At 40.9% G+C, this 123,202-nt stretch overlaps 5 protein-coding genes, 2 long non-coding RNA genes and 4 pseudogenes across 9 annotated transcripts; 2 read left to right on the top strand and 9 right to left on the bottom strand.

Moving 5' to 3' along the window:
- Window positions 1–566: 566 nt before the first annotated feature.
- LOC120436814 (tripartite motif-containing protein 16-like) lies at window positions 567–3,022 on the bottom strand. The gene is made up of 2 exons (XM_039607672.1): window positions 3,010–3,022; window positions 567–1,643 (listed from the first exon to the last, which is right to left on the bottom strand). Exons 1-2 carry the CDS (start codon window positions 3,020–3,022, stop codon window positions 1,036–1,038), a joined length of 621 nt encoding a protein of 206 aa, XP_039463606.1. The 3' UTR covers window positions 567–1,035.
- Window positions 3,023–19,911: 16,889 nt separating this feature from the next.
- On the bottom strand, window positions 19,912–22,080 carry LOC120436823 (annotated as a pseudogene).
- A 4,628-nt stretch (window positions 22,081–26,708) lies between these two features.
- On the bottom strand, window positions 26,709–27,549 carry LOC120436824 (annotated as a pseudogene).
- An 11,228-nt stretch (window positions 27,550–38,777) lies between these two features.
- Window positions 38,778–40,071, bottom strand: LOC120436821 (serine/threonine-protein kinase pim-2-like). The gene is made up of 4 exons (XM_039607675.1): window positions 39,853–40,071; window positions 39,584–39,764; window positions 39,327–39,497; window positions 38,778–39,237 (listed from the first exon to the last, which is right to left on the bottom strand). Exons 1-4 carry the CDS (start codon window positions 40,030–40,032, stop codon window positions 39,146–39,148), a joined length of 624 nt encoding a protein of 207 aa, XP_039463609.1. The 5' UTR covers window positions 40,033–40,071; the 3' UTR covers window positions 38,778–39,145.
- A 65-nt stretch (window positions 40,072–40,136) lies between these two features.
- Window positions 40,137–41,571, bottom strand: LOC120436822 (hepatoma-derived growth factor-related protein 2-like). The gene is made up of 5 exons (XM_039607676.1): window positions 41,430–41,571; window positions 40,810–41,046; window positions 40,559–40,684; window positions 40,342–40,435; window positions 40,137–40,203 (listed from the first exon to the last, which is right to left on the bottom strand). Exons 1-5 carry the CDS (start codon window positions 41,488–41,490, stop codon window positions 40,152–40,154), a joined length of 570 nt encoding a protein of 189 aa, XP_039463610.1. The 5' UTR covers window positions 41,491–41,571; the 3' UTR covers window positions 40,137–40,151.
- Window positions 41,572–54,893: 13,322 nt separating this feature from the next.
- On the bottom strand, window positions 54,894–57,436 carry LOC120436815 (annotated as a pseudogene).
- A 1,013-nt stretch (window positions 57,437–58,449) lies between these two features.
- LOC120436810 (SUN domain-containing protein 3-like) lies at window positions 58,450–64,000 on the bottom strand. Of its 3 annotated transcripts, XR_005610615.1 has the most exons (10): window positions 63,697–63,998; window positions 62,929–63,019; window positions 62,642–62,802; window positions 62,476–62,534; window positions 62,223–62,364; window positions 62,009–62,133; window positions 61,726–61,899; window positions 61,511–61,600; window positions 60,014–61,308; window positions 59,801–59,941 (listed from the first exon to the last, which is right to left on the bottom strand). XR_005610615.1 is itself a non-coding variant. In XM_039607668.1 (9 exons), exons 2-9 carry the CDS (start codon window positions 63,015–63,017, stop codon window positions 59,780–59,782), a joined length of 1,002 nt encoding a protein of 333 aa, XP_039463602.1. In that variant the 5' UTR covers window positions 63,018–63,019; window positions 63,697–64,000; the 3' UTR covers window positions 58,450–59,779. The 3 variants fall into 3 exon arrangements, 2 of the variants coding, with proteins under 2 accessions (XP_039463602.1, XP_039463603.1); XM_039607668.1 differs by lacking the exon at window positions 60,014–61,308 and having other exon boundaries at window positions 58,450–59,941; window positions 63,697–64,000; XM_039607669.1 differs by having other exon boundaries at window positions 59,803–61,308.
- Window positions 64,001–68,081: 4,081 nt separating this feature from the next.
- On the top strand, window positions 68,082–70,571 carry LOC120436811. Its single transcript, XR_005610616.1, has 3 exons — window positions 68,082–68,146; window positions 68,803–69,288; window positions 69,521–70,571. It is a non-coding gene; the product is annotated as an uncharacterized LOC120436811 (long non-coding RNA).
- Window positions 70,572–74,262: 3,691 nt separating this feature from the next.
- Window positions 74,263–76,753, bottom strand: LOC120436826 (annotated as a pseudogene).
- A 27,211-nt stretch (window positions 76,754–103,964) lies between these two features.
- LOC120436825 (tripartite motif-containing protein 16-like) lies at window positions 103,965–105,789 on the bottom strand. Its single transcript, XM_039607678.1, has one exon. It carries the CDS (start codon window positions 105,600–105,602, stop codon window positions 103,965–103,967), a length of 1,638 nt encoding a protein of 545 aa, XP_039463612.1. The 5' UTR covers window positions 105,603–105,789.
- A 13,974-nt stretch (window positions 105,790–119,763) lies between these two features.
- On the top strand, window positions 119,764–120,535 carry LOC120436816. Its single transcript, XR_005610617.1, has 3 exons — window positions 119,764–119,805; window positions 119,890–119,961; window positions 120,366–120,535. It is a non-coding gene; the product is annotated as an uncharacterized LOC120436816 (long non-coding RNA).
- Window positions 120,536–123,202: the final 2,667 nt, after the last annotated feature.

Below are 123,202 nucleotides of genomic sequence, written 5' to 3' on the forward strand. Positions count from 1 at the left end.
ACCAGGATCTATGACACAATGCACTTTATGATAAAGGCTTTATTCAGCCTAAAAACATGGCAGAATGTAAAACATGTGGACAAACTGAGCTGAGGTGCTTTAACCTCCTCTACATCCCTGTTAGCAGGATGAAGGCGCCCTCTTGTGTTGTGCATCAGTTTCACATTTCACTTGTTAACCTGCAGGAAGACAAAACTTCACTGAGCCTTCAGCAGCTTCAACATCATCAGTAAAGACAGATTTAAATATGATATAATATCACACTGTGTCAGTTTGTTCACAGGAGTCACAACCTGTAACACTGATGCTGCATTCAAGGACCATTACAAACATCTGAAAGGACTTAAGAACATCAAGAAAATGTGACTTGTTTCTCTGTAATGAAGCTGTTTTAGTGAAGAAAGTTGAAAGGTCACAGAGCGACTGCTGAATCTTCTGCTCTAAACATGAACTCTGAACTTTGTGATGCTTCAGGAGGAAAACTGCTTCAGTTATTCTCTCAGATTAGTTTCATATTTTCTGCATCAGATTTGAGTGAGATCCTGGAATGAAGACAGAAGAAAAGACTTTGTTCAAAGTTTGATTTATAGTCAAACCTTCCAGTTTATTCACACAATAAAACATCAACACAATATATGAATTCATTCATTAAAATCACAGTTTTTCCTCATTTGTTTGATGATTTTGACAAAACAAACACAAACACACACACATGGTCTGCCATACTCATAAAGAGAAATGTCGACATTTTTCAATACAAATATTCCAGAAACATTTAGAGGATAGAGAAGTTTACAGTTTCATGTGGAGAAATATTTTAGTAAATCAAAATGATGCTGAGCAGTGATAGCCTCCATAAACAGTCACAGGAAAGATCTCCTTTAAAAACTCAGAAACATCAAGAGAACAACTAGAAGATGTGGAGGTACCACCCATAATGTTTGACTGACAGCTGATCTCTGTGCAGAAATGATGGAGAGAAAATAAAATGAAACTAAAATACAGATTTGAACCCACAATATGAAAGACTTCAGTCTATTTCACTTTAATCAACTCAGCTGTGGTTCCACAAATATAAGGCAACAGTCCAGCATAGAGCGGCTGAGTGAATGTGGTCTGGACTCTGTGGAGGAGAGTCATGGTTTCAGAGACGCTGTAGAAGGACAAAATACCTGCTCTGTGATTCAGGTACACTCCTACTCTGGAGGAACGAGGACCTGAGACAGGAGTTTGGATGTTGTTGTACCGAAATGTATAACTGTTGTTGTTACAATCTAATGACCAAGATTTGTCATTATGTCCAAATTTAGATTCATCCCCAATCCCTGCTCTGCTGATATTCTTGTATGCGACTGCTACATAAACTCCTCCCCCTCTCCCCTCCACCTCCCAGTAACAACGTCCAGTCAGACTCTCTCTACTCAGGACCTGAAGCCACCATCCAGTGAATCTGTCTTTATGATCAGAATAAGACTGTTGTTGATTCATTACTGTTGCTTTTCTGTTCCCCTCTGATAATAACAGCTGTTTGTGTGCTGTGTTTGGATCCAGTGTGATTTCACATGAATATTTTAAGAATCCAGCTCTGGTCTTTGGCTCTGGTGGATCTGACAGTAAAACATCCACTTCAGTGACTGTCAGTGAGATGTTTGTCCATTCCTCTCTCAGAATGTCCTGTAGTTTATCTCTGACCTCTGACACAGCTGCTGTCACATCCTCAAAGTAGCTCAGAGGACGGATATTGATGCTGGATGAGTCTGTAGACTCACTGAGTGCTGACAGTGAGGGGTAGTTGTGTAGAAACTGGATGTGATCCTCTGTGTGTGAGAGCTGCTTCAGCTCAGCATCTTTCCTCTTCAGCTCAGTGATCTCCTGCTCCAGCTTCTCCTCAAGCTCTTTGACTCGACTCACTTCAGTTTCCTGCTGGGATCTGATCTGCTGCTTCACATCAGAGCTTCTTTTCTGGATGAGATGGATCAGCTCAGTGAAGATCTTCTCACTGTGCTCCACTGTTTGATCAGCAGACTGATTGATGGCCTCCACCTCCTGTTGAAGCAGCTTCACATCTTTCTCTCTGTCCTGGATTCTCTGCTGGATGTTTTGTCGACTCACCTCCAGCTCTCTCTGCCTCTCAGTCCTTTCTGCTGCAGCTGAGACTGTGTCGTGGCCTTTATGTTCATCCACAGGGCAGAGATAACAGATACTCTGCTGATCAGTACGGCAGAACATCTTCATCACCTCATCATGACGAGAGCAGATGTTCTCCTGGAGCTTCTTGGAGGGCTCCACCAGCTTGTGTTTCTTTAATGTAGGTGAATCATAATGAGGCTGAAGGTGTTTCTCACAGTAAGATGCCAGACAGAATAAACAGGACTTGAAGGCTTTCATTTTTCTTCCAGTGCAGACATCACAGGCCACATCTTCAGGTCCAGCATAGCAGTGATCAGCAGGAGTGAGTGTGTATCGAAGGCACACAGAGTCTTTACAGACTGCTAAGGATCAAACCTCTATTAATATGCAATTGATTATAAAACTCTAAGCATATATGAGTATATATTTCTAAGCATAAATGACAATCAACCATATAAATCTAACAATTATAGATGAAATTTATATTTGAGGAAAACTTGAAATATATTGAGATTACAATTGTTCTTTCAAGACAAACTACCACGGCTGTTGTACCCTCTAAAAAATGCTTTGTGTAGATGATTTAGGGAAATTGTTCATCTTGATCGGTTTTAGTTATAAGGAAATGATTTTTCTCTCAACACATAAACACAGCGTGGTGGATAAATATTGGGACCCTGAAAGGATGTCGTATAAAGCTGCATCTGGTCACAAGGAAAAAATTCACACAACCTTGGAAGAGTTGGCCAGATTGTACAAAATGAAATGTCTGACAATGCACAGATGCAAGCATCAAGATGGTTACACCCTTGTGGTTTAACAGGGATGTATTTTGTAAGACAGGATAGGACAGCTGATCGATTTGTTTCACTAACTCACCTAAACAAAGCATTTTAGGGTGTAACTCTTGATTCAGAATTCTCAATCCAAACTCCTCAGTCCCTTCTCTCTGTCTCTGGATGCTGCTCACAGCTACAAAGTTTGCATTCTTCTCCTGCTACCGTCTCTCTGGATTCAGTCAAGACTGCTTCTGCCTGCCTTTCCTCCTGCCTGCCATTCTCTCTGGAAACTCTTGAGCTCAGCACCACTCCTCCATCTCTCAACCAGACACCCACCCGACTATCTACCCCCTCCTCCTGAGCCTCTCTCCTCCACCTGTAAATAAGCTCAGACCCATCAGCAGTAGTTTTCCACCCATAATCATGCTCCCCGCTGTAACTCACCTACATTGTGTTTGATTTTTATTCAGGATTAATAAAATATTTAGTTTCTTACTGATTGAATAATTATTTTAAAACCTGCAGACATATCAGTATAAAGGAATGTGCGGGGGCAGCAGTAGACACAATAACTGGTGCCTGATATCCATCACAGCCACCTCTTAGCTCAGGGCCTGCTAAAACAAGCAGCTTCTCCCCACCAGTTTTAACAGGTTAGATAGATGCTCATATAAATCTCTGTGAACTGCCAGGTGGGTTACTCTCTTTTGGGAAGATGGACAGCAGCTAACTGTTTTACAGACTGTGGTTTTCTAAACAAAAGGGTTCCATGTACTTTTTAATCATTTAATGCTCGCTTTAATAAATAATAATTGAAGAAAGAAGTGTTTTACTGGTGATTCTTCAATGAGGATAAACTAACACGCTTTCAGAGTGGAGACCCTGACATGATGCACTGAGGATAATTTGGACCACACTCTAGAGAGTGAGTGTGTGCGGCTGGAGGCTGGGAGTGGGCAATCGTGGCGCAAGAGTTCGGTGTTTTAAACTGTGAGAGCATGATTGTGAGTGTCCTTAGTAAATCTTTGTGAACTGTGTGAAAGAGGGATCGCTGGACTCCTGATATTGAAGCAGCTCCCTAGACCAACTCACCATGAACTCCTCTCTTAGGCTGCCAAAGGGGAGCTTCAGCTTGTTGTTATGACCATGCTGAGTGATGCTGCTCAGGCTTCGTGGCAGCCACCTGAGCGGAAACCTGCTGATCCTCATCTCAAAGCCTTCCACTGTTGAGATGGGACCTTCATAGACTAAGAGGGGCCACAAAATCTGGGGCAGAATTTCATGCTGATAAATCCAGGCCTTAAACTTGCAGGGAAGGACAGATTTATCCACTGCAGCGAGCTAGGTTTCCAGGTCTTCGATGGTCACTGTGGGTGGGTGATTTTAACATCCATGTAGATCAGGGGTGTCGAAGTCCAGGCCTCGAGGGCCGGTGTCCTGCAGGTTTTAGATAACACCCTGGGTGAACACACCTGAATCAAATGAGTAGTTCATTACCAGGCCTCTGGAGAACTACAAGACATGTTGAGGAGGTAATTTAGCCATTTGAATCAGCTGTGTTGGATCAAGGTCACATCCAAAACCTGCAGGACACCGGCCCTCGAGGCCTGGAGTTCGACACCTGTGATGTAGATGCTAAAAATGACAGCCTCAACATGGCATTTAATCTGTTATTAGACTCAATTGGCTTCTCTCAAAATGTAAAAGAACCCACCCACCACTTTAATCACACTCTAGATCTTGTTTTAACATATGGCATAGAAACTGAACATTTAACAGTGTTTCCTGAAAACCTTCTCCTGTCTGATCATTTCCTGATAACATTTACATTTACAATAATTGATTACACAGCAGTGGAGAGTAGACTTTATCAAAGTAGATGTATTTCTGAAAGTGCTGTAACTAAGTTTAAGAATATAATCCACCCACTGTTATCATCTTCAATGCCCTGTACCAACACAGAGCAGAGCAGCTATCTGAACGCTACTCCAACAGAGGTCGATTATCTTGTTAATAATTTTACCTCCTCACTACGTACGACTCTGGATACTGTAGCTCCTGTGAAAACTAAGGCCTCAAATCAGAAGTACCTGACTCCGTGGTATAATTCTCAAACACGTAGCCTAAAGCAGATAACTCGTAAGCTGGAGAGGAAATGGCGTGTCACAAATTTAGAGGATCATCATTTAGCCTGGAGAAATAGTTTGCTGCTTTATAAGAAAGTCCTCCGCAAAGCCAGAACATCTTACTATTCGTCACTGATTGAAGAAAATAAGAACAACCCCAGGTTTCTCTTCAGCACTGTAGCCAGGCTGACAAAAGTCAGAGCTCTACTGAGCCAACCATCCCTTTAACGTTAACTAGTAGTAATGACTTCATGAACTTCTTCACAAATAAAATTTTTATCATTAGAGAAAAAATTACCAATAATCATCCCACAGATGTAATATTATCTACAGCTACTTTTAGTACCATCGATGTTAAGTTAGACTCTTTTTCTCTAATTGATCTTTCTGAGTTAACTTCAATAATCACTTCCTCCCAACCATCAACATGTCTTTTAGACCCCATTCCTACAAAACTGCTCAAAGAAGTCCTGCCATTAATTAATTATTCAATCTTAAATATGATCAACCTATCTCTAATAATCGGCTATGTACCACAGGCCTTCAAGCTGGCTGTAGTTAAACCTTTACTCAAAAAGCCATCTCTAGACCCAGCTGTCTTAGCTAATTATAGGCCAATCTCCAACCTTCCTTTCATATCAAAAATCCTTGAAAGAGTAGTTGTCAAACAGCTAACAGATCATCTGCAGAGGAATGGCTTATTTGAAGAGTTTCAGTCAGGTTTCAGAGCTCATCACAGCACAGAAACAGCTTTAGTGAAGGTTACAAATGATCTTCTTATGGCCTCTGACAGTGGACTCATCTCTGTGCTTGTCCTGCTAGACCTCAGTGCAGCGTTCGATACTGTTGACCATAATATCCTATTAGAGCGATTAGAACATGCTGTAGGTATTACAGGTACTGCGCTGCAGTGGTTTGTATCATATCTATCTAATAGACTCCAATTTGTACATGTAAATGGAGAGTCCTCTTCACCCACTAAGGTCAGTTATGGTGTGCCACAGGGTTCAGTGCTAGGACCAATTCTATTTACATTATACATGCTTCCCTTAGGCAGCATCATTAGAAGACATAGCATAAATTTTCACTGCTATGCAGATGACACGCAGCTCTATCTATGAAGCCAAATAACACACACCAATTAGTTAAACTGCAGGAATGTCTTAAAGACATAAAGACCTGGATGGCCGCTAACTTTCTGCTTCTTAATTCAGATAAAACTGAGGTTGTTGTACTCGGCCCTGAAAATCTTAGAAATATGGTATCTAAGCAGATTCTTACTCTGGATGGCATTACCTTGGCCTCCAGTAACGCTGTGAGGAACCTTGGAATCATTTTTGACCAGGACATGTCCTTCAGTGCACATATTAAACAAATATGCAGGACTGCTTTCTTCCATTTGCGCAACATCTCTAAAGTTAGAAATATCCTGTCTCAGAGTGATGCTGAAAAACTAGTTCATGCATTTATTACTTCCAGGCTGGACTACTGTAATTCATTATTATCAGGATGTCCTAAAACTCCCTGAAAAGCCTTCAGCTGATCCAAAATGCTGCAGCAAGAGTACTGATGGGGACTAGAAAGAGAGAGCATATTTCTCCTGTTTTGGCTTCCCTTCGTTGGCTTCCTGTTAAATCCAGAATTGAATTCAAAATCCTGCTCCTCACATACAAGGTCTTAAATAATCAGGCCCCATCTTATCTTAATGACCTTGTAGTACCATATCACCCTATTAGAGCACTTTGCTCTCGCACTGCAGGCCTACTTGCTGTCCCTAGAGTATTTAAAAGTAGAATGGGAGGCAGAGCCTTCAGTTTTCAGGCCCCTCTTCTGTGGAACCAGCTTCCAGTTTGGATTCGGGAGACAGACACTATCTCTACTTTCAAGATTAGGCTTCAAACTTTCTTTTTTTGCTAAAGCATATAGTTAGGGCTGGACCAGGTGACCCTGAATCCTCCCTTAGTTATGCTGCAATAGACGAGGCTGCCGGGGATTCCGATGATGCATTGAGTTTTCCTTCCAGTCACCTTTCTCACTCACTATGTGTTAATAGACCTCTGCACTGAATCATATCTGTTATTAATCTCTGTCTCTCTTCCACAGCATGTCTTTATCCTGTTTTCCTTCTCTCACCCCAACCGGTCACAGCAGATGGCCCCGCCCCTCCCTGAGCCTGGTTCTGCCGGAGGTTTCTTCCTGTTAAAGGGAGTTTTCCTTCCCACTGTTGCCAAAGTGCTTGCTTTCATAAGGGGTCATATGATTGTTGGGTTTTTCTCTGTATGTATTATTGTGCGATCTACTGTACAATATAAAGCGCCTTGAGGCGACTTCTGTTGTGATTTGGCGCTATATAAATAAAATTGAATTGAATTGAATTTTAAATGCACCTTAGAACACACATGCATCAACACTACATATGAGCGGGCGGAGGGAGGTTTGAAGTCTTCACACACCCCCATTCTCTGCAGCCTGTTGGAGCAGGGGGGCTGGGAGGAGGAGTTGGCCGTCCGATTGGGGTCTGGATTGTGGGGCCTCCCTGCTGCTGCCGAGTTGGGGCAGTCTGCTTCTCTCCACCCCAGGGAAGAGGGTAACACTACCTGCGTCTGGGTGCAGTTTCCCCCTCCAGGGGCAAGGGTACCTAGACCTGGGGCTTAGAGTACGCTTGGGGAGTGTGATTGTGTGTACAGTGTCTATTTATGTCTGTCTCCACGTTGGGTGAGTGCTGAGTAATTGCATATGAGAGCATGAGGGTGGGAATGGAGGTTTGTATCTGTGTGTGCCTGTATGTCTGTGTCTATATGTCAGGTCGGGTATCAGACGCCACCTCTCTGGGGACATCTCAGGCCCTCCAAGGTATGGAGGCCTCCCTCCCCCCACCACTCCCCCTGCCGGTGGCAGACGCCCTCAGACATCGGTGCATTGGTGGTTCTTGGTGTCCGGCGATGGGCATCCAGGTACACACCGGCTCACTCCTGGTGGCTGCTTGTCAGGGCCTGGAGCCTGGGGCTTGCTCGGGCCCCTTCGGAGGGTGGGGTGCCCTCGGCCTCTCGGCCTGGGGCTCGGTCACTCAGGCACAGCTGACTGCCGGCGGAGCTCACAGGCACATCACTGCAACCCCCCCTGGCTTCTGCTCCGCAGCTGCTGAGTGACCCCTCATCTGGGGCTCTCCTCAGCTCTTTCCGGGATAGTGGCACGGCTGCCCCTCTGGTCTTCCTTGGTCTCTTGTGCTCTGGGGGTCTCTAGATGTCTGGAGCCTGGATCTCCTCCATACCTGCTTCATGCCCTGGAGGACGGGGCTGTGGCCCCCCACACCCTCTAGCAGATCATTACATGAAGAAATACAAGCGCGCTCATGCTCACAGGTGTACACACGAGTGATCACACACACAAACTACACCCTTTTTGGCTCCTACCTCAAAACACACTGTGCGCTGTCGATCTTACGTGCTGCACAATAATGTTTAATATTTAGTATTTACTGTTATATTCACATAGATTATCGTGATGATGTTGTTTATTATATTGCTCTCTTTTTTTGCTTGTTTTCTCTTTTTCTTTTTTAACAGGTGATCCAGGTGATTGATATGTGTATTTTTTGTCTGTTTGTTTTGTTTGTTTTTGTTTTTTGCCCTTTATCACTGTTCCTCTTCCCCGCTGTTTTTCTTTCCCTCTTTCTTTCTCCCTTCCCCCCGCCCCCAGTCATGTCTGTCCCGTCTGTAGTAAGTGAAAATAAAATAAAATAAACAATAAAAACAAAGGTGAATCAAATAGACCAACACGGTAAGGCTGGGATGGTCCATTTGGTAAAGTAAATCCGTTGGGCATCTTTCTTTGCCTTTAGACAATAATTCTGACGGCAAAAGAGCCAAACGGCACACGCGAGAAAAAAATAAAATAAATTTTACTCAAGTAAAAGTAAAATTACCTGACTACAAATTTACTCAAGTAAAAGTAAAAAGTAGCTCATTTAAATTGTGCTCAGAGTAAAAGTTACACTCACTTTTTACTTTTTGGACAGCAGGAGGACAGCCTCTTCTGAGTAGTGCAAAAAAAGTCAATGGGATATCAATCTCAAAGTAGTTGTTTTTTAATTAAAAGAAAAACTTTACAAATTAAAGTGCAATGGCAGTTAAACTGTAAAGCTATAAATCAAAATGGATAATGGTCACAAGTGCTGTGACTTTCCCTCAATGACCCAAATAAAAAAACACAGTGTTTTCAAGACAAAACAATATCATTCTCTCACATGAGAATGTGTTCTAACCTGTGAAATAAGAGAACAAGTCAAATGAACTTAAAACTTTTCAAATGAACAGTACAGCAGCTGTTATAAATATGTTGGGTTTTTTTGCCCTGCCCTACTGTACCTCTAGATTAAAGTTCCTTTGTGTCCATCCTAGAGTGTTATTCTCTGAACTTCCCGTTAATTTTGAGGAGCAGTTGATTTTCAGTTAGTAGAGTTCATCCTTGCTCGCTTTGCAGTGAACAGTAGTTCAGCACAGCTAAAGAGACACTGACAGGCAGCTGAGGCAGGCAGGCCAGTGTTAAGTTTGAGAGAAAGTTTTTTGATGTGTGGAAATGAGTTCAGCAGACCCATCTTGTTAGAGACAGAGGCAAGGTCCAGCTCCCTTATACCTTGTGGCCTTTTGAAAAGAAAAAGTCTTCATCATCTGATGAATGTTGCTTGACTTGCTCCTCCCCAGCCTCTGCCATCTGGTCAAGGTGTTGTCTCACATAGTTCAGACCTGTTGAATGACAGTTACATAACACATTGAATATTTCTGACAATTAAGTTTGGATAAATGAGGCAACAAGAGTTTATTATAATGCATGAATTACAAAAACTACAGCTTGTGTAGAAAGATGGATATTACTGCACTTCAGTTAATGAATTATGAAGGACAGGATTGGAATTCATAAGAAACAAGTGATTACAACTGATTAATTATTTTTTTAATTAATTATTATGAACAATAATAATTAGAAGGTAGGAGAACAATCTTGCTCTATGTTTTTATTTATTTATTTACTCAATAACGGGTGTGATTGAAAACGTAGCGAAGTACAATACTTTTCAAAAACATACTAAAAAGTAAAAGTAAAATTGACTTACTTGTTGGCAAGCTGGCTTCCCGAAGGCTTTAACTGGCACGCGTCATGGGCCTCACTGAAGAGGAGTCTTCCCGTCCAGACAGTTGTTTGGATGTACTTGTTGTTGAGGTTTCTGTAGCATGACTTTTTTTTTTTTTTTTTTTTTTTTTAGAGGGTGGGGTTGCTAGCCCCATGCCCAACCCTCCTCCTTTCTCATCCTGGACTTGTGACCAGGCAATGGCGAGTTAAAAGTAAAATTAAAGACTTTAAAGCTACTTTAAACAGTACAAATACACACAAAAAACTACTCAATTACAGTAACGCAAGTTAATGTAATTCGTTAATGTAAGCGTTCAGCACGGGGTCTGGTAGCGGGGGCTGTGATGTCCTACAGGGCGACAGGTCTGTAGTCATTTAACTCAGTGACAGAGGGTTTGGGACCAGGATGATTGTGGAGTGCTTGAAGCAGGAGGGGACTTCACACAGCTCCAGGGCTCTGCTGAAGATCTGTGTGATGGTGGGAGCCAGCTGGTCAGCTCAGACATTGGCCATGTCCACACTAATATGTTTTTGTTTGAAACTGCATCTCTTTCTCCCTGTTTTGGCCTTCCATAGACACTGAGACGGGAAGACGGGAATGACGCAGGTCGAATCGTCTTAAGTTTCACGCACACACGGTACAGAACGTAAGCGTTTGCGGCCGTTTCAGTGTGGATGAGCAACTTTTCAGAAACGACTGAAAACGATAGTGTGGATGCGGACCGTTTTCAGTCGTTTTCACGGAGTTGTGCGTCCACATTGAAATGGCCGAAAGCGCTTACATTCCAGTACTGTGCATGCATGAAACGCAAGAATATTCGACCTGCCTCATTTCTGTCTGCCGCTTATTTATGGCGTTATTTCAGTGCCACTATTCTGAGCGCACGTAAAAAAAAATTGAGCGCACGTAAAAAAAGAATGCAGGTGCAAGTGTTGCATTTTGAGGAGAAATTTATTTTGAGCGTACAAAAGCTGAATTTGAGTGAACAAAATTCATTGCTGCGTGCAAAAAATGTATTTCAGTGTTTGCGCTTATCCATATACACACACAATAGCACCCCCTCTCGCTCAGTTTTTTCATTTGCGCTTGCTCGCAATGTGTTGCTTGCGCTCACAACATTCTCTGCTGCGTGCGCTCAACTCTCTGTACGCCGTTATAAGTGTGCCACAAAACCAACCAATCACAGACTTGGTTTCAAAAATTCTGATTGGCTCTTACGGTCTCCAATCAACTCGCTTCTTGCAGATAGAGGGATTTTTGATTTACTCTGCAGCCAAAGAAGAAATGGCAGAATCAAACAATGGCTCCAATAATACTACACCACAGTATCAGGTGAGTTTAATTTTTTTTGTGTGTGAATTTAGTAATTTGCTGTCCTTTCTGTTTAATATGCTGTGAAATTGTAGTTACAGATGCAGCTGTAGAGTTTAAGCTAGCCTAATGGGTAATTACCAGCGTAGTTGTCTTACTGAGGCAGTGTATCCTAATCATGTTTTTTAGGTAATGGTGCAGTTGAGTCAGCAGTAAGAAATCTGGTGTCTTTGCTGCTTAACAACATATCCACAAATCCTTCAGGGAGGCCAACAGAGAGTGGGCAGCGGAGCCTAGAACTCTGACTATCCAACAAGAGATGACAAGGTTTTTGCTTTTTTGTGTGTTTTTTTTCTAAACTTTTTGCAATCTTTTCTGTTAAAGTTATTTGGTTTATCGATTTATCAACATTGATTTTAAATTAAAATGTGCTATTAAGGACTGATGTCATATTTAATAACTTTATTAAACAATAACCCTTATGTTATGCAACACTGCATTTTTAAACTCATGTATTTTCATCCCACAGATCATTTCCAGGATATTTCAAATCAAACTTGAGCTGTGGTAAAAGAGATGTTTAACATCTACTAAGCAGCTTGTTAAGGCAGGCAGTAAGACCACAGGCCTCAGTTTTTATTTGCTGTCAAAAACACATCCTACACACCTTTGCCAGCTGAGGAGCTTGAACTCCTACAAGCTGGCATGGGGAGACAAACAGTGTCTCTTCCAGAAGATGGTGACCATGCAGAGGTAAGTTTGTATAGTCAGTATTAAAATAAGTCATTGGCAGACGCATTTAGCCTGAATCATATGCCACAGTCCATTTAGTGTTCCATTCTGCTTAACTGTGTTTTTAACTAAGATTTCTAGACTTCTGGAAGAAACCTTTCCAAAATGGAATATCTTTGTGGAGGATGGTTCTTGCATAAGGCAACAGGTTTGTTGTTAATTCAGTTTTTATATGTGTTTTTGGCATTCTTGAGTGCTTATACTGCATTATGATTATGTAGTTGATACTTTTGCTACTTGATTGTTTGTGCTATCTTTCTGTCAATAAAGGTGGCAGTGGTCGATTTAAAGCTCACTGTAATTCCACCTGAAACAGAAGGATATTCTGTCAAAACACTGAAAGCTGTGTCAGGAGGTGGCAAATCCACTTTTTACATTGTACCTCTTCAGGAAACATTAGACACATCTCCTCTACCTCCCGACTCACAGCACTTTTCAAAGATGCCAAAGAAGTTATGTTACCAGTGTAATGAAGTTATGCCTCTGCAGATGCTTGCAGTACACATCAATACGTGCAAAGGAAAATTCTCTCCTGATGAGACTGATGATGAGGTGAGACAATTTTGATAAAATCAAAATGAGCAATTTTAATTAAATAATATAGTATCACAATTACTGTTTTTTAATTCTGCAGGAATCTGAGTTATGCATTGTGAAAAGCAAATGCAAGGTAAACCTAGCACATTACTAAAACCATAGTAACTACAATGAATTTTGTATCGGTAATGATCTTTTTCCCACTGTGCATAACATGTACCCCTTTTTGAAATTGTAGGTTATTTGTCCAATATGCACTAAAGACTTTCCTGAAGATGAGATCACAGTCCACGCGAGTCTGTGTGGGGATAGGTAATCTTTTTCAGCCGTTTATGAAAAAATGTTAATCAGTAACAGTCCACGCAAATATATGTCGTTTTTTTTTTTTTTTTTTTTTTAAACTTTGTTTCGTCAACAGCTTTCAACGCATGGTGCCTGAAGAAATGACCAAACCACAGGGACACCAGCTCAAACTTAAGTATGCACAACAGACAGGTACTTTTTGCTCTATTATAGTTCATATATACACTATTATGCAGAACCATTTGTTAAAATTATGTGTAAGATCTTTTACACAATTGCTGGGGTTTAATTTCATATAAAACATTTTATGATCACACTACTTTATTATTGTTAAAGATTGTTGCACAGAACATGCTGCAATAATTTCTAATCACGTTTAATGTGGTAGCCTCTTTTAATCTAAAGATGATTATTTTCTTTGAGAACTTAGGATGTTTTCACCCTGTTTTTGTTAAGTGTGGAAGATGTATTGCGTTGCCTTGAACAACAAGTCGACACCACAACAGAATTTAAGTTGTGTGTGGACAGAGAAGACCTTCCAGACAGAGGCATTCTCCAGTGGCAGAGAAAAAATCTGCATCTCCCACCAGTGTTCTTAGGGTGGTTTTCATTGGAGAGGCAGGCGTGGATACAGGAGCACTTAGGAAAGAGTTTTTGAGTGGTGAGTTGCCTATTACCTGTTTTGTCCTAGTGTCAATAAATAATGGATAACTTAAAAATGCGGATATTTTTGTATGAAAGACATGATTTCAGGTATTGAAAGCAGATTCTTTGAAGGACCTGAGAACAAGGGCAAAAACCCCAAGTATTCTCTGACCGATCTTGATAATGAAAACTTCAGGTTGGTTACATACGAGCTTTGTGTATTACATTTAATACGCATCCGATATTTTTGTAAATGTTACCTGAAAATGAATTATAATCATTTGTCTACACAGAACTGTTGGTGAAATAATTGCAGTCAGCCTCGGCCAAGGAGGCCCATCTCCTGCCTTTTTCAAAGAATGGTGCTACAATTTCCTCTGCTCAGGAGAGGTTGATTTCAGCTGTCTGTCTAAGGAGGATGTTGCAGATGTGGAATCTTCCCTGCTCATCAGCAAAGTGAGCACCTGGTTTAGCTCTGGCACATGATATATTATGAATATGGTGTTTTTAAACACTTTTAACCTTCTGTATTTCCTCTTTCACATTATACATTTCCAGGTTGAAGATGCAGCAGACATACAGTCTCTGATGTTGTGGGCTGATGAAATTGTCAGCTGTGGATACACAAACCAGATAAAGATGGATAGTAAGGAAAGCATGATCCGGTAAGGGAGAAAAAGTCAGAGAGACCATTAACCCATCCCCAACTAGTTTTTCATTTTGTTTTTTTTTGTTTTGTTTTTTTTAAGTGCCATTGTCTTACACTCTACAACAAGACTGATTCCAATGCTACAGCAGCTCAGAAAGGGCATGGAACTGTATGGTCTTGTGAACCTGATGGCTGTAAATCCTGAAGCTTGCCACAGTTTGTTTGTTCCTGGGAAAATCCTTAAAGTAAGTATTAACATAGCAGCTTCAGTCTGATCCGAAGACAGTCCACTTATCTGTACTGTACTTATCCTGTATTTATTTATTAGTTTTGAATGAACAATATATCTATAATATAATCTACTTTATTTCCTTATTTACAGCCAGACGCTGATTTCATTATGATGAGCTGCCAACCACATTTCAGTGAAAAGGGACATCTAGGAGAGAACTGAGAGGAAGATCATAAATTTTTTGCAAGATTTCTTGCAGGAGATTGAAGCATCAGGTACTATATAGTATTAGCTGTATATACCTATAGTATTGTATATATACCGTATGCATCTGTTAAATATTTTGCTTTAACATGCAGGGCACTAGGAAGTATTCTTAGTTGTTAATTTAAAACATTGTAATCCAGATTGCTTTTTATTTAGAAAAGACTTCAGAAACATTTTCAAATGTCACAGATGGAAACACAGGTGGTGAAAAATCAGAGTCTCTTGCTGTCCAGCATGTGCTCCAGTGGATGACCGGCCAGTCCCATGTTCCCATCCTTCCTGATGAAAAGAGACATTTCAAAATAACATGCAAGTTTGACCACGAATGTAAGGAGCGGCTGGGAGATCACTCAATTTGTTACCCAGTTGTGAGTGCATGCACTTGTACTGTGACTTTTCCAGTGCAGCATCTGGACACTTACACAGCGTTTAAAACCATAATGAGTACAGCAGTTAGATATGGTGGTGGATTCCACAGAGTTTAACACATTGTTGTCTTGTAATTTGGAAACTAAATGAGTAAAAATGTTTCTAAACATTAGCTGTTAAGATGTTTGTAGCTGTTTCATGAAAATGACAAGACTTCAAAACTTTGTGTAGGGTCCTACGTTGATAGATAATAAGCAAGTGCTTTGTTTGCTTGTCTACTTGTAATCTGAATGTTTTAGCAAAGAAATCCAGTATTTGAGAACTTAAAAGAACGTTGACTTTCACGTCCATGTTAAGTGTCACTGTTGGTTTGACACCTGTAGCAAGAATTGTATGTACAGGTCACGACCGTAAGACTCAGAATGTTCCAAGGGATTAATTGTTCTCTGAAGTCCGTCCAAGGTTTCCTCATCCAGTGGGCATTCAATTTCAGGAACCACAACTGTGCCGTTAGATTCTTCTTGCAGTACAGCACTCTCCCAGTCAATGCCTGGATCCTGAAGCTCCTTCAAATCCACAAACATATATAATAGTCATTATTCCAGAATAGGTACTTTTGGGAGTAATGTTATTTTGTGTAAGCGTTTTTTTCCATTAAATACAACAATTTAAAAAGAATGCCTTTGTTTTCATGTTCTTCTTACTGTAATTTAGATTAGTGGTAATTGATAAGCAAGAATGTATAAAATCACTAGAAGCATCTCCCAGATGTGCTACAAGTGTTTAATTTGTTAATTTCAGAAGAGCAGAGTTAACTGCTAACTAAAATTTTGAAATTCAACATTTAAATAAATTTAAAATAAAAAAAATCTGATTATGATCTGGTACCTCAAGTCTCTCGCCCTCGTCCAGCTCTTGTAGATGTCCCATACACCAGAGCTGTTCAGGAGTGAGACCACCTTCTGTCCTGAGGGATGATTATTCCATCCTCCAACAAAGGTGACAAGATCTGCTCGAGTCGAGGGACAAAGATGTAGTGGACACCAAAGAGATGAATGACATCTGAAATGTCAAGCAGGCCATCCTCCTCGAGTGAGTGAAGAATATCATGGTACTTGCTAGTGACTGCAATCCAGACATCACGCCAAAGTCGTTCTACTCTGTAAATACATTTGAATTTGGATTTCTGGTATTTCATGCTTCAAATCAATATCAGAACTGCTACAACAATCTACCCATGCAGTCAATAATAATATAAAGAACATCAAAAGACTAACCTCTGATTGTGGACACTCTTTCCAGATATGAAACTCGCTCTCCCTGTTCCTCTTGTGGCAAACATGAAATGTTCAATATCCAGGTTTTCTACTCCTTGATCTGCCCTAACCCTATGATAAAAATAAATTTTTAAGGAATTTTTAAAGTTTTCTTTAATGAAACTTGTTGCTAGCATATAAATTTAATCAGGGCATAAAACCTTGATGGCAAGCCGTGAAGCTGGGCTGATCTCAGGAAAAATGAGAATGCAGTTTTTGCCCTGTTGTTAGTTGCTGCATCCAAGTACAGGACCTGCAGTAAAAACCAAATGGAAAATTAAAGATCTGGTTTCAGATCATGTATAGTTTTTCAGTTAATAATGCAGTTTCATAATAAGTGTTCAAGGAATATTGTATGGTTCTATGTTCATAACCATAATTCAAAGCTTGAGTAGTCTATACATCAATATTGGTAGTACTTATCAAAAAATAAAAATGGCCTTTTAGTTGAACCGTTTTTTTTGTAAAGAACTGATTATAAATTAAAAAAAAAAAAAAAAAAGCAAATCGTCCACTATGTTGGCTTGCTGAATAATTGATGTTCATAAAAAAATAACCTAATACAGCTCTCATTTCAAAACTACCAAATATTCTACATAACAGTTAAAATTTTACCTTCCTTGAGTAGCCATCCACTCCACCAAAGATCACAACATTGTACCTGTTTCAGAGGGAAAACAATCTCACTAAGGCTTGATTTGCAGAACATGTAAGACATTGAAAATAAATTTTTCAGTATGCACACTTGCCACTGATTTAAACTGTCAGGTGTGCTGAAAATAATACCAACATTTTTATATGTGAAAGTGGATAAGTTCAATGAGACTAAATATTTTAGTTCTCTTGTCATGATTTTTTTTTTTTAAGTTTTCAAGAGCACTTACCATATTGTGTGTTGATAGGCTTGTTATCATGGAAAATATCGATATACAAAGTGTAAATAATTGCTCAAGAAAATTTACAATTAACAATATTACTGGTTTTGTTACACATCCTGTAATCCTTTTACTTAATATTACTCTATCAAGTGCTTTTTAAAATATTATAAATACACTGAAAGACCTATCAGATAAGGTTGATTAAAGCAGATTTAAAGTATAACGTGCATCTTTCTGCCCAACTTGTGTTAGAGCTATATAAGTGGGTATTTTACCTTATTAGCTTGTGATTTGTGTCTATGTGGACCAGGAGAGAGGGCCTCGCACCGAGTAGCTTCTTCGCACAACACAGCCTAGTTCTGTGATCCGTGTGAAGATCCCTACAGCATCAACTCGATGCATGGAGGCCATCATTCTCCACCACTGAACACGGAGACCCATAGAAACCAAATGTCCTTGAACCATTCGATAGCCAGCATTTGGCATCTGATTTTGATAGCCGATATGATGTTGTCCAGCTCTTGGTCATTCATTGTGCTGTATGTTCCTCTCACAGACAAGTCAAATTCTTGCATCCTCCTGAAGATTGTTCTTCTTGAAACACCAAGACATTTAGCAATGCAGCTGACTGGCAGCTGAGTGTCCAACAAGTTCTTCAGTTTTTTTTCTCTCTAGTACGATTTTGGGGTGGCCAGGTCCCAGACCAACTTCTGTTTCCAGTTCAATAATGGCCACAGAGCTGATGTTAATTTCACACTGAACCAGATGATGAATGTTTTGTAGAGCCTCTGTAATCTCTGACAGACCGCCTATTTGCTGAGAGAAAGATTCAAACAGAACAAGCTCATGACGAGTCAAGAACTCCAAATAATCCAGATTTAGTGGTTGTTGGTTTAAAGCAGCTTCCAGTTTAGAGAGGAGTCTATGCATCATTTGCTGTCTCAGTATGTCCTGTTAAAAGCAGCAAAGAACATGGACAAGTAGTTAGAAAAATACAATGAAATGATGTATCTCAGACAAAAATAAACAACCCATAAAACGAACTACATGAGGTACATCATTTTTCAAGTTTGCATAGTTTGCAAATTAGCTAACGTCAGTTATCAAGCGAATAATAATGTACAAAATGATTTTATATTACTTACATGTGGCCGGGACATGCTGTTTTCGTGCTGCTGTTCAGTATTCGACGACATAAAAGAGACCTACTCAAATATGATTTGGAGAAATGAGTCAGTTGGCATGGTTGTATGATGCAACTACATTATACTACACCAACGATAGTCTTAAAAAATAATATATTTTAAAATAAAATAATTAAAGATATTATCCGCAAATTGGGGTTTAATTGAGTTTAGCTGGATTTAGCTACATTTCGGACAGTGTTTCCGGAATGCAGCAGCTAGCGATCTGATTGGAGACCGTAAGAGCCAATCAGAATTTTTGAAACCAAGTCTGTGATTGGTTGGTTTTGTGGCACACTTATAACGGTGTACAGAGAGTTGAGCGCACGCAGCAGAGAATGTTGTGAGCGCAAGCAACACATTGTGAGGAAGCGCAAATGAAAAAACTGAGCGAGAGGGGGTGCTATTGTGTGTGTATATGGATAAGCGCAAACACTGAAATACATTTTTTGCACGCAGCAATGAATTTTGTTCACTCAAATTCAGCTTTTGTACGCTCAAAATAAATTTCTCCTCAAAATGCAACACTTGCACCTGCATTTTTTTTTACGTTCGCTCAGAATAGTGGCACTGAAATAACGCCATACTTTCGGCCATTTCAATGTGGACGCACAACTCCGTGAAAACGACTGAAAACGCTAGTGTGGACGCGGAGCGTTTTCAGACCAAAACGTCGTTTTCTATCTGGGCTAGTGTGGACGTAGCATAAGTTGGCACAGAAACTGATGGAGGATGTTACAGCATCAGTGAGATCATCAGGTCTGTAGCTGTTGCCTCAAAAAACACTCCAGTCAGTGCTGTCAAAGCAGACCTGCAGTTCCAGCTTTGCCTCTTTTTACCTACCTACTGTGTAGCATTGCGAAAACATCAAGAATAGATATGAGCATATAAATAATAGTTAGTTAATCTATTGATGAAGACACAGAGGCAGAGTGAAAAAATGGAGATGAATACAAATGAATGACAGCAGCCTTCTGCTGCTCTGTAGTCACCATTATTGTTTTAATGCAGCCAAATTCATGATGTAGCTGTTCTACTGTAACTGACGTGTTTTTCTCTTGTTGTTATGAGCAAGTGTAATACTGTGGTTTAAATGTGGCTCAAAGGTCACAGTACGACTGCTGAATCTTCTGCTCTAAACATGAACTCTGAACTTTGTGACGCTTCAGGAGGAAAACTGCTTCAGTTATTCTCTCAGATTAGTTTCATATTTTCTGCATCAGATTTGAGTGAGATCCTGGAATGAAGACAGAAGAAAAGACTTTGTTCAAAGTTTGATTTATAGTTAAACCTTCCAGTTTATTCACACAATAAAACATCAACACAATATATGAATTCATTCATTAAAATCAGTTTTTCCTCATTTGTTTGATGATTTTGACAAAAACAAACACAAACACACACACATGGTCTGCCATACTCATAAAGAGAAATGTCGACATTTTTCAATACAAATATTCCAGAAACATTTAGAGGATAGAGAAGTTTACATTTTCATGTGGAGAAATATTTTAGTAAATCAAAATGATGATGAGCAGTGATAGCCTCCATAAACAGTCACAGGAAAGATCTCCTTTAAAAACTCAGAAACATCAAGAGAACAACTAGAAGATGTGGAGGTACCACCCATAATGTTTGACTGACAGCTGATCTCTGTGCAGAAATGATGGAGAGAAAATAAAATGAAACTAAAATACAGATTTAAACCCACAATATGAAAGACTTCAGTCTATTTCACCTTAATGAAATCAGCAGAGTCTCCCATCAAGTAACACCAAAGTCCAGCATAGAGCGGCTGAGTGAATGTGGTCTGGACTCTGTGGAGGAGAGTCATGGTTTCAGAGACGCTGTAGAAGGACAAAATACCTGCTCTGTGATCCAGGTACACTCCTACTCTGGAGGAACGAGGACCTGAGACACGAGTTTGGATGTTGTTGTGCCGAAATGTATAACTGTTGTTGTTACAATCTAATGACCAAGATTTGTCATTATGTCCAAATTTAGATTCACTCCCTGCTCTGTTGATATTCTTGTATGTAACTGCTACATAAACTTGTTTCCCTCTCCACTCCACCTCCCAGTAACAACGTCCAGTCAGACTCTCTCTACTCAGGACCTGAAACCAAAAAGTGAATCTGTCTGGATGATCAGAATAAGACTGTTGTTGATTCACTGCTGTTACTTTTCTCTTCCCCTCTGATAATAACAGCTGTTTGTTTGCGGTGTTTGGATCCAGTGTGATTTCACATGAATATTTTAAGAATTCAGCTCTGGTCTTTGGCTCTGGTGGATCTGACAGTAAAACATCCACTTCAGTGACTGTCAGTGAGATGTTTGTCCATTCCTCTCTCAGAATGTCCTGTAGTTTATCTCTGACCTCTGACACAGCTGCTGTCACATCCTCAAAGTAGCTCAGAGGACGGATATTGATGCTGGATGAGTCTGTAGACTCACTGAGTGCTGACAGTGAGGGGTAGTTGTGTAGAAACTGGATGTGATCCTCTGTGTGTGAGAGCTGCTTCAGCTCAGCATCTTTCCTCTTCAGCTCAGTGATCTCCTGCTCCAGCTTCTCCTCAAGCTCTTTGACTCGACTCACTTCAGTTTCCTGTTGGGATCTGATCTGCTGCTTCACATCAGAGCTTCTTTTCTGGATGAGATGGATCAGCTCAGTGAAGATCTTCTCACTGTGCTCCACTGTTTGATCAGCAGACTGATTGATGGCCTCCACCTCCTGTTGAAGCAGCTTCACATCTTTTCTCTGTCCTGGATTCTCTGCCGGATGTTTTGTCGACTCACCTCCAGCTCTCTCTGCCTCTCAGTCCTTTCTGCTGCAGCTGAGACTGTGTCGTGGCCTTTATGTTCATCCACAGAGCAGAGATAACAGATACTCTGCTGATCAGTACGGCAGAACATCTTCATCACCTCATCATGACGAGAGCAGATGTTCTCCTGGAGCTTCCTGGAGGGCTCCACCAGCTTGTGTTTCTTGAATGAAGCTGCAACAATATTATGAGTCTGAAGGTGTTTCTCACAGTAAGATGCCAGACAGACTAAACAGGACTTGAAGGCTTTCATTTTTCTCCCAGTGCAGACATCACAGGCCACATCTTCAGGTCCAGCATAGCAGTGATCAGCAGGAGCAGCTTGGAGTCCAGTCTTCTTCAGCTCCTCCACTAAATCTGCTAACATGGTGTTTTTCTCCAGGGCAGGCGTCGGTGTGAAAGTCTGTCTGCACTGAGGGCAGCTGTAGATTTTCTTTTTTTCCTCTCCATCCCAGAAGCTTTTAATACAGTTCATGCAGTAGCTGTGTCCACAGGGAATAGTCACCGGATCCTTCAGTAGATCCAAACAGACTGAACAGCAGAATTTTGTTTGATCCATTTGATTCATGTGCTGTGCCGTTTCACCGTCTCTCAGTGACTGTCACACAGTTTGACTTCCTCTGAACAGAAACAACCTCTGTGCTCTGAAGGGAAACAGATCTCTGCTCTTGTTCACCTCCTACAGGAAATGAGGCTCACCAGCAACTGCATTTACACCATGTTGTTTAGACCCATCCTGATACAGACACATCTGTGAAGGGAGGCACCAACGAGTCATAAAATGCTTATTTTATGATTACGGGTGTGTTATCTTTGGTTTACTGCTTCCAGTAACAATTGTTTCCTAGTTAAACTTTGATAGCTGCACTTGGAGTTTTGACATTCCAAGGTAGATCCTCTTTAGTTTAGTTTTATTTTTTGTTTTAACTAAGTCAAAATTTCAGTGACTTTTAATCAGTTAAAATCAGACTTTACATCACTAAATATTGCAAATTTAGTTTCTTTCAAACAATTTTAAATGAGAAAAACAGTTAACTGCTGTTAGTCTCTACTAAATAAAACCCATTTTCAGATTCAGTTTACTCCTTATGTCATGCAGTAAACTAGATTTTTTAATGTCAGTATCATAAGTCAATATGATTCCCATTTAACAGAAGCAAATAGAAACTTTGTAATTCTAGTTCTTCTCCAGACACTCAGATTAGACAGATGCACCAAAAACAAATGATAAAGTATATAATAAAAAACACATGTTCTACTAAAAACTGTAGCATGTGCATTTTTTCTGATCTGACACTGAGTCCATGACTGAATCAAAGTATTCATCCAATCAGAATATGGAGATATGACTAGTCAGTGATTCCTGAGATTAGGGCCAAAACAGGTTTTAATTTTCTGAAATATATTTTTTTAATTTTTAAAAACACATTTACATATAATTGTTACACAAAGTTTTGGCTGTCTCATCATGTTTTGGTACAATCTCCCAGGTGTAACATTTTTTAATAATTTATGTTTTTGCTGGAGAAGTGCAAGATTTTTGTCAACACCGTCAGACACAAAGAAATGCAAAAATATATATTTTAAATTAAGTTGTTTCAGCTATTTTGACTATTAGCAGCTTCTCTACTCTATTGTTTATGCACATATGTTTTCAAAGTAATTATACCACATTTAAAAGTAAGATTGTTTTGGCTTTTTATTATTAGAGTTACAGTCATACATATTTTCAGAAGCTTGTATTTAATCTGTATAAGAAACAATCATATTAAGCAGCATGCAAATTACACATTTATTGAGAAAATTACGTATTTTTATTGGAAGATCATGAGAGAGGAAATATGGTTCTCCAAAAGAGAAAAATAAACAAAAACTCCATATTATGGAGTTGACAAGGTGGTGACACACTAGTAGAAAAAAAAGATATTATTTCTTTCAAAATGACAATTAAACCTTAACAAAAAATTTACTCGTACTCATGCTGCCCCGACATCAGCTAGCGCATATTGGGAATGGCACAGGCACCAATCGGTTTTCTATCGCCCATTTGCTGGGAGTAAGGCCGCCCTCCGTTTGCGAGGTGCGCCTGCTGCTTGCGGCGCAGAGAGGAGAGGGCGGGGCGGCGGGGGATTCGCTGGCTGGCTGGAGCAGCATCTAATAACCAAATCGCAAAATAAAACAAAATAAAAACAAACCAACAAACACGAAAACACCAGACATCATGATAAAGACTTGTGATTTGCACCGATGTTTTTTCGAAATTCTATACGCGAAAGTGAGCGCGAGAGCCCTCGGTGCGCCTGCTCGCTGCTGAAGTCAAAGTAAACTTTATTGTCATCTCCGCTACATACAGTCCAGTATATCGAGAGACGAGACGACGAGGCTCCAGTTACAGCAGTGCAAGTAAACAAACAATAAATATAAGAAGAGTAAGAAAATAAATATACACTTTAGGACTCGGGGTAAAGGGATCAATGACAATTTAAAATTTATAATTTACAGTTTGATGATTTAAAGTCTCACACACAACCCGTCGAAAGGGGAGGGAGACCTGCTGCTTCCAAATAGAGCACATTTCATTCATAATGTTGTAAATCCAAGCCAATTATGTATTCATGATTTGAATCCTGGGTTGTGCGAATTCCCAGAAATAAACCCTAGACAAAGTGAATCTGTGAACTAAGGTGTAGGTCTATTAGGTTATGTTGTGGTGATCCTCGGGTTGGGGGATGGGTGTTCATACTGGAGTGCAAAATTAAAACCAAGATGGACAAGAAAAGTTCAAAACCATCAGGTGCTCAGTTTAGGAAAAAGAGAAAAGAAGAGGAGGAGAAACGAAAGATACAGGTAAGCAGATGTGTCATTGGATAATGGCAGGTCATCCTGAAACAATCAAAATCATATTCAGAATAATTTATTAATCCCTAAGGAAATAATGTGAGTTACAGCTGCTCCAAGAAGAAAATGTAAACATAGTAATAGTAACAGACTAAACTCCAAACAACACATTATGTTACAGATTTTAAACATTTAAGAAATAGCACTAACATATACAGATCACTCAATTATAAATATCAAGGATTAACAGAGGTGAATATAAATAAATATCAAGAAAATTGACAATAATATTCCAGAGTAGAAAAGAGCGTGTGTAAAAAGGGTGAAACTATTGCAGTGTTCACAGTGTGTTAGATGGAGGAGTTGTACAGTGAGATGGCCACAGGCAGGAATGATTTCCTGTGTCGGTCAGTGGTGCTTTTTGGTAATCTCAGTCTCTCACTGAATGTGCTTCTGTGACTAGCCAGCATGTCATGGAGTGGGTGGGAGGTATTATCCAACATTGTTATTATCTTGGACAACATCTACGTATCAGACACCACCCTAACGGAGTCCAGCTCCATCCCCACAACATTGCTGGGATCTCATTGTATGACGAATTATGATGGCTGTTTGGTAGCTGTTTGCATACAATGCATACTCTCTCTCTCTCTTCATATATGTGCGTGTGTGTTTCTCTGCTGAAATTCAGTATGGTTCCAACAACAGTTTTATGTTAATGTACAATCCTTAATATGTTCTATGTGTGTGTGTTTATTGGGGGGTGGGGTCGGGGGGGTGTTCGCCCATGGCGCCAAGCAGGCTAGGACTGCCACTGTATTTATTTAATACAGAAAGTAAGATCCTAAAAACACAGTTAAAGTAGCCAATAATGTGCATAACACATAATTCATTTTAAGTTTATGTTGAGTTTTAAAAATGTTCTCTGTAATAAAAGTTGTTAATCTCTGAAAAACCATATATTATATATGACACAGTAAACAAAACCAAAAAGTTAAAGGCAGACAATAAAACATCAACACAATATATGAATTCATTCATTAAAATCACAGTTTTTCCTCATTTGTTTGATGATTTTGACAAACACAAACACAAACACACACACATGGTCTGCCATACTCATAAAGAGAAATGTCGACATTTTTCAATACAAATATTCCAGAAACATTTAGAGGATAGAGAAGTTTACATTTTCATGTGGAGAAATATTTGAGTAAATCAAAATGATGATGAGCAGTGATAGCCTCCATAAACAGTCACAGGAAAGATCTCCTTTAAAAACTCAGAAACATCAAGAGAACAACTAGAAGATGTGGAGGTACCACCCATAATGTTTGACTGACAGCTGATCTCTGTGCAGAAATGATGGAGAGAAAATAAAATGAAACTAAAATACAGATTTGAACCCACAATATGAAAGACTTCAGTCTATTTCACTTTAATCAACTCAGCAGTGGATCCATATTTATAGTAAACCAACAGTCCAGCATAGAGCGGCTGAGTGAATGTGGTCTGGACTCTGTGGAGGAGAGTCATGGTTTCAGAGACGCTGTAGAAGGACAAAATACCTGCTCTGTGATCCAGGTACACTCCTACTCTGGAGGAACGAGGACCTGAGACACGAGTTTGGATGTTGTTGTACAGAAATATATAACTGTTGTTGTTACAAATTAACGCCCAAGATTTGTCATTATGTCCAAAAACACATTCACTCCCTGCTCTGCTGATATTCTTGTATGCGACTGCTACAAAAACTCCTGTTCCTCTCCACTGCACCTCCCAGTAACAACATCCAGTCAGACTCTCTCTACTCAGGACCTGAAACCTGTCAGTGAATCTGTCTGGATGATCAGAATAAGACTGTTGTTGATAAATGAATGTCACTTTTCTGTTCCCCTCTGATAATAACAGTTGTTTGTGTGCTGTGTTTGGATCCAGTGTGATTTCACATGAATATTTTAAGAATCCAGCTCTGGTCTTTGGCTCTGGTTGTGACAGTAAAACATCCACTTCAGTGACTGTCAGTGAGATGTTTGTCCATTCCTCTCTCAGAATGTCCTGTAGTTTATCTCTGACCTCTGACACAGCTGCTGTCACATCCTCAAAGTAGCTCAGAGGACGGATATTGATGCTGGATGAGTCTGTAGACTCACTGAGTGCTGACAGTGAGGGGTAGTTGTGTAGAAACTGGATGTGATCCTCTGTGTGAGAGCTGCTTCAGCTCAGCATCTTTCCTCTTCAGCTCAGTGATCTCCTGCTCCAGCTTCTCCTCAAGCTCTTTGACTCGACTCACTTCAGTTTCCTGCTGGGATCTGATCTGCTGCTTCACATCACAGCTTCTTTTCTGGATGAGATGGATCAGCTCAGTGAAGATCTTCTCACTGTGCTTCACTGTTTGATCAGCAGACTGATTGATGGCCTCCACCTCCTGTTGAAGCAGCTTCACATCTTCTCTCTGTCCTGGATTCTCTGCTGGATGTTTTGTCGACTCACCTCCAGCTCTCTCTGCCTCTCAGTCCTTTCTGCTGCAGCTGAGACTGTGTCGTGGCCTTTATGTTCATCCACAGGGCAGAGATAACAGATACTCTGCTGATCAGTACGGCAGAACATCTTCTTCACCTCATCATGACGAGAGCAGATGTTCTCCTGGAGTTTCTTGGAGGGCTCCACCAGCTTGTGTTTCTTGAATATAGGTGAATCATAATGAGGCTGAAGGTGTTTCTCACAGTAAGATGCCAGACAGACTAAACAGGACTTGAAGGCTTTCATTTTCTTCCAGTGCAGACATCACAGGCCACATCTTCAGGTCCAGCATAGCAGTGATCAGCAGGAGCAGCTTGGAGTCCAGTCTTCTTCAGGTCCTCCACTAAATCTGCTAACATGGTGTTTTTCTCCAGTGCAGGTGTCAGTGTGAAAGTCTGTCTGCACTGAGGGCAGCTGTAGATTTTCTTGTTTTCTTCTTCATCCCAGTGGGTTTTAATACAGTCCATGCAGTAGCTGTGTCCACAGGGAATAGTCACCGGATCCTTCAGTAGATCCAAACAGACTGAACAGCAGAATTTTGTTTGGTCCATTTGATTCATGTGCTGTGCCGTTTCACCGTCTCTCAGTGACTGTCAGACAGTTTGACTTCCTCTGAACAGAAACAACCTCTGTGCTCTGAAGGGAAACAGATCTCTGCTCTTGTTCACCTCCTACAGGAAATGAGGCTCACCAGCAACTGCATTTACACCATGTTGTTTAGACCCATCCTGACACAGACACATCTGTGAAGGGAGGCACTAAAGAAATATTCTTACAGAGCGACCAAGAGCCAATCACATGATGCAGGGTGTAGTATGTTTGGTTACAGCATGTAGTAACAAGTCTGACCCAGTTAAAGTTTAATAGTTTAACTTTACTTGGATGTTTGAAATTTGACAGTCAACACTCAGCGAGTTTATTCTATATTTCAAAAAGTTCAGCAAAGTTTAGGATGCTGTGATGAATAAAAATAAATGACACTTTATATTTTGACATTTTCTAATATTAGTTCATTCTCACACTTACAGAATGATGCATGGGAACAACTGCCTCCACTAAATCAATGTTCAAATGAGATTATGATCATTAAATAGTAACAAATATTTAAATTTAGCAATTACAAATGCAGATCGGTCCACAATGTTTAAAAAACACAAACAAACAAACAAACAAACATTATTTTGTAGTTTTTCCTGTGTACACAGTCACAGTGGAGTTTCAATGAAAACATCAAGATGTGCTTGAAATGCAAACTTTAAAGTTTAATTCAAGGTTTTAGTAAAATTTTGCCTGAACTGTTTAGTAATTTTCACAAAGTGTCCATGTCAGTAATTCATTCAAATGTACTTTGGTCTTAAACTGATCCAGTAAATGTAACTTTGTCTCACCTACTTAACCGAGTATTTTAGTTGTTTAACTGTCATTATAACTAAACTGAACATCCAAAGCTTTTCTCACTGCAGTTTTGTTGTGCAGTTATAGCAGCACTTTGAATCATCCACAGTTTTATAGAACTGTCTGTTGAATTGTTGTTTTGTTTGGTGCGATGGTTCTTTTATTTAAATAATTGATGATAATTTGATATATTTGATTATTTATTACTGGTGCAAACAATTCATTTCTTCATGGTGCAAATATATAGTAGACTCAGGAGTTTAACTCAGTTTTCTTGGCCTTTGTTTATCGTTTCATTTAAAATCTTAATGGGTAAAAATCATCATAATTACATATGAAATTATATGTACAAATTATATGTTCCATTACACTATTAACAGCACAGATTATACAGCAAACATCAGATTCATGGATGGAGCCAGAGGCTAAATGACTGTTCAGTCCTCTTTAGGAAACGATCTTCATATGACGACAAACACGACAACAATCAGCTGTCAAACTGTACAAGAAGTTCACAGTAATGTAAAAGAAGTTATATCACTTTATTTTTAAATGTACGCACTCAGGGTCAGGACTGAAGACACTGATCGAGAAAATACTCTAAATATAAATATTCACCTAAACATTCAAAATTATTCAACTGCATGAAAAGAAATATGAACTCTCTACAATACTGGCTTCTGATTGGTTGAAAAAGCAGGTGCTGAACTTCAGAAGAGCTAAACCTGCAAAACTGTGTAAAACCAGAGTGGATGCTGCCCTCTGACCTTTCAGAAGTACGATCTTTTATGAAGACACAGAGGCAGAGTTATTATTCATCACTTTAAAGATGATATTCGTTATATGTTCTTCACTCGTTGTCTAGTAAAGTCCAGAGAATGAGACACATCATTTCAAAACATACACCTGCATGTTAGAGATCACAGAGTTCTTCAGTCTTATGAGAACTCATGGAGACTAAATGTCAGACACATCAACAGTAAATGTCCTTCCTCCCCCCGTGAGTTTGTGTCCTCCACACTTGTTTACACAAACATCTGAGGTTTGAACAGTGTGCAAAACCACATGTTACAAAGCTGCTGAGCTACTGAATACTGGAATATTTCATTCAATATCACCATCTGACCAAAGGACAAACACAGAGAGGATTAGAGCGCCAAACTTTGTTTCAAACTGTTTCAGATTTTAGAGGCAAAAAGCAGAATTTCTACCTGGACAAACAAATCAAAGCAGGAGCAAAACAAGCTTTTTACATTTATTCAAAGGCATTATGTGAATGTACTCTGAGCCACAGCCTCCTAAAGTAAAGACATTTTATCATCTAAACCAGACAGAGTCATGTTTTCAGCAGTGTCTGTATCCTCCATATAGACCATGCCATGGTCCACCTCGGGTGACCAGGTGTCTGACTTTATGTGGGACTACACAGCGCTCAGTCCTTGTTTCCCTGTGCACACACACATTGAGCCAATGTCCAGTTTTTTATTGACTCTAGTTTCTGTCGATCGGTAGGCCCACAAAAAAAAACCCTGTACAGGAAGTAGATTTCATCTCTCTGATAAAAGGAGTTCTAATCCCTGATCCTGTGAGTCTGACCCAGTAGATAATATTTATATGATCATATTTATGCCTTTGTTGTTTCACAAAGGGTTAAAAACATTCACAGGTTGGACTGTGGTTCTCCTTTTAGCGTCTCTGCTGGAATTTTAACTGTGAACCTTTTAGATCCAAACTTCTGAACTGCTCATCTCACAGAGGACAAAAGGAAGAACCCTGAATCTCTTCTTCACCTCACTTTTATACCTGCTCACCCTTTCTCCCCCCTTCCCTCAGTGGACGTCACATCTTCACACTTGGGCCAATCAGGTTGTTGACATTTGATCATCTGATATCCACCCACACCTCATCTCTCTCTCTCTCTGATTTACAAGATTTAACACAAACTTTAAACTTTAAAATCACTTCATTACTTTTTCTTTGTTATTCATAACACAGAAAATTCACATTCAAAAACTTAACACAGAATAAAACAGAGTAGCCAGTAGTGGGACATGGTTCCAGCAACTCTGATGGTGACGGCCCGTTTGAAGCTGAAGCTCCGGCACATGTGTCAAAAAAATCAACACACTGCTTCAGAAACGCTGTGCTGAGGCTCGGTTTGACTGAACAGAGTCACGTGATCAATGACGACTGAAGCTTCATTCAGCACGTCACTGCTTCAGTACCTGATTCAATGATTTATAAGGAATTGAACCATTGGTGGGATTTGTGCTGTGTTTTGGTGATTTTGTGAGAGCGAATCAGTGTGTGACATAATTATAGACATGGAGCCAGGAAGAGAGGACGCTCTGCCTGTTCCTAAATAAAAACCTGTTCATCAGCAATTCTGCTCCCAGGTCTAAAATGTACATAAGAAATATGATATACACATAATTATAGAAGTTATAGTATATTATATATAAATGTACCAGTCTGCTGGTTAATTACATAATCAGGTGGAGGCAGTGACCTCACAACCTCCTATAAGCTTTAAGTTAAGTTTATTTATACCCACAGGTAAATTTGCTTTACAGAAAAACGATAGCATTTGGCCTCCCTTCACAAAACACACACCTAATGAAACCTGACAAAACACATATTTAGTAATTAAACAAAATGAATCAAATCAAAAACACTTCTTATTGAGTTCAGTGACAGCAGCAGGGACAAAGCTGTTTTTATAATGCTTTGTCCTGCATCTTGGAACTAGAAACCTCCGTCCTGAAGAAAGAAGCTAAATCCACCCGTAGAGGATGGGAACCATTTTTAAGGATTGATTAAGCCATCTGTGGTACCTGTTTAGAGTACAGGGAGTCTAAACAGGCCTGTGACTCATCTATCAGACGACTGGACCATCTCACTAACTGATTCAGTGAATGTTTCTCTGTGACAGAGGTCTGACTGAACCATGCCACCAAACAAAAAGATAAAACAGACTCAATAAAAGAACAATAAAACAAAGTTAAAATCTTTCTGTCAATGTGGAAATGAACAAGTTTCCTGAGGCAGTAAAGGCACTGGTGACCCTTTTTACAGACCGATTTGCAATAAAAGTTCAGTTTTTCATTGATTATGGTCCCAAGATATTTATATGATTGCACTTGCTCTATTTTCTGACCTTTAATTAAAGTGACTCTGTGCCCATTTTGTTGTTTCCTAAAATCAATAACCAATCTTTTGTTTTAGATATGTTCAATTGGAGATAAGACTCCTCCCACCACTGAACAAAGTCATCAATGATTGGACCGTAGTGAGTTTCACCCTCTTTCAGTAAGCTGACAATAACAAAGTCATCTGTAAATTTAATGATGGTCCTGTTTTCATATCTGCTCTGACACATGTTTGTAAAGAGAATGAATAATAAGGGCGATAAGAGACACCCTGGAGGAGAAGCTGTGGAGGAGAACACTGGGTCAGACAGAACCCCATTTATTCTCACTCTGTGTGACCTGTCAGTTAAAAGATCTAAAATCCAGCAAACCAGGTTTTTCCTGATTTCAAACTCTTCTAAAAGTCTTTTAATTAAAATATGGGGCTGTGTTGTATTAAAGCCAAATAAAAATCGATGAAAAGAAGTCTTGCAAAAGTCCCTTTACTCTCTACATGTTTAAGAATCAGATTAGAGTCAAAAGCGCGTCCTGCACTCCTCTGTTGGGCCTGTACGCAAATTGCATTGGATCCAGCTGATATTCAATCTCTTCCATAATCACATTTCTGATGATTTTTTCAAAGACTTTCATGACAACTCAGGTGAGGCAACAGGCCTGAAGTCATTCAGGACGTTTGGACGACTAGATTTAGGGACATGAACAACGACAGCTTCCTTCCAAAGCGAGGGCACATTTTGTATTTGAAAGGATTTATTAAAAATAACCTGAAATTTAGGACTGAGTTCTTTAGCACAAGGTTTAATCAGGCGGCCACTAATGTTATCAGGGCCCTGGCTCTAGTTCACATTAACTGTATGAAAGGCCTTTTGGACATCGCTGAGTTCAGTGATGAAGTGTTGAGTATCTTTCAGTTTCTGTTTCAGTTCAGAAGAACTAAAACGAGCATAAAGCAAATTCAAATCTCTGTCTGGCTTAAAACCGTCTACAATGATCTGACTGCTGCTCTGGGGATTTTGAAACCCTGATATGGTTTTCATACAAGTCCAGGCAGACCCCAAATTTTTTGCTGCAAATTTGCTTTCAAGAAGGTTTTTGTAGATCTGTTTTGCTTTCAAGAGCTCGATTTTCAAGTCTTTGGTGACTGCCTGAAAGTCAGTAACAGCCCCTCTTTAAAAGCCTGTCTCTTTTTCCTTAAATAGGATTTGATGCATTTGGTGACCCATGGCTTATTGTTAGGGTACACTTTAGCACGCTTAAGGGTATAATCATGTCTTTACAAAACTGCATATGAGCTAACATCCACCAAAGCATCAAGACTGAATAAAAACTTCCCAATCTGTAAATTTAAAACATTCCTGCAAGGTAAGCACAGATTCTTCTGACCACATGATTGATTGATGATAACATAATTTAAGGAGTTGGCCGTCCGACTGCGGTCTGGAGTGTGGGGCCTCCCCTGCTGCTGCGGAGTCGGGGCGGTCTGCCTCTCCCACCGCAGGGAAAAGGGTAACACCACCTGGGTCTGGGTGCAGTTCCCCCTCCAGGGGCAAGGGTACCTAGACCCGGTTCGTAGAGTACGCTTGGGGAGTGTGATCGTGTGTACAGCGTCTCTTTATGTTTGTCTCCACGTTGGTTGAGTGTGGAGTAAGTGCATATGAGAGCATGAGGGTGGGAATGGATGTTTGTATCTGTGTGTGCCTGTATGTCTGTGTCTATATGTCAGGTTGGGTATCAGACGCCACCTCTCTGGGGACATCTCAGGCCTCCAAGGTTTGGAGGCCTATCTCCCCACCACCACTTCCCCTGCCAGTGGCGGACTCCCTCAGACATCGGTGCGTTGGTGGTTCTTTGTGTCTGGGGATGGGCGCCCAGGTACACACCGCTCACTCCTTGGCGGCCGCTTATCGGGGCCTGGAGCCTGGGCCCGCCTCGGGCCACTTGAGGGGGGTGCCCCGGCCTCTCGGCCTGGGGCTCGGTCACCAGGCACAGCTGGCTGCTGGCGGAGCTCACGGCGTCACTGCAACCCCCTGGCTTCTGCTCCGCGGCTGCTGAGTGACCCCTCATCTGGGACTCTCCTCAGCTCTTTCTGGGACAGTGGCGCCGCTGCCCCTCTGTTGGTCTTCCTTGGTCTCTTGTGTTCTGAGGGCTTCTGGATGTCTGGAGTTTTGATCTCCTCCATACCTGCTTCATGCCCTGGTGGACGGGCTGTGACCCCCACACCCTCTAGCAGATCATTACATGAAGGAACCTTTAAAAAAAACAAGCGTCCATGCTCACAGGTGTACACACGGGTGATCACACCCACAAACTACACCCTCTTTTTGGCTCCTACCTCAAAGCACACTGGGTGCTGTCGATCTTACGTGCTGCACAATAATGTTTAATATTTAGTATTTACTGTCATATTCCCATATATCATTGTGATGTTGTTTATTCTATTACTCTTTATTTATGTTTAATATGTTGTTTTATATTTTGATCAGTTTCAGGTGTTTGTGCGACTGTGTTAACCATCAGTAAAACCACATATAAATCACACTTCTGTGTTTAACAATTACAACACTTGATGCTGTTTTTCTGATTCAGGATTATGTGTGTGATGAGTTGGCCACACAGTTCTTATCTTTCTGCTTCACACACACACAAAACTGCCGAGGTTGAAGCTGGCTTCAGTCTCTTTCTACCCCAGGTCTCACCACATTTCCAAAATGTAAACTCTGAGTCTCATAAGAAATGTGGTTCAAAAGATGTGCTGATCTATGAATGCATCCTTACTGAAAGCTAAAGATGTCCAGCAGACAAAAACAGCAGCTGAATGAACAGTTATCATGAGCGAGTGTACAAACACTATCACAGGAAATAACAGAAATAAACTGTAGTTTCCATTTATACCTGTAGTGTTTTTTCAGCATCTTCCAATATGTCAAAATATGATTTCATTGTATCTTAAACAAATACAAACTTCTTTTTTTTCCCAGAATTTAGACAAATGAACAAAAAATAAATGATTATTTATTTAGGTATTAAAATAGGAAAAATCAGTTTAAATTAGAGAACCATTAAAACAAGAAATTAGCACAGAAATGCCAAAAGACAAAAAACAGAACAATAAAGTGTCATTAAAATGATTCAAAAACAGTTGTAGGAGCAGTTTTATGAACCATGTTCTGTTAATACAGGAGTGCAGAATTATTAGGCAAATGAGTATTTTGTCCACATCATCCTCTTCATGCATGTTGTCTTACTCCAAGCTGTATAGGCTTGAAAGCCTACTACCAATTAAGCATATTAGGTGATGTGCATCTCTGTAATGAGAAGGGGTGTGGTCTAATGACATCAACACCCTATATCAGGTGTGCATAATTATTAGGCAACTTCCTTTCCTTTGGCAAATGGGTCAAAAGAAGGACTTGACAGGCTCAGAAAAGTCAAAATAGTGAGATATCTTGCAGAGGGATGCAGCAGTCTTAAAATTGCAAAGCTTCTGAAGCGTGATCATCGAACAATCAAGCGCTTCATTCAAAATAGTCAACAGGGTCGCAAGAAGCGTGTGGAAAACCAAGGCGCAAAATAACTGCCCATGAACTGAGAAAAGTCAAGCGTGCAGCTGCCAAGATGCCACTTGCCACCAGTTTGGCCATATTTCAGAGCTGCAACATCACTGGAGTGCCCAAAAGCACAAGGTGTGCAATACTCAGAGACATGGCCAAGGTAAGAAAGGCTGAAAGACGACCACCACTGAACAAGACACACAAGCTGAAACGTCAAGACTGGGCCAAGAAATATCTCAAGACTGATTTTTCTAAGGTTTTATGGACTGATGAAATGAGAGTGAGTCTTGATGGGCCAGATGGATGGGCCCGTGGCTGGATTGGTAAAGGGCAGAGAACTCCAGTCCGACTCAGACGCCAGCAAGGTGGAGGTGGAGTACTGGTTTGGGCTGGTATCATCAAAGATGAGCTTGTGGGGCCTTTTCGGGTTGAGGATGGAGTCAAGCTCAACTCCCAGTCCTACTGCCAGTTTCTGGAAGACACCTTCTTCAAGCAGTGGTACAGGAAGAAGTCTGCATCCTTCAAGAAAAACATGATTTTCATGCAGGACAATGCTCCATCACACGCGTCCAAGTACTCCACAGCGTGGCTGGCAAGAAAGGGTATAAAAGAAGAAAAACTAATGACATGGCCTCCTTGTTCACCTGATCTGAACCCCATTGAGAACCTGTGGTCCATCATCAAATGTGAGATTTACAAGGAGGGAAAACAGTACACCTCTCTGAACAGTGTCTGGGAGGCTGTGGTTGCTGCTGCACTTAATGTTGATGGTGAACAGATCAAAACACTGACAGAATCCATGGATGGCAGGCTTTTGAGTGTCCTTGCAAAGAAAGGTGGCTATATTGGTCACTGATTTGTTTTGTTTTGAATGTCAGAAATGTATATTTGTGAATGTGGAGATGTTATATTGGTTTCACTGGTAAAATAAATAATTGAAATGGGTATATATTTGTTTTTTGTTGTTGCCTAATAATTATGCACAGTAATAGTCACCTGCACACACAGATATCCCCTAAAATAGCTAAAACTAAAAACAAACTAAAACTACTTCCAAAAACATTCAGCTTTGATATTAATGAGTTTTTTGGGTTCATTGAGAACATGGTTGTTGTTCAATAATAAAATTATTCCTCAAAATACAACTTTCCTAATAATTCTGCACTCCCCTGTATACAAAGCGTGACAGGGAAAAGGCCCGGGAAATCCAGGTAGGGGAAAGACACTTGCTCCTCTTCTGACTCTCTCTCCAAACACTCACACAAAAAGGGAATCCGCTCGGGGAATGCAGAGTCGGGTCCAGGGGATCTATGTACAGAAGGAAACACACGTTAGAGGTTTTGCACAGGGAAGCAAAAGAGAACTTGCTCAGAGCACTGACGCGAGTCACACACAACGATCCAGCGATGAGAAGCCACTCCCTGGCTTAAATGCTGGCTGCACTGATGAGGCCCAGGTGTTTCCTCTTCAGAGGGGCGTGGGCCGAGGGCGTGAACCCACCATGAGTAGAGAGAGAGAGAGAGAGAGAGAGAGACACAACACTACTAGTCAGCGGCCTGCTGATCCCCTGGCCGTGACAGTGGGGTTCAAATCCCTTATTCAGATTAAGATTTTATGTGACATTACATTGGCAAAAATTAAATTTACTTGAATAATGTGAGTATTGGAGTAAGTACTTGAGTAATTTTTGAATAACTTTAATTTTGCAATGTGCATATTTTATGAATAATGATGTTTCAATACTTTAATCTACTGAATAAGTAAGAATTAGACTTAATAATCTTTTACTTTAAAAAGGAAATTGTGTACAATCTTTTATTCTCCAAAATGCACATAATAAAAATGTTTTGGGGAATGTATATGCTTTTAAAACCAATTGCTTCTTACCTGATGCATGCTATAACTTTCAGCAAAACTGAACTAAAATTTGTTAACAAGCTTACCAAATAAGAAATGTTTTGTGAATTTTCTTTGCAGAGCGACTGGAAAGTCGGCTGTTATCAAAGCCCACATGCCCTAAAAAGGAGGGGGCGCTGGCCAGTAATGAGTTCATCACTAAGTTTAAGACAAGAGTTGATCAGAATAGAGGCGATGATGAAAGTCTGGAGCATCAGTTGGAGGCTGCCAACCTGTCTGATGAATCGCTCGAGGCCCAGACAGAAGTCAACGGACAAATATGATCACAGACATTTTAAAAACGCGAGTTGAGAGTTAAGGGGAAAAATATTGTAATAAGTATATATTTGAATTGCACACTAAGATATAAAGTGATGGCAGCGAGCACAGTGTTGCAGGATTTAATTAAAACACATCTGACTAAGACCAACTGAAATTTAGAGTTGTGTATAATAAAGTTTATTCATGATTAATAAAACAAATCTGTAATATTTTTCTTTCTCTTTTGTCCATTTGAATCTCGCTACAGCTTAAATAAAAGAAAAGAATGTGTTTTGAATAAATTAAACTCTATTCTCTCTTTCTTTCTTTCTTTTTTTTTCTTGGTGGGTTTTCATTTGCAATCAAACGCAACATTATACAATTATATAGTATAGTAAGAAATATCCTTTAACTTAATTTAGTATTTGTTTTTAATTTTTGTTTTATTGTTTCCTTCAGTTTTGTGCTTATAACATGTTCTAATCTGACATATTATGCAGTAAATTATTTTGCAATAACTTAACAGGCCATTGTGGGAGCCAACATTCACTTATCAAGGACATATTTGTATATTCTGTGGGTTGCTTTATGGTTGTGTCATTTAGAAACATAAGCCACAACAGACTTCCACCGGAGAGTACTTAAAATGTATTTTTATGTAAAGATATTTTAATTAACTACTATATTAAGAGCGAACCTATTGTTACATGGATTAATTGTACAAACTGTAGAGAAATAAGTTTAAGCGTGCAACTTTTTATTCATTTTTAACTGTATTAATGTTTTTATGTTGATACAGCCGCCTCATATCTGTTTCCTCAGTGTTTTTAAACCATGTACTCCATCTATGAGTAAGAACATGAATAAATTCCTTTCCAAATTTGTAGTTCTTTTTTCCAGCTGTTTTTAGTATATATGTAACATTTCTTTACACACAAATGCAGGTATTCTTTTGCACCAAGACGTTAAAGAAATGCTAAGAAAAATGAAAATACTACATTGCAACCTGTGTGTGTGTGTGTATATATATCTGTATCTATATAGATAGATATGTGTATTCGTACCCTTTTTCATCATCTAGTTTCCTGTGCCAGATCTTCTACTGATCCACTGAGGCAGACATGTAAAAAACATGAACTAAAGCATATTTCTGTATATAAACAGGACTTTAAATCTTTATCAACAGCTACTTTAGAGGAAATTCTTCAATAAACTGCAACCAAAGGCTCAACTCAGAGGACAAAATCCAACCTGTTATAAATAGTGTGACAGCAAACTTTCTCTTGTGTAAAGTTACAAATAGGAGTAATTATCCACAGGAGCTTTTATACATAATGAAGTTATAATTCGTCCTGTAGAAATTGTACATTTAAGCTATATAGTTCCCGCTGTGATAACTCTGCTATGAATGCCTCTTATTAACTTTTATGCTTTTACAACCCACTATGAGCAAACACTCAGCAACAGTGGGAAGGAAAAACTTCCTTCTTGAAGGAAAAAACCTCTGGTAGAAGCAGGAAATCTGTCTAAACTAGTTGGGGGTTAGAGCAACAGATGCAAGTCTTCAGATCATTTGCAGTGTGACTGTCTTTGTGCACACTTTAACCTGATTCAGTTTTCTTATTTGTCAAAATGCACCATGGGTAAAAAAAAACAAAACAAAATAGTAATGAAGGAGAATCCTCAGCAAAGATGAATTAAACAAGTTTTATTTTGATCAAATTTTACTTTAAGTAAAACACATCTTTATTTTAAAGTCATCAAATAAAGACAGTTTTGATGGAGCTCCTGACCCAGCCCAAGCTCTCTATGAAGACGAGGAAAAACTCCCCAGGGGGCCAGATCGATGGGAAGAAACCTCGGGAAAGCCCATTCAAAGAGAGATCCCCTTTCCTGGGATGGCTGGGGGGGTTACAGGAACTCCAAAAAAGCTAAATTTTTATTTATTTATTTTTTAAGATTGACCCATTCTATCTATTCCTGTCCAACAGAAAAAAGAAAGGAAGTTACTACAATGTATCATACTTATATGATAAGGTGTGAATTGTGTGTTTGTGTGTGTTATCTTAGCCAGGGGTGAAGCTGGAGCTCCTCCAGTGTTGGGCGCTTCTCCGGGACTATAGCTAAACATGCGTCCAAGAAATTCCGGCATTCTTGAAAGAAAGAAAAGATCAAAAAGATGAAGATGATAGTTCTAGTGATCCAAGGCATCAGTGAATCTGGAAGTGTGAAGTTTTCTTACCTGTGGACAGACGCTTTTTGATGCTCAGTTTCTTTGTGAGGAACCTCGCGGTACTAAAGTATCGTGCATGAAGCGCTTCATACAACACCACTCCCATTTGCCACACCGTGGTGGGTCCACACCTGTAGCAGCTCCTAATGTACCACTCGGGAGGGATGTGAAGAGGAGTGCCTAACAAACAGACACAATTGCAATTTCTTCTAAAACAAAAGACACAAATTGTTACATCTGTGAAAAGCAGGAGCAGAATATGTTACCATAGAAGATGCGATACAGAGATCGCTGTTTAACAAAGCAGCTCAGTCCAAAGTCAATGATGCGAACACGAGGCACATCTGAGCCGGTCTCAATCAGAATGTTTTGTCCCTTGATGTCCCGATGAAAGATGTGTTTATCCTCAAGTTCCTTTACAGCATCAACTAGTTGCTTCAGAATGACCTGGAAAAGATGAAAACACAATAATGAGTTCATGCTTTTCTGCCTTGATTGAATGCTGTACAGTCTAAGGTTCTTCCAGTCAACCTACCTTGGCCTTGTCCTCTGTTAAAGTTCTTCCATTTTCTGCTTTGTATTTTTGCAGGTCCACAGCGGGGACAGGTCTCTCCAGCACCAGGATCAGCTCTTTGCCAAGGTCGAACCACTCCAGCAAGGACACAGGTGCAGATATTCCCACTGACCCTTCTGCTTCACCTGCAAGTTTAACCATAATGGCCACTTCCACTGAGAGCTTCTTGCCGCTTTCATCCTGAAATATTACAACAAAGTGGATGATGAGGAACGCCGCATTCAATCCAGTAATGTAAAACTGATTCAAGTGTTGGACGCTTACCGCCACTTTGCAGTAGACTTTATTTTTGGGAATGTGTTTGATGGCAACCTAGAAGACACAGAGCATTGGTGAGCATTTCCTCAGTATGACATAATGAAAGGTGGAAACACAGCAGACGTCTCAGTTTACGATATTATCCATTATCTGCGTTACTGCCTGTCTTACTACCATCATCTGAACACTTACTGGAAACGATCTTCTACCCGGTAGCCAGCAAACACTGCTCCGCAGCCTCCTTCTCCGAGCTGGTGCTCCTCCACATATCTGGCTTGGAATTCACCTGAACAGACAAAACAACAAATCTTGTTTTATTACAGCTGTGACACAAATTACTCTCCTCTGTAGCCTAAATGTTCCTTTTGCCCTTCCCCTGAATATAAAACCCAAGCTGCTTGCTACTTACGTTTTTGGTCTGCCACTGATTTTTTGTCCTGGTCCACATTCCTTTTTTTTTTCTTGGGTGACTCTCTGTTGTCTCCCGCGGCCTTTCTTTTGCCATTTTTTGCGCACACCTGTTTGTTATTCAAGTCTGGAGATGTGGAAAACACCAAAAGCACATCAGCTCACTGGATGATAGACACAAACACTAAACACTAATATCTTAAACCTAGCAACCACACTTAATCTACCCCCTTATTCAACTAATTAGCCTACCTTTACCAGAGTCCAACAAGGAGGATGCTTGCTCCTTGTCACCGCTCATATGGTCGAGAAGTTTAGCCTTCTTTGCTTTCTTTGTTGTGCCCTCTTCATCTTGCACAACCTTGCGCTTCACTCCTTTGACCACATCTGAGCTGGTGGAAGGACCAGCCTGCTCAGCGACCCTCCTCCTTTTTATTGGGGTCTTCTTTTCAGGACTGGCCTTTCTTTTAGCAGTCCTGCTCTTACAATCTATAAACGACAACAACACAGTGGTGAAAAAGAGTCCCCGACATCAGGACTGGAAGCAGTTTGGCAAAGAATTTGAAATTGCTTTTGCTTAATTATCACAAGTTTATTCTTGGGATAAAAAACTGACCAGTGCGAATTGATACTAGGTTTACTAAGTCTTAGATCTTGATGACACTTGTTGGTCTGTTTTTACTGTTGAGTCCAAGAATAAACTTATTACATTATTTTACCAAAAGACCGGTAACCTTTCTTTGATTAGACATCTTGTATTAAAGCTATTTTCAATCAAACATATGATTCAATTGCTCTAAAAATGATTCACACAGTGTCAACATTTCTAGGATTTGGATTTTACCAGGATTTGATTTTATTATTTTACTTACCTTGATCTCCTGAATCTTTCTTATCGGCTGGAGTGGTAATTTTTCTTGTTTCCTTTTTCATTGTAATTTCGGAGAACTTTTAAACTCGAAAATGTAAACCGTAATGAGTTAATATTGAGTTAATATTCCTTCAAATGTGCGCCTTCAAATGCTTGACTTTTCTAACTGAATTCTGTAAGTGAGCTTTATAAGTAAACTCTGGAAACTACGGCAACACAACATAGAATCTTGCCTTTCAGTGACTTCACTGACTGCCAGTAGTTCAAAGTAGTTTACAGAAAAACACTCTGGCAGACAAAGCCATAATATTTCATATAATTCAATCATTTCATATCAGTTAAACAGTTTCTTTCATTATCTTTCATCGTTTGTATAAAGACCTCATGTATGGATGACAGTATGAAGATTTGTGGTTGACCACACACTAATAAACACAGTGTCAGCTACATTGTCATCTGATTTAAAGTATTTATTATTGTACATTTAACTGTCATGGTACTGAGTCTGTGACCCAGTGTTTTGTGTTTGTTCATTTATATTCATTGATTATTCTTATGTATGTTTTTGGTTCTCTTTATTGTTTTCTTCTTGTGTTATATTCTTAGGCTTTAGGTTTCTGTTACTTTGCCTTGCCCCTGTGTCCCACGTGTCATGTCTAGTCATTCTTCTTTCCATGTTCCCCAATTTCTCCCCAGTCAGTCATGTCTCTGTGTCAACTCTGTGTCTTTGTAAAAGTCTCTTGTTTGCTGTTTTACTTTGATAGTCTTGTGTGCTATGTTAGTGTTTTCATGTCTGTGAAGGTTCTCAGTCATTTAGGTCATCGTAGTCTAAGGAGTTTGGAAAGAAAGCGTCTGGACTTGAAGTTGCTTGAAGATGTTTCACCTTCTCGGATGAAAAGAACTTAAACTTTGCTTGAACGTCTTCAAGCAACTTAAAGAAGTCCAGATTTTTCTTTCTAAGCTCCTTAGACTATGTTAGTGTTTTCAGTTTTCCTTCCCCATGGTCTTGTTGTTTGTGATTTCTCGCAGCTGTGCTCTCATCCTGTGTCTTATTCCCTCATTTATCCCTCTGTGTATTTAAGCCCATTGTTTTCCTCTGTTTGCTGTTGGGTTGTCTGTGTATCATCCATGACAATTAAATTAAATAGCAAATGCAACTACAATTTCAATGAGATTCATTCCTGGCATTCTACTGTGGTGGCTGAAAGTAGACACCAAGCATTATCACTGTAACTGATGTAAATATTGGACTTGGAGGGATTCATCTGATAGACTGATGCAAACATTACTGTGAGGAAAATTTTGAATCTCCCAATTTTCTTTTTTTTCTGAAAGAAAGAAAGTTGGTTACTGTATCACATTTGTATGGCAAGATGTGAATTCAGTATGCGTGTGTGTTTGTGTCAGAGAGGAGTTTATCTGAGCCAGGGTAAAGCAGGAGGTCCTCCAGCATTGGGCACTTCTCCAGGACTTTGTTAAAACTTGTTTTCAAGACGTCTGAACTGAAAGAAGGACAAGAGATATCGAGATGATAATTCCAGTGATCCAAGCGATCACATTGATTTTCTGCAAAATTTTCTTTTGAGAGTCATTCGGCTGGGCAGGGGGTATAACACATCTGCAATGCAGCAACATCTGCTCTCTGGGCCTGTGTGAGAGTGTAGTTGTCACAATGGAGAGTAATTCTTCAAATTAGCAATAGGTGGATCTCAGCTTCCCAATTTCAATTAAAGTCAAAAACACACAAAATTACAGGAGAGGAGCAAAGTTCTATGCCAGCTGTTTTATTGAACAGTGTAGCTCAGCAAAACAGAAGGAAAAGCAAAGCTCCCCTAGGGTGTTCATGAGTAAGCGTTTATGCAGGTAGGGACCGACCCCACGGACAGACAGCAGGAGAAAAGCCCAGAGGGCTGTCCCTGGCCCCTTTTTAAAGGTACCAGTAGTCCCACCTCCTGCTGCTGAGTAACTTTCCCACGCACCCAGGAGCAGGAGGTGCAGGGTCAAATGCCGGCCAGAGTTCACACCTGGCGCTGGCTGAGCGCCCGGTCCAAAGTGACACCCCTAGGTTAACCCTTTGCTTTACCCTCTGACAATAGGTCACAACATGGTCAAAGGTCACACATTAGTACAGCAAATAGCATAGTTTTTAAAAGATAATTATGATATTAATGTGAATAATACTTGGCCTAACTACATCAAATATATGAGTTAAATGCATAACATAAAAATAAAACACCCAGTGTAGGTTTATAGTGTGTGTGTACAGGACAGTGAAGATATGCCTCATGAGTGTGCTGCATGACTTGTGGGTGGGTGTGTGTGTGTGTGTGTGTGTGTGTGTGTGTGAACCACTGCATGCCTAAAACTCCACATGAAAGTTATTCAGACAAAAATCCATCATGTTAGATTTATAGGTATACATGTCATACAAAAATCCACTACAAGAGTGTTATCTCAATGGCGGGAATGAGGATGTTGGAATTTGGCATCTCAGGCACCAACTCATCTCTTTCCTTAACCGGGCTCACTAGAGATTGGTTTCAGCCTCTCCATGCTTTAAGGAGGTTGAGTTGATAAATCTGACTGGCCCCTCCCTGTCTGACCATATCTCTTCATAGTCAACACCAATGTTCTCACCGTGTGACCATGAACGTCCTTACCACTTGGCAAGTAATTTCGAGCTAGAAGAAGGGAGTAAGACAAGCACTTTATGTCCCTGTTAAAATACAATTACATTTTATCAAATATCACTAAGCAGTCCTTACCTTTAAATACAGCCTGGTTTCTTTTCTTTCTTTCTATATCTCTGAGTGAAGTTAGCTCTCATTCTTTTCTCTTCCTGTGAAATACAGCAAGTGGAGCTTTAGCTAGCAACACACTGTGACACAGTTAGTGTTTGTTGAGGTGATAGAAATGCTGCATTTGAAATTACCTGCCACAACATTTTACTCCCTTTTATGTTCACTCCTTTTTTCTGAAGTACCGCAAATTATGGGCACGTGGGGTTGTTCTGGTGTTGTGCTAAAAATAAATAAATCAAAACTACGGTACATGGTTTGCTCTTTCATCTCTACTGATTAAAACACGACTGTTTTTTCATGTGTCACTGTTTAGGCTCAAATCTCATTGTTTGAAGGCCTGCAGTGACGTGAAATATTAACTTCCCCCAAATGCGTTAAACCCAAAGTAACGAGTTTGTTTTGAAAATATACGGAGTGGAAACTACAGATATTTGTTTAAAATGTAGGGAGTAAAAATTAAGTACAGCAAGTTTTTTTTTTTTTTACTTTTTACTTCCTACCTGTGGAGCCAATTAAGTTAAATTTAAGAAGCGCATGTCTGTGTATACTTAAAAGCTCTTATAGTTATTTTCACTTTGTAGACAAATTAAAGCACAGAAAAGAAAAACACGATACATTAGAGCATGACATACTTTGACCTGAGGTGGCGCTGCAGCGTGAAAGAGCCTGAACGCCAACCGGAAGAAGACGAGAATAAACTCCGTATAAACAACATGGCGTCTCCCTGTGAGGTGTCATGCCGAGCGGATGTCAGAGTTGAGTTCAAGCAAAGTTGACTCTTTCGGTGATTACAGTTTGTCCGGGCGGGCTGTGCGTCTTATTTCATCCGCAGACACGTCGCTGGATGAGGAACAGCTCATGTTGGCATCAGTGGCAGTCAGGATGGCAGCATCTTCCAGAGGGAAGGTCAGGTCGCTGGTCTCTGAGCAGGACGCTGTCCACCAACAAGCCCGGTTCCGCGGCTGGAGATTACCCTCCTCCGGCTGAAGCCCCGCTTCTCCCCGAACAGCGAGCCAGCCGCGGCGCCTCAGCGGAGACCCAAAAAGACCCCAGCGGCTGCTCCGTGCTCCTCTTCCCGGTCAGGGCAGCCAGTTTGTGGGCATGGGCAGAGGACTTTTGAAATACCCATACGTTAAAGAAATGTTCACCGTAGCCCAGAAGATCCTGGGTTACGACCTGTGTTCCAGATCTACTGGCGTTTAGATCAACTGGCGTTAGTCGAACAGATGTGTGGCAGTCTTGCGTTTCAGGAGCTGCTACCGACAAACCAGCAAAAAAACGCCAAATGTGTCACCTGTGACACTTGTGAGGTTATCTCAAACACACTCCGTCAGTCTTGATGCTGTTGAACAACAAAATGTTTAAAAATGTGGCGAGTTTACCTGGTGATATCCTCACGCGCGACGCGATCGCGAAAACAGCAAACAATTAACACCACGCCGATGTTGTTCACAGGACACCAAGAGTAAACGATCGGGAGACTCTTGTCGTCGTTATCGTTCCCCTCGCACGGTTTATTTCTCCGAATTCAGCGTTTTGCTTCACAACTAAAGCGAGCAGTTTACTTTGTGCACTAACATGGAGTCGAGTCAACCAGCGCCACCTCTGGCCAAGTGCCACAGCCTACAGCCAGATCAACTTGTGACACACATCTGCAGCACGTTTGAATTCGTTTCATGCACAACACATTTGTACCTTTCAATTGTGTCTGTTTGTGCGTCATGCAAATAAACCTTTGAAAAGAATGAAATGACACTAATATTTCACTAGTGTTGTAACATCACATGTCGTTAGCGTAGTCTGTCTGTGTCTTTTCTCTGCGAACAAACATTTTAGAGTTGGTTGTTATATACAGTCTGTATAAGTGTGGTTAATCTAATAAACATTTGTAAGGAGATGGCAGTTACTGTGAATGTACAGCAGGTGATTAGTAATAAACAGTCAGACAATGACCCTGACAATCTCATTCAGTCTTGCAGATTGAATGCACCTTCTGTGGAAAGTGGTACCACACAGTGTGTGTGGACTTCCCCTGTGCAGAAGGCGACTACAAATGTTGTGGGTGCTAAATAAACAGAAAAAAGTGATCCCTGTTGTCTTTGCTTACTGATTGTTTTTAGTGTTGACAATCCACATTGCTGCCATTGCATCTTTCAACATGTTTGTGGGTAGATTTGGATGTACCAGGGTAAGTGCAGCCACTCAGCCTCTACTCAATGTGATCATAGCAGCAGGTGCAGATGTGTCACAAGTTAATCTAGTAGTAGGCTGTGGTACTTGGCCACAGGTGGCAGCAGTGGACTGACCTCCATTGGAGACTGCTCCAGCTGCTATGTGATAGTGGATCTGCTACAAATTGAAGATCATAAGCAAGTTTTGGAAATTAACCCTTGTATTATGTTGAAGAACAAACAATTGACATTGATTTTGTTATGGTCATTTAGATCCGTACTGTGTAAATCCACTCAGAATTATCCAAAACTGCAATAAAACAATAGCAACGTTATTTTCCATCAGATAAACATGTAGAACACAGACATACAACAGTTAGACTTTCCATAACTATTTTAGGAACAATTTGGTTTTTTCGTTCTTACAAACACATTTCTGTTGAACTTGCCCAACGTTCTCAGTTTTTCAATGCTCAACATTTTCAGTTTTGTCCACATGATGAACAGAATGTAACTGTGTGCTTTCTGCAGATGTACTTCTTGCATTTCTCACAAAAAGTGCTTGTTTTCAAACAGGAATCTTCCTAACTAAGATTTAAAACAAAAGATTTCTACGTCTCCTCCAGTCTCACAAACAGATGACAAACCAGTGACACACCTGAGTCACTGACTTCTTAAATCCACTCACTCTCACTGGCTCTGTTTATTACTAATCACTGTGTAACTGCTGTGAATTCACAGTAACTGCCATCTCCTTACAAATCTTCATTGGATTAACCACACTTATACAGACTGTATATAACTACCAACTCCCCAGCCATGTTGATGGATTGCCTATATTGGCTGGAAATATTAATTTCCAGAGAAAAGACACAGGCAGACGTTTGAATTCGTTTCATGCACAACACATTTGTACCTTTCAATTGTGTCTGTTTGTGCGTCATGCAAATAAACCTTTGAAAAGAATGAAATGATATCATATATTTATTATTGGCCTACATTTGTTCAAAATTCCAAATTATATACACAAAGTCATAGAAATCACCACTCCAATTGGTCATCATGATTTTGATATTCTCTTTTTCCATAACAATGAAATATGCCTTGGACAAATATGACACATCAATATTTCATTAGTGTTGTCACATCACATCCTATAAGCAGGGTCTGCCTGTGTCTTTTCTCTGGAAATTAATATTTCCAGCCAATATAGGCAATCCATCAACATGGCTGGGGAGTTGGTAGTTATATACAGTCTGTATAAGTGTGGTTAATCCAATGAAGATTTGTAAGATGGCAGTTACTGTGAATTCACAGCAGTTACACAGTGATTAGTAATAAACAGAGCCAGTGAGAGTGAGTGGATTTAAGAAAGTCAGTGACTCAGGTGTGTCACTTGGTTTGTCATCTGTTTATGAGACTGGAGGAGACGTAGAAATCTTTTGTTTTAAATCTTAGTTGGAAGATTCCTGTTTGAAAACAAGCACTTTTTGTGAGAAATGCAAGAAGTACATCTGCAGAAAGCACACAGTTACATTCTGTCCATCATGTGGACAAAATTGAAAATGTTGAGCACTGAAAAACTGAGAACGTTGGGCAAGTTCAACAGAAATGTGTTTGTAATAGGGCTGGGCTATATCATACCGTTCACGGTAATACCGGTGTAATTTTGGGCAACGATAGGAAAATGAAATATCGCGATAGAATATGGGTAAAACGCGCATGCGCAGTGCCTTTGTTTCCATATGCACATGGCGGCGACGCAGAATGAGAAGAGCGAAAGTGGATCGTTAAATGAAACGGATGAACCAGAACTGGTTTGTAAAAATGCTGCAACTTCAGTGGTGTGGAACTGGTTTAGCTTTCGTCCGTCAGATACACAACAAAGCACTGTTTTTGGTACCGCATGCTAGCGGGCCGTCGTTATTACCATGTTGTTTGGAAAATACGGCACACTTAAAATCAATCCTTTGATTTTTCTGAAAATCGACAGTGTCCCTTATAATCCCGTGTGCCTTATGTATGAATTCTGGTTGTGTTTACTGACCTCGAAACGATTTTATGTGGTACACGGCGCTCGAAAATCTGTCAGATGTTTCAGTACGACTTTGCTAAGCTACGAAGCTGCACCGCTTGATGGATTGTCAGAGCATTACGGCTATCGCAGGCAGGAGCCTCGCGGAGTGATACGTACTGTGCTTCAACATAATATTACCGTATTGTGTGTGTATAACCTCTTTTTAAGTTTTGTGGATATTATACATGGTTATGTTGAGGATGTGTCGGCAATTTCCACTGGAAATGCCTTTTGGTTAAACTGTCAGCAAGGAATTTGCATTTGCACTGTTAAATTTTTATATAACTTTAATGCACATAAAAATAGCTGCTTGTTTAAGTGAAAATACATTGATGAGGTTCTTTGCACTAATAAAGTTGTGGAGTTGTAAAGTATTTTGTCTAGTATCAATTATATCGTCAGTTATATCGTTATCGCAAATTTTCAAATGTATATCGTGATAAATATTTTTGGTCATATCGCCCTGCTCTAGTTTGTAAGAACGAAAAACCAAATTGTTCCTAAAATAGTTATGGAAAGTCTAACTGTTGTATGTCTGTGTTCTACATGTTTATCTGATGGAAAATAACGTTGCTATTGTTTTATTGCAGTTTTTGGATAATTCTGAGTGGATTTACACAGTACGGATCTAAATGACCCGCAACAAAATCAATGTCAATTGTTTGTTCTTCAACATAATACAAGGGTTAATTTCCAAAACTTGCTTATGATCTTCAATTTGTAGCAGATCCACTATCACATAGCAGCTGGAGCAGTCTCCAATGGAGGTCAGTCCACTGCTGCCACCTGTGGCCAAGTACCACAGCCTACTACTAGATTAACTTGTGACACATCTGCACCTGCTGCTATGATCACATTGAGTAGAGGCTGAGTGGCTGCACTTACCCCTGGTACATCCAAATCTACCCACAAACATGTTGAAAGATGCAATGGCAGCAATGTGGATTGTCAACACTAAAAACAATCAGTAAGCAAAGACAACAGGGATCACTTTTTTTTCTGTTTATTTAGCACCCACAACATTTGTAGTCGCCTTCTGCACAGCGGAAGTCCACACACACTGTGTGGTACCACTTTCCACAGAAGGTGCATTCAATCTGCAAGACTGAATGAGATTGTCAGGGTCATTGTCTGACTGTTTATTACTAATCACCTGCTGTACATTCACAGTAACTGCCATCTCCTTACAAATGTTTATTAGATTAACCACACTTATACAGACTGTATATAACAACCAACTCTAAAATGTTTGTTCGCAGAGAAAAGACACAGACAGACTACGCTAACGACATGTGATGTTACAACACTAGTGAAATATTAGTGTCATTTCATTCTTTTCAAAAGTTTATTTGCATGACGCACAAACAGACACAATTGAAAGGTACAAATGTGTTGTGCATGAAACGAATTCAAACGTGCTGCAGATGTGTGTCACAAGTTGATCTGGCTGTAGGCTGTGGCACTTGGCCAGAGGTGGCGCTGGTTGACTCGACTCCATGTTAGTGCACAAAGTAAACTGCTCGCTTTAGTTGTGAAGCAAAAACGCTGAATTCGGAGAAATAAACCGTGCGAGGGGAACGATAACGACGACAAGAGTCTCCCGATCGTTTACTCTTGGTGTCCTGTGAACAACATCGGCGTGGTGTTAATTGTTTGCTGTTTTCGCGATCGCGTCGCGCGTGAGGATATCACCAGGTAAACTCGCCACATTTTTAAACATTTTGTTGTTCAACAGCATCAAGACTGACGGAGTGTGTTTGAGATAACCTCACAAGTGTCACAGGTGACACATTTGGCGTTTTTTGCTGGTTTGTCGGTAGCAGCTCCTGAAACGCAAGACTGCCACACATCTGTTCGACTAACGCCAGTTGATCTAAACGCCAGTAGATCTGGAACACCTGCAGTCTCTGTGTCTGGAGGGCCCCGAGGCAGTGTTGCCAACTCCTCAGTAAGGAAAATCGCTATTGGCTGTCCTAAAAGTCTCTAGAAGTTGCTAAATGACGTCATCGCCTAATTTGCATAATTGGTCATGCTAATCTAATTGTAACCTATGTTGTTGGAGAGAGAAATAACATCGTGGAAGAGACATAAAGTGAGTAAAAACGTCCTAAATGCATTTAGAGTTTATTTAGAACTACAAATTAAATTTCTTTTAGCAATTATTGTTTTTTTAATGTCACAATTCCAACCCTGCTCCTTTACCCGGGCTTGGACCGGCAAAAGTGACCTGAAATAGGCACTCTGGTGGAGTTACTTTTGTGTGTGTGTGTTTATAAGTAGTTTTAAACCTTGTGATCCACAAAACAGCAAAAAGAGTAAAGAAGAACTGACTGCGTTACAGCACCTGCTGCTTGTTGAGTAAAAGCGATACCCGCTTTCACGTCTTTTTAGCGACTTTTTTAGAAATAAAGTCGCTAAGGGGTCTGAAAACTCGCTAAATATAGCGACAAAGTCGCTAAGTTGGCAACACTGCCCCGAGGACGAGCTTTCTTCATACATTCTTATATAGTTCTATACTGTGTATTGTGTATTTTGTTGTACAGTTATTTTATTTTTTAACTTTAATTTATATATTTTATCTTATTCTTTCCCAGTTAAATTTACCCTTCATTCTAATTTGTGTTGTACAGTTATTTCATTTTTAACTTTAATTTATATATTTTATTTTATTCCTTCCTAGTTAAATTTACCTTTTTAATTTTCATATTTATTTCCTATCTTATTCATAGCCTTTTTTTTTCTTTAGGTCACGAGCAGTTGTCTAAGCATTTCACTGCATATCGTACTGTGTATGACTGTGTACGTGACAAATAAAATTTGAATTTGAATTTGAGCTGCAGAAAACGGTTCACTGTCAGCCGGCGGTGTTTGTCACCTCCTGGCTGCTGTGGAGAGACTCAACCAAGAAAACCCCAAAGTAAGTGCCAGATAAATGTCTGGAAAAAGGACAATAACTGCAGGTCCTGCCTTCTTAAATGTGGCCATTTTATCTTTTTAATAAAAAAAAAAATACTGCTACAGTAATATTAATTTATATTTAAAATGTGCGCACATTATGTATGAAGGTGTGGATGAATGATGCTTGTTGTAAGAAAGCATTTTGAGTGCCCAGTAGAAGAGCATCTTTCAAATGCAAAGCTTCTCATTTCAACTTTAATTACTGCACCTGATTAAAGCGATAGAGTAAATAAGGCTTCCAACAGTGGTTATTTCTTATTATCACATCTTGTTTTTATTGTTTTTATCAGTAGATTGTTGTTTCACTCCCACCAAAAACACCACGTAAATAATCTTCTGATTCTGAATGACCATTTAAAAAAATAAACAAATTGTTCTGAGTTAATTTCAGTTACGGATGTATCAGTGACATAAATGATATATCGGTCATAATCGGGAGGCTGTTACATTTTTATTTTTATTTTTTTTGACTTGTTTCCTGCTGTACACAGGCCATTGAGATGTGTGTCGCTGCTGCAGGTTTCAGTGTCGGAGAATTTGCTGCTCTTGTCTTTTCTGGGGCGATGAACTTTGCAGAAGGTAGAAAGACTTCTTTTTTGGGTTTTTTTGTGCATTTGTAAAAGGTGTTTTAATCACAACTTTGGTTAATATTCTGTATTTACTCCTTATGCTGCATAAGGAGTAAATGCAGCTCAACTCCCAGTCCTACTGCCAGTTTCTGGAAGACACCTTCTTCAAGCAGTGGTACAGGAAGAAGTCTGCATCCTTCAAGAAAAACATGATTTTCATGCAGGACAATGCTCCATCACGCTGGCGTCCAAGTACTCCACAGCGTGGCTGGCAAGAAAGTATAAAAGAAGAAAAACTAATGACATGGCCTCCTTGTTCACCTGATCTGAACCCCATTGAGAACCTGTGGTCCATCATCAAATGTGAGATTTACAAGGAGGGAAAACAGTACACCTCTCTGAACAGTGTCTGAGAGGCTGTGGTTGCTGCTGCACATAATGTTGATGGTGAACAGATCAAAACACTGACAGAATCCATGGCTGGCAGGCTTTTGAGTGTCCTTGCAAAGAAAGGTGGCTATATTGGTCGCTGATTTGTTTTTGTTTTTGAATGTCAGAAATGTATATTTGTGAATGTGGAGATGTTATATTGGTTTCACTGGTAAAAATAAAAATTGAAATGGGTATATATTTGTTTTTGTTGAGTTGCCTAATAATTATGCACAGTAATAGTCACCTGCACACACAGATATCCCCTAAAATAGCTAAAACTAAAACAAACTAAAAACTACTTCCAAAAGATTCAGCTTTGATATTAATGAGTTTTTGGGTTCATTGAGAACATGGTTGTTGTTCAATAATAAAATTATTCCTCAAAATACAACTTGCCTAATAATTCTGCACTCCTATATACTGACTAACCAGCAGCAACACTCTGACTCAGTGTTTCCATCTGTGTTTATTTCCATCTTTACAGTCAGGCATAAACATCTCACAGCAGCTGGAAAAACCAGTGAGCACACTTTAGAGGAAAAAAGTGAAAGTTTCTGTTCAACTGTAAAATATTCTCTGTAATGTAAATTGTTCTGCTCTCTGACAAACCATCAGAGGTGCAGCACGTGTATCATTTGGTGTTTGAAGCAGAAACAAAAGCAAAGAGTTAAAGGAAGACACATTTGAAGAAGAAGGAAAATGAAAACAAGACGTCACTGAGCAACAACCTGACAGAACGAGAGCCAACAGTTTACTATCAGAACTGAGGCTGATCATTAACAGGAGCAGCAGGTAACAAGGTCATCAGCAGTGGAGGAAAGTATGGAAGTAATACTCAGCTTCATATTTGAAGATACTCGAGTATCTTAGCTGCAGGTCTGGAACAATGGTTTTATTTCCTTTCCCATTGAACATCTCACACAGCCCCTCATCTGTGACCCTTAGCAAACCCACTGGATATCTACCTGTACATAAAGGAGATCAGATCAGTTCCATCTAGACCAGCTGTAACAGGAAAATGCTGCTTACACTTTGATGCATCAGTTTCAGTTTGTCATATAAGACAATATATCAGATTGAGGCATTATTTTCCTGCAGTGAGTAAATCTACTTTGTACTTTACTCTTTTCTTTTAGGTAAAGGGTCTAAACAGTACTTGTGCACTGTGGAAATCCCATAAGAACGTCTCCTGAACTCTGAAAAATAACAAAACAAAGACTAAAAGGAGGTCATGGGTGCTGATGATGATGATGATGATGAAGAGGAGGAGTAGCATGCATTTAAAAAGTGACTGATGTCCTAGAATACAACAGAACAGTTTCTCTACAAACTTATGAAAACATGACAGTCTTGCATTAGTTTGTATTCTTATGATTTCAAAAAACGAGGGAAAAATCTCCTTGAAATCCACAATTCCTTTTTGTTATTTCTTAGTGTGTGACGTATTTTATTGCCTTTATGATTGGTGCAAACAGTTTCCTGATTCATACTGGAAATAGATTTTAGACACAGGAGGAACACGCAGTGATCAGCAGGAGCAGCTTGGAGTCCAGTCTTCACACTGAGGAGGGACATATATGCAGGAACAGTTGTCATAACTGTTACAACCACCAGATGGCAAAAGAGTCCCACTGCAACTTTAAGCCATGAAGGATGTGTCTTGATGTTTGCTTGTGATAAATCTGCTTTATGTGAGTCTTTTTCAGAAAGTAACAGTAATATGTCTGATTATATGTCTTTAATCGGTAAAGTCTCGCTTTGCTAGAAATAAATCAATAAATAATAAAATTGTAAACATGCAGCTGTATGTTAGAAGTCAAAGGGTCCTTAAGTCTTCTGTAAATTGACGGGGACCAAATGAAGGACACAAGTATCTGTTCTTACTCTAATAAATGCTGCTTTAATATCCAACAGACTATTTTCCTTCCTCATCAGCAGTAAACAGCTCGACTCCGTCTGTGCATTTGTGTCCTCCATACTTGTTTACACAGACATCTCAGGCTTGATGCCACGATGCAGTGTAGAAACCTGACAACCCTCTGACTCATGTTCAAATGTTCAAGGACATTTCTCAGGATCATGTATGACCCCTTTTGAAATTTGGACTTTCATTAATAATATTTGTGTTTCTGAGTCATTTTGTGGAGACTTCTGTCCAACGTAGTGTCCAAATGAAGCCTGAAGCTTTTCTTCACCCTCTTGTCAGATGGTCAGCAACAAAACTCTGTTCCAACCAATGTCTGATAAGAGATGAGACACAGCAGCTGAGCAAATGATCATTTCATGCTGAAGACATCCTCAGACAGAATTAAATACATACATAAACACAGCCTGGTGCCAATAACACAGCTAATGACACTGCTGTATCACTGGCTTTACTGATTAAAGACCATATCTGAAGGAAATCTTTGAACACAACAGAAAGTGACCTTTTAAACCTGCGACACTGATGCTGCATTCAAGGACCATTACAAACATCTGAAAGGACTTAAGAACATGAAGAAAATGTGACTTGTTTCTCTGTAATGAAGCTGTTTTAGTGAAGAAAGTTGAAAGGTCACAGAGCGACTGCTGAATCTTCTGCTCTAAACATGAACTCTGAACTTTGTGATGCTTCAGGAGGAAAACTGCTTCAGTTATTCTCTCAGATTAGTTTCATATTTTCTGCATCAGATTTGAGTGAGATCCTGGAATGAAGACAGAAGAAAAGACTGTTCAAAGTTTGATTTATAGTCAAACCTTCCAGTTTATTCACACAATAAAACATCAACACAATATATGAATTCATTCATTAAAATCACAGTTTTTCCTCATTTGTTTGATGATTTTGACAAAAACAAACACAAACACACACACATGGTCTGCCATACTCATAAAGAGAAATGTCGACATTTTTCAATACAAATATTCCAGAAACATTTAGAGGATAGAGAAGTTTACATTTTCATGTGGAGAAATATTTTAGTAAATCAAAATGATGCTGAGCAGTGATAGCCTCCATAAACAGTCACAGGAAAGATCTTTAAAAACTCAGAAACATCAAGAGAACAACTAGAAGATGTGGAGGTACCACCCATAATGTTTGACTGACAGCTGATCTCTGTGCAGAAATGATGGAGAGAAAATAAAATGAAACTAAAATACAGATTTAAACCCACAATATGAAAGACTTCAGTCTATTTCAATTTAATCAACTCAGCAGTGGCTCCATATTTATAGTAAAGCCAAAGTCCAGCATAGAGCGGCTGAGTGAATGTGGTCTGGACTCTGTGGAGGAGAGTCATGGTTTCAGAGACGCTGTAGAAGGACAAAATACCTGCTCTGTGATCCAGGTACACTCCTACTCTGGAGGAACGAGGACCTGAGACACGAGTTTGGATCTTGTTGTACAAAAATGTATAACTGTTGTTGTAATAATTTAATGACCAAGATTTGTCATTAAGTCCAAATTTAGATTCATCCCCTGCTCTGCTGATATTCTTGTATGCGACTGCTACATAAACTTCCCCTCTCCACTCCACCTCCCAGTAACAACGTCCAGTCAGACTCTCTCTACTCAGGACCTGAAACCAAAAAGTGAATCTGTCTGGATGATCAGAATAAGACTGTTGTTTATTCATTAATGTTACTTTTCTGTTCCCCTCTGATAATAACAGCTGTTTGTGTGCTGTGTTTGGATCCAGTGTGATTTCACGTGAATATTTTAAGAATCCTTCTCTGGTCTTTGGCTCTGGTTGTGACAGTAAAACATCCACTTCAGTGACTGTCAGTGAGATGTTTGTCCATTCCTCTCTCAGAATGTCCTGTAGTTTATCTCTGACCTCTGACACAGCTGCTGTCACATCCTCAAAGTAACTCAGAGGACGGATATTGATGCTGGATGAGTCTGTAGACTCACTGAGTGCTGACAGTGAGGGGTAGTTGTGTAGAAACTGGATGTGATCCTCTGTGTGTGAGAGCTGCTTCAGCTCAGCATCTTTCCTCTTCAGCTCAGTGATCTCCTGCTCCAGCTTCTCCTCAAGCTCTTTGACTCGACTCACTTCAGTTTCCTGCTGGGATCTGATCTGCTGCTTCACATCAGAGCTTCTTTTCTGGATGAGATGGATCAGCTCAGTGAAGATCTTCTCACTGTGCTCCACTGTTTGATCAGCAGACTGATTGATGGCCTCCACCTCCTGTTGAAGCAGCTTCACATCTTCTCTCTGTCCTGGATTCTCTGCTGGATGTTTTGTCGACTCACCTCCAGCTCTCTCTGCCTCTCAGTCCTTTCTGCTGCAGCTGAGACTGTGTCGTGGCCTTTATGTTCATCCACAGAGCAGAGATAACAGATAATCTGCTGATCAGTACGGCAGAACATCTTCATCACCTCATCATGACGAGAGCAGATGTTCTCCTGGAGCTTCTTGGAGGGCTCCACCAGCTTGTGTTTCTTGAATGAAGCTGCAACAATATTATGAGTCTGAAGGTGTTTCTCACAGTAAGATGCCAGACAGACTAAACAGGACTTGAAGGCTTTAATTTTTCTCCCAGTGCAGACATCACAGGCCACATCTTCAGGTCCAGCATAGCAGTGATCAGCAGGAGCAGCTTGAGTCCAGTCTTCTTCAGCTCCTCCACTAAATCTGCTAACATGGTGTTTTTCACCAGGACAGGCCTCGCTGTGAAAGTCTGTCTGCACTGAGGGCAGCTGTAGATTTTCTTCTTTTCCTCTTCATCCCAGAAGCTTTTAATACAGTTCATGCAGTAGCTGTGTCCACAGGGAATAGTCACCGGATCCTTCAGTAGATCCAAACAGACTGAACAGCAGAATTTTGTTTGGTCCATTTGATTCATGTGCTGTGCCGTTTCACCGTCTCTCAGTGACTGTCAGACAGTTTCACTTTCTCTGAACAGAAACAACCTCTGTGCTCTGAAGGGAAACAGATCTCTGCTCTTGTTCACCTCCTACAGGAAATGAGGCTCACCAGCAACTGCATTTGCACCATGTTGTTTAGACCCATCCTGATACAGACACATCTGTGAAGGGAGGCACTAAAGAAATATTCTTACAGAGCGACCACGAGCCAATCACATGATGCAGGGTGTGGTATGTTTGATTACAGCATGCAGTAACAAGTCTGACCCAGTTAAACTTTAACTTTACTTGGATGTTTGAAATTTAACAGTCAACACTCAGCGAGTTCATGTTATATTTCAAAAACTTCAGCAAAGTTTAGGATGCTGTGATGAATGAAAATAAATGACACTTTATATTTTGACATTTTCTAATCTTAGTTCATTCTCACACTTACAGAATGATGCATGGGAACAACTGACTCCACTGAATCAAACCTATGTTCAAATGAGATTATGATCATTAAATAGTAACAAATATTTAAATTCAGCAATAACAAATGAGATTGGTCCATAATGGGGTTTTTTTGGGTTTTTTTAAAAACACGTTTTTTGTAGTTTTTCCTGTGTACACAGTCACAGTGGAGTTTAAATGAAAACATCAAGATGTGCTTGAAATGCAAACTTTCAAGTTTAATTCAAGGTTTTAGTAAAACAAATTTCATGAAATGACATTTAATCATCTGATGTCCACCCACACCTCATCTCTCTCTCTCTCTCTCTCTCTCTGATTTACAAGATTTAACACAAAGTTTAAACTTTAAAATCACTTCATTACATTTTCTTTGTTATTCTTAACACAGAAAATTCACGTTCAAAAACATATGGATATAATTCACTTCATCCAGTTTCTGTAAGTCTACTTCAGTTAGGTTTGTCTTCTTCTTTTCACATGAACATTAATTGTTTCCAATTCAAATACAGAGAAATACTTTCTTTGACTTTATAACTGTGTTTGTTAATTACTATTTATTCATTTTTATTTATTTTATGCAGCTTCTTTTATTAAATCTTACATTTTGTAAGTCAGACATTCTCTGAGATTAGTGGCTCCAGTGTGTTGCTTTATGTTAGGATGCCCTGTAGCAGCTGGGTTCAAATAGGAGGCTTCAGGCAGAGATGAGGTGCAGACAAACCATGTGTTTATTCACCAACATTAAAAGTCCAAAAACATAACAAAGCATAAAACAACTCCTATAGCCCAATCAACATTCAGTCTGACAACATTAACCAGCTGATCATACTTCTCGTGCCAGAGTATAGTGACACCACCAGAAATTCTCCCACAAACCATCCTAGAGCTCAGATCAGTGGTGGATTCACCAACTCCATGAAAGTCCTTTTGCAAACAGTTCAGTTCTTCCAGATCTTGCTTAGGTAAAAAAGTTTATTGAAAACACAATATATCACAGGACGTCAAACGTTTATCCAGTTAAACAGCATGATTGGTCAAATTCACTGTGTCCAACAGATAATCCTCGGGCATTAAAGGAGACAATATTGATGCTCACTTATCCCAACGTGTCATGGGCCCCCCGCTGCTTATCTGCATACAGTTGATAGTGAAGGACAATCCCATACTGGGTTTGTAATGGGGAATCTAAACTTGCACCCCGCCCCGCACACACAGTACCACGCCTGGAATTCTTAATCTATCTTTGCCGGATCTTCACCAGTAATGTTGTGAACAAGCAGAAATAACGCAGACAACAACTCATGTACACACTAAATGTACCCTACACGCTTGTGCCTTAGGAGACTTTTATCTTTGTGAGTATTAATGCGTTCAGAAAGAACTTGGATATGTGTTTGGCACAACATTTTAGTCCATGTAATGTAATGTGAATGTGTTTAAGCCAGGCTAATGATTAAGTCTGGCATTAAGATGTGTGTATTAGTTATTAATTTATTTTTGATTTTCATAAATTTCACTTACAAGACAAAAACCAAAGAAAGAAAAGTTTAATAAAGATCTTCAGTAAAATCAAGAAAAGCAAGCCTTGTGTGGACTTATTTTGTTCACTCGCTGTCTGGCTTCACATAGTCATGTGTTGTGACAACAGCACATGAAATTATGTTATTCATATATATGTGTAAATATAATGTGGGGTTGGGGTGCTTGGACCAAAAATGCAGATTTTTTTTGTCCCAGTCCAGCCCTGGTATCTACTATAATGCAAAATCTGAAAATGATCTTTTGAAAACTGTGGACGCTACACAGCTAACAAACATACAGACAGACCCATTTACACACTTCCTCCCTTCAGAGGAAAAAATAAATCTGGACCATACATCGCCAGTTTGTCAAGGCAGGCAGGTCGGACTCAAGCGGAGACTGAGAATTACAATTAAACAGTTCTTTATTTACAAGCACCAGGTGCAATATATACAAGTGGGGGGAAGCCAGGGGTTCCAGGGGTCCACGGGGAAGTTCAGGGAAAACAGGATGTTCACACTCGCACACCGATCACAACTCCACACGCTCCACTTCCAGCTCGCTCGCTCCACTCGGGAAATTCCTCTTCCACACATACCACGTCAAACTTCCCACACTCATGCTCAGGTTTCCAAGCTACAGGGTTACAGGACGGGTCCGGGCGATTCTGGACACACTGAGACGAGATGATCACAACCAGAAACGCACAAAGAATCTCCAAAATTCATGAAGCCGGGATTAGACTAACGTGTGTTACTCAATAGTCCAGCGACGAGGAGCTCAGAGCCACTCCTTAAGAAGTGGCCGGCAAACAGGACGATGAACCACAGGTGAGTAATTAGTTGCAGGTGCGTGGACCAAAGGCGGGAGGCCGAGGTGAGCTCCGCCCAGGCAGAGCGATAGATATGTATGTATGTATGTATGTATGTATGTATGTATGTGAGAGAGAGAGAGAGAGAGAGAGAGAGAGAGAGAGAGAGAGAGAGAGAGAGAGAGAGAGAGAGACAAAAACACATGTAGCCACACTGGGCCGACCGGGCAGACACAGGGACCATGACACAGTTACTGATACCGACAATGATGGTACCAGGGTAAGACGTAAGCTACCTTTGTATCAATGACAACACACGGTTAAAGCAGAAGTTAAATCACTAAACCTCAAATCCTTCATCACAGTGAAGGCTCACAGCACAGCAACATGGACTTTAAAACCCCTAAAAGTAAAAAAGTAATGTTCATTTTCAAATTTTAAATCCTGTGGCCATAGTGTTATCGCGCTTGTTTAATATACACAGACAATTAAGAATAACAGAAAACATGAAAAATATCTTCTTAAAATTTTATTGATGTTGTTTTAAAAATATCTCAAAATTTTCAGAGGAGAAAATTTAGAGAATTGTTTTGTTTTACAAAAAATGTAATTCAGTCCAAATGAGTTCATGTTATGTAGGGCCAATTCACAATAACACAGTGCTTAACAAAACCAGTAGACCAGAATTACAGGTTTAAGAAATTTGGAGTGTTCTTATTTTTATGACGGGTGTTGTAATAAATTTGTTAAGCACTGTATATGTAAAGTAAAAACCCTACAGTATAAGAGATGGAAAACCCCAACAATCAGATGATCTCCTTTGAGCAAGCACTTGGCAACAGTGGGGAGGAAAAACTCCCTTTTAACAGGAAGAAACCTCCAGCAGAGCCAGGCTCAGGGAGGGGCAAGTCCTCTGCCATGGCTGGTTGGGGGTGAGGTGAATCAGACTGCAAACATCTTAATCAGACACGTCTTACCTGGTAGGATGGATGTTCGCTGGAAAAAAATGGGGTTAAATGGACATTGTTTTCTAATGCAATTATTTCAATATGTTTGGAGTCTGATTCACTGTCACATTTTCCCTCTCTTTTCTTATATATTTGGAGTTCATGGGAAGCTGGTTATGTCAGCTTTCCATGAACTCCGAAGCTGTACAGACAGGAATACTTGTGGTTGCCCAAGTTGTTCAACACATGCAGCGTGACGTAGCGGATGACATCTACTTTGTGGTCCTGAGACACAAAAAAAAAAAAAAAAAAAAAAACCAGGTCTAGTTAGTTGGATAAAAGTTTTTTGAGTCTCGACAGGATGATAAATTTTGGGATACTTTGATTATTATGGAGGGAGGATATACAGATAGCAAGGGGTGCTAATCTCTAAGTACTCTGGATAGAAAAATCTATGTGCATGTGTCTAATGGCAGAGTGTACTCACGGGTATCCTGAATGTCTGCAGTGGATCTCCATTTTCATCATATAGAAATGTTCCCAGGTGGACACCACTGTCGCCTAACGCTCTCTTTCCCTGGAAAGACCGACATGAATACATATAAAGTTGTTCTCTATGTACATGTATGCTAAATGCAACAGTTCAACATTGGTGCAGTGATGGGATGTGTGCACAGTGAAATCCAGAAATCTGTGACTTACAAACACTGAAAACATCCTGGGAGCACTGGAGATCTTTCCAGATGGTGACACCATCTTAGAAATATGACCCAGTGTCACATGACTGATCGTGATGCTGTGGGAGAGCTCAACTGTTAAATGTCCCTGGGAGCCTGCAAAACTCCAACACACTCCTGGGACCATGGGTGCTCGACCCTGAAGAGAAAAAGAAAAACAGAGCTCAGTACGGACCGCTAGTGTTTGACTATTAAACTGTGCAGATGTGTGAGATGTTATGTTGTTGTTTTGTGGGAGTAGATTATACCTGAATAACCACTCTTGGTCTTACACATAGTGGTTTTGCAGGTATTAATGTAAGCCCCCACAGCTTCAATCCAGACTGTTCTGGAAGGTAGGATGCTGAAGACTGTTCTTTTACAATCTTTGCTCCTGTAGGCAAAAACACAGAGTGAGAAAGGAATTGCAAAACAACAACAAAGAAATTCTTACATGACTTCTGATCTGATTTCATGTCTTACCCAGTCCCTCCAGAGCAAAGTTGGGCATCCTGTCCCCAACTGGAAGAAGGAAGTCCATCCTTTTTTTAATGTCCATGAACTCCCTTTGCAGCTGTTGTAACTGCCTTTCCACCTGTTCATGTTCGCTCATTAAGTACTGCAACTGAGACGAGGCCATTTATGTTATATGTAAAAGCTTTATGATAACATTAAACTGGCATTATCTGAAAATTAAAATCACTTTTATATTATGAGCTTCATATGTTTTTCATACCTTACTCATGAACGGGGTGGAAAAGTCCATTTTGGGCCCTCCAATACCGAAAATCAATCCTGGTGTGTGAAGAGAAACACAAAATAAGATGAGATGCTTAATCCAGAAGAAAAGCACATAGTACTACTAGAGAGACTGTAACTGTTTGTGGAAGGAGATCATTTACCAAAACACAACGCCAGCATGAGGACCAAAAGTCCCAATGCCTTGGTGGCTCCAAAGAGGCCTCTGCTGCTGTCACTGACTATAGTGTAGTCAGAATCAACGTCGTCGTGGTCAGCAGTGTCGGGGCCAGGACGAGGACGGAGCCGTCGGCTTTTGAAAATTCTGCATAGAACAAACAAAATCACGTGAGAAAAAAAAAAGGTACATGGAAGAACAAATGGATTGTCATTATAAAACATGCATATATGTCAATGGATGACAAAAAAGAACATGTAGATCAGCACTAACGTGTATAAAGTCTCCTTGTAGGAGATTATCGGCTCTCCTTCTCTGCTGTAACAGCCCACAGACTGAAGTCTTTCACTTCTTCTCAACATGGCTGTAAAATGAAAGCGAGAGAAAGGGTTAAGGGACTCTCTAACACAAAGCTTATCAGACTTCTTAACTATGATTTGAGCATGTTTCCATTAGAAGCATCTCTGTACAAATCAGTGCAGATTCTTTTATATATAAACTTTACGGTGCCAGCTTGTTTTTTTCTTATCAACAGAATAATATTTGAATCACACTCATATATGAAAATCTCTCTTAATTAAGGAACTTTTTTTCTTAGCGTCTTCAAAAGCAAAGAGTCATATTGTTCTGATTCAGATCGTATCATCAGATCACAACATTTTCTTGCTTTTCTTGAAAAAAAATCTCTTTCAAATATCAATTTGTTTGTTCATAATGTAGTTTTTACAAATCCGAAAAACAGGCATCCACCACAGAGGTAAAAAAAAGGCTCAAAGCAACTACATGAATTTGGCCCAAAATCTTGTCAAAAAGTCTTTAGAGACATTCACACAGGAATTAAAAACTCTTTATTTTCATAGTTAATATACAAAAGGAAATCAATATTTATAACACAAGTTCCTTCTAACAGGTAAGCAGTAAATCACCTTTACAGTAGAATGTTCTGATTTTTTTAATGACATATATTAAATATAAGATGTGAAGTTAAAACACACTCTGTTTTATTTACTTGTTGAATTTTAGTCTAAAGATTGCACTTACCTTCACTTAATGTCACGGATTGCCGGGGCAAGCCGTGTGTGAATTATTAAGGACCCAAGATGCGGCAGCTCTGGTGCAAGTGAGTTTATTACCCAAAAGTAAATCCAACAGAGATGGCGAGGATGAGCGTAAAACTAAGAAAACCTGAACTGGGAAAAACTAACAGAAACAGAGATGCAGGGAGGCACGGGGAAATACACAGAATGACGGACGGAGAGACGCAGACCATAACGTACCAAATAACGCAGACGAACCAGCAACTAACAGAGGCAGACACGAGGTTAAAATACACAGAAGGATAACGAGGGAATGAGACACAAAAGGAGGGCACAGCTGGAAGTAATCAGACCTGACGAGACAGGGGAAAAGTAACCTGAACATGTAACCCAGTGTTACTTTGGTTATCTGATATTCAGTATATATATGTATATATCTATATTGGGTGTTCAGTTATAAAATGTTCTTTAATGATTTTGAGTTTTTTTATTGCTATTGGTTTGCGGCTGCTTTACGACAGTCGACTGTGATAGTACATCCTAGCGGGAGGGGCTATGAGCTCACATGGCTTGTAGCTGTGCCAGAGAGCAAGCTTGGGTGAGCTAGCGGGGAATATCTCCTTCTGCAGTAGCCTTAAAAAAAGACTATTGTTCGTTCTCCTGCCAGACGCCTCGCTGCTGTGCTGCCTTATTGCTGCGCTGCCTTACTGCTGTGCTGCCTCGTTGTTGGGCTGTCTCGCGGGTGCCATTAAGGATCGGTGGCTGCCATTCATTCATCCATCCGGACCTCGATTATTTGGACCGAAGTACTCACACACACGCCCGCACTCAGTGCCATACACTCTCTTTATTTTGCTGGCCAGCTAACACCATTGTTTTATTTTCTTGTTGCATTCACAAAGACTACCCAAAGACATTTTGGTTATTGTCAAATAGACACTCTCTGATTACAGACTGAGGAGATTGTGGTGTTACAACCCCAGGACTGAGAAAAAAAGACTCTTTACACAATATATTCACTTGCCACCTGGTTAGAAGTGGCCATTGATAAAAATATATTTTACTTCCTCTTGTCTTTGTTTGTATTGTATCCCAGGGAAGTTCTAAGTTGTTCAGGTTGAAACATTTGTACTTAGAGTCGGTTAAGTTTCCTTTGGTGTATCAGTATCAAGCTAATGTTTAAGAATGTATGTTAAGGACTGATGTGCTCCAGTCCATCAAAACTTTAAAGTGCTGGACACCGATGGTAAATTGCCATCAGACCCTAAATAAATTGTCCTCTGCTGTTATCCATATTGCTTCACTCATTCTTTGGTGAGTAGACGTATTGGTTACAAACACACCGAAAACAGACACGGACCTTCAAAGTAAAACAGGAAACACATACACGCAATGACATAACACACCAACTTAACACAGACTGGGGGACATAGAACATAGCAACAAGAACCATGAAACAGAAGAGTACAAACACCCAAGGTAACCAAAACCACAGAATAATAATAAACTAAAACATAAACACGGAGTCACAGACTCCGGATCATGACACTTAAAACCAAACTTGTAGAAACAGAATCACTATGTAAATTTGAACGGTTAGCGCTTCTCACTCAGCTGAACCAGAAAATTTAGAAGCAGAAGAAAATTTTCAAATTGCAGCTTTTTAAGTGACGTTACAAAAAGATGAACACACAAATCAAACACGACGCGCACGCGTTCTATAAGAGCAGCATTTCTTGTGCGCATGCGCAAAGGTGTGAGTAGTTAAAAAAAAGACATTTGCTCTTAATTAAAGAACTTTTCCTTCTCAGTCCCTTTAGCTTAACTATCATTTAACCCAGTTTTACATTCATTTGTTTTTAATCACAGAGCTCAGTAATTTCAAACAATGAAGACGAAATAAACTGTGGTACTTAAATACACAAAATGCATCTACCTTGCATTTTATACTTTTTATAAACAATTACATTTTCAAAGTATACATTTTAAAGTCTGCAGTGCTGAAGAAGTGCTTTTGCCATTGTATTGTTGAGTTCAACTTCATGCTGCATCGACTCCCTGTGTTTCTCAATTTCAGCTTGGCTGAGGAAGATTTCACAGCAGACAGAACACTGCCCTCGCACTTGCAGCTGCTTCATGACCTGCACTATCGTCTTGTCAGCTTTGGCCACAGCACAGCCCTGTCTGCAGTACACATTAAAGTGAGCTTGAGCTGCTTGATGGGAGATCAGTACGTTATGACACAAAGAGCAGCGGACACTGAACGCTACATCTTTGCACAAGGCGATGAGACGATTCTTGACATGTTGAGGGACAGGGACTGGCAGCGGACTTTCTCTTAAGACGAGTGAGTCTTTGAAGTGGCTTTCGGCTGACATGTGCTGGAGACACTCGTCTCTGAGGTTGAAGAGGTGGTAGCAGGCAGGACATGCAAAACACACAATTCGCTGATAGATCTGGTTGATGCTATGACCATCAGGATTAGATGAGGACACCTTCGACTTAACATGGTTCCTCCAGGATTCTTTGGCCTGAAAATTCTTTCCACATGCAACACAGGCAAAGAACTCTGATGGACTTCCTTTAAGATTGATAGTCGGGTCACATGGTCAAGTGTTCTGTGCCTGTGAGGAGCCTACACTTGAAAAAGACCCGACTTTGGATTTCACTCCATTTATTTTTGACAAGTTTCAGCTTCATTCAGGTAGGTAGCTGTTTTGCTAGATAGATAGGTAGTAGGTAAATAGGTAGGTGAAAAACCTTTAAACATAAAGATAAAGAACATTTCATTACTCATTCAGTTAAATTAAATGCATTATACAGAATACAAATAAAATAACATAAATATATACACTTCAGTAAAGCCATTTAACATAAACAAAAGTATTTAGCTTTAGCTAAACTATCATTTAACCCAGTTTTAGTTTTACATTCATTGGTTTTTAATCACAGAGCTAAGTAATTTCAAACAATGAAGACGAAATAAACTGTGGTACTTAAATACACAAAATGCGTCTACCTTGCATTTTATACTTTTTATAAACAATTACATTTTCAAAGTATACATTTTAAAGTCTGCAAATATTTTAATAGAGACTTTAACCAAGGATTTTCTTTTACAAAGAATTATTCACCTTAAATCAAACCAAACATATTTACACTAGTTTTAAGATTTAACCACGGATTTGGGGTAGCTATTTTTAGTATTAATTAACATAAATGTGGGAAACACTATCTACATAAACAATTTATTCAAACTTAAACATTCCTTTTAATATCAATATAATGCTTTAAACTTAAATGCAGTAACTATTTCCCAAAGCATAAATACATTTCCACAATTGAGCTTCCATAGGTCCCAAACGTATAAGCAGCAAATATGAGACCAAGAGCTTACCGATAGCCCGTCTAGTCCAAAGTCTTCCTCACAGTGGCAAGTGGATTGCTTTGTTTGCTGTCCTCTCAGTATGTCGCTCTCCGGTCAAATGACTGCTGCATGCATTTTAAGGCTTACTAGGCACGCCCGCCCTTGATTGCTCAAATTCAGCTCACCTGGCGGAGCAGCACGCATCAGGTCTAATCAGCAGCAGCGCAGAGCAGGTAGTGCAGGAGGAGGAAGAGAAGAGCAACAGCCACACCTACTAGGTCAGCGCGACACATGTTGTCAAAATTCATATGGCAGAACAAAGCCTGGCTCCTTTAATCCTGCATGACAAACCTCAGGTTGCAGGTTTATTGAGCCTCTTTCCTGCTGGCACACCTGTCACACCTGAGAGTCAGCTAGAAACTCACAGTAACGTTTACATCATGCAAAGACTGTCAGACTCTGAAATACTGTAAATGATCAGTGACTTAGGTTAACAATAAACATTAAACAGCACCTCTCTGTCTGTGTGTCTGTGCTGAACATCTATGATCAGGTTTGAGTCAGGCTGCATCAGCTGAATCTGTTATTCGTAGATATCAGTGTTTTTGTTCAGGTGTGGGAAAAATACTTAGGAGTACACACTCGTTAATATGAAGGTGGTGAGGAGATGGACCTGATTAATCCTAACTGTTTACAGTTAAGGAACATATTCATATTTAATTGAAATATGAACCAATGATTTTTTTGATAAATTTGTGATCATTTTTTGGTTACTGATTCCAAGATGCTCTTTATGGAAATCCTGTTTTTGTCATTTTAATTCTCTTTTCAGTTTGCAGGGCAGCTCTCTCTATTTGCATGTTCATGTTTGTCATTACAGTTTTATTTGTTAAGAGAAATATGAACTTCACATTGTGTATCTAATAGGGCTGTCAAAGCTAACGTGATAATAATGCATTCATGCATTTTTTTAACACCTTTATTTTTTTTTTGATGCAGAATTAACGCACTCACACACTCCCAGCCTGGGACCTTTGGCCCGCTCTGTTCTTTTGGAAGTCAGGAAGCGACGCAGCAGTTGTAGATGGTGAGCAGAAATGGATAAAGAAAAGGTTCTTTTGAACGGCAAGTTCAATTTCAAGCAAAGCCAGATGGATCTCTTGATAAGACCAAAGTAATCTGTATTTACTGTCGATGTGAACTGAGTTATAAGTACGTCCAGTCTGAAATACCACTTACTAGCCAAGCACACAGATGACACAGAGAGCCCTCCTCCCTCTCGCCAAAGGCAGAACGTGCTGTATAGCTTTCAAAGGAGACGGCTGGTAAATTCTACAACCAACAAACTTTCCAGCCATAGCAAAATGGGCAGCTACAGCTTGCAGGCCGATTAACATCGTGGAGGATGAGGGGTATGAATTGCTTCGAGAGCCACCACTGTAACCGAGATAGAAAACTTGTATGAAGACGAGAAAGCCAAAGTGGAGGAGGCTTTGGGGCAGACCAACACGGTTGCACTCACCGGAGACTATCGGACTTCTCTAAGTAATCACAGTTACCTCGGGGTAACAGCACATTATTTTTCACCACAGTGGGGAACTGAACATAAACATAATCAGCACTTTCCTATGTAAGAAGTGGTGTGTGTGTGTGTGTGTGTGTGTGTGTGTGTGTAAAGTAACTGAACCTTAGGTGAGTAAATGTAACAAATTCTCAATGAAGTGTGTTTCTCTATTATTGCAGGTGTATAACTGAACTTCTGGGAGGGGAGAAGTTTATTCGCTCCTCAGTGGTGTTGCCAGCTTTGTGTCGCCTGTGGTGAGTGATGGAGGTCTCTGAGGATGACCCAGCTTACATGGTTAAATTCAAGGAAACCTTCAAAGCAGAAACGGAGAAGCGCAAGGAAAAAACTAACATCATGTGGCTCAGGGTTGCAACGGCACTGGATCCTGGGTTTAAGGATCTGAAGTGTCTGAGCAGACCTGACAGGGCTGAGGTGTGGCGCTCGATCAGTGCGTTGCTGAGAGAGCGGGAGAGGCCTGCACAGCCTGAACAACCAGCAACATACGAGCCATCTAAGAAAAGATCAGCTCTCATGCTTGTTTCAGAGTCTTCATCTGATAAAGAGGAAGACTGTACTGAGACGTGTGGAGCGATACAGGACAGAGCCAACTACTGACATAGAGGACTGTCCCCAGAAATGGTGGCCCAAACATGAAGGGGCACACGGTGAGACACACAGTGACATCCACACCATATGAGAGGTGATTTTCACTTTCTGGGCATGTTGTTCAGAAGAAATGAGCTGCACTGTCATCTGAAAATGTCACAATACTGTTTGAGCAGCTGGTTCAGTGCAAAGAAACAAAAGTAATAGGGACGACCCATGTACTGTATGTTTTAGCTCTTTTCTTTGGTATCTTCTTCGTGGTGTTTCCATGTTCATGTTTTTGTTTTTCAGGAAAAAAGAAGAAGGAAGAAGCTTGGGTTGCTCAGCCTCTGCTAAAAACAACTGGAGAGCATAAAGAAGCTCAGCCAAACTGTTTTATTCAAAGACACCAGGAGTGTAAGCTATAGCCTAACTGCACTTTATAGGCTTATGTATTACACTCCCCACTGTTACATATGCATTTTATTGTATGTTTTTTTTAATGTGTATTGTGTCTCCCTGTTTTGAACCCACTTGGCCCTAGTATCTAATCAAAGAGACTTTGATAAGTCTGTCTCATTCCTTTGCCCCATGAGAGCTGGAATAAACATATATCCTCTTAATTATAGGTTAACAAACTTCAGTTAAATCTTGAAACAGTAGAGACAGGTAGAAATAGGATCAGATTATGTTCAGACCATCATATTAAAAAAGAAACTACAGCATGCTCTATGTGCTTTTTGCAAATGCTTCCAAACCACAGTCAAGCAGCCCAGTCTCATAAATAGGTAACTGAAATGTCTGTGATGTAGACGTGTACAGTGTAGTCTAAGCATTAAAAGATCATAAATGACACAGTAACATTCATGTAAAACTAATTTTAATGACAAATGAACAGGGACTTTATAGATTTTAAAAGAAAGGATCTGAAATCAATACTTTTTAAAACAGTATCTTGGGGTGTAGGTGGTCATAAAAATAGGAAACATCTGAACAATTTTCAATAACAAACTGTAGTGTGCAGCAATATTACACATCTGCCAACAACAATACAGGTTTCAAAGTTTTTGATCAAATGTGTTTGTTAAAGGAAATTTGTATCCATTTGTATTAATTCCACTACTGTTTTATAAAGTGTTTGTACTCTTATAGTGTTTAGCTTCATTTAAACTTAGAGTGTGTGTGTACCTGACATTTGTAGACTAGTATGATTGAAACCATATGAAGGAAGTTGCTTAACTGAAACTAGGAATGTTAGCTTAAAAGGAAAAATAGAGCACATCATGTTAAGGTCAATGAACTCACACATCCTGTTCCCAAATCAGGAGATGTTTTCTTACTTTCTCACTCTGTATGCTCCACCTAAGAATGCTGTGTAAGCTGTTTCACAATATAAATAAAGAACAAGCGGCGACCTTCATTACACTCCAGTCCTGCAACACACACACACACACACACACACACACACACACACACACACACACACACACACACACACACACACAACCCCGTTCAGCTATCTTAGTGAGGACCCTCATTGACATAATGGTTTCCCTAGCCCCTTACCCTAACCCTAACCATTAAAAATGAATGCCTAACCCTAACCCTTACCCTAAATCTAACCATAACCTAATTGTAACCCTGACACTAAAACCATGTTTTGATCCTCAAAAATGGCTTTAAATGCCTTCAAAAATGTGAGGACCGGGTTGTGTGTCCTCACAAGTGACTGCTGGTTCTCACTAGTATAGTAGAATGCAGATTTCGGTCCTCACAAAGATAGCTAGACAAGAACACACACACACACACATCATGGTCAGACTCTTGGTGAGGTCTGTTATTAGAATCACTGTTACTCTATTTTCGGATTCACTATACTGGTTTACTTAAACATATTTATTTTTATTTATTTTCAACATGCCAGTATTGATAAACTGAGCATAATTAAAGCTCAGTGAAACCACATATAAGTTCTGGTAACTGGCACATATTTATGTTTAATATGTTGTTTTATATTTTGATCAGTTTCAGGTGTTTGTGCGACTGTGTTAACCATCAGTAAAACCACATATAAATCACACTTCTGTGTTTAACAATTACAACACTTGATGCTGTTTTTCTGATTCAGGATTATGTGTGTGATGAGTTGGCCACACAGTTCTTATCTTTCTGCTTCACACACACACAAAACTGCCGAGGTTGAAGCTGGCTTCAGTCTCTTTCTACCCCAGGTCTCACCACATTTCCAAAATGTAAACTCTGAGTCTCATAAGAAATGTGGTTCAAAAAGATGTGCTGATCTATGAATGCATCCTTACTGAAAGCTAAAGATGTCCAGCAGACAAAAACAGCAGCTGAATGAACAGTTATCATGAGCGAGTGTACAAACACTATCACAGGAAATAACAGAAATAAACTGTAGTTTCCATTTATACCTGTAGTATTTTTTCAGCATCTTCCAATATGTCAAAATATGATTTCATTGTATCTGAAACAAATACAAACTTCTTTCTTTTCCCAGAATTTAGACAAATGAACAAAAAATAAATGATTATTTATTTAGGTATTAAAATAGGAAAAATCAGTTTAAATTAGCTGGAAGAACCAGTGAACACACTTTAGAGGAAAAAAGTGAAAGTTTCTGTTCAACTGTAAAATATTCTCTGTAATGTAAATTGTTCTGCTCTCTGACAAACCATCAGAGGTGCAGCACGTGTATCATTTGGTGTTTGAAGCAGAAACAAAAGCAAAGAGTTAAAGGAAGACACATTTGAAGAAGAAGGAAAATGAAAACAAGACGTCACTGAGCAACAACCTGACAGAACGAGAGCCAACAGTTTACTATCAGAACTGAGGCTGATCATTAACAGGGAGCAGCAGGTAACAAGGTCATCAGCAGTGGAGGAAAGTATGGAAGTAATACTCAGCTTCATATTTGAAGATACTCGAGTATCTTAGCTGCAGGTCTGGAACAATGGTTTTATTTCCTTTCCCATTAAACGTCTCACACAGCCCCTCATCTGTGACCCTTAGCAAACCCACTGGATATCTACCTGTACATAAAGGAGATCAGATCAGTTCCATCTAGACCAGCTGTAACAGGAAAATGCTGCTTACACTTAGATGCATCAGTTTCAGTTTGTCATAGAAGACAATATATCAGATTGAGGCATTATTTTCCTGCAGTGAGTAAATCTACTTTGTACTTTACTCTTTTCTTTTAGGTAAAGGGTCTAAACAGTACTTGTACACTGTGGAAATCCCATAAGAACGTCTCCTGAACTCTGAAAAATAACAAAACAAAGACTAAAAGGAGGTCATGGGTGCTGATGATGATGATGATGATGAATAGGAGGAGTAGCATGCATTTAAAAAGTGACTGATGTCCTAGAATACAACAGAACAGTGTCTCTACAAACTTATGAAAACATGACAGTCTTGCATTAGTTTGTATTCTTATGATTTCAAAAAACGAGGGAAAAAAATCTCCTTGAAATCCACAATTCCTTTTTGTTATTTCTTAGTGTGTGACGTATTTTATTGCCTTTATGATTGGTGCAAACAGTTTCCTGATTCATAATGGAAATAGATTTTAGACACAGGAGGAACACGCAGTGATCAGCAGGAGCAGCTTGGAGTCCAGTCTTCTTCACACTGAGGAGGGACATATATGCAGGAACAGTTGTCATAACTGTTACAACCACCAGATGGCGAAAGAGTCCCACTGCAACTTTAAGCCATGAAGGATGTGTCTTGATGTTTGCTTGTGATAAATCTGCTTTATGTGAGTCTTTTTCAGAGAGTAACAGTAATACAAATGTAAAAGGAGCCAGTTTTTATTTCTTTATTTTTAGATGTACTCACTCAGGATCAGTTTTAAACCATTGGTTGAGACAGTATGTAGTTTAAATTTAAATATTCACCTGAAAGCTCTGAATTATTCACCTGAATGAAATAAATATGAACTCTTTAGAATACTGGCTTCTGTTTGTTTGAAAAAAAAGCTTTTGAACTTCAGATAAGATCAAAGATAAGTTAAGGCAACTTCTGCATCACAAACACAGACCTTAGAATAATCATTAATAAATATTTAAAAAATACAAAAGAAGAAAAGTTAAACATGCAAAATTCAAGCACCCAGAAATTACCCTCTGTACTGTGATGTATTATATATATGAAGATGTTTGGGAAGAGGTGCAGTTATTGTTCATCAGTTTTGAAGTGATGTTCATTATATGTCTTTAATCAGTAAAGTCTCGCTTTGCTAGAAATAAATAAATAAATAATAAAATTGTAAACATGCAGCTGTATGTTAGAAGTCAAAGGGTCCTTAAGTCTTCTGTAAATTGACGGGATCAAATGAAGGACACAAGTATCTGTTCTTACTCTAATAAATGCTGCTTTAATATCCAACAGACTATTTTCCTTCCTCATCAGCAGTAAACAGCTCGACTCCGTCTGTGCATTTGTGTCCTCCATACTTGTTTACACAGACATCTCAGGCTTGATGCCACGATGCAGTGTAGAAACCTGACAACCCTCTGACTCATGTTCAAATGTTCAAGGACATTTCTCAGGATCATGTATGACCCCTTTTGAAATTTGGACTTTCATTAATAATATTTGTGTTTCTGAGTCATTTTGTGGAGACTTCTGTCCAACGTAGTGTCCAAATGAAGCCTGAAGCTTTTCTTCAGCCTCTTGTCAGATGGTCAGCAACAAAACTCTGTTCCAACCAATGTCTGATAAGAGATGAGACACAGCAGCTGAGCAAATGATCATTTCATGCTGAAGACATCCTCAGACAGAATTAAATACATACATAAACACAGCCTGGTGCCAATAACACAGCTAATGACACTGCTGTATCACTGGCTTTACTGATTAAAGACCATATCTGAAGGAAATCTTTGAACACAACAGAAAGTGACCTTTTAAACCTGCGACACTGATGCTGCATTCAAGGACCATTACAAACATCTGAAAGGACTTAAGAACATGAAGAAAATGTGACTTGTTTCTCTGTAATGAAGCTGTTTTACTGAAGAAAGTTGAAAGGTCACAGAGCGACTGCTGAATCTTCTGCTCTAAACATGAACTCTGAACTTTGTGATGCTTCAGGAGGAAAACTGCTTCAGTTATTCTCTCAGATTAGTTTCATATTTTCTGCATCAGATTTGAGTGAGATCCTGGAATGAAGACAGAAGAAAAGACTTTGTTCAAAGTTTGATTTATAGTCAAACCTTCCAGTTTATTCACACAATAAAACATCAACACAATATATGAATTCATTCATTAAAATCACAGTTTTTCCTCATTTGTTTGATGATTTTAACAAAACAAACACAAACACACACACATGGTCTGCCATACTCATAAAGAGAAATGTCGACATTTTTCAATACAAATATTCCAGAAACATTTAGAGGATAGAGAAGTTTACATTTTCATGTGGAGAAATATTTTAGTAAATCAAAATGATGATGAGCAGTGATAGCCTCCATAAACAGTCACAGGAAAGATCTCCTTTAAAAACTCAGAAACATCAAGAGAACAACTAGAAGATGTGGAGGTACCACCCATAATGTTTGACTGACAGCTGATCTCTGTGCAGAAATGATGGAGAGAAAATAAAATGAAACTAAAATACAGATTTAAACCCACAATATGAAAGACTTCAGTCTATTTCACGTTAATGAACTCAGCAGTGGCTCCATAATTGTAAACCCTGAGTCCAGCATAGAGCGGCTGAGTGAATGTGGTCTGGACTCTGTGGAGGAGAGTCATGGTTTCAGAGACGTAGAAGGACAAAATACCTGCTCTGTGATCCAGGTACACTCCTACTCTGGAGGAACGAGGACCTGAGACACGAGTTTGGATGTTGTTGTACCAAAATGTATAAATGTTGTTGTTACAATCTAATGACCAAGATTTGTCATTATGTCCAAATCCACATTCATAATACCCTCCTTTTCTGCTGATATTCTTGTATGTGACTGCTACATAAACTCCTCCCCCTCTCCACTCCACCTCCCAGTAACAACGTCCAGTCAGACTCTCTCTACTCAGGACCTGAAACCATTCAGTGAATCTGTCTGGATGATCAGAATAAGACTGTTGATTAATGAATGTCACTTTTCTGTTCCCCTCTGATAATAACAGATATGTGTGTGCTGTGTTTGGATCCAGTGTGATTTCACATGAATATTTTAAGAATCCAGCTCTGGTCTTTGGCTCTGGTGGATCTGACAGTAAAACATCCACTTCAGTGACTGTCAGTGAGATGTTTGTCCATTCCTCTCTCAGAATGTCCTGTAGTTTATCTCTGACCTCTGACACAGCTGCTGTCACATCCTCAAAGTAGCTCAGAGGACGGATATTGATGCTGGATGAGTCTGTAGACTCACTGAGTGCTGGCAGTGAGGGGTAGTTGTGTAGAAACTGGATGTGATCCTCTGTGTGTGAGAGCTGCTTCAGCTCAGCATCTTTCCTCTTCAGCTCAGTGATCTCCTGCTCCAGCTTCTCCTCAAGCTCTTTGACTCGACTCACTTCAGTTTCCTGCTGGGATCTGATCTGCTGCTTCACATCAGAGCTTCTTTTCTGGATGAGATGGATCAGCTCAGTGAAGATCTTCTCACTGTGCTCCACTGTTTGATCAGCAGACTGATTGATGGCCTCCACCTCCTGTTGAAGCAGCTTCACATCTTTCTCTCTGTCCTGGATTCTCTGCTGGATGTTTTGTCGACTCACCTCCAGCTCTCTCTGCCTCTCAGTCCTTTCTGCTGCAGCTGAGACTGTGTCGTGGCCTTTATGTTCATCCACAGAGCAGAGATAACAGATACTCTGCTGATCAGTACGGCAGAACATCTTCATCACCTCATCATGACGAGAGCAGATGTTCTCCTGGAGCTTCTTGGAGGGCTCCACCAGCTTGTGTTTCTTGAATGTAGGTGAATCATAATGAGGCTGAAGGTGTTTCTCACAGTAAGATGCCAGACAGACTAAACAGGACTTGAAGGCTTTCATTTTCTCCCAGTGCAGACATCACAGGCCACATCTTCAGGTCCAGCATAGCAGTGATCAGCAGGAGCAGCTTGGAGTCCAGTCTTCTTCAGCTCCTCCACTAAATCTGCTAACATGGTGTTTTTCACCAGGACAGGCCTCGCTGTGAAAGTCTTCCGGCACTGAGGGCAGCTGTAGATTTTCTTCTCTTCCTCTTCATCCCAGAAGCTTTTAATACAGTTCATGCAGTAGCTGTGTCCACAGGGAATAGTCACCGGATCCTTCAGTAGATCCAAACAGACTGAACAGCAGAATTTTGTTTGGTCCATTTGATTCATGTGCTGTGCCGTTTCACCGTCTCTCAGTGACTGTCAGACAGTTTGACTTCCTCTGAACAGAAACAACCTCTGTGCTCTGAAGGGAAACAGATCTCTGCTCTTGTTCACCTCCTACAGGAAATGAGGCTCACCAGCAACTGCATTTACACCATGTTGTTTAGACCCATCCTGATACAGACACATCTGTGAAGGGAGGCACTAAAGAAATATTCTTACAGAGCGACCAAGAGCCAATCACATGATGCAGGGTGTGGTATGTTTGATTACAACATGCAGTAACAAGTCTTACCCAGTTAAATTTTAATAGTTTACTTGGATGCTTACTTCTTTACTTGGATGTTTGAAATTTGACAGTCAACACTCAGCGAGTTCATGTTATATTTCAAAAAGTTCAGCAAAGTTTAGGATGCTGTGATGAATAAAAATAAATGAAACTTTATATTTTGACATTTTCTAATCTTAGTTCATTCTCACACTTACAGAATGATGCATGGGAACAACTGCCTCCACTAAATCAAACCTATGTTCAAATGAGATTATGATCATTAAATAGTAACAAATATTTAACATTTAGCAATAACAAATGCAGATCGGTCCACAGTGTTTACAAAAACAAACAAACAAAACATTATTTTGTAGTTTTTCCTGTGTACACAGTCACAGTGGATTTTCAATGAAAACATCAAGATGTGCTTGAAATGAAAACTTTCAAGTTTAATTCAAGGTTTTAGTAAAATTTTGCCTGAACTGTTTAGTAATTTTTCACAAAGTGTCCATGTCAGTAATTCATTCAAATGTATTTTGGTCTTAAACTGATCCAGTAAATGTAACTTTTTCTCACCTACTTAACCGAGTATTTTAGTTGTTTAACTGTCATTATAACTAAACTGAACATCCAAAGCTTTTCTCACTGCAGTTTTGTTGTGCAGTTATAGCAGCACTTTGAATCATCCACAGTTTTATAGAACTGTCTGTTGAATTGTTGTTTTGTTTGGTGCGATGGTTCCTTTTATTTAAATAATTGATGATAATTTGATGTATTTGATTATTTATTACTGGTGCAAACAATTCATTTATGCATGGTGCAAATATATAGTAGACTCAGGAGTTTAACTCAGTTTTCTTGGCCTTTGTTTATCGTTTCATTTAAAATCTTAATGGGTAAAATCATCATAATTACATATGAAATTATATGTACAAATTATATGTTCCATTACACTATTAACAGCACAGATTATACAGCAAACATCAGATTCATGGATGGAGCCAGAGGCTAAATGACTGTTCAGTCCTCTTTAGGAAACGATCTTCATATGACGACAAACACGACAACAATCAGCTGTCAAACTGTACAAGAAGTTCACAGTAATGTAAAAGAAGTTATATCACTTTATTTTTAAATGTACGCACTCAGGGTCAGGACTGAAGACACTGATCGAGAAAATACTCTAAATATAAATATTCACCTAAACATTCAAAATTATTCAACTGCATGAAAAGAAATATGAACTCTCTACAATACTGGCTTCTGATTGGTTGAAAAAGCAGGTGCTGAACTTCAGAAGAGCTAAACCTGCAAAACTGTGTAAAACCAGAGTGGATGCTGCCTCTGACCTTTCAGAAGTACGATCTTTTATGAAGACACAGAGGCAGAGTTATTATTCATCACTTTAAAGATGATATTCGTTATATGTTCTTCACTCGTTGTCTAGTAAAGTCCAGAGAATGAGACACATCATTTCAAAACATACAGCTGCATGTTAGAGATCACAGAGTTCTTCAGTCTTATGAGAACTCATGGAGACTAAATGTCAGACACATCAACAGTAAATGTCCTTCCTCCCCCCGAATCTCTTCTTCACCTCACTCTTATCCATTTCTTCTCGTAATTTTTTTTTATAACTAACGTATTAGTAATTAGACTCTGTAACCATGTTCTACCATTTTGTGCTAGTTCTGGTCGTTTTTCTTAGTTTTTTTCTACTTTTTTCACCCGTGTCTGGGGACCCAGAGCAGGGATCCTTTGTTTACAGTAAGGATCAGCTGTTAGCGCTGCGTCCCGTAGCTGTACTGCCGGCGGACAGACCTGACATTCCCAGCGAGCTGAGGAGGAAAAGACGGGGGTGTCGTGCTGGGAAGGAGCGCCGTCGGCCGAGAAGGAGACGTTATCGACCATCTCTTCCTTCTGTAATTATTGGAAATGTACGATCTTTGCCCAATAAGATGGATGAGCTCACGTCGCTAACCTGGTCACAGAGGGAGTACTGGCAATGTAGCATCATGATGCTAACGGAGTCGTGGCTAACACCGCTAACTCCGGACACGAGCGTGACACTACCGGGATTCCAGCTGCTGCGAGCGGACAGGACGAGAGACAGCGGTAAGAGGAAAGGAGGGGGACTGGCAGTGTTTGTGAATGACAGATGGTGTAACCCTGGGCACATCACTGTAAAAGAACAACTCTACAGCAGAGAGATTGAGCTGTTAGCCGTTAGCATGCGTCCGTACTACCTGCCCCGGGAATTCTCGCATGTTATCGCGATAACAGCGTATGTCCCCCCCCCTCGGCCAACGCGGATGCAGCCTGTGACACTCTCCACTCAGTGGTCAGCAGGCTGCAAACACAATCTCCGAGAGCCCTTCTCATAATATCAGGGGACTTTAATCATGCCTCACTGGACTCCACACTGCCCACCTTCACCCAGTATGTGACCTGCCCAACCAGAGACAATAAAACACTGGACTTACTGTATGCCAATGCTGAAGAGGCATACAGTTCATCACCTCTCCCTCCCCTGGGCAGATCTGATCACAACCTGGTGCACCTTGTCCCTGTGTATGAGCCCTTAGTGCGCAGGGAGCCACCAGCCACCCGCACAGTGCAGGGATGGTCGGAGGAGAGCGAGGAGGCTCTTAAGGATTGTTTTGAGTCGACTGTGTGGGAGGCAGTGGCGTGTCTAGAAAATTTTTGTTGGGGGGGCCAGGTAGGGGCACAGATTTGGAGAAGGGTGGCAGATGTAATTGGCAGATAATGTTAAAAAAAAAAAATCTACCAACAGTTAACCATCATTCAATAACCCTGTAAACCTAATAACTGAATTTGCTTTTGACTCTTATTAGAATGAGGTTTTAACCACTACGGTGCAAAGTTTTTAGATACTGCGTTGATGAAGTACAAGAGATACAATCAGTGCTTTGTCAGTGTTTACGCAGCATTGAAGGACAGCAATATTTGCATAGTATTTTTACTAACATATAATGCACATATGTTTTGGGCAAAAACATTTTTGAATATTAAAATACGAACATTTTTAACATATAATTGGCAAATTAGCCAATGCAAAATTTTATTTGCCTATTAAAAAAGAAGATAATCTTCTCACAAACTGGTGTTTGATTTTGAAACAGGAAAAAGTGGGAAACAAATGAAAAGACTAACATTTGAATGAAACCTGAAAGCAAGTAAATACTTTCTATGCTGCCTTATGGTAAACTTTGGTAATACTGATGTATAAAGAACAACACTGGCTGAAATACAGTCAGCTGGCATGGTGACACTGCCAGTATTAACCTGCAGGGCTGGACTGGGACAAAAAATTGGGCTTTTTTTTTTTTGTTTTTTTTTTGGGCATTTTGACCAGAGACCGGCCCACCAGATATTAAAGCCCTAAAGCCTTTGAATGAAAACAAACGGTGTTGTGACAGTGATGTACACTGTCTTGTTGGTTTATGTATGATTTCTATCAATTTTACGTCAGATAAAATCTGCACAGTTACCAGCTGTCAGCTACTTAGAAAAGGATCCTGGAGTTATTTGTCTCTCAGAAACAGTTCATAACTTCCCTTCAGCTCATTCATGTCACCTAAAAGGTAAACCTGTTTCTCCATCACCTGTTCAGCTCTGATGATTCAGTAAGGACATCTCCTGGTTTCATCTTCATGTTTCCCTCTCACCAGATATACAAACCATCATGACCAGCAGCTTTACAGCTGTGGCTCCAGCAAACATCAGTTGATACTAGAAATTAATATTAAATAAATTCTAACAACAGCTGATCAAGCTTAAACGTGCTGCTGTTGTTTAACGCGACATCTGCTGGTTTCCTCTTTCTGGCGCAAATTGGGCGATAAACAAACAAGAGAAAAGCTGATCAGCTGATCATTTATCAGTTTAATGATTGAAGTAGCAACAGGAGAGGGAGGGGGAGAATGAGAGAAGAAGAGGCAGCTGTGCAGGGTAAAGACAGAATAACTCCAGCTTTGTGTCTTTTTCATTCTAGCTGAAGTCCGGGACAAACTGCGTCTCTTCTCAGCTCAATACAAAACCTGTAATATTTTCTCTGAATGAGGGACCATTCCATTTTTTAAGGAGCCGTTGGCAACTCTACAAACTAACCTTATGAATAAAATAAAGTTCACCATCAGTAACATCACAGCACCCACCCAGCTGTATATAAACTCCATCATGCTAGCTAGTACGCAGTAAGAGTTATTGTAACTGACTGTAAAAAGTCAGCAAAACGAAAATAAACTCCACTTAAACTTGGTTTATATCTGACCCAGATAGACTGCAGGTCATAACTTCTTACCTGAAGTTCAGTTCACCTGACTGGCGGCTGCCTCGGGTCTCTCCTCCTCCTGCCTACCCTTCCCTCATCCACCTGCTAGCCGCTGTGGAAGCTCCGCCATGCTCGATGGCCAGTCCAGCTACGTTAAACTGTTAATCTTTCGCCGAAAAACTGTTTTCTGCGGTGCTGTCTTTCGTGCTTGGCTCTCCTACCTTTGCTAACATGATGCTCATAGCGCAGAAGCCGATGCTGCATTCACTTACACTCGGATATGTGAGCTTCACTGTGAAAACATAATCGTACATTTGATATTTCATTGGATTTTATTGTTTTGGCTTCGGGGTGGCACCTGGGGTGGCCAGTCTGGTTGGGGGGGTGGCCTGTGCCCCCCCAGGCCACCCCGCTGGACACGCCACAGGTGGGAGGTGATCTGTGACGACCACGGAGAGGACATCGACAGCCTTACTACATGCATTACTGACTATATTAATTTCTGTGTGGATAACACCGTACCTACCAGGACTGTACGGTGTTTCTCCAACAACAAACCTTGGATTACCCCAGAAATTAAAGCTGTCCTCAAGCAGAAGAGGAGGGCCTTCAAATCCAAAGACAAAGAGGAGTTGAAAAGCGTGCAGAGAGAGCTGAGGGGACTGATAAGGAATGGGAAGGACAGCTACAGGCAGAAGATGGAGAAGTGACGGAAGTGAGAGGTAAGTGACGGAAGTGACGGACAAGGTAAGCGACTCATGTTGTAACTGACGTCAGACGCCGGAGATTTTGGCGGAAAATTAAGCGAATGGTAGTTTAGATTTGAACAAATTCCTTTAAGCTTCAGTATTACCAAATACATTTATCAATTGTCTTATAACTAACAATATTTGTCTTAATAATCTCCAACACCCTGGAGAACAACGGGGAGAGTTTAGAGGCTCTCCAAGATTACATTGATCAGTGCTTTCAGGATCTCATGATGAAGAAGGCCCAGAGTGCATCTTCCCGGCCAAATCTGAGACGCCATCGTCGAAAAAGACTTCGCCCGCAGATTCCCCGGCACAACATCGCCAGCCGGCAAAGATATTGCCGACATACTGGAGTCAATCGACAAGCGATTGTCCAGCTTCGACGCAAGGCTGTCCTTGGTGGAGATTCTTCACCGGGAATTTAAATGCTTGCGAGAATCCCTGGAGTTCAGCCAGCAGCAGGTGGAAACGCTCGCTGCTGAAAATGCCACGCTTAAGGGAGTCGGTGAAATGTCTCACAGAAAATGTTACCCAGCTCAATAGAGAAAATAAAAAAATAAAAGAAACAGTTATTGATCTACAAGCTCGTAGCATGCGTGATAACCTGGTATTTTCTGGTATTCCAGAAGCCGCTGGAGAGGACGCGGAGACCACGGTAAAAGCTTCATCAAAACCACCTGAAGCTGCCGGAGGACACGGTGAAGAACATCGTCTTCGACAGGGTGCATCGCCTCGGCCCCATTCGGCTACGGCCGGAGACCACGCCCTATCGTGGCCAAATTCGCCACTTCAAACAAAAGGAACATGTGAAAAGTCGCGGCAGGGAATTAAAAGGAACGGACTTCAGCGTGAAGCGACCAGTTCCCCAAAGAGATCCTGGAACGACGCAGGGTCCTTTTCCCAATCCGACGCGGCTTCATCCAGAAGGGCTCCGCGCTGTCATCGCTGTGGACCGGCTGTACGTGGGACGGACAGCTCCACCGCGATTCCCGACATCACTCCGTGGCTGTATTAACTTCACACCAGATAAGAATCCGCTACACCCTTTCCCCATCCACTCACACTAACTTGCATTAACATCTGTTTAACTTACCAGTATCAAATCGCATCTTAGGTGTGATATCATAGCAGTATTAACACCGTCACTCTCCGTCAATGGTTTGATTAGAATGTTTCGGTTTTTTTTTTTTTTTTTTCTCTCTTCTTGTTTTTCTTCTCTCCTTTTCCCCTCTTGTTTTTATGCTGCTCACCCTTGTCCTTGGTTTCTTTCTTTTTCTTTCTTTCACTGCTTCGATCACCTGCTTCCACACTCATCCACAAACAACATCCTTTATTTCGACACATGCACAGCACGATCACGCACAGTCACGCGCTCAACGGCAGCACATTTACATCAGTCAGACAGCGCACACAGTCGTATAGGATACACACACTTAAGCCAAGCGTACTCATTTTAGTAAATATGCACACACATAGTCAGACTCAGGGAGCATCTGGCCACACACTTTTTCTCTCTCTCCCTCTCTTTATTTATGAACAAGTGATGTATTCTCTCCACCTGTCTAAGCGACACACACAGCATACACCCCTAGTTATACACAGACATCTATGGGTGCACTGAGATTCGTTACATGGAATGTAAATGGAGCTGGCTCCAGAGAAAAGAGGTTAAAAATATTTAACCAACTCAAAAAACTACAGGCAGATGTTGTCCTTTTACAAGAGACCCACAGACCTCTTAGAGGTTCGAATGAACTTAAAACACCTGAGTTTCCTAATGTGTTCTCAGCTTGTTATAATTCTAGACAAAGGGGAGTAGCAATTTTAATACATAAAATATTAATTTCACAGTACTCGATACAGTTATAGATCCAGAGGGCAGATTCTTAATCATTAAACTAACTATACTTGATAAAAGCTATGTATTGTAAGTGTATATGGTCCAAATGTTGATGATCCCTCATTCTTTCACAGTTTTTCAGTGCACTCTCTGAACACTTAGATGGCACACTTGTTCTTGGAGGCGACCTCAACCTTGGACTAAATGAAGAAATGGATAGGCTCAATACAGCAGGAACTCAGCGTAATTGGCAGTCCACAAATATAATCAAACAGTATATGAGCGACTTTGGTCTTTGCGATGCATGGCGCTCCCTTCACCCCACCAGTAAGGAATATACTTTTTTCTCACATGTTCATCACTCCTACTCTCGTCTGGATTATTTTTTGGTCAGCAGCTCACTGCTGAGTGACATTTCAGACACTGAGATTCACCCTATAGCTGTCAGCGATCATGCTCCTGTATCTTTAACACTAATGCACAAGAATAATACTACGCCAAGTAAAAACTGGAGATTTAATACATCACTGCTTAAAGATGAAGACTTTATTAAATATTTTAAAAAAGAGTGGACTTCATACTTAGACTTTAATGACACTCCCGGAACATCAGCTTCTGTTTTATGGGAAGCAGGGAAAGCTGTGATGAGAGGTAAAATAATTTCTTTCTCATCACATAAAAAGAAAAAAGAAAACAAAAATATTCAGGAATTAGAAAAAACTATCAAATCACTAGAAGAAGCCTACACGTCCCACCAAGATCAGGAAACATTGAACAAAATACATAAAACAAAACTAGAATTAAATGAGATAATTGATAAAAAAACAAAATTCTTAGTACAAAGACTACGCTTACAAAATTATGAACATAGTAATAAATCCGGTCAATTTCTAGTAAACCAGCTAAAAATAAATAAAGAAAAAAAACAACTATATGTGCTGTTCAAGACTCATCTGGGAACACAATATATGAACCGAAACAAATAAACAACATTTTCAGGGATTTCTATAAAACGTTGTATTCACCACAAATAAACCCATCTAAAAAGGAAATTGATCAGTTTTAGACAACATAACTCTCCCAAAATTATTAGACACTCAAGCAATGGCACTGGATTCGCCACTGACGCCAGGTGAACTCCAGGAAGCCCTGATAAGTATGCCCAATAATAAGGCTCCAGGTCCAGACGGCTTTCCTGCAGAATTCTACAAAGAATTCTGGACGATTCTAGCACCAGTTTTTTACAGAACGTTGTTGGAAATCAAAGAAAATGGCAGACTTCCATCAAATATGAATTCTGCAAACATTAATCTCCTGCTAAAACCAGGCAAAGACCCTGTATATCCCTCAAGCTATCGTCCAATATCCCTTATAAATGTAGACCTTAAAATAATCTGCAAAGCTCTCTCAAAGAGACTAGAGAAAATAACCCCCCTCTTAATTCATCCTGACCAAACTGGTTTCATAAAAGGTAGGCACTCATCAACAAATACACGTAGATTACTTAATTTGATAGACTACTCATACAGTAAAAACCTTGAAACTACAATATTTTCTCTAGATGCAGAAAAAGCGTTTGACAGAGTTAACTGGAAATTTCTATTTGCAACTTTACACAAATTTGGTTTTGGATCTTCTTTCATCAACTGGTTAAAAATATTATATAATTCCCCAACAGCTTGTGTCAGAACAAATGACCAGACATCCTCCAGCTTCTGTCTCCTGAGGGGCACCAGGCAGGGATGCCCACTCTCCCCTTCACTGTTTGCAATTTTTATCGAACCACTAGCAGCAGCAATTAGACAGAATTCAGTAATTAAGGGCATAAAATGCAAGAACGTGGAACATAAAATCAGCCTTTATGCGGATGATGTGTTACTCTTTCTCCAAAATTCACAAACCAATATCTCTGGGGTGATTGAACTGATAAACTCTTTTGCAAGAATATCAGATTACTCAATTAACTGGTCAAAATCTACAGTCCTTCCGATTAATTGCTCCTTCCATAATTCCTCTTCTACTCCACTGTAATCAGGAAATATAAAATATTTAGGTATTAATGTTTCTCCCAAGCTTGCAGATCTAACTAAATTAAACCATATCCCACTTTTAAAGAAAGTAGAAGGTGATCTGGCTAGGTGGAAATGTCTACCCATATCACTCATGGGAAGGGTTGCCGCTATAAAAATGATGGTATTACCAAAAATAAATTATTTATTCTCAATGATCCCAACTAAACCGCCGCAAGATTGGTTCAGATCTCTAGATTCATATATGTCCAAATTCCTTTGGAAAAATAAGCCCCCACGTATAAGCTTAAAAACACTACAAAAGACCAAGGATAAAGGAGGATTAGAACTACCTAACTTTCAGCACTACTTCTTAGCCAACAGGCTTCAGTTTATCTCAGGATGGCAAAAACATATCCTCTTAGATGAACCTTGGCTAGATGTAGAACAAGCACTTTGCAGTAATCTAGAGATTTCAGATCTACCGTTTATCAGCTCAAACATCCAACGACATGAATGCTTCAAAAGCGTCAACATCAGCTCCTCTCTGACAGCGTGGTGGGAGTTTCTGAAGTTGACAGAGTCTCCATTAATCCCATGCAAACGTACACCTATCTGGAACAACCCTGACATATTACAAAACAATAATATGATAAACTTTTCAGATTGGAGTAGTAAAGGAATCAAATATTTAGAACATATACTAGAAGGAACAGAATTTATTTCATTTGACAGACTAGTTACACAATATGGGATCAACAAGAAAAGATTTTTAGAATATCAACAAATTAAATCCATAATAAAACAGAGATTTAAACCGGGTCAAGTTGAACTACAAACACCACCAAGTGTGGTTCAATTTCTTACTCTTAAAACCCCAAATTACTATCCAAAATATACAGAATGCTTTCTAAAACAGATGAATCAATATCACTTCCTATTGCAAAATGGGAAGCAGATTTATCAGTTAACTTAGACCAAAACTTCTGGTCTCAGATTTGCTTAAAACCTTTCATCTAATTAGAAATCCCAGTCTTCAATTAATTCAATACAAAATACTACATAGAGTGCACTATACAGGTCATCGGATGTTCAAGATGGGCTTTACGTCTACCAACAACTGCTCACACTGCCAAACCAATTCACGGACAATTATATCCACGCTCTTTGGTTCTGTCCACCAGTTCAGAAGTTTTGGCGTGAGATATATGAAGACTTATCAAAGTGTCTGAAATGTAACATTCCAACTTCTCCTTTAGTATGTTTGTTGGGCAGCTTAGATAATGTCACTACGAAAAAGAATATAGCCCATATGGTTTTCACTGCCCTATGCATAGCCAAGAAAACAGTCCTCATGAACTGGAAAAATAAAAATAATCTTAATTCTAACCAATATAGAAATTATCTATTAGATTACATTAGTCTTGATACAGCCTCTGCCACCACATCAGATCAATTGCTCTGGGCTCCTTTGATCAGCTCCATCACCTAGTGGGGTGGGGGCCATAGTTTGGTCCCACCTTCACTGTTGTGATTGGTGTGGGGGTAGGGACAGGCTTAGGGCGTCGGGGGGTTCCCAGGAGCATCTTCCTTGGGGGCTCAACCCGGGGTAGCGGTCATGGCCAATTAGGGGCTCTGTTGGCTCTTAGGTGACGGTTTCCTCGTGGCTGCGTGCAGCGGGGCTAGGGAGGGTCTGTGCTGACGGACGTGGGTTACTGACCTGGTAGCCTGGCTGCCCTGGGTGGGTCCAGGATGGGCGTGAGGTTCTGGGGCGCTCCGTCTCTGGGCTGGGGCCCTGGCCGGGCCTCAGGGGCTTGGGTCCTGGTTGGTGTGTTGCCGAGGTTCTGGGCGGGTGGGTGTATGGGGCCCGGCCCTGGCGCAGGGTGCCGCGGTGCATCGAGCCACCTGGGGGCTCTTCAACTGGTGGGGAGGTTGTCACATCTTGCAGGAGCTTTCCTCTCTTCAGGAACTCTCTCTGCAGGAGGGGAGATACAGGAGAGGTGGAGGAAGATCTCAGCCTGGGCGTCTATTGTTTTGTGTAGTCTGGAAGATGAGTGGATGATGGGGTGGGTGCAGTTTTCTCTGTGGTGGGGTCAGGTGAATTGTCCCGGGCTCTGTGGGGCCGGGCGGCGCTGCTGCACTGGGCCCCGGTCCGGATGGGCCTGGGCCCCTTTCCCTGGCGGGTTGCACAGCATGGGGTGCCTACTGGGGTCAGCGGGGAGCTGGCCCCAGGGAATCACTTGCCCCTCCCTTCCTTCCCTCCCCATCTCCAGCGGCCTCCTCTTCCCGCTCCACCACAATCACCCACACATGCAGGGCCTTGGGGTGAGGGGTGTGTCACCAGGGTGCAGAGGAGACATCCCCCTCTGTCCCCTTCTGGCTGCCTCTGCCTCAATTTTATCCCACAACTTAGACATTCACATTACTCACACTCTCATTACACATACATATAGGATCTTGGAGGTGGGCACGCTACACAGTTCCAAACTACCATCAGGGTGTACACCTCACCCCTGGCGTCGTTGCCCACCTCTCAATTTTAAATACATGTAGACATTGAGGGCTAGCAGGAGGGGCTATACGCTTACCTGCTGCTCTGGCAGGTGGCTCCATGCCCTCCTGGGTTTTAAATGCACCTTAGAACACACATACATCAACAGTACATATGAGCGGGTGGAGGGAGGTTTGGAGTCTTCCTACACCCCGTTCTCTCTGACCTGCTGGAGCGGGGGGCTAGGAGGAGGAGTTGGCCGTCCGACTGGGGTCTGGTGTATGGGGCCTCCCTGCTGCTGCGGAGTCGGGGCAGTCTGCTTCTCCCACCGCAGGGAAAAGGGTCACACCACCTGAGTCTGGGTGCAGTTTCCCCTCCAGGGCAAGGGTACCTAGACTCGGGGCTTAGAGTACGCTTGGGGAGTGTGATTGTGTGTACAGCGTCTCTTTATGTCTGTCTCCACGTTGGGTGAGTGTTGAGCAATTGTATATGAGAGCATGAGGGTGGGAATAGATGTTTGTATCTGTGTGTGCCTGTATGTCTGTGTCTATATGTCAGGTTGGGTATCAGACGCCACCTCTCTGGGGACATCTCAGGCCCTCCAAGGTTTGGAGGCCCATCTCCCCCACCACTTCCCCTGCCGGTGGCGGGCGCCCCTCAGGCGCCGGTGCGTTGGTGGTTCTGTGTGTCGGGGTGGGTGCCCAGATACCCACTGGCTCACTCCTTGGCGGCTGCTTATTGGGGCCTGGAGCCTGGGGCTCGCTCGGGCCACTTTGGGGATGGGGTGCCCTCGGCCTCACGGCCCGGGGCTCGGCCACTCAGGCACAGCTGGCTGCCGGCGGAGCTCACGGGCACGTCACTGCAACCCCCCCTGGCTTCTGCTCCGCGGCTGCTGAGTGACCCCTCATCTGGGACTCTCCTCAGCTCTTTCTGGGTTAGCGCGGCTGCCCCTCTGTTGGTCTTCCTTGGTCTCTTGTGTTCTGGGGGCCTCTGGATGTCTGGAGTCTTGATCTCCTCCATACCTGCTTCATGCCCTGGAGGTCGGGGCAGTGGCCCCCACACCCTCTAGCCGATCGTTTACATGAAGGAACCTTTTAAAAACAAGCGCGTTCATGCTCACAGGTGTACACACGGGTGATCACACACACAAACTACACCCCTTTTGGCTCCTACCTCAAAGCACACTGTGCGCTGTCGATCTCACGTGCTGCACAATAATGTTTAATATTTAGTATTTACTGTCATATTCCCATATATCATTGTGATCTTGTTTATTACTCTCGTTTTCTTCTGCTTGCTTTCTTTTTTCTTTCTCAACAGGTGATCCAGGTGATCGATATATGTATTTTTGTCTGCTTATTCTGTTGGTTTTGTTTTTGCCCTTTTCCCCATCCCTCTTCTCAGGTTTTTTCTTTCCCTCTTTCTTTCTCCACGTTCTCTCCTCCAGTCAAGTCTGTCCCGTATTCAGCAAGTGAAAATAAAATAAACAATAAAAAGTTGAATCAAATGGACCATTACGGCAAGGCTGGGATGGTCCATTTGGTAAAGTAAATCCGTTGGGCATCTTTCTTCGCCTTTAGACAATAATTCTGATGGCAAAAGAACCAAACGGGACAGGTTAAAAAAAAAAAAAAAAAAAAAAAAAAGAAGATGGAGAACCAGCTTCAGCAAAACAACGTTGGTGAAGTCTGGAGGCCTCAGAACCATCTCAGGCCACAAACATCAGAACTCTCTGCCTGGGAGGGATGTGAGGTGGGCAAATGAACTGAATCATTTCTTCAACAGATTTGATTCAGCCATGAGGCAGTCTCCAACATCGGCTGCAGACTCACCCACCCCACTGCTGCTGTTCCACCTCTGACACCTCAGACACTTCACACCTCCTCTATTCACCCTGCTCACTCCTCCCCCACCCCAACAACAGCATCCAATACACACTCAACACAAGGCTCCAGCCTGTCTCTCTCAACCACCCAGGTTAGGAGGGAACTGAGGAGGATTAAAGCCAAGAAGGCAGCGGGTCCAGATGGCATCAGCTCGAGGGTCGTCAGGTCCTGCGCGGACCAACTGTGTGGTGTGATGGAGCACCTCTTCAACCTGAGGCTGAGGCTGGGAAGAGTCCCACAGCTCGGGAAAACCTCCTGTGTTGTTCCAGTGCCAAAGACTTCACGCCTCAAGGACCTCAACAGCTACAGGCCGGTGGCTCTGACATCCCACCTGATGAAGACCCTGGAGCGGCTGGTCCTGGCTCAGCTTCGGCACCTTGTGAGCTCATCACTGGACTCACTTCAGTTTGCCTACCAGCCTGGCATTGGAGCGGATGATGCCGTCATTCACCTCCTACATCGCTCCCTCGCTCACCTGGAGACCGCTGGGAGCACTGTGAGAATCATGTTCTTTGATTTCTCCAGTGCCTTCAACACTATTCTTCCCTCGGTTCTGAAGGACAAGCTGGAGAACTCAGGAGTGGACCATCACCTCACTACCTGGATTTTGGACTACCTCACCGACCGACCACAGTATGTGAGAACTCAGGGCTGTGTGTCGGACAGGGTTGTCTGCAGTATGGGGGCCCCACAGGGAACGGTTCTGGCTCCGTTCCTCTTCACCATCTACACTGCAGACTTCTCCCACAACTCCACCCAGTGCTTCCTGCAGAAGTTCTCTGATGACTCTGCAATAGTCGGCCTCATCACTGATGGGGACGACAAGGAGTACAGAGGACTGACTCAGGACTTTGTGGACTGGTGCCAGCTGAACTACCTCCAGATCAATGCCAGTAAAACCAAGGAGCTGGTGGTAGACTTCCGCAGGCACAAACATCCTCCACTGCAACCACTGAACATCCAAGGTATGGACATCGAGGCTGTGGACAGCTACAGGTACCTTGGTGTTCATCTGAACAGCAAACTGGACTGGACTCATAACTCAGACGCCCTCTACAGGAAAGGGCAGAGCAGGCTGTACCTGCTGCGGAGACTCAGGTCGTTTGGAGTGGAGGCCCACTCCTGAAGACCTTCTATGACTCTGTGGTGGCCTCAGCCATCTTTTACGGTGTGGTCTGCTGGGCGGCAGCATCTCTGCTGGGGACAGGAAGAGACTGAACAGGCTGATCCGCAGGGCCAGCTCTGTTCTAGGATGCCCTCTGGACCCAGTGGAGGTGGTGAGTGACAGGAGAATGGTGGCTAAGCTGTCATCCCTGTTGGACAACATCTCCCACCCCATGCATGAGACTGTGACAGCACTGAGCAGCTCCTTCAGTGGGAGACTGCGGCACCCACGGTGTGGGACGGAGAGATTTCGCAGGTCTTTCCTCCCCACTGCTGTCAGACTCCACAACAAAGACTTTAACTGATCAAACACACACATCCACACATGTGCAATAACACTAATGTGCAATAATCTTTCTGGCATCGTTGTATTTTTACTCAGTTTTATATAACATTTGTATTCTATTTTTATCTTATTGTATATTTTATTCTATTTTATTCTACTGTATATAGTATTTTATTTTATTCTGTAACAGTTGTGTACTGTATTTATTCTTATTTTATTTTATTCTAATTTTTCCTTCATAACTTTTGCACTGTCCACTTCCTGCTGTGACAAAACAAATTTCCCACGTGTGGGACTAATAAAGGTTATCTTATCTTATCTTATCTTACCCGCTCACCCTTTCTCCCCCCTTCCCTCACTGGACGTCACATCTTCACATTTGGGCCAATCAGGTTGTTGACATTTAATCATCTGATGTCCACCCACATCTCATCTCTCTCTCTCTCTCTCTCTCTCTCTCTGATTTACAAGATTTAACACAAAGTTTAAACTTTAAAATCACTTCATTACATTTTCTTTGTTATTCTTAACACAGAAAATTCACATTCAAAAACATATGGATATAATTCACTTCATCCAGTTTCTGTAAGTCTGCTTCAGTTAGATTTGTCTTCTTCTTTTCACATGAGCATTAATTGTTTCCAATTCAAATACAGAGAAATACTTTCTTTGACTTTATATCTGTGTTTGTTAATAATTGTTTTTCCTTTTTATTTATTTTGTGCAGCTTCTTTTATTAAATCATACATTTTTTAAGTCAGACATTCTCTGAGATTAGTGGCTCCAGTGTGTTGCTTTATATGTTAGGATGTCCTGTAGCAGCTGGGTTCAAATAGGAGGCTTGAGGCAGAGATGAGGTGCAGACCAACCATGTGTTTATTTACCAACATTAAAAATCCAAAAACTTAACACAGAATAAAACAGAGTAGCCCAGTAGTGGGACATGGTTCCAGCAACTCTGATGGTGACGGCCCGTTTGAAGCTGAAGCTCCGGCACATGTGTCAAATTATCAACACACTGCTTCAGAAACGCTGTGCTGAGTCTTGGTTTGACTGAACAGAGTCACGTGATCAATGACGTCTGAAGCTTCATTCAGCACGTCACTGCTTCAGTACCTGATTCAATGGTTTATAAGGAATTGAACCATTGGTGGGATTTGTGCTGTGGTTTGGTGATTTTGTGAGAGTGAATCAGTGTGTGACATAATTATAGACATGGAGCCAGGAAGAGAGGACGCTCTGCCTGTTCCTGAATAAAAACCAGTTCATCAGCAGCTCTGCTCCCAGCTCTAAAATGTATATAAGAAATATGATATAAACATAATTATAATTATAGAACTTATAGTATATTATATATAAACGTACCTGTCTGCTGGTTAATTATATAATCAGGTGGAGGCAGTGACCTCACAGCACAAGCATACTCACAACCTTTGATAATATTGTGCTTTACATTGTTATATATAGTGTAGTTTTTATTACTAACAAACTACAAGAAGTCACAAGCAACAGGAGAACACACCATGGCACATGTTTAAACAAGAACGTTTTATTCATCTAAATTATTTATTATTAAAATCGTCATAACAGAATTTTTTTCACCTAAAACAAATACATGTTCAAAGCACCATATCAGCCCGATATCAGACACAACTGTCACGTGACATTAAAGAGAGTCTGTCAGTTCATCTCTGCAGAGTGGGCAATCATAACGAAGCAGTTCATTATAAGCTGTAGATTCAAGCTGCGCTTCATGTTTTTGTCCACCAGATGTCACCAAACAGGTCTGTGTTGAAAAGCTTCGAGTAATGAACCGTTTTTCAATCCAAGCTTCAGAAAGCTTCATTTGGACATCAGAGGCCGTCTGATGTTAACTGGCAGCCCTTTATAGACTGCTGCTAATTTACCCTGAAGCCAAACCACTATCTGGGGTTACATACTGAACTAAGCTACACGCACATTTCACACACAATCAAGAGAAATCACAGGTAAGACAATCGTATCCAAAATTCTTGTCTGCAAGCAAAATACAAGAACGGGTAAATCTGAGGATTATAAAGCCAAACATTCAATAAAACATAACAAACTTTTGTTTGAGTTAAATATCAATATTTAAACCACAACGTTTTGTGAACCACTTGGCTGGAAGACTCAACTGCTTCTAGGTGCACATGGAGTAAAGGCAGGAAAGGCACACACACAAGCTAGCTGCTTACCCTAACCATCAAAAATGAATGCCTAACCCTGACCCTTACCCTAAACCTAACCATAACCTAATTGTAACCCTGACACTAAAACCAAATTTTGAGTCTCAAAAATGCTTTCAAACACGTGGGGACTGGGATTTTGGTCCCCATGAGGCCTGTTTGTCCCCACGAGTATAGTAAACTACCAAGTTTTGGTCCCCACGAAGATGTTAATACTCTCACACACTGACTGTCTCTCTCCCACACACACACACACACACACACACACACACACACACACACACACACCAAATTAAGGATTGTACATTAACATATGTTATTGTGGAAACTGCTATCGGGACCATACTGAATTTAACCAGATAAATATTTGATATAGTGAGAAAGAGAGTAAATGACAAACAGCCATTATAATTCATCATACACTGAGAGTAGCAGACTAATCAATAAAACACCTCTTCCAGTTAATCTAATAATTCATTCAGCGTCCATCTGTTTGTTTTTTTATGAGCTTTGTTTGATTTGATAAGTATCTGAGGCTGAGACCACAGGACTGTAAAATCGAATAAATATTATGCTGAACAGTCCAAAAGATTCAATAATCTTTTAATCTTTTGGAAATGTTCCCAATTCCTACTAATGAATGTTATCTTGTTTCAGGATACATAATACCTGCCGTTATCTAAAGACACATCTGCTTACCTGTATCTTTTGCTTGTTTCTCCTTATCTGTTTTTTCTAAACCGAGGACCTGATGACCTTTTCTTCTCCATCAGCAATTTTGCACTCCAGTATCAACACCTAATAGACCTACACCTTGTATAGGTTTTTCCCCCCCGGGGTGGGGGGTTATTCCAAGAAGATATCGTCTTTCTCTCATATATAACATCTTACTGGAACCATTATGTTACAGATATCAACTGGAAGACAGTCTGGATGATCCCAAATAAATCTCTGATTGTAAATCTGGTGAAGGAAGTTTCATTTAAAATTCTTCATAAATGTTACCCAGCCAGTCACTACATGGTAAAATTTAAAAGAGACATAAATTAGTGATGTGTCAGTCGCAAATGAAACGGCTCTTAGAGCCGATCTTTGAAGTGAACGACGCGAGCCGAGTCCTTATTGGGAGCCGTGGGTTTTTTTTTTTTCTTTCTCTCACCCTCTCTCTCGCACTTTTTGCACTTTCTGTGGGGATCATCCAGAAACTGTGACACATCTTTTTTGGTACTGTTCTTCTACACACAGATTCTGGAAGGAATTTAGCAAACCAGGACATTTATAAGAACAAGGCTTTGTAAAGGTGATGTTTCATAGCTGTTGTAACACCCAGTGACACATTGGACATGTGTTTGTTTTGTGAAAATGTAAGTCACACCAAATTCCAAGCAAGTCTTTGTACTTAATATTAAGAGCTACAAACAGATTTAGAATATTGAGGTTTTGAGTTTCACCCCATGCACAGTTTTTTTGTAGTGAACAGTATTGTAAACTTCCAAAAACATATACATTAAACATATTTAACAAACATGATTTCTTGTTTTGTTTCTCATTATGTTTCTAAAACTAAACTAAAGGTTTATCTATTCCTGTGTAAATGAATCTGTAGGACATGTCCCATCATGGATTTTTGATGACTGTTAAATCTTTTCACCACAATACAAAGTGAGTGTCATGGTTGGCTGTGTGGCAGGCAGGCAAGCAGGAGTGGTGGACCCAAAATGCAGAACTCAGACACGGAAGTGAAACTTAAAGCGCAGCTTTATTGCTGGGAAAAACCTCGTACTAACTAAACTCACCAAAAGACAAACAAAAGTCTGAACAGAGGAACCGAGGACAGAAACACTGGAAAAGAAATACTAAACTGGAGCAGGAGACTAAACACTAGAAACACGGAAGCAGAACACACAGCTAGTTGAGGGTACGACGCGACAGCGAACACATGAAAACACAGGGCTTATATACACAGGGGAGTAATCAGGGAATGGAAAACAGGAGGGAGACAGCTGGGAGGGTTTGGGCTAACAAGACACGGGGAGCAAAGCTAGACACACTGAGATGAGGCACAACCTTTCACAATAAAACGGGAAACAAGAAACAGACACAGACTTTACACTGAACTGAACTTACACTAAACGAGAGACACAACCTAAGAACTAATCCCTCACAAAGAATAACTGAAACATAGAATAATACTAATAAACAAAGCATGACAAAAAGATCAGAATACAAACCATAAAACAAAGGAATATAAGAACTGAAAATGCTGGGTCAAAATGACCCAGGACCGTGACAGTGAGAAGTGAAGCCTAGTTTTTTTTGTTTTTTTTTAAATTTTGCACTTTAAGGGTCTCTGAACTAAAATATAAAAATTATATAAACTATAAAGTACATTTTCTAACATACATTTTTCTAACATTAATTTTTAACATGTTACATTTCATTCTTAGACTTGTGGCAGCAGCTGGCTGCTGTTACCTGCACATGTGCATTCTGTTTGTTTTTAAAAAAAAATCTTACGTTATACTTTAAAACAAACCCTTTAATTAAATTAGTGAGTTGAAGTAATATATGAAATATTAGTGTTGGGTAAGTCCCAGATTTCAGTTTATTGGACATTAGCTACATTTAATAAGAACATATGAGATCCAAATATATGCTTATGTCAGCACATGTTTATTTTGATGATGTTTACTGAACAAATTTGAATCATCACAACAACCAAAATGTTAGCAACACATTATAAAGTTTATTATCATAACTATGGTAGCCATGTTTACGTTTGATTTAGCTGTTTTAGCCCTACCTGCTAACTCAAACACATTCTGTAGGTTTCACATTTTGAGGACTGTACGTTCACACACTTTCAGACTTTTGCAAACCGGAGTTGGAGATTGCAGAGAGAAGGCGAAGTGTTTTGTAAAACCTTTATGTACATGTTGGCTGCACACCAGCTGGACCATTATAACAACATCACATCACATGAGTAACTTTAACATGACGAGACTTCAAGGACTCCAAGAATGTTCAAACAGTGAGGATAAATAATGTTTTTTATTATTCATGATTTAAAAAAAGGACACAATATAGATATATTTAAAATGCAGCAGGAGCTCCAACCGCTAAAATGTCAGTTAATTTGACACATTAATTTACTTATAATTTCTTTTTCTATCTTAGCTTTTCAGCTCCACATTTTTGCCATTTCTTCCACACTCAGCTCTTTTCTACAAGGTGAGCGCACAGTGAAGGTAGGGGAGGGCTGCTGACACTGAGAGATTTGATTGGAATCTAGGGGCCAGTTAGTTCTTCCCTTTGGTGAAAGCTGGGCTCTTCAGTTCAGCGTGGTACAGCTCCAAAGATTCTGCAACATCAATCCCTCTGTCTGCTAATTTTACATCACCTGGGCTGAGGCAGTTGAGGTAATTTCAACAGTTTCTATTTTTATTTTTAAACTTTCGATATAAACAAAACAAGAAAAGTAACATTTATCACTCTCTATCTTCACGATGGAAGATTCATTTTCATCTCATAGTGTTAGCAACAGTTCTAGAAAAGGAGACAGCTTTGTTCCAGTTTGCAGAAAGGTTATTGCAAATGTTCAAACTGCTGCACTGTAAAATCGATTTAGTTCCCAGAACTCAAAAAAAAAAAAAAAAAAAAAACAACTATGCAAATTCGTTGCCTCAAAAAATGGAGTAAAGTTTACTTAAGATGACTGTTAGGACAACTTCTTCATTGCAAGTATGCAGTACTAAGAATAACTTGATGTTTCGGACGTTGCATTACAAATTGTTTACCCAGTGACAAGCTCTACTAAAAAAAACAACAATTTGTGGTAAATGGTTCAAAAAGAGTAATTGACAACACTTCATGGTGTTAAAATCAGACCAGCTTTTGTTTTCAAATGCAAAAAGTAAAAGAAAATCAGCCAACATGCTGGACACACATAATTGTCAATATATTGTTTATTGTTCTGCTGAACAATAAACAATCTTACAATCATACAATCATACAGTCCAGGTGTACTCTACCTATAATTACTGGGACAGGCCCTAGCCCCCCACCCACCCACCAACCCTCCCACTGTGACCCTGAATTAAATATAAAGAAGAAAATGGATCGATAGGCTGACGTTTTTTAAAATTGTTCTAGAAATCTGAGCTGTTGCTGTGTCCTTGGACTTTGTGGTATTAATATTAGAGCAACCTTCCTCACAGAATTCCTACAATAAGCCATGTGACCTGAGATTATTCCTGTATTTACCTGAAGGCCCTGACAAATGTGCTGTTTACATGAAGGATGGGAATCAAATCACATCTTAACTGCTTACAGTTAAGGAACCTGTTCATATTTATTTGATGAACCAATGATTTTCTATAAATTTGTGATCCATCTTTGATTACTGATTCCAAGATGGTCTTTATGGAAATCCTGTTTGGTTTTTTAAATTTTATTTCCCTTTTTCAGTTTGCCAGGGCAGCTCTCCACAGTCACTGTCCACATGGGTCAGTGGGAACAAGAAGCACTCTGCTAATGTGTGTGACCAGCAAAATCCAGCATCCACCCAGTCAGCGTTTTCCATCGCCCTGCTGGAGTCACTCTAAACACATGCCATCCACTTTCTAACTACTGGTTACTGGTTACTTTCTGTCAGTTATTTTAGACCCAACACTGTTTCTTCTTGTTCGCCTCAGTGTTGAAGTGTCAAATGTCAAGCAGCAGGAAATGAAACTACACCAGTGTACTGTGATGTTTCACCAACATGTAGCAAACGCTGTTCCTGCCATTCAAGGTGACATCACCAGAGACAGCCCCGCCCACCTCAGGACCTCCCCCTGTCATGTGTTGATCATGATGATTATGAAGATGACAGCGAGCGCAACTAAGACTGTAAAAATCCACGACCAGGATGTTTAGATGTTTTCTAATTATTAATGAATATTAAGAGCCTGTTTGTATGTTTTGTCTTTATTTTTGTGTCATTTGTTACTAACAAAGTTCACAAACTCAGACAGTTTACATTCTGTATGTGTTTCCATCTTTCCCAGCCACACTCTAACTGCAACTAAGAAAACAAACGTTAGAAACTGTTGACTCAGTGACTTTATAAAATATTTAAGTGGTTCAGGTAGAGCCAGCTGTTGGATTCCCATGAACATTTACCATATTGGACCTGTACAGCATGTTTTTGTATGAGACAGATTAGTAACAGAGGCCTTGCTCTCAGTAAGTTTGAAGTCATTTCCTGTTTTTTTTTTTGTAATCTCTGCTCTTTCTGTATTCTGCTCAGTTTGAATGCTTTGTTGGCAAAACAGATAACAAGTGAACAATTTTGAATAACTGTTACGGCCCGGCTCTGCTAGGCGGCAGCGGACGCAACATAAATGAGCCCAGAGACCAGGGGGTTAGATAAAAAGAAAAACATAAGGTTTATTAACACAACTGAAAGCCGTTAGTGAAACAACTCACTAGGCAATAGAGTGATTTTAAACAAACATAACAAACAACTCAAGTAGCACCAATAACACCAGTAGAACACTACTCAACTAAACATCTCACAAGAGGCAACTCAAAACAAAGGCTCAAATGGCAGCAAGGCAAAGGCAAAGGCAAAGGCAAAGGCAGGAGGGACAGTCTACACAGTCAGTTCAAATCCACAAGTCCCTCACGAATGAAGAATCCGCAGCCTTTTATATTCACAGGTAATTGCAGGCAGCTGTGTCATGGGTCTGTCATACTCAAGGCTCCTGCAGCAGCCAATGGTGTGAGTGGTTTGGCACACTCTGATCTGCATGAAGTTGGGGCGGGCATAGGTCCGGGCCAGCCAATCCCCCGTGAGTCCTGGAACACTTTGATTTCCATAGAGGAAGGCGGGGCCACCTGAGGCCAGAGGCCGTAACATAACAAACTGTAACATGCACTAATATTACACATCTCCAAACAACAATCCACTGAGACCATGAACGCCACTTCTTTGAAGCATTCTTCTTCTTTTTGGCATCAAAAAGAAAGCAGAAACAGCACGAGCTGCTTTGATCTACCAAAAGGAAAAAACAAGATATCTGAGATGAAATCAGTCAGGAGAAATAATTAAGATATAAACAATAATTCAATGCAATGTCTCAGGTAGCTTAGTCTGTTACAACTGTTGATAAAAACTAAACAAATTAACTATGGGCAGAAATCTGTGCCATCAGAAACTGAATTTGAATAAGTTAAATTTGAATTTGAATTACTCGGATTGAATCTGAATTGTAACTTGAATGAAAGCTTTTGAAAACTGAATTTGAATTAGTCTAATTTGAAATTGAATTTATGGTTTGAAAATGAATTGATTTGCTTTGAAACTGTATTTTATCCTTTAAAAATTCAGCTCTCGAATAATTTCAGATTCACTTCTCACCATTCAGTTTCAGTTCTACAATTCAATTTCAGTTCCAAAATTCAGTTTTTTGGGACTTACATCCGGTTCCGGATCTTTTTTTCATGACTAAAGATGAATAAAAATACTTAAGAAAACAATCCTGATTGAGGTTGTCATAATTCATCCATGGTAAATGGCCTGTATTTACTAGTCCCTAAGGACCCTAAAGCATTTTACATATCTAGTCATCCACCCATTCACACACACATTCACACTGGTGATGGCAAGCTACATTGTAGCCACAGCCACCTTGGGGTGCACTGACAGAGGTGAGGCTGCCGGACACTGGCGCCACCGGGCCCTCTGACCACCACCAGTAGGCAATGGGTGAAGTGCCTTGCCCAAGGACACAACGACCGAGACTGTCCAAGCCGGGGTTCGAACCGGCAACCTTCCAATTACAAGGCAAACTCCCAACTCTTGAGCCACGATCGCCCCCATCATTCATGAAAGGGTTAATAATGAGCCCGTGTGCCTTTTGTAACTGTTACGTTTGCACTGGCTATTGTACCCTCTCCTGGGGTGTAACTTCCTCCCCAGGTGGCGCTGTCAAAACCATCTAGTTGCCTTTACCTGTTTTCCATCTTTGTGCCACCACATTTGCATATATCTCTATCAATTAAATCTGGTTTGAGGTCAGCCATATTTAAAATTCAGTTATTTCTCTCAGAAATTTGGGATCTAAATGACAAATCTGTTATAATGTCACTGTTTAGTGTGAATGACTCAGTGGGAGAAAATTAAAAATGTTAAAATTTATATTAAATCGCATCACCTGATATCGAGTATCCAAGAATATCAAACCTGTAAAAATTGTTTACGGTCAGAATTTATTAAAACTAATTGTAAGTAAATTCAAACACGTGAGCTTTTCTTTGTGTTGAATATCAACACTGTGGCTTAAGACTGTGAGCTTTACTTTAGAACAACTAACAACTGAGTTGAGTTTGCTTTATGTTACAGTGTAAATATGTTAGTTTCTGGTGTGTATTATTAATTAGGGTTTAGTTGAGATTTAACCTAGTTTATGTTTCTCCCTCGTCTCCTTGTTTGAGTCTTTTTCTGTCTTTTTCTATCTCCTCGTCTGTAGGTTCCCTCTCTGTCTCGTGTCAAGCTTGCGTGTCCCAGTTCATGTCTCAGTGGTTCCTGTTTTATTGTGGATTCTGTTCCATGCTCAGTGTGTTTAGTTGTACTTTTCCTGTGGCGTTCAGGTTCATTTGTGTCAGCTGTGTTTTCACTTCCCTCATTACCCTTCTGTGTATTCATGTCCTCTGCCTTCCCCTGTTCTTTGTCAGGTTGTGTGTTTTCTCCATGTCAAGTCACGTCTGGTCACAGCGTTTTATTTCTACTTCTCAGGTTCATGCTCATGTTTTTTTTTTTCTTCATGTTCCTGTTCAGTTTCATGTTTCAGTCATCATAGTAATTTAGCTGCTCCCAGTTTAGTTTGTAGTTTAGTTTGTCCCAGGACGTTTTGCCCTAATAGTTTTCCATTTTTGACTTCAGCCCAAAAGAAACGGTTCACCTTTTTTTACATTTTTTTTAACTTTGATTTTCTCCTTTGTCTGCGTTTTCGGTCCACGTCATAACACTGTCATTCCAAATGTCTATTGATAACAAGAAAAACTTTTTAGTACACAATCTAGATTTCTCCCCGACTTTGGAATCTGTCGGCTTTGTCTGCTGGTCTGAAGTCAGTAAACCACAAGAAAGATGATTTTAGTCATTTTATTTGCATCGTGCAGTTTGACTGTGTCCATTCAATTAAACTTTATTTATATAGCATCAAATCACAACAACAGTCGCCTCAAGGTGCTTTATATTGTAAGATAAACCCTACAATAATACATACAGCGAAAAACCCAACAATCATATGACCTCCTATGAGCAAGCACTTTGGGAACAGTCGGAAGGAAAAATTCCCCTTTAATACGAAGAAACCTCCGGCAGAACCAGGCTCGGGGAGGGGCGGGGCCATCTGCTATGACCAACGACATTCCAACCAATGTCTGATAAGAGATGAGACACAGCAGCTGACCAAATGATCATTTCATGCTGAAGACATCCTCAGACAGAATTAAATACATACATAAACACAGCCTGGTGCCAATAACACAGCTAATGACACTGCTGTATCACTGGGTTTACTGATTAAAGACCATATCTGAAGGAAATCTTTGAACACAACAGAAAGTGACCTTTTAAACACTGAGTGTCATCCTCACCTCAGTTCAGTCTTCAGCTGTTCTGTGGTCACCATGACTGTTTCACTGTACTCATCAACTAGTTGTTAAACTGTAATAGACTTCATTTGACAAAATTTGTTGTGAGCAAGTGTAATAGTGTAGTTTAAATGTAGCCCATAAACCCAGAACCCGGAATGCCCAGACCTCTACATTGGAGAGACCAAACAGCCACTTCACAAGCGCATGGCACAACATAGAAGAGCCACCTCCACAGGACAAGACTCAGCAGTCCATCTGCATCTTAAGGATAAAGGACACTCTTTCGAGGATGCCAATGTTCACATATTGGACAGAGAGGACAGATGGTTTGAAAGAGGAGTGAAAGAGGCCATCTATGTCCACTGTGAGTGACCATCTTTGAACAGAGGCGGTGGTTTACGACACCAACTGTCTGCCATCTATAATCCAGTTTTGAGTTCCCTCCCCAGACGACTTAACGCCCACTCACATCCTGGGCCATCTGACCTCAGGAATTCACATGACAAGGTGGGGCCAGGTTTCACAATGAGCTCACCCGAAACCTTGGCTGATTAGGTCCCACACCCGCTTTCACACCTTGGCGCATGTGATTAGAGGATCACCAGGGGTCCTTTGTCCCTCCTTGGGGATACTCCCACTGGGTTTAAATCTGGGACTCTCGGCCATTTGACCTTAGAACTGAAGAAGCTTCTCGGATGAGAGGTGAAACGTCTTCAAGCAACTTAAAGAAGTCCAGACGCTTTTCTTTGCAAACTCCTTTGACTAGCCCATAAACACTACATTATACAAAGCTGATGAGCTGCTGATGAAATATTTGAGTGGTAATTTAAGTCCAAACTAAATAAGTGACTAACTAATGATGCTTTGATCCAGTTTACCAGGATCTATGACACAATGCACTTTATGATAAAGGCTTTATTCAGCCTAAAAACATGTCAGAATATAAAACGTGGACAAACTGAGCTGAGGTGCTTTAACCTCCTCTACATCCCTGTTAGCAGGATGAAGGCGCCCTCTTGTGTTGTGCATCACTTTCAGATTTCACTTGTTAACCTGCAGGAAGACAAAACTTCACTGAGCCTTCAGCAGCTTCAACATCATCAGTTAAGACAGATTTAAATATGTGTAATATCACACTGTGTCAGTTTGTTCACAGGAGTCACAACCTGTAACACTGATGCTGCATTCAAGGACCATTACAAACATCTGAAAGGACTTAAGAACATGAAGAAAATGTGACTTGTTTACTCATAAAGAGAAATGTCGACATTTTTCAATACAAATATTCCAGAAACATTTAGAGGATAGAGAAGTTTACATTTTCATGTGGAGAAATATTTTAGTAAATCAAAATGATGATGAGCAGTGATAGCCTCCATAAACAGTCACAGGAAAGATCTCCTTTAAAAACTCAGAAACATCAAGAGAACAACTAGAAGATGTGGAGGTACCACCCATAATGTTTGACTGACAGCTGATCTCTGTGCAGAAATGATGGAGAGAAAATAAAATGAAACTAAAATACAGATTTAAACCCACAATATGAAAGACTTCAGTCTATTTCACTTTAATCAACTCAGCAGTCTCCATAATAGTAAAGCCAAAGTCCAGCATAGAGCGGCTGAGTGAATGTGGTCTGGACTCTGTGGAGGAGAGTCATGGTTTCAGAGACGCTGTAGAAGGACAAAATACCTGCTCTGTGATCCAGGTACACTCCTACTCTGGAGGAACGAGGACCTGAGACAGGAGTTTGGATGTTGTTGTACAAAAATGTATAACTGTTGTTGTTACAATCTAATGACCAAGATTTGTCATTAAGTCCAAATCTACATTCATTCACACTCCCTGCTCTGCTGATATTCTTGTATGCAACTGCTACATCAACTCCTCCCCCTCTCCACTCCACCTCCCAGTAACAACGTCCAGTCAGACTCTCTCTACTCAGGACCTGAAACCATCCAGTGAATCTGTCTGGATGATCAGAATAAGACTGTTGTTCCATTAATGTTACTTTTCTGTTCCCCTGTGATAATAACAGCTGTGTGTTTGCTGTGTTTGGATCCAGTGTGATTTCACATGAATATTTTAAGAATCCAGCTCTGGTCTTTGGCTCTGGTTGTGACAGTAAAACATCCACTTCAGTGACTGTCAGTGAGATGTTTGTCCATTCCTCTCTCAGAATGTCCTGTAGTTTATCTCTGACCTCTGACACAGCTGCTGTCACATCCTCAAAGTAGCTCAGAGGACGGATATTGATGCTGGATGAGTCTGTAGACTCACTGAGTGCTGACAGTGAGGGGTAGTTGTGTAGAAACTGGATGTCATCCTCTGTGTGTGAGAGCTGCTTCAGCTCAGCATCTTTCCTCTTCAGCTCAGTGATCTCCTGCTCCAGCTTCTCCTCAAGCTTTTTGACTCGACTCACTTCAGTTTCCTGCTGGGATCTGATCTGCTGCTTCACATCAGAGCTTCTTTTCTGGATGAGATGGATCAGCTCAGTGAAGATCTTCTCACTGTGCTCCACTGTTTGATCAGCAGACTGATTGATGGCCTCCACATCATGTTGAAGCAGCTTCACATCTTTCTCTCTGTCCTGGATTCTCTGCTGGATGTTTTGTCGACTCACCTCCAGCTCTCTCTGCCTCTCAGTCCTTTCTGCTGCAGCTGAGACTGTGTCGTGGCCTTTATGTTCATCCACAGGGCAGAGATAACAGATACTTTGCTGATCAGTACGGCAGAACATCTTCATCACCTCATCATGACGAGAGCAGATGTTCTCCTGGAGCTTCTTGGAGGGCTCCACCAGCTTGTGTTTCTTTAATTGAGCCACATCATAATGAGTCTGAAGGTGTTTCTCACAGTAAGATGCCAGACAGAATAAACAGGACTTGAAGGCTTTAATTTTTCTTCCAGTGCAGACATCACAGGCCACATCTTCAGGTCCAGCATAGCAGTGATCAGCAGGAGCAGCTTGGAGTCCAGTCTTCTTCAGCTCCTCCACTAAATCTGCTAACATGGTGTTTTTCACCAGGACAGGCCTCGCTGTGAAAGTCTGTCTGCACTGAGGGCAGCTGTAGATTTTCCTGTTTTCCTCTTCATCCCAGAAGCTTTTAATACAGTTTATGCAGTAGCTGTGTCCACAGGGAATAGTCACTGGATCCTTCAGTAGATCCAAACAGACTGAACAGCAGAATTTTGTTTGATCCATTTGATTCATGTGCTGTGCCGTTTCACCGTCTCTCAGTGACTGTCAGACAGTTTGACTTTCTCTGAACAGAAACAACCTCTGTGCTCTGAAGGGAAACAGATCTCTGCTCTTGTTCACCTCCTACAGGAAATGAGGCTCACCAGCAACTGCATTTACACCATGTTGTTTAGACCCATCCTGATACAGACACATCTGTGAAGGGAGGCACTAAAGAAATATTCTTACAGAGCGACCAGCCATTCAAATGAGGGTGTGGTATGTTTGATTACATCATGCAGTAACAAGTCTGACCCAGTTAAACTTTAATAGTTTATCTTTACTTGGTGCTTTGAAATGTGACAGTAAACACTCAGCGAGTTCATTCTATATTTCAAAAACTTCAGCAAAGTTTAGGATGCTGTGATGAATAAAAATAAATGACACTTTATATTTTGACATTTTCTAATCTTAGCTCATTCTCACACTTACAGAATGATGCATGGGAACAACTGACTCCACTAAATCAAACCTATGTTCAAATGAAATTACTGTTATTATATTATATATTACTATTATTTTTTAAATAGTAAAATATATGTAAAAATATTAAAAAAAACAAATACAGATAGTTTTCTAATTCTACATTCTTTAGTAATTTTTCCTGTGTACCACCATGGATTTCGAAACGATACATTAATATGTGCTTTAAATGCAGACACTCAAAAAAACTCTAAAATCTTTTAAAAACTAATTCAACATTCACACTGAAGATACACAGTAGACATAAGAATCAGTTTTCATGCCCTTTGTTTATTCTTTCATTTAATGTCTTTGTGGTAAAGATCATCATAATTACCCATTAACTTTCATGTACAGCTTAAATGTTTCACTTCACTGTTGGCAGCAAAGATTACACAGCAAAGCCGATTAAACTTGAAGCTAAATGACTCTTCAGTCCTCTTTTGGAAGCGGTCTTTAAATGGGGACAAGCATTAACTTTTGTAATAAACTGTATAACCACCAGATGGCGATATTAGTTTGTAAAGTAATAAAACGGCATCAAAACAAACCGTTCTCACTCCCGAGGCATAACATCCCGACGTTTTGCCACGTCCCGCAGCGTTCCTGAGGAACGCGAAAGGTGACCTTCCACGTTGTTATGGTACGCGGCGGGTTCCAGCCCTGTATTGCAGCCCTAAACCTAACCATAACCGTATCCCTAACCATAACCTTATTCCTAACCTTAACCATAACCATATCCCTACGCCTAAACCTAACCTTATCCCTAAACCTAACCATAACCGTATTCGTAAGCCTAAACCTAACCTTATCCCTAAACCTAACCATAACCTTATTCCTAACCTTAACCAGCACTTTAATGAGGTGAAATAGTGTTTTCCCAAGCGATTTTAAGGGAAAAAGCGAAGATGTGTAGATTGAGTCCAAACGGTTCTCATGTGTCCGTAGGAAGGCGTTGGGTGCCCGAAAACGTAATATGTTGACGATTTGTCACCTAGCGTAAAATGTTACGCTTAGGGAGTGAGAACGTGTTGACCTGAGACACAGCTCCTGAACGAATGATTATTTCATGGTGAGGAGATCCTCAGACAAAATGAACTTAAATACAGATTAATAACAGTTTGCTAAAGATGGAAACTCACTGCAAGGACAGAGTACTGCATGCTTTTTTTTCACTTTGACATTTTTGTCTTCACATTGAACTTGAACATTTTTCTGTTATTTTGCAAATTCCCTATTTTATATATTTCAATAGAAAACTCAGGAGAAATTCTTTGGTAAGTTAAACATTTTTTGGCAATAAAACTGTTTCTGAGGGCAAAGCCAAATATTCATCCAATTTCATTCAATTTGACCTACAGCAGACAAGAGATTCTGGACATCTGGACTCATAACTCCAACAGTTTTATCGCCGATCTCCGACTCATCCCAGAGATCTCCAGAACACCGGAGGCTGCCCACTCTCCCCGGCCAGGCGGAAGTGCACGCAGACGACGCCGAGAACGTAAACAAAGGCGAGGTAGGCGCGGAGGGCTACGGGCTAAGCTAAAGCTAACACCACATCGGCTGCCTTTACCCAGTATTTTCCTCGCCAATGTCCGTTCTCTGGCAAACAAAATGGATGAGATACGACTCTCCATCACTAACAACAGACGGATTATGGACTCAAATGTCATGTTTTTCACCGAAACATGGTTGAACAACAGCTGCCCGGACAATGCTATCGAGTTAGCAGGACGCCACACACACCGAGCCGACAGGCTAGCAGATGACTCCGGCAAGACCAGAGGTGGAGGTTTGTGCATTTATATTAACAATGCTTGGTGCATGAACTCGACTACTACTGAGAGTCACTGCTCACCTAATGCGGAGTTTTTAATGGTCAAATGCAGACCTTATTATCTCCCCAGAGAGCTCACTTCGATCATACTGACTGCAGTATATATCCCCCCCGACGCTAATGCTAGGTTGGCCATGAAAGAACTTTCTGCAGCCATTAACAAACACCAGAATAAACACCCCGAGGCTGCTTTTATTGTTGCTGGTGACTTCAACCACACCAACTTAAAGACAGTCCTCCCCAGATTCCACCAACATGTCTCCTGCCACACCAGAGGAGACAAGACTTTAGACCATGTTTATTCCAACTTGGCTGGAGCCTACAAAGCAACACCCCTCCCCCACATTGGACAATCGGACCATCTCTCCCTGTTCCTCACACCTAGGTATTCACCACTCATCCAACGTGTGAAGCCTGCTGTGAGGACGATCAAAGTGTGGCTAGAGGGGACAGACGTAGTGCTCCAGGACAGATTTAAAAACACAGACTGAAATATGTTCACCCACACAGACCTGGACCAGTACGCCTCATCTGTACTGGATTACATCTCCAAAACCACAGACAGTGTCACCACCCAGAAACGGATCACCATGTACCCCAACCAGAAGCCTTGGATGAACCGGGATGTTCGTCTCCTCCTGAAGGCCCGCAACACTGCTTTTAGGTCAGGAGATGCACACGCCTACAGTACAGCCAGGGCTAATCTAAAGAAGGGCATCAAAAAGCCAAACACCATTACAAAAAGAAGGTAGAAGAACACTTCTCCAACTCCAACCCCCGACGCATGTGGCAAGGACTCCAGACCATTACAGACTACAGGACCACCAAACCCTCCCCGCATCCTCTGATGTCTCCTTCCTCAATGAGCTCAACAACTTTTATGCTCGTTTTGAGCGAGGGAACCCCACAACCACAACCAAAACAGACACGACGCCAGACCACCAACCTCTGACTCTCTCCCCACCGATGTAGGAGCGGTGCTGAGCAGGATCAACGTCCACAAGGCTGCAGGTCCTGATGGCATACCCGGGCGTGTTCTCAGAGCATGTTCTGGGGAGCTTGCAGGAGTCCTGACAGACATATTCAATCTGTCCTTGGCCCACGCTGTGGTACCGCCTGCTTCAAATCCACCTCCATCGTCCCGATACCCAAAAACTCCAACCCATCTAGCCTCAATGACTACTGCCCAGTAGCACTCACCCCATCATCACTAAGTGCTTAGAGCAGCTGGTCTTAGCACACTTCAAATCCTGTCTCCCCCCACCCTGGACCCCACCACCAAGATACCGCCAGAACAGGAGCACAGAGGATGTAGTCTCCATCGCACTGCACTCTGTCCTCTCACACCTGGACAACAACAACACCTACGCCAGAATGCTGTTTATAGACTTCAGTTCAGCATTCAATACAATCCACCCTCACAACTCATCAGGAAACTGACAGACCTGGGCATCAGTTCCCTCATCTGCAAATGGTTACTGGACTTCCTGACCAACCGCCCTCAACATGTCCGACTGGATAACCGCTGCTCATCAACAATTACAATGAACACCGTGTACCACAAGGCTGTGTGATGAGCCCCTTCCTCTACTCCCTCTTCACCCACGACTGCAGACCTGCTGATGGTTCCAACACCATCATTAAGTTTGCAGATGACACCACGGTGATTGGCCTCATCAGCGACAACGATGAGACCGCCTACAGGGAGGAGGTGGATCGGCTGGCTGAGTGGTGCGACAGAAACAACCTGCTGCTTAACACTGAGAAGACTAAGGAGCTCATCGTGGACTACAGGAGGAATGCTGACCCACATCCACCCATCCACATTAAGGGGACGGCTGTGGAGCGTGTGAGCAGCTTCAAGTTCCTGGGAGTCCACATCTCCGAGGATCTCATCTGGACGACCAACTGCTCCAAGCTGGTCAAGAAGGCTCACCAGGGCCTCTTCTTCTTGAGGACTCTGAGGAAGAACCACCTGTCCTCAGACATCCTGGTGAACTTCTACCGCTGCACCATCGAGAGCATCCTGACCAACTGTATAACAGTCTGGTACGGGAACTGCTCTGCCTCAGACCGGAAGGCGTTGCAGAGGGTTGTGAAAACTGCCCAGCGCATCGCCGGAGCACCACTTCCTGCCATAAAGGACATCTACAGGAAGCGGTGTCTGAAAAGGGCTGGGAAAATCATCAAAGACCCCAGTCACCCATCACATAGACTCTTCACCCTCCTGCCCTCTGGGAGGTGCTACAGGAGCCTCCGGACTAAGACCACCAGGTACCGGAACAGCTTCTTCCCGCAGCTGTCAGACTCCTGAACTCTGCCTCCTGACATCTGACCCACGTTAAACACATGGACTGAACATACACACACCCACAACCACTAGCACTTTATCACTATCACAATTATCCACATATCTCACTTATCTTAACTGCACTACTGTATAGTTCTGTGTAAATATCATTCTGTACATACGATAATTTTTAATCCTACAACTGTTTATAACTTGCATAGTTCACATTTCTGTATAACTGTATATCTCAGATTTCTGTATAGTTTTTATTTCATATTTATATCCTGTTCATAGCCTGTACATAGCTTGTACTCACTACAGCCTGTACATACTTATAGTTATAGAATATTCATAACATACTTCACACCGTGTACATTATAACATACCATAATAGACCCATTTCTGTAATATACTTACATATCTATATTATTGCTAATATTTATTGTAATATATCTATATCATGGCTAAAGCACTTCTGGATGGATGCAAACTGCATTTCGTTGCCCTGTACCTGTGCATGTGCAATGACAATAAAGTTGAATTCTAATTCTAATTCTAATTCTAATTCTAATTTCACTAACTGAGAAACATCCCCACAGCAAACAGGTTTCACAAATTCACATTTCTCAAAAAGTAGCTCACCAAAAGTCTTTACACGTCTCTTCTGTTAATCACTGTCTAAAAGTGAATCGACACTTTTAAGGTGTATTGCTACTCTCAAGTGTCAGTAAAACATTTAATCTATTTTTACATGTTTTTGTTTTATGGAAGTATGTTTTGTGACCTTCAGTAACTCCATGTTGTGGACAAAATCTCCACCAACAGCAGGGAACAGTTTCAATAATTTAACACTGTCTTGGTCATGATGTGCTGTGCAGCAGACAGAGGCATAAACCCAATATGCAGATACTCAGATGCAGAAGTGAACCTAAAAGGCAGCTTTATTGCTGGACTTGCAGGCAACCATAGTACAAAGAACTTCACTGGGAAACTAGACTACAACACAGACAAGACACACAGTAAGGGTGAGCTCATGACAAGGACAGAAGGAAAGTAAGGGCTTACACACCTGAGGCAATCAGGGAGATGGAAAACACCAGGGAACACAGGTGAACTAAATCTGACTGATGAGACAGACGAAGCAAAACTGGACATACTCACAGGAGACAGAAAACTAATAAAATAAAGCAGGAAGTGACTCACACTGAGACTCAGACATGTGAACTTGATACTTGGACTGGGGAATAAACAGATCCAGAGACATGACAGACACAGAAGACAAAAGGACAAAACTCTGATGATATCAGACAGATGACAACACAAAGATGAGACAAATACAGACTAGATATGAAAAGGGGACAGACATGAACAGAAACAAGAACCAAAACCTAGAAACATATGCAAAAAAAAACCTCAGAGGCTCTCAAAACCTGAACATAACTATTTCATAATTCTGAAGAATGAATAAAATGTCCAACTAACTCAAAACCTGGGTCAAATACTCAGGACCATGACAGTCAGACATTAACCTTTTACATTGAAAGGTATTCTGTAAAGTTCAGTTTTCAGATTCCACTTGAAGAGTCTCTTAAAAGCACCTGAGGGTAACTTCAGATTATCTTCCTGTTTTTAGGGCAGAATGATGGTCTTGTGTTATCAAACCTCAGGCTGGTGCCTCCAGTGTCCATGCATGTGTAACCCAGGTCATTGTTGAGTATGGGATTTCTGATTATTTGGTAGTCACTGAACGCACCACGGTGCCATGCGCATAGCCACTCCCTGGTCCAGCTACAAAGTTTTTCCTCCGTTCCTCCGATGAGGCGCATGCTGCTCTCGTGCCCTCTGCGAGCTGGAAATTCGGGTACAGTAGACATTTGAGTTGCTGTAAATAGTTTTAAAACCTTTATATGTGAAGCTAATGTTTTAATATGTTGTTTGAAAAAGGAGTCTTGTAGTGGTACGAAGCGTGAAGCTGAGCTGAATCCGACAGCCATTCGCCATTACATGAACCCCTCTGGTGAGTTAGCTTGCTGCTCATGTTCGCATTAGATGTTTTTTGCCTTATCATGCCGCAGCGAGATATCAAATCTACCACTGTCATGTTTGTTAAGAAGGAGTGTAAATATTGTATAATGTGTGTTATTATCTGGCTGTTAGCAAGCTAACCGTTAAGCGAGCCTGGCTAATGTCCTAAAATGGCGGCCGACACGAGGTCAGTTACAGAGTTATTATGTTATGCCTAAGAGAACAGCATTAATACGCATTGTTAACAGTATTTATGTTGTTATATTTTTATTTTGACAAGCTTATATTATTATGGTAAGACTGTTAAATAAGCCATTAGTGACATGGACACTGAGTCAGTGGTACTGAGACCTATGAACGTTTTTTGGTTAATTCTTCTGCACACTTGTGTGTAGGCTGGTTTGTTGCCCTTTTGGTGCCCTGGATCCGACTGGATGAACTGCATTGTGGAAGTCCTCATCTGATGACTCCGCTGAACCGTCCTGTCTAGTAGATGTGTCATTGCTACGGGTGGATGCTTCTGCTTGCTGGATGCTATTATTGGACACTACGCCGTTCCAACAGAGCTCAGGTGGTTTTCTTTTGACCAAAGGACCTTAAAGGATACATAATTGCATTTTTTTATTTTCCTTGGGACACTGAGTGAAAAGACACTACAAAAAAAGGGTTTATTATTTAAAATGGTATCTAATAAATGTGTTTATGTTAAGTGAGTGTGGTGTCCATTGTGTGCTGGAAGCCTTACTGTTCCTGTGGTGGAGCAGCTACTACCAATCTCCTTACTGAAACTAGCCTCTGATGGGATACAGGTATTTGGGACACATTTGAATTCTTGTAACCTATTTCTAGAGAAGCTGTGATTCTGGGCCTAGACATCGGGGTGAAATTGATGACACGGACACCTAGTGAACTGCCCAAGGTCAACAGTCCTGATTTCCAAGCATTCAAGCATTGGCGTAAGTACAGATTGCGTTACAAGTGGCGAGCCAGCCAGGAGATTGGTGAATAGTAGCACCTTGACTTTCCAGCTCACAACACCTACCTTTTCTTTTTTCCTTGACTCTATTGAGTTGGACATGGATCTTTGCAGACGTTTTGATGTAGATGGCCAGTGCTCACTTTTTGTGACTGGCATTGAAGGGATTTACACAGATGATGATATTGCTAGTGTTTTTTCAGTTAATGGTAAAGTTTCTCGGATAGTTCGGATTCCTGATGAACCAAACCAGCCAGAGGGTAGAGTCCTGATAGAATATTTGTCCGATCAAGCCATTTCCAAGATCAACCCCAAGGATCCTGCTATCGGTTGGTCTGTCAAAACCATTCGAGATGTTGCTCAGGAAGAGGTAGGCAAGGAGTTAGCTCGTAGATACTTAGAAGAACTGAAGGCTGTTGGAGATAGTGGTAAAGCAGGTTTCTTGAGTGTTATTCAGAGTGAAGTCAAAGAAGATCGACATAACTCTGAGATTCCTGACACACAGCCACACGCAGCTCAGGATGGTGACACATCTCTCCATGACACTGTAGCTAGTGATCATGATGAACCTACTCACTACACACAGACCCACAATGCACCTGCTAGTCCTGTGGTGAACCCTGTTGATATCGACCACAGTCTCCTTAACCCACCTCAGATTCAGAAGGTTGTTGTTGAGCACGTTATCAGAAATGACTCAACAGCATCGTGGTCTACACAAACCAGACTGCGCACCTTTTCTGGTCGTGCTCCTAGACCCAATGGTGAGGTAGACTACGAAACATGGCGCACACAAGTGGACCTTCTTGTCAGTGATTCCTCTCTTAGTGATGTGCAAAAGGTTAGGAAAATACTTGAAAGTTTGCTTAGTCCAGCGGCAGATGTTGTTAAGCTGCTTGGTGTTCACCACCCAGGGCTTATATTAGGCAGCTCGATTCCACTTTCAGTGTTGTAGAGGATGGAGAAGAGTTATTTGCAACCTTTCTCAGCTCCAATCAGAATAGCGGAGAAAAGCCCTCAGCATATTTGAACAGGCTCCATAGCCTCCTCACTCGAGCTATTTCTAGAGGGGGAGTCTCTGTTGAAACCTTAAGCGAACACCTACTCAGACAGTTTATTAGAGGCTGCTGGGACCAGAGTCTCATTATAGCTCTCCAGCTAGAGAACAAAAAGAACAGTCCGCCAACATTCCCAGAACTACTCCTTATGTTGAGAACCGAGGAAGGTTGTAGATCTGCAAAGCTAGACAGGATGAAGAAACATCTTGGTGCTACAAAAGCAGCTGTACATGCCCACTCCATTTTTGATGTACCCTCCTATGATGATGAGCCCGTTCCAACACAGACTGCTAAACAGAGCGAAGCATCTAAGCTTGAAAGGAGAGTGGATGAGCTTTCAAGCAGGTAGAGAAACTGAGTCAAAGGTCCAAGAATCCTCCTTTTGACAGTGAGCTTAGTGCAGCGTTAAAACAGAGACAAGAAGAAACTGTTAAACTTGAAAGTAAAATAGATGAGTTGTCTAAGCAACTCAGAGAGCTCACCCAGAACCAAAAATGTCCTAAAGAGAATAGTGATGGCAAAGACGCCCTAACGGCAAGAAATAGCAGTGCCAGGAGACCTGTTAAGGTTCCTCTATGCCAAAAGCGTGGTTCTGCTTTAGATGTGGTGAAGATAACCATATTGCCGCCGATGCCCAAATGAACCCAACCAGGCACTAGTCCGTCAGAAGAATGCTGAGTTAAAGGAAAAGCAAGGAAGGTTCCAAGCCCAACAGGTTACTGAGCCTTTTGCTTTAAACTTGTAGCGGCCCCTGCTGTGGGACGCCCAGGAGCTGAGACCAGCATTAGTCCCGGCCCAATTGACCAAAGCATTAGTGTTCAGAGCAAAATAAAGACCCAGACAATGGTTCAAGATTTTGGTCCCCAATCCCGCTTGCCACCTGGTCTGATAGGTCCTCATTGTTCAGCTTCTGTTTTGGTTGAGGGTGTGCAATGCGACTCTATCATGGATAGTGGTTCACAAGTCACTACAATCTCCGAATCATTTCACAAGGATAAACTGGCACATCTCCCCATTCAGCCCATTCAAGCATTGCTTGAGATAGAGGGTGCAGGTGGACAGCACGTTCCCTACCTTGGTTATGTTGAGACCCACGTCACTTTTCCTCAAAACATTACAGGCAAAGAGGAAGAGTTGGTTGTTTTGGCTCTTGTTGTGCCTGAGTGCCATTTTAACAGCAGAATACCAGTTTTGATTGGTACCAATGCACTGTTAAGACTCCATGATAAGTTATCTGAACGTGACGGTCCAGATTTCCTTCACAGACTGTGTTCCAGAGATGTAGCACTGGTTCTCCAGCACTTGGCTAAACAAACGGATGATTGCCACATACGCCCAGTGAGGTTGCACGGGAAAGTACCAGTCACCATCCCTGCCAACCACAAGTGCTGTATAATGGGCGATGTTAGGCTGAGGAAGAACACTCCCAACGTAAGTTTTGTCCTTGAACCAAATGAACACAACAAGTTACCCGGTGGTTTATTTCTTGAAACTGCTTTGATAGACATCCCTTACAAAGCTAAGAGTAAGGTTCCAGTCGTCTTGCAGAACTTGAGTGGGCACAGTATTGTATTGCAACCAGGAAGTACGGTTGCCCAGGTATGTGTAGCCCAGCACATTTCACCCCTGGCGCTTGTTTCAAATGCTTCCTCTCATGACAAGTTTGATGGAGAGAAGCTAAAGTTTCATCTTGATGAGTCACCCATCTCTGAAGAATGGAAAGAGCGCATTACCACCAAGCTCAAGTCCATTTCAGAAGTGTTTGCGGTTGATGACCTGTCTTATGGTCATACCACTGTGGTAAAACACCACATTCGGCTGAACGATGACACGCCATTTAAGGAACGGTCGAGGCCCATCCACCCAAGTGACAGAGAAGCTGTCAAGCAACACCTCAAAGAACTGCTTAATGCAGGGGTTATTAGGGAGTCAGAGAGCCCGTACGCATCTCCAATAGTAGTTGTGCGTAAAAAGGACGGTTCAATCAGGTTGTGCGTTGATTACCAGAAGTTGAACGCACGGACCATTGGGGATGCTTATGCCCTCCCAAACATTGAGGAGACCTTCACGGCCTTTAGTGGTGCCAAGTGGTTCTCGGTCATGGACCTCAAATCAGGCTATTATCAGGTTGAGATGGCCGAGGAAGATAAAGCTAAAACTGCTTTTGTCTGTCCTCTGGGGTTTTATGAGTTTAATCGCATGCCTCAGGGCGTTACAAATGCCCCAAGTACGTTTCAACGACTGATGGAGAAGTGTGTTGGGGATTTGAACTTGAGTGAAGTACTTGTGTTTTTGGATGATCTGATTGTGTTTTCAGACACCCTGGAGGAACATGAGGTGAGACTCATGAGGGTGCTGAACCGGTTGAGGACTTTGGGTTGAGACTGTCCCCAGAAAATGTCATTTCTTTAGGCCCTCGGTGAAATACCTTGGCCATGTGGTTGATGCCCAAGGAGTTCACACAGATCCTGATAAGATCTCAGCTTTGAAAACATGGCCTCGCCCCTACAAACAAGAGAGAGCTAAAATGTTTTCTGGGCTTTGCCGGTTATTACCGGAGATTCATTGATGGATACTCAAAAATCGCAAAGCCTTTAAATAGTCTCACGGCCGGTTACTACTCACCCAAAAAGAGGGGTAAAGTGTATCTTGGAGAACGTTTCAGACAACCATCGGACATTAACTTACCTTTTGGAGAGGAGTGGACACCTGAATGCGAAAATGCATTTAAGACTTTGATTGAGAGACTGACATCGGCACCTGTCCTTGCTTTTGCCAATCCACAGCTACCATATGTCCTGCACACTGATGCCAGTCGTGAAGGCTTGGGTGCAGCGCTCTACCAAGAGCAGGATGGGAAGCTGAGAGCTGTGGCGTATGCAAGTAAGGGACTTTCCAAAAGTGAGAGAAACTATCCCACTCACAAGCTTGAATTTCTAGCTTTGAAGTGGGCAGTTTGTGAGAAGTTTAACAGCTACCTTTATGGCGCTTAACTTCACCATTGTGACGGATAACAATCCTCTCTCACGTATGCTGACATCTGCGAAGTTAGATGCTGCTGGTCATCGCTGGTTAGCTGCGCTGTCTACTTATCAGTTCACCGTTAAGTACAGGGCTGGTCATGCCAATCGCGATGCAGACGGGCTGTCCCGACGACCACAAGCTCCTCCTTTTGAAGATGAGGATTTCATCAAAGAAAGGGAGAGAGTTGATGACATGAAAAACCGTCTTCTAGAGGTGAGCAACGAGATGAGTCACGAGGTGGTATCTGCCTTATGTCAGCGCCATCTTGTGGTGTCAAAGATCGAGCACTGTTCAAATCTAGAACAACCCTTGGCTGTAGAGTCTCTTGCTGTTGATCCCTCAACAGTTGCGGATGTATTTGGAGAAGACACATTACCATCTATGACAAGCTCTGACTGGTATAAAGCTCAGAGGGGTGACCCGGTTGTCTCATGTGTCATCACCTTCGTTGAAAGAGCTCAAAAGCCCAGTTTCAGAGAAACAAACTTTGAAGCTCCTGATGTTAGGCTCCTTCTCAAGGAGTGGAGAAGGCTCGAACTGAGAGATGGAGTATTGTACAGGAAATGGACAAATAGAGACAACATTGTATGGCAGTTAGTCCTACCTGAACAGTTCAGAGAGAAAGCATTGCGTGGAGTACATGATGAAATTGGTCATCTTGGTTTTGAACGAGCACTACATCTTGCCCGTGCCAGATTCTATTGGCCAATGATGACAAAGTCTGTAGAAGAGAAGTGCAGACAGTGTCCACGCTGTGTCAGGAGGAAAGCAGTGCCTCAGAGGGCAGCGCCTCTTGAAAATATTATAACAACTTACCCGGTTGAACTTGTTTGTATGGACTATTTGTCGCTTGAGCCAGACAACAGAGATACCCGAAACATATTAGTTATCACTGACCATTTTACAAAGTTTGCTGTGGCAGTGCCAACTAAAGATCAGAAGTCGAGGACCATTGCAAAAGCTCTATGGGAGAACTTCATAGTCCATTATGGGTTTCCCAGTCGTCTACTCAGTGATCAGGGTAGAGACTTTGAATCTCACACAATCAAAGAGCTATGTGCGTTGATAGGAGCAGACAAAATCCGCACTACACCTTATCATCCTCGCGGAAACCCGGTGGAAAGGTTTAACCGGACGCTTCTTGATATGTTGGGTACGTTGGAAGAGGAAGACAAATCTCACTGGAGGGACTTTGTTAAACCCTTAGTTCATGCGTATAACTGCACGAGAAATGACACGACTGGTTTCTCTCCATATGAACTGATGTTTGGCAGACAACCCCGACTACCCATTGATCTGGTCTTAGGTATCCAACCTGAAAATGCCAACCATAAGTCTCATTCAGAGTATGTGAACAACCTTCGTCAACGTCTGGAGGAGAGCTACACCCTAGCTGCAAAAAACTCCCAGAAGATCGGAGAAAGGAATAAAGCTAGGTTTGACAAGAGGATTAGAGTGGCCGAGCTCTGTGCAGGAGACAGGGTTTTGGTTAGGAACATGAGTATCAGAGGTAAACACAAAATCTCAGACAGGTGGGAGCAGAAAGTACATGTTGTGGTTAAACGAATCAATGATGGCCCTGTCTATGTTGTGGAACCCGAGTTGGGAGACGGGCCAAAACGCACCTTACACAGGGATCTCCTTCTACCGTGTGGGTTCTTACCTGTGGAAGAAATAGCAGGGAGCAGGTCTAATGAGCCCTCTAAAGGGAAGAAACTGAGAAGCAAAGCTGGACGAGAAGTACAATCTTCTGATAGCCCTGATGGTCAGGAAGATGAAGTATACAGTGATGAGGACGAAGTGTATCCAGCTTTTGTGGTTCCAGAAATAATAACCAGAGGTCCTTTTGTCCAGACTGAAAGGCAGGTTATTACACCTCAGTTGTCCACTGGGGATGTGCATTCTAGCTTGCCCAGTGCAGAGCCACAAGACGAGTCACATGCACAAGTGACACCCGGTCATGTTTCTGGACCTGAACCTTCGTTACATTCAGAAAGCAATGAGGTGACCACAACTCCTGTTCCATCTGATGAAGGTCCAGGTTGGGTTGTTATTGACATTCCTGAACAGACAGAACCTGTTGAAATGAATCAAGAGATCAGTGACACTGCTGAGCAGAGCTCAGAGCCAGAGACAGTAGAGTTGCGGCGTTCTGGGAGAGAGAGATGCCAACCTCGTAAACTAACTTATGATGAGTTAGGTGAGCCTTTAATTTTAGCTCTCAGTTCCTTTTTGTCAGAGTTTAGCAATTGTATTCTCTCAGAGCACTTTCCTTCACACACCTGTTAAGTCAAGTGTACATGCAGAGACTCATGCACTTTAGAGGGGGAGAGTGTAACCCAGGTCATTGTTGAGTATGGGATTTCTGATTATTTGGTAGTCACTGAACACACCACGGTGCCGTGCGCATAGCCACTCCCTGGTCCAGCTACAAAGTTTTTCCTCCGTTCCTCCGATGAGGCGCATGCTGCTCTCGTGCCCTCTGCGAGCTGGAAATTCGGGTACAGTAGACATTTGAGTTGCTGTAAATAGTTTTAAAAACCTTTATATGTGAAGCTAATGTTTTAATATGTTGTTTGAAAAAGGAGTCTTGTAGTGGTACGAGCGTGAAGCTGAGCTGAATCCGACAGCCATTCGCCATTACATGAACCCCTCTGGTGAGTTAGCTTGCTGCTCATGTTCGCATTAGATGTTTTTTGCCTTATCATGCCGCAGCGAGATATCAAATCTACCACTGTCATGTTTGTTAAGAAGGAGTGTAAATATTGTATAATGTGTGTTATTATCTGGCTGTTAGCAAGCTAACCGTTAAGCGAGCCTGGCTAATGTCCTAAAATGGCGGCCGACACGAGGTCAGTTACAGAGTTATTATGTTATGCCTAAGAGAACAGCATTAATACGCATTGTTAACAGTATTTATGTTGTTATATTTTTATTTTGACAAGCTTATATTATTATGGTAAGACTGTTAAATAAGCCATTAGTGACATGGACACTGAGTCAGTGGTACTGAGACCTATGAACGTTTTTTTGGTTAATTCTTCTGCACACTTGTGTGTAGGCTGGTTTGTTGCCCTTTTGGTGCCCTGGATCCGACTGGATGAACTGCATTGTGGAAGTCCTCATCTGATGACTCCGCTGAACCGTCCTGTCTAGTAGACGTGTCATTGCTATGGGTGGATGCTTCTGCTTGCTGGATGCTATTATTGGACACTACGCCGTTCCAACAGAGCTCAGGTGGTTTTCTTTTGACCAAAGGACCTTAAAGGATACATAATTGCATTTTTATTTTCCTTGGGACACTGAGTGAAAAGACACTACAAAAAAGGGTTTATTATTTAAAATGGTATCTAATAAATGTGTTTATGTTAAGTGAGTGTGGTGTCCATTGTGTGCTGGAAGCCTTACTGTTCCTGTGGTGGAGCAGCTACTACCAATCTCCTTTACGAAACTAGCCTCTGATGGGATACAGGTATTTGGGACACATTTGAATTCTTGTAACCTATTTCTAGAGAAGCTGTGATTCTGGGCCTAGACATCGGGGTGAAATTGATGACACGGACACCTAGTGAACTGCCCAAGGTCAACAGTCCTGATTTCCAAGCATTCAAGCATTGGCGTAAGTACAGATTGCGTTACACATGCAGAAGCTTCTGGTTCATGTGTCAAACCATCCAAAACAGGAGTTTCCAAAGCTGCCGGGGTGCAGTCTGTTCAATGTTTCATATCATCCCTGCAGAGCCAGACAGGAGCACCAGGCCTCCTATTTTCAGTCAAGGAAGGTGAGACAAAACCAGTAACCATAGTGCTCTGTGTCAAATATTTTCTATTCTATTGTTTCTTTTCTATTCTGTCACTGTGTGTTAACCCTTTGCAGGGTGAACCCTGCCTTTTGCCCAGTGAAACCCGAGGTTGATGGATGTTACTGAGTATTACTAATCCTGTCACAGAATCTATAAGACAGGGATGTCAAACTCATTTTACACTGTGGGCCACTTACAGGTAACTTTGATCATAAGTGGGCCGGACATGTGAAGCTGCACGATTAATGTGTAAAATTACAGAAAAGTTCTGGTAGTTGATTCCCCAGACTGTCCTGTAATTATAAAATATAAAGTCTTTCATTAACTTAAAAAGAATGTCCTATTTTTCAATGACTCCACTATAAAAAAAAAAAAAAAAAGACAAAGAAATAACTTACAAATTTAGTGGGAAAAAAACAGGAACTTTAATTGTTTAACTGTCACCTAATGACATTGGTGTAGTATGAATAGCAACTAAGGGGGATTCTTTATAATGTCAAGAAAACCTAAAATTGTTATTATTATTATTAGTGATAAATGTTAAAATTCTATGCATTTCACATTTTCCAGTTTCTGTAGGCCGATTCTGGCCCCCAAGCTTTATGTTTGAAACCTTTGTTATAAGGGATCTAAATATAATAAATGAGGAATAATCATCGCCTTTATCAGAAAAGATTATATTGCTATACAACATGTGCAGGTACAATTTAATAAATTTTAAAAGATTTTTTGCAAAAATTAAGACATAAGTGAAGTGAAGTTATATTGTATTAATACAAAAACATGCTTGACATAAATAGAAATTTATTACAAATATTAATTAATTAATTACAAATTCCTTCAACCAACCTACAAAAATACCTTGCAGATAATTTTAGGCCCCTGCAGGTCAAAAAGGATGTCGCCTTATAGGAAAGTCTTATTTGGTTAATCTGCTCTTTATTTTCTCAGTTAATCACTTCACCGGCTGGTCTAAGGAACTGATCTGTTTCATCCAGCCTTCAGTGCAGTACACACTCCAACATGCACAATGAAGCAAAGCAGTAAAGAAAAGCTGCAAGATTGAGATTTGAGGAAGCAGAAATAGAGAAAAAAACTTTTCAAAGCTATTCAAACAATAAACTCAGTCATTAAAATTGAGGCAGAATAATTTTCTTGCTGTAAATTAACTGATTCATCTCATAATCATTTGAGCTATTCTGATGTTTTTGTTTTTATTGAATGAACTGAATTAGACAGAGCAGGCGAATTTAAGTAAATGCTTTCCATCGTCATGTATAAGCTTTAAACTGGAGATGTGCTGATAGGACTGCAGGAGAAAAGAACTCGTCTGTAGTCTGTGGCTTCTGACTCTGACAAACTCTTTGAGCTCCAGGAAAAAAACAGATGTTTATACCTCTGGAGTCCTCAGCAGGAACTGAAAGACTGAAGATTTGTTTCAAACTCAAATTTCAAATTCAAATTTTATTTGTCACATACACAGTCATACACAGTACGATATGCAGTGAAATGCCTTATACAACTGCTCGTGACCTAAAGAAAAAAAAGAAAAGGCTATGAATAAAATAGGAAATAAATATGAAAATTAGAAAGGGTGAATTTAACTAGGAAGGAATAAAATAGAATATATATGAATTAGAGTTGAAAATAAAATAACTGTACACCACAAATTAGAATGAAGGGTAAAATTAACTGGGAAAGAGTAAGATAACATATATCTGAATTTAAGTTGAAAAATAGAATATCTGTACAACAAAATACACAATACAATACAAATTAGAATGAAGGGTAAATTTAACTGGGAAAGAATAAGATAAAGATATATGAATTAAAGTTGAAAATAAAGTAACTGTACAACAAAATGAACAGTATGGAAATAATAAGAATGTATGAGGAAATATAATATAAATATATATACAGTATACAATAGCAGCAGCTGTACAAATATTAAATGGAAATGAAGAGATATAAGAAATATAATGTCCAGTGTTGTGCAAACCACATTGTGAGTGTCTTGTGCAGTGCAAATATGCTTAAAGTGATTGAGTGTAAGCAAAGTCCAGACTGTCCAGTGTGTGTGTAAGAATCATATGTG

The sequence above is a fragment of the Oreochromis aureus genome, unplaced genomic scaffold (genome assembly GCF_013358895.1).
Source record: "Oreochromis aureus strain Israel breed Guangdong unplaced genomic scaffold, ZZ_aureus HiC_scaffold_24, whole genome shotgun sequence".
Lineage (NCBI taxonomy): Eukaryota > Metazoa > Chordata > Actinopteri > Cichliformes > Cichlidae > Oreochromis > Oreochromis aureus.

Bases quoted from the DNA above. Each gene is read 5' to 3' on its own strand.
- LOC120436821 (XM_039607675.1), bottom strand. From the start codon at position 40,032: ATGGTTAAACTTGCAGGTGAAGCAGAAGGGTCAGTGGGAATATCTGCA. The intron at 39,498-39,583 runs GTAACATATTCT...TCTGTTTGTTAG, and splicing joins TCTGTATCGCATCTTCTATG to GCACTCCTCTTCACATCCCT. The intron at 39,238-39,326 runs GTAAGAAAACTT...CTTTCTTTCAAG, and splicing joins CAAAAAGCGTCTGTCCACAG to AATGCCGGAATTTCTTGGAC.
- LOC120436822 (XM_039607676.1), bottom strand. From the start codon at position 41,490: ATGAAAAAGGAAACAAGAAAAATTACCACTCCAGCCGATAAGAAAGAT. The intron at 40,436-40,558 runs GTAAGTAGCAAG...TTGTCTGTTCAG, and splicing joins ATCAGTGGCAGACCAAAAAC to GTGAATTCCAAGCCAGATAT. The intron at 40,204-40,341 runs GTAAGTGTTCAG...TGTGTCTTCTAG, and splicing joins CGGGTAGAAGATCGTTTCCA to GTTGCCATCAAACACATTCC.
- LOC120436810 (XM_039607668.1), bottom strand. From the start codon at position 63,017: ATGTTGAGAAGAAGTGAAAGACTTCAGTCTGTGGGCTGTTACAGCAGA. The intron at 62,803-62,928 runs GTTAGTGCTGAT...TGTTCTATGCAG, and splicing joins TACAAGGAGACTTTATACAC to AATTTTCAAAAGCCGACGGC. The intron at 62,535-62,641 runs GTAAATGATCTC...TTCACACACCAG, and splicing joins CATGCTGGCGTTGTGTTTTG to GATTGATTTTCGGTATTGGA.
- LOC120436825 (XM_039607678.1), bottom strand. From the start codon at position 105,602: ATGAATCAAATGGATCAAACAAAATTCTGCTGTTCAGTCTGTTTGGAT.